The sequence below is a fragment of the Rattus norvegicus genome, chromosome 6, assembly GCF_021556685.1.
Source record: "Rattus norvegicus strain SHRSP/BbbUtx chromosome 6, alternate assembly SHRSP_T2T, whole genome shotgun sequence".
In the NCBI taxonomy this organism is placed as follows: domain Eukaryota; kingdom Metazoa; phylum Chordata; class Mammalia; order Rodentia; family Muridae; genus Rattus; species Rattus norvegicus.
The window spans coordinates 8,203,446-8,347,624 of record NC_141539.1 but is presented as its reverse complement, the minus strand read 5'-3'; the positions used below and the strand labels follow the sequence as shown (position 1 = coordinate 8,347,624).

General features: G+C 37.8%; 2 pseudogenes; both read right to left on the bottom strand.

Annotated features, from left to right (window-relative positions):
• LOC100360971 (hypothetical) lies at positions 30,178-120,399 on the bottom strand (annotated as a pseudogene).
• Positions 120,400-137,622: 17,223 nt separating this feature from the next.
• Positions 137,623-139,947, bottom strand: Wac-ps1 (WW domain containing adaptor with coiled-coil, pseudogene 1; annotated as a pseudogene).
• Between the last annotated feature and the right edge of the window lie 4,232 nt (positions 139,948-144,179).

Below are 144,179 nucleotides of genomic sequence, written 5' to 3'. Positions count from 1 at the left end.
GGACACTATAATAATGGGCTTCATATGAAAACTATCTAATGCGTAGAGACCTTACTCATTGAAGCAATACTGATATGGACTTCTGCAACAAAAGTGTTTAAAATGGGCTCAGGAATGCAAAGTGTGAAGTTCAAAGGCGCTGCAAATCATCATGGTTTGGAAAGTGCAAAGTATTTTATAAGGGCTAAGTAGAATTCATGATTAATGTTAAAAGCTGATCTCTATGAATCTTGACAGATATCAGGATTTTAAATTATGAGCAATTGCTCATTGTGTCCGTTTAAAACAAGAAAATAAAACAGCATTTTGAATTTTCAACTTGATAGTGACAAAATTGATTGATAGGATTATGTTGACAGGGAATTAGAAACTATGATATCCAAAGTGACTGCTGAGCCAAAGTAGACTTTATAGTGGCTGTAGTGCAAGAACTTCCAATGTAATTTACAGAACATTTTAATACTATTTATTAATATTTTAAATATTTATTGTATGTTTGTATACATTTATGCAAACGTGCTTACTCCTTTTTATGTGCTACAACACATGTGGAGACTAAAGGTAAACTTGTGCTAAACACATGTGGCGATTAAAGGAAAACTTGCTGAAATTGGCATTTTTGCTCCCACCATGTGTCTTGGGGATTAAATTCAGGCTATGTAACTTAGATAAAATCATCTTATCCACAGTGAATGATATTGAAGGACTCCATGTTATTAATTTTTAAAAATGATGCAATGTTTAAATCCTTAGTGCTAAAGATGACATTTGAGGAAATGTTTATTTATGATGTTTAAAAGACACTGTATATGTATATATATATATATACTTTTATATATATATTACATATATAAAATAATAGAATTGCATGCTAATTGAGTATATACAAATCTACAGAGGCAAAGTATGTGTTTGATGACTAAATTTTTCAATGGAAACCACATTTCAGAAGACTATTACTTTTACATGTTGGAATGAGTAAATTTCAAAATGTGCATCTTCTGGTGAATCATCTTCAGCTCTCCACACACTTTTGAAAGAGCCAAGTGGAAACTTAAAGTGATCACTGTATTATATGGTTTTATTGTTTTCAGCTGACTTTATGTTACAAATATTCTCAGTCACCAACAATCTTTCTCTAGTAGACATGAATGGAGCCTTGGCCTATATATGAAAACAATTCTCTAATAGAACTGGTTTCAAATCTCCTCATAAATTTAGGCCTTTGTGGATGTTTACAGTTTACCTATTGCTACAAATCACTTCACAAAATTTAGTTTAATTTGCATTGACTTGGTTCTACAATGAATAAAAAGGATCAAAGTGGGAGATATTAATATATTGTCCAGGAAAATATGACAACCATAAACCAACAGGTAAAAAAAGTGATGATATGATGATGATGATGATGATGATGATGATGATGATGATGATGATGTTGATGATAATCATGAGGTCAAGCACATAAGACAAAAGCCACATGTTCTTGTGACATTGCCAGATGCTTTCTATTGAGTTACTATATTACTTTCCAAAATTGTATTTGTGCGTACATGAATGTGTCTGCGTGGTCATGCAAGTGGTTGTACAAGTGTATGTGGTAACAGCTTATAAAAGTGACTACTGAGAAACGTGTAAATCTCCAGTGTTTTTGGACTGTACAGAAAAATAACATGGGAGTATTGAGAGGTTTATCATTATGGCTTTTTACAGAATTTATGTATATCTTCAGTGGTTTCTGTTTATAGAGGCTTTGGTGGAAGGCAGCCGAAACGAATGATATATTGAGGTTGTCAAAGATCATAACAATCATTCAAAAATCCATTTCCAGTACATGGACCTATGATTTTTATGGAGATTTGCTGACCTCTTAGCTCTTGAATGTTTTCTACAGTTTTTCATACAAAGTTATATCTTAAAATGGCACTCCTCACCTTTAACACTGCTGAAGTGAATTACTCTAGATTAAAATATTTCTAATGTTACCCAAGGAAAACCTGGTCTTAGATGTGCCTGTCTGCAGTCAGCATTCTGGATGACTTTAATCAAATGTGTCTACGGTATAATTGCATTGCCATATGCTAAATATGCTAAAATATGAAAAAGTGGAAACTGATTAAAAAGAAAAACAAAATGCACGAAGTCGACATAACATTCTTCTAATAGATCTGCAATGATTTATTTCTTGAGAGTAATAATAAATGGAATAATAATTTTAATATTACATTGTTAAAGTCCAATTTGATTTTGTTTGGTTTTACTATGTTTTATTTTGGAACATCCTCTTGCTTTGTTACCCAGGCTGTCCACGAACTTGCAACCCTTTTCTGCTGACCTCTTTAATGCTGGGATTAAAGGTATGTATCACAATGCCTGCGCAGCAAAATTATAAAGTCAGTGATTACATTACATAATCATTTATATATATATATATATATATATATATATAATATAAGTGCAAGTGTTTATAAACAGATACTGCTGATGCACAAGATTGTACTATTCATCTTGAGGCAAATAGGCCCTAAGGCATGGGTTCTGAACCTGTGGGTCACAATACACAAACACAATACATAAGCTATTTACATTAATTTTCACAAAAGTAAGAAATTTACAGTTACAGAGAAATAAAGAAATAATTTTTATAGTTTTAGTCACAACATGAAAAACTTTTGATGGATTGCATAATTAGGTGGGTTGAGAACCATGCACTACAGGGGTTCTTGTTGGAAGTTGTTAAAGATAAATAATTAGAAGAAAGCAGTTTGCAGTATATTTTGGAATAAGCATCAGTTTAAGACATTGTAAAATTATAACTCTTAAACATTACAGCATCTACCTCTTTCCTTGAACATCCATTTCCCTTCTCTTTTCTTATATTTTGTTTATCCCAATTAGAGCTGTTTTATTTTTTTTGCATTACTGATAAAAATAAAATAAGCTTAGCCATAGACACCAAACTACAAGTTATCCTTTAAATTTTTCTGTTTGTAAAATGGCAAATCAAAAATACAGGATATAAAATGTATGTGTGGATGTCATTATGATGAGAAGATGTTGGAAAGGACCAGAGTATATGAGGCTTAAGTACTGATGGTGAGAGCCAATGAGATTTGTTTTGTAGAGGATTCTCTTAAGTATTTTTCAAAACTAGTTTGTTTGAACTTCACAATGTTCTATTACTATCTTTCTACTGCGCATTAGTTAAAGTGTATACAGATGAAATATTATAAGGTTGAAATAATCTTTTTCTATTTATGCCCAAATTCTACCATCTTTAATTTGGATTTTCTGCTTTAGGAATGTCAATTTTTTTAATGTACCAATAATTCATAGAGAGCACAAAATACACACATCCATGTTCATGGCAATATTATAAAATAGTTATTTTCTCCAATATATATATTTATCAACTAGTTTAAATAATGACTTAAAGTAAATGCATTTGAAGCAACATGTTTCACAAAGACCAATCCAAAAATAAAAGGATATTAAAAGGCAAAGAACTAAAATCCATAAGATGCATCAATGACCATATAAATTGTTGCTAACATTTGATTGCTTTTTTCATTCATTAATCTCTGTAAATGTACGTATGGGTTCTAGACTTCCTAGGTGTAATTTATAAAGAAAAATAGCAAAAGCTTTTAAATTTTCCTCCTGATCCTGAACTGGTGATGAGGGAGAAATAGGGAGCTTCCACAACGTTTGAAAAGCTATAAACTATTATGCTCATAGTAGCATTTATCTATTTATAACCACTGCTACAAGGCTTCTAGCAATCAATATGTTTCCTCTTAACACATTCAAAATAAATAAGATTAGAATCTATCTGGTTCCTAGACTATCATTTTATAGCGTGTAAACATTTTTAAATGAAAGTTAGAAATACTTATTAGATTCATATACCTATTTTCATTATATTTTCTCAATTGTGAAAGTTGAATGGACCCTCTGCCCCCGAACCCTCCACACACTCGGATCTTATAAATTAATAGAAATACTTATTTAAGCTAAGAAATGATCTTTCTTCAGTAAAATGATATAAAAATACTGTATAGATAGTATTTGAAGATAGGAATCTTCTCTAATAAGGCAATTGTGATTGTGTGACACCCAATAATGCTAGACAGAGGCCAAGTAAAGATGCCATCATACCCCACTTTGTAGTTCTCATATTTTCCTTTAGCTGTATTTTCTGGATTTTTGGTTTCGATTCTTATGTTTATGGGCTAAAATGTTGTCCTACAAGTCTATCTCAATAATGAGATTATATTTCAGGGGGTTTTCAAGCAGACTACTCATATTAAGGTTTGTGTGAATATAGGAGGGGGTATAAAGATAGAATACCACAAAAGAAGGAAGAAAATTTGATTTTTGATTTTTTAAAATGCATATTTGTTTAAATAGGAGAGCACAAATCTGGGTTGAATATGACAAAATTTTTGGCAGAATATTTATTATATTGGAATGTGAAAAGGCTGCTGCAGTTCTCTTGGTTGCTCCTTCTTTTTAAAAATATATATTTATTCTTTTGTTATAGTCCAGAATTTATCCCCATCCCAGTCCACCCTCTGACTGTTCTATATCTCCTCCCGTCTCCAATAGGATTTTCCCATCTCTACTGCTACCCTACCAGGCCTTCCCACTTCCTGGGACCTCAAGTCTTTTGAGAGTTAGATGCATCTTCTCTCACTGACCAGACATGGCAGTTTTCTCCTACATGTGTGGTGTGGCCCTCATATCAGCTGGTGGGTGCTACCTGGTTGGTGGCTCAGTGTGTATGAGATATCGGGGGTCTGGGTTAATTGAAACTGCTGGTCTTCCTTTAGAGTGGCTCTTCTCAGTTTCCTCCAGCTTTTCCCTAATTCAGCCAAAGGGGTCACTATCTTCTGTCCATTGGTTGGGTGTAAATATCTGAATCTGATTCTTTCAGCCATTTTTTAGGGCCTTTTGGAGGGCAGACACAATAGGTCCCTCTTGGTTATTGCACTGTAGCATCAGAATTACTGTCAGGCTTTGGGGCCTCCCTTTGAGCTGAATCTCAATTTGGGCCTGTCACCGAACCTGCTTTTCCTCTGCCTCTTCTCCATTTTGGTCCCTACAGCTCTATCTTTCTACTGGAGGTGGGCTCTGCAAGTTCCCTCTCCACACTGTAGGGCATTTCATCTAAGGTTCCTCCCTTTGAGTCCTGAAAGTCTCTCACCTCCCATGTTTGTGGTACATTCTAGAGGCTCCACCCACCTCCTACCTCCCAAGGTAGCCTATTTCAGATTCTTTCTGTTGGCCCTCAGGGCTTCAATCCTGTTACCTTCACCCAATAGCTGATCATGTTCCCCTTGTCCCTTCTCCATCCCCTTTTCCAGCTCCTTTTTAAAAAGTTAAAGTATATTCTGTGGAACAAATATAGTCCCTATAGAAAATAGATCCAGCAGCGTCCCATTATCAGTGAATTTGCTTGCATCCTATAACACTTTTTTATCATATGCTGTACTTCAATTTTTCAAGAAAACACATATTTGCACATAGCAGTTGCTACTTCTTATCTTTTTGTGAATTTTGTGATTAAAACAGCAATTACAGTAACAGAATATAGAAAATAAAAAAAATAAAATGTAGTATGATATAAAAGCAACGGAAAGAGGAGCTTTCTGAAAAAACATAACAAAAATATTAGAAAATTTCCCCTTTTAATATCAATTTTATTTTAGATTTTTGACAAGTCTCATTGTTTCTTGACTTAAATAAGAAAAAACAAATATTCTTGGAAGAAGAATCTCAAATGGCTTCAGGTTATATTTCAACAGACTACAAATTAGTTATACCACAGTAAATGAACTTTATAATAGAGCATTTCAGCAGGTGCCAACTTAATTACGAGAAAAATAGTGAAGTCCTACAACTGTTCCTGATGTGAGGGGTTTAAAGTTATGATGAAGTAAAAAGTGACTTTAACAGGAATGTAATAATAAGCAAATTATGTTTGTGACATCTTTATACAACTGGATTTGCATTTTAAAAAAATCCTGAAAAAAAAAACACAAAAATTTAAATAAGAAAAGGGAGGGAAAGGGACAGAGACAGTGTCTTAGGGTTTCTATTACTGTGATGAAACAGTATGAGCTAAAGCCAGTTGTGCCAGTATAAGGGGTGTTTTTTAGCTTAGGCAGGGACCAACAAAATGTGCTGCTTTCTGTCCTGCTCCACATACCTTGTTCACCTTGCTTTCTTATAAAACTCAGGCTCATCAGCCCGCCCAGGAATTGTGCCACCCACAATCGGCTGGGCCCTCCCACATCCATCAATAATTTTAAAAGTGTCTTACAGATCTGATCTTATGGAGGCATTTTCTTCACTGAGTTTTCTTCTACCAGATGACATTACCTTGTTTCAAATAAAACTACCCATCATAGGTAGATTGGATAGATGATAGATAGATAGATAGATAGATAGATAGATAGATAGATAGATAGATGATAGATAGATAAATGATAGATAGATGATAGATAGATAGATAGATAATAGATAAGTGGATAAATAGATGATAGATGAAAGAGAGAAGAGAGATGATGGATAAAATTAAATGAATGTTAAGTGAATAATAGACACATAATAGTCATCTCAAGTATTTCTGTATGAAATTAAATTAGTAATGCTTGTGAGTTAAGATGCTCTATTTCCTGGTCTCACAAAAATGGATTATTTACTTATAGAATGAAGATAGTACAATCAAGATATAGCAGAGGGTGAGAGTTCATTAATTCTTGGTTGTTACTAGTACCACAAAAAATAATTAACTAAAATTAAGAAAGTAATCACCTGTTTCATTTTTGACACTAAGAACTATAATACCGCTCTTGTCTTCAATATTAGATGATAGAATCAAAACTTGAAGTTCAGTGGAAAATTTCCACAAAATTAAAAATGTAATACAATTATTAATAGAACATTAAGATATAAATCCTGATGTTAAGAGAATACATAAATAATATTATTAAAGACATTAATTGATAGTTAAGATAAAGAGAATAGTCTTCAGTCCCATAATTTCAGAGAGACTGAAAACTGAAAACTGAAAATTTAAGACTACACTAGAATACATAGATGTTAATTCTTTAGAATTAATGTAAGTCAGACCTAAACCAACTTTTAAGGAGAAATGTAACTTTTATTCTTTGTGTATAAGATTTTAGAATCTTCTTTAAAAGTAAATGATCACATACATCAACATGCAGTGTGTTAAATGGATAGGTATTTTATTACTTAATTTCTTTTTGGTATATCTGTCAAGGAGAAAATATTAAAATAGAAGTCTGACAGATGAGAAAATCATATTATCTATTAGAATGAAAACACAGCTCTTACTGATTCTATATCTTCAATCATTTCCATAGTATGAATCCATTTGTACAAATAGGCACTAAAAATAGGACTTGGAATAAGGTATTTCTCAGTTGGTAAACAAATACATTTTGAATATCATGAAGCAGACTATTTGAAAACAACATAAAATGAATCCATTTATTAAGTTTTCACACTAAAACTGAAGGTGAAAAACAAAATCTTCCTTTTCTAACTAGAGAATAATTAAAATTTTTTCTCCAAAAACATTTTAAGCTACAGATCTTAGCATCATTGAGGTAATAAATATTTCTTTCCTATTAGATTAAATATATAGGATATATTATATATACACTATATATAGAATATCAGTTAAATATATGGATATATTTTTTAAACCTTGGCATATAGTCAAATGTGAACTTCAACATCCTGTTCTCCTGCCTCTGGCTCGTGGGTACTGTAAACAGATGTAAGCCCGTTAGGATTTTTAAAGAAGTTCCCAATTTGCTGTGTTATCTCATTTATGTGGCATATTTTTAAATGAAAAAAGTCAGAAGCACAAATTATTCATTTTGTTAAACAAAAATTGTTTATAGTTTATTCGCACTCAATATATCTCAATCAACATACAGTATCCTCATACCCAGAGAACAACCATAAAAATAGGAGAGGAAACAACAACCAGTATACTCAAATCGATTATTCTCTGTAACAATTTTGTATTATTGACTTTGGTCTCATCAGCTCAGTAATTAATCTTGTTTTGAGCAATGCTCTGAAATACAGTTGATGGTAGTGATGTCAGCTGACCGACCATTTATTTATTTTTTAAAATTGGATATTTTGACCCAAATCATGTGTGGAAGAGAGCGGACCATCCAGGAGTGCAGACATCCCAAGGTCACAGGACAGACTGCCACCTCTGCACACCTCGGCCCACATCCCTGGTCCAAGAGGAAGCTGCACAGTGGCTCTGGACAGAGGGATATAAGAACAGTCAGCAGCCAGTACCTGCAGTTGTGGTCTGTGTCCAGGACCGAACTGATCCCGCCAAACAGTTCCCTGCACTCAAATCCCATGGGGGAGAGAGTTGGAACCTCAGAAGTGTGGATACTCCTGAGAAGTCAGAGGAGAAAACCCTCTGCCCACAGTCCAGACCAAGAGGGAATCACATAGTGCCAACTGTGCTCACTGGGTGCAAGAACCTACAGGAGCAATCGGGGGCAGGACTCTTGGATTCCTATCTGCACCTAAAGCTGGAAGACAGTCTCAAGGAGTGCCGCCACAGCTGAGAGCAGAGCACCTGCTCTCAGGAAAGGCTGAAAGAAAATAGGAAAACAGTTCTACAGGAGTGCTGACACAGACACCACAGCAGGACCAAGTCACTCCCTGGAACAGCAAGACAAGAAAACATCAGAGACAACCCAATGTCTAGGGGCAAGCACAGGAAACTAACCAAAAGAAATCAAGACTACTTGGTATCATCAAAAACCAATACCCCCACCAAAGAAAATACTGGATATCCAATCACACGAGAAAAGCAAGATTTAGATTTGAAATCACATTTTTTTGATAATGACAGAGGACTTTAAGAGAGACATAAAGAACTCTCTTAGAGAAATGCAGGAAAGCACAAGTAAATAAGTAGAAGCCCTTAGAGAGGATACACAAAAATCCCTGAAAGAATTACAGGAAAACACAAACAAATAGGTGAAGAAATTGAAAATGGAAATAGAAACAATAAAGAAGGCACAAAGGAAGACAACCCTGGATATAGAAAACCAAAGGAAGAGACACGGAGCCATAGATACAAGCATCTCCAACAGAATACAAGGAATAGAAGAGAGAAACTCAGGAGCAGTAATTACCAGAGAAAACATCAACACAACTGTCAAAAATAGTGCAAAACACAAAATGCTCCTAGCCCAAACCGTACAGGAAATCCAGGACATGATGAGAAAATCAAACCTAAGGATAATAGGTATAGAAGAAAATGAAGACTCCCAACTTAAGGGACCAGTAACTGTATTCAACAAAATTATAGACGAAAACTTCCCTAACCTAAAGAAAGAGATGTCCATAAAGATACAAGAAACCTACAGAACTCCAAATAGATTGGACCAGAAAAGAAATTCCTCCCATCACATAATAGTTAAAGCACCAAATTCACAAAATAATGAAAGAATATTAAAAGCAGTAAGGGAAAAAAATCAAGTGACATGTAAAGACAGACACCAGGCTTCTCACCAGAGACTATGAAAGACAGAAGATCCTGGAGATATGTCATACAGACCTTGAGCAAACACAAATGCCAGCCCAAGTTACTGTATCCAGCAAAACTTTCAATTAACATAAATGGAGAAACCAAGATATTCCATGACAAAACCAAATTTACACAATATCTACAAATCCAGCCCTACAAAGGATAATAGATGGAAAACTCCAACACAAGGAGAGAAACTACACTGTACAGAAAGCAGGGATATAATTTCCTTTCAATGAAACCAAAAGAGAGACAAACAAACATAATTCCACAACGAAAATAACAGGAAGAGACAATCACTATTCCTTAATATCTCTCAATATCAATGGACTCAATTCCCCAATAAAAAAAAAACATAGACTAACAGACTAGACAAGTAAAAAGGACCATGCATTTCGCTGCATGAAGTCAACACACCTCAGAGACAAAGACAGACACTACCTCAGAATAAATGGCTGGAAAACAATTTTCCAAGCAAATGGCCTCAAGAAAGAAGCTGCAGTTACCATTCTAATAACAAATAAAATTGATTTTCAACCAAGAGTCATTAAAAAAGATAAGGAAGGACACTTCATATTCATCAAAATTAAAATCCACCAAGATGAAGTCTCAATCCTAAATATCTATGTTCTAAATGCAAAGGAACCTACATTCATAAGAGATATTTTACTAAAGCTCCAAGCACACATTGTACCTCACACAATAATAGTAGGAGATTTCAACACTCCACTCTCATCACTGGAAAGATCATGGAAACAGAAATTAAACAGAGACATAGAGAAACTAACAGAAGTTATGAACCACTTGGAATTAACAGATACTTATAGAACATTACATCCTAAAAGATTAGGATATACCTTCTTCTCAGCACCTGATGGAACCTTTTCCAAAATTGACCATATAATCCATCACAAAACAGGCTACAACAGATGCAGGAATATAGAAATAATCCCATCCATCGTATCAGATTACCATGCACTAAGACTGGTCTGCAATAACAACAATAATGACAGAAAGCCCACATATACATGGAAGTTGACCAGTGCTCTACTTAATGACAACTTGGTCAAGGAAGAAATAAAGAAAGAAATTAAAGACTTCTTAGAATTTAATGAAAACGAAGATACAACATTCTCAAACTTATGGGACACAAGGAAAGTGGTACTAACTCATAGCTCTGAGTGCCTGCAAAAAGAAACAGAAGAGAGCATACGTCAGCAACTTTACAGCACACCTTAAAGTCCTAGAACAAAAAGAAATAAATAAATCCAAGAGGAGTAGAAGGCATGAAGTAATCAAACACAGAGTTGAAATCAACCAAGTAGAAATGAAAAGAACTATACAAAGAATCAACAGAAGCAGGAGCTGGTTCTTTGAGAAAATCAACAGGATATATAAACCCTTAGGCAGACTAAACAGAGGTCACTGAAAGTGTATCCAACTTAAGAAAATCAGAAATGAAAAGGGAGAGATAACAACAGAATCTGCAGAAATTAAAAAAAATCATCAGATCCTACTACAAAAACATATAATCAACAAAACTGGAAAATCTGGAGAAAATGGACAATTTTCTAGACAGATAACATGTACCAAAGTTAAATCAGGAACAAATAACCCCATCTAAACAACCCCACAACTCCTAATGAAATAGTAGCAGTCATTAAAGGTCTCCCAACCAAAAAGAGCCCAGGTCCAGACAGGTTCAGTGCAGAATTCTATCAGACCTTCATAGAAGACTTCATACCAATACTGTCCAAACTATTTTACAAAATTGAAACAGATGGAGCACTACCAATTCCTTCTATGAAGTCACAATTACTCTTATACCAAAACCACACAGAGACCCAACAAAGAAAGAGAACTTTAGACCAATTTCCCTTATGAATATTGACGCAAAAATACTCAAGGAAAACAAAGTTCATAACTCAGTAAAACAAGTAAATTGTATGTTAAACAGCTTTCCAAAGTACTTTTGAATTGAGATTCAAGTGCATCAATTATAGTCAGGTAGCACCAAATATAAATCAGAAAAAAAAATCCTAGATCTACACTTCATTTTAAACAGGAGACAATTTGAACAGGATTTGAGAGGAATGGCTTCTCTTACCACATTGTAAAGGAAGTACGGAAAAATTCTCATTGTGTGAAGTTCTGGGTTATCCACTATGACCGTGAACAGGTTCAGCAACACTCTTGTCAGTCTCTTGGAATCAGGAATATGACAGAAGAAACTTCTTACAAAGACTAGTTTGGTAAAGATTTGGGGAAGAGATGATTTTTAAACTTATCTTCCTTATGAAAATATGTATTTGTAATAGATTAAAAAGAGAAAAGAAACTAATAATACATCAGTAGCTTAATTGAGGCCTGTGTGTAGGCCTTATTTTCAAAACCCACTTTAATTAGGATTCTTTGATCCTTAAACCTCCCTTCTAGTCCACCAACTGAAGCTAGGGGGAAGAAAGGTTAATAGTTAACAGCAATTGAGGATTTGTTTAGACATATTTCTTTGGGGCAATTCAAATTTTTGTTGTCTGGATATCAGTAATCCAGTTAAAAACATCAAACAGGAATTAGTAGTGGCATTCAGTTGAATCAGCAAACAATAATTTAAATCAGTAACAGCAGTTTGTTCCAGAAACAAATGTGAGGCTCGACTGAATCAGTACAATTCCTTCAGGCAGATGAAATATTCTTTGTTGAGTTTCAGTATTCCTCAGTTGAGAATTCTTTGTTTAGCTCTGTCTACCATTTTTAAATAGAATTATTTGATCCTCCGGAGTCTAACTTCTTGAGTTCTTTGTATATATTAGACATTAGCCCTCTATCAGATGTAGGATGGGTAAAGATCTTTTCCCAATCTTTTGTTTGTTGTTTTGTCCAATTGAGAGTGTCCTTTGTCTTACAGAAGATTTGTAATTTTAGGAGGTCCAATTTACCACCCTGAATATGCCTACGGGATACCAAAGAAATTCCTATAAGCACAACATTTAATTGGGGCTGGTTTACAGTTCCCGAGGTTCAGTCCATTATTGAAGGAACCTGGCAGCATCCAGTTAGGCATGGTGCATGAGGTGCTGAGAGTTGTGTATCTTCAAATGAAAGCTGCTAGCATAATACTGAATTCCAGGCAGCTAGGATAAGTGTTTAAAAGCCCACATCCAAAGTGACATGCCTAATCCAACAAGGCCACACATATTTCAACAGAGCCAGACTTTTTCCATGGGCTAGACATACATAAATAATAACATTCCACTCCCTGTCCCCCATAGTCTTATTCAAACACATAATTCTATGGGGGTGGCATACCAAAATATAGCATAATGCAAAATATATTTATTTCATCTTCAAACATTCCCATAATACATAGCAGTCTCAACAATGTGCAGAATTCTATCCGACCAAAGTCCAAAGTTCGAAGTCTCTTCTGAGATTCATCCAATCTCTTAACTGCAATCCCTAAAACAGGAAACCATCTAGGCAAACTTCAAGCTTTGGATCTCCATGTCTAATTACTAGTTAGTCTTCAGATCTCTGGTTCCTTTTTCATCTTTGTTGATTGCAACAAAGTTCTTTTTCCTGGGCTGATTCCATTTCTGATTAGAAGCTTTCCTCAGCATCTCCTAGCTCTGGCATCTCAAACATCTTGGGACATCCAAGGCAACTTTAACGTTTCAGCTTCTTATTTCAATGTCTGAAATCCACACATTATCTTATAGACTCCTAAGAGCTGGTTTCACTTCTCTAGCTCTACGCTCTGTAGCATTCTATGCTCAGGATGATCCATTCCATTGCTGCTTCTGTTCTTGGTGATCATCCCATGGTACTGGTATCTCCAATATCTTGGGGTCATCTGTTGAAACTAAGCTTCATCAATAGCCTCTCATAGGCATTCTTCATGGTGCCAAGCCTCAACTCCTTTGCATGACCCCTTATGTCCTGGGCTATCAGCTGGATCATGACCTTCTATGGTCTCTCACAGTGCCAAGCCTCAATTGTTATTCATAATGCCTTCTTGCCTTCAAAATCAGTACCACCTGGGTTGCTCTCACACATTACTAATTATAACTTCAACTTGGGGAATATCCTGGGTTATCTATGGTACACAGCTTCTTTGTGCTCTCAGAAAATATTTCCGAGAAGATTTCCCCTCAGTGATGCTGGTCTCCTCTTAATCACCACTAATTTCTTAGCTCCAGCTAACCAGCATTAATTGTTCCAGTAGTCCCTTTTATTCTAGACACTAAAGCCAAAGCCATGTAGCTAAAGTTGCCAAATTCTGCTAATTGCTGGGGCTGAAACATGGCCCCCTTTTTCTATTACATTATCATCTGCTTTATGTTTTCCAAATCCTTCACTGCCTAAGCTTGGCTATCTTGGAACTTACTCTGTAGACTGTCTTTGAACGTGGAGATCTGCAGGCCTTTCTCCTAAGCACTATAATTAAAGGTATGTTCCATCAAGCCCATATTTTAAGTTCCTCTACCTAGAACTTGGTCAGTTCTACACTGGACTTAAACTCAGAGATCTACTTGCCTTTACCTCCTGGAATTAATGGATTACACTACCATGCCTGTTCTTAAATTACCTAGGTATGATCTTGCCCCAAAGTCACTACTCCCTGAATTCGATTTAATATCCTTGAATACAGAATTCAGCTCCACTTTACTTCCTGGTGCCCCTTTAAAATTCAAATCATATATTTTATATTTTTCCTTTCTCAGCTTACAACACTTGTTTAAAAAGTGCTTCATGAGACTTTACCAGAGAACAAAGTCTATGATGGGTGCTTCTGAGACTTCCTTTGTTAACGTAATTAATCTGAGTTTCTTCACCTTAGCTTCAGGCTGACTCTTCAGACAAGAGCAAAAAGTAGCCACATTCTTCACAATAAACCACAAAAACAGTCTTTGGACCACAAATTAGAATTCTCCACTGAAATCTCTTGGGACAGGTCTACACAATTCAAATCATTTTCAGTAACAAAGCCTTCTCTATTGCTACTAGGATATACCATTAAGCGCTACTTAAAGCATTCCACTGCTTTCCAAATCCAAAGTTCCCAAATCCACATTCTTCCAAAAAAACCCTCATGATCAGGCCTCCCATGCCAATACCCCACTCCTGGTTCTAATTTCTGTCTAAGTGTTTTACTGCCATGAACAGAGACCATGACCAAGGCAACTTGGTGTTGGTTTAAGTTTTAGAGGTCCAGTCCATTATGATCAAGGCAGGAACATGGCAGCATCCAGGCAAACATGGTGCAGGAGGAGCTGAGTGTTGTACACCTTCATCAGGTGCTAGCAGAATACTGGCTTCCAGGCAGATATGATGAAGTTCTTAAAGCCAACACCAAAAGTGACATGTCTATTCAAACAAGACCACACCTATTCAAACAGAGCCATACGTTCTAGTAGTGGCACTCCCTGGGCTGACCATATGCAACCCATAACACTCAGTGTACAGAAAATACATTTGTGGGTATTTAGAAAGCATTTCTGAGAAAGTGTTGAAAAGGATTTGTTTTATTATTTTATTCATGTGGGTGCACTTCTATGGGTACAAGTTTATTATGTGTCATAAAAATTAAGAAAGAGTTTACTGGTTGTGAGTATGTGTGTGTGTGTGTGTGTGTGTGTGTGTGTGTGTGTGTGTGTGTGTGTGTGCCTGCCTGTCTGTCTGTCTTTCTGTCTATGCTTATGCTTTCATAAGAGAGAGAGAAAGAGAGAGAGAGAGAGAGAGAGAGAGACAGAGAGAGACAGAGAGAGACAGAGAGAAGAGGTTATCTTAATTTGAATAGCAATTTTTGAACCACAAACATCAAGTATCTCTTATATTCTATTTTATATTTTGTTTCAGAAAATTTTAGCAGGATAAATATAACTATATACCCAATAAACACACATATCATAGTTCCCCCAACTCTGTGTGTGTGTGTGTGTGTGTGTGTGTGTTGAGAGAGACAGAGAGAGACAGAGACAGAGAGAGACAGAGACAGAGACAGAGAAAGAGAGAGACAGAGAGAGAGACAGAGACAGAGAGAGACAGAGAGAGTCATCAATTAGGATCTTCTGAGTGATTGAATCTTCTCATATTAAATATGACAAAACATCCCATAAAAAAAGGCCTATAATTAAAAGTACCATATAGTCAGAGGGCCATGTTCTTTTCACTTTTGCTTATCACAACTTTGCTCCTACTACTGTCCTGAAAATGTCTGAACACTATATTTAACCTGGAAACACAAACTGAAATCTTTTATCTCCGTATCCAAAATGTTTGTTTCTCCATAGCTGACATTCATTCCAAGTCCTTAGCTGTTCCAAATTTAAATGAGGAATGTGACCCAAACAGATACACATAACATTAACAAATATTGAATGTTAAAAATACGTTTTTAAAGATTTGTGAAAATAAATTGAAGACTTCAAAAATTTTGCTTCTTTTAAAAACAATAATAATTACCACATTTCCTCCGTTTCATTTCCTTTCCCTTATCCTTCTTTTTCTCCTTTTTTTTTTTTTTTCCGGAGCTGGGGACCGAACCCACGGCCTTGCGCTTCTGAGGCAAGCGCTCTACCACTGAGCTAAATCCCCAACCCTCTTTTTCTCCTTTTAATTACATCTCAAAATCATGGATCTTCTTTATTATTATGGTTATACACACACATGCACATAAACACTCACACATGCACATGCACATTAATTGTAATATATATATTACATATATATATATACATATATAGATACAAGTTTAGTGTTATTTTATGTAGATGATATCAGGTCTCACCAGTTTGTATTATATAACCAATTGGAATTTTTTCCAAGGAAGACTATTTTCCCCTTTCTCAGCATTCCTGTGGTTTTTTGTTCATAAAGAAATCCTCTGAAATTACCCCCTCCATGTTAGCTTGCCTATTGTTATTATAATTGTTCTAGTCATGTTTTACCAGCAATATTCTTGAAGTATCATGATGGAACTTCCCTGACTTTTCTAGAAGACAATCTTATAGCATATTTCCTGATCCTCAAGATCTTATCACTTTCTGTGCCTTCTTCTGAGAAGTTCCCTGATTTAGGTTCAGGAGTTGCTTATCCAGTTTTATCTCAGAGAGAACTACTGAATGAAACAATATTTTAAATATTATAAAATTTAAGAATACAAAATCTGCCATGTTTAGAAAAAAGTCCAGATTGGAAAAGGATGGCTTTAAGAACAGTTTTGTTTGTTTGTTTGTTTGTTTGTTTGTTTGTTTGTTTTGGAACATTAAAGTCACCTACAAAATGTTCATATCTTTCAAAAAGTCTCACTGTTTTTCCCATAACCCAAATTTCTGTTCTGCTTTGATTATTTTGAATGGCAGCTCCTTGTTTACTACCTTAGGATAGCCAATCTCAGAAGTATGCAGGGATGCTGCTTTCTTTCTTTGTGTCTTCCTTGCTCCCCAGATTTCTGCAGCCTGCTTTCTTAACACAAACCTGGAATACCTCTCCAGGCCTGAAAGTGGTGGTCTGGACTCTTTCACAGAAAGGAAGAAACATCAAGAGGCTGCAAGAAGCTACAAATTAATAAAACCTCATAGACTCCTGTTGTTTTCACGGAACCTAGGTGCTAGAATATATGGTACGATCTGTAGAGTTTTTATGATCCAAACAGTTTAGTACACATCTACGCAGGGTCACATGACATGTAGGCATAGATTCTAGGGCCCTAACTTAAGGTAAGTGTGACTTAGGAGGACTTATTACCAAGAACCATGACTTTACAAAATGAGAAACCTGAATCTCTCTATGCAAGCCCCACTGTTCTGTTTCGTTTTCTGGCAACTTAATTTAAGCTTGATACTCCTTTCTATTCCATTTATGAAAAAGGAATATCAACTGAGATGATCCCTCCTCTTATTTGAGGTTATATGTACACCAATTATTTGATTACTGATTGGTGCGGGAGGGTGCAGAACATTGTAGTCCTTGCTACCATAGGCAGGTAGTCCTTGGTTATTTTAAGAAATCAGGTTGATCTGGGTGTTGGGAAGAGGGAAGGCACAAGATAGAAAATAATGTTCCTCCATCATCTCTGCTTCTAGTTTCCTGCCCTGACTTTTCTCAGTGGTAGACTCTTATATGCAATATGAAATAAATCACCCTCCCCAATAGGTTGTTTGGGTCAGGGTGTTAATCAAAACAAGAGAAAGCAAGTTAGGGAACTTACTATGGAGGTTTTTGAAGTTTTTTTCATAATATCCTTGAATATATTCAGAAAATTCTGGATGAAAATCATGCCTTCATGAAGACAGCGTCTAGAAGTGATTGTGTATTGGGGCACCAAGACACACTGCTGTTTTTCTCATTTGAAGTGGCAGTATTAACTTAGGTCACACTCGATTTGAAATAAACACAGCATATACAGGTGTATAGTGAACCAAAGACAGAAAGAAAAACTAGTGGAATTTCATCTTTTTCTGTTTTTATGGGGAAATAAAAGGGCAGAGCGGTCACTTGAGACTGGGAGCTTTTGTGATTTTTCTGTCTGATTAAACTTAAAGTGGTATGTCACTGAGCCAAAGAGCTTAAGGGCAAATGAGAAACTCAGTGTGCATTGTTACAGAACAGATCTGAATCCCATTTCAGAAAAGAGGCTTGGGAACTTGGTAATACAAGATTGGTCAGCTGTGAATAGCCCAAAAATACAGAATAAACTCTTTTTAAATTGACAAAACCTGAACAGTTTTCAACTACTTAGTTGTATATAAATTACATTTAGGCAAAAGTGCAAAAAAAGGGGAAAATAAAATGAGATAGAATTGAACTAATGAGGTTGTTAGGGTTTCTTGGGACCACATAGGGAAAAAGATTTTTTTCTTTTTTTTCTTTTTTTTTTATATTATTATTATTAACTTGAGTATTTCTTATATACCTTTCGAGTGTTATTCCCTTTCCAGGTTTCCGGGCAAACATCCCCCTCCCCCTCCCCTTCCTTATGGGTGTTCCCCTCCCAAACCTCCCCCCATTGCCGCCCTCCCCCCAACAGTCAAGTTCACTGGGGGTTCAGTCTTAGCAGGATCCAGGGCTTCCCCTCCCACTGGTGCTCTTACTAGGATATTCTTTGCTACCTATGAGGTCAGAGTCCAGGGTCAGTCCATGTACAGTCTTTAGGTAGTGGCTTAGTTCTTGGAAGCTCTGGTTGCTTGGCATTGTTGTTCATAACGGGTCTCGAACCCCTTCAAGCTCTTCCAGTCCTTTCTCTGATTCCTTCAACGGGGGTCCTATTCTCAGTTCAGTGGTTTGCTGCTGGCATTCGCCTCAGTATTTGCTGTATTCTGGCTGTGTCTCTCAGGAGCGATCTACATCCGGCTCCTGTCGGTCTGCACTTCTTTGCTTTATCCATCTTGTCTAATTGGGTGGCTGTATATGTATGGGCCAAATGTGGGGCAGGCTCTGAATGGGTGTTCCTTCTGTGTCTGTTTTAATCTTTGACTCTCTATTCCCTGCCAAGAGTATTCTTGTTCCCCTTTTAAAGAAGGAGTGAAGCATTCACATTTTGATCATCCTTCTTGAGTTTCATTTGTTCTAGGCATCTAGGGTAATACAAGCATTTGGGCTAATAGCCACTTATCAATGAGTGCATACCATGTATGTCTTTGTGTGATTGGGTTAGCTCACTCAGGATGATATTTTCCAGTTCCAACCATTTGCCTACGAATTTCATAAAGTCATTGTTTTTGATAGCTGAGTAATATTCCATTGTGTAGATGTACCACATTTTCTGTATCCATTCCTCTGTTGAAGGGCATCTGGGTTCTTTCCAGCTTCTGGCTACTATAAATAAGGCTGCGATGAACATAGGGGAGCACGTGTCCTTTTTATATGTTGGAGGAACTTTTGGGTATATGCCCAAGATAGGTATAGCTGGATCCTCAGGAAGTTCAATGTCCAATTTTCTGAGGAACCTCCAGACTGATTTCCAGAATGGTTGTACCAGTCTGCAATCCCACCAACAATGGAGGAGTGTTCCTCTTTCTCCGCATCCTCGCCAGCATTTGCTGTCACCTGAGTTTTTGATCTTAGCCATTCTCATTGGCATGAGGTGAAATCTCAGGGTTGTTTTGATTTGCATTTCCCTTATGACTAAAAATGTTGAACATTTCTTTAGGTGTTTCTCAGCCATTCGGCATTCCTCAGCTGTGAATTTTTTGTTTAGCTCTGAACCCCATTTTTAATAGGGTTATTTGTCTGCCTGCGGTCTAAGTTCTTGAGTTCTTTGTATATTTAGGATATAAGGCCTCTATCTGTTGTAGGCTTGGTAAAGATCTTTTCCCAAGCTGTTGGTTGCCGTTTTGTCCTAACCACAGTGTCCTTTGCCTTACAGAAGCTTTGCAGTTTTGTGAGATCCCATTTATAGATTCTTGATCTTAGAGCATAAGCCATTGGTGTTTTGTTCAGGTAATTTTTTTCAGGGCCCATGTGTTCCAGATGCTTCCCTAGTTTTTCTTCTATTAGTTTGAGTGTGTCTGGTTTGATGTGGAGGTCCTTGATGCACTTGGACTTAAGCTTTGTACAGGGTGATAAGCATGGATCGATCTGCATTCTTCTTACATGTTGACCTCCAGTTGAACCAGCACCATTTGATGAAAATGCCAGCTTTTTTCCATTGCATGGTTTTGGCTCCTTTGTCAAAAATCAAGTGACCATAGGTGTGTGGGTTCGTTTCTGGGTCTTCAATTCTATTCCATTGGTCTATCTGTCTGTCTCTGTGCCAATACCATGAAGTTTTTATCACTATTGCTCTGTAATACTGCTTGAGTTCAGGGATAGTGATTCCCTGTGAAGTCCTTTTATTGTTGAGGATATTTTTAACTATCCTGGGGTTTTTGTTATTCCAGATGAATTTGCAAATTGTTCTGTCTAACTCTTTGAAGAATTGGATTGGTATTTTGATGGGGATTGCATTGAATCTGTAGATCGCTTTTGGTAAAATGGCTATTTTTACTATATTAATCCTGCCAATCCATGAGCATGGGAGATCTTTCCATCTTCTGAGGTCTTCTTCAATTTTTTTCTTCAGTGTCTTCAAGTTCTTATTGTACAAATCTTTTACATGCTTGGTTAAAGTCACACCGAGGTACTTTATATTATTTGGGTCTATTATGAAGGGTGTCATTTCCCTAATTTCGTTCTCCGCTTGTTTCTCTTTTGTGTAGAGGAAGGCTACTGATTTATTTGAGTTAATTTTATACCGAGCCACTTTGCTGAAGTTGTTTATCAGCTTTAGTAGTTCTCTGGTGGAACTTTCAGGATCACTTAAATATACTATCATATCATCTGCAAATAGTGATATTTTGACTTCTTCTTTTCCGATCTGTATCCCCTTGACATCCTTTTGTTGTCTGAGTGCTCTGGCTAGAACTTCAAGAACTATATTGAATAAGTAGGGAGAGAGTGGGCAGCCTTGTCTAGTCCCTAATTTTGGTGGGATTGCTTCAAGTTTCTCTCCATTTAGTTTAATGTTAGCAACTGGTTTGCTGTATATGGCTTTTACTATGTTTAGGTATGGGCCTTGAATTCCTTTTCTTTCCAGGACTTTTATCATGAAGGGGTGTTGAATATTGTAAAATGCTTTCTCAACATCTAATTAAGTGAACATGTGGTTTTGTTCTTTCAGTTTGTCCCTGCATGCCTGGGATGAAGCCTACTTAATCATGGTGGATGATTGTTTTGATGTGCTCTTGGTTTCGGTTTGCCAGAATTTTATTAAGTATTTTTGCGTCGATATTCATAAGTGAAATTGGTCTGAAGTTCTTGTTCTTTGTTGGGTCTTTGTGTGGTTTAGGTATAAGAGTAATTGTGGCTTCATAGAAGGAATTCGGTAGTGCTCCATCTGTTTAAATTTTGTGGAATAGTTTGGATAGTATTGGTATGAGGTCTTCTATGAAGGTCTGATAGAATTCTGCACTAAACCCGTCTGGACCTGGGCTCTTTTTGGTTAGGAGACTTTAATGACTGCTTCTATTTACTTAGGAGTTATGGGGTTGTTTAACTGATTTATCTGTTCCTGATTTAACTTCTGTAACTGGTATCTGTCTAGGAAATTGTTGATTTCCTTCAGATTTTCAAGTTTTGTTGAATATAGGCTTTTATAGTAAGATCTGATGATTTTTTGAATTTCCTCTGAATCTGTGGTTATGTCTCCCTTTTTATTTCTGATTTTGTTAATTTGGATACACTCTCCATGTCCTCTCATTATTCTGGATAAGTGTTTATCTATCTTGTTGATTTTCTCAAAGAACCAACTTTTGGTTCTGTTGATTCTTTCTATGTTCCTTTTTGTTTCTACTTGGTTGATTTCAGCTCTGATTTTGATTATTTCCTGCCTTCTACTCCTCCTGGGTGTATTTGCTTCTTTTTGTTCTAGAGCTTTTTGGTGTGCTGTCAAGCTGCTGACATATGTTCTTTCTTGTTTCTTTCTGCAGGCACTCAGCACTATGAGTTTTCCTCTTAGCACAGCTTTCATTGTGTCCCATAAGTTTGGGTATGTTGTACCTTCATTTTCATTAAATTCTAAAAAGTCTTTAATTTCATTCTTTATTTCTTTCTTGACCAGGTTACCATTGAGTAGAGCATTGTTCAATTTCCACGTATATTTGGGCATTCTTCCCTTATTGTTATTGAAAACCAGTTTTAGGCTGTGGTGGTCCAATAGCACGCATGGTATTATTTCTATCTTTCTGTACCTGTTGAGGCCCGTTTTTTGACCAATTATATGGTCAATTTTGGAGAAAGTACCATGAGGAGCTGAGAAGAAGGTATATCCTTTTGCTTTAGGTTAGAATGTTCTATAAATATCTGTTAAGTCCATTTGGTTCATGACTTCTCTTAGTCTGTGTACGTTTCTGTTTATTTTCTGTTTCCATGATCTGTCCATTGATGAGAGTGGTGTGTTGAAATCTCCCACTATTATTGTTTGAGGTGCAATGTGTGTTTTGAGCTTTAGTAAGGTTTCTTTTACGTATGTAGGTGCCCTTGTATTTGGGGCATAGATATTTAGGATTGAGAGTTCATCTTGGTGAATTTTTCCTTTGATGAATATGAAGTGTCCTTCCTTATCTTTTTTGATGACTTTTAGTTGAAAATTGAATACATTTGATAGTAGAATGGCTACTCCAGCTTGCTTCTTCTGACCATTTGCTTGGAAAATTGTTTTCCAGCCTTTCACTCTGAGGTAGTGTCTGTCTTTTCTCTGAGGTGTGTTTCCTGTAGGCAGCAGAATGCAGGGTCCTCGTTGCTTATCCAGTTTGCTAATCTATGTCTTTTTACTAGGGAGTTGAGGCCATTGATGTTGAGAGATATTAAGGAATAGTGATTATTGCTTTCTGTTATATTCATATTTGGATGTGAGGTTATGTTTGTGTGCTTTTCTTCTCTTTGTTTTGTTGCCAAGACAATTAGTTTCTTGCTTCTTCTAGGGTATAGCTTGCCTCCTTATGTTGGGCTTTACCATTTTTTATCCTTTGTAGTGCTGGATTTGTAGAAAGATATTGTGTAAATTTGGTTTTGTCATGGAATATCTTGGTTTCTCCATCTATGTTAATTGAGAGTTTTGCAGGATACAGTAACCTGGGCTTGCATTTGTGTTCTCTTAGGGTCTGTATGACATCAGTCCAGGATCTCTTGGCCTTCATAGTTTCTGGCAAAAAGTCTGGTGTGATTCTGATAGGTCTGCCTTTATATGTTACTTGACCTTTTTCCCTTACTTCTTTTAATATTCTTTCTTTATTTTGTGCGTTTGGTGTTTTGACTATTATGTGACGGGAGGTGTTTCTTTTCTGGTCAAATCTATTTGGAGTTCTGTAGGCTTCTTGTAAGCCTATGGGTATCTCTTTTTATATGTTAGGGAAGTTTTCTTCTATGATTTTATTGAAGATATTTACTCGTCCTTTGAGCTGGGAATCTTCACTGTCTTCTATACCTGTTATCCTTAGGTTTGATCTTCTCATTGAGTCCTGGATTTCCTGTATGTTTTGGACCAGTAGCTTTTTCCGCTTTACATTATCTTTGACAGTTGACTCAATGATTTCTATGGAATCTTCTGCTCTTGAGATTCTCTCTTCCATCTCTTGTATTCTGTTGGTGAAGCTCGTATCTACTGCTCCTTGTCTCTTTTTTTGGTTTTCTATGTCCAGGGTTGTTTCCATGTGTTCTTTCTTGATTGCTTCTATTTCCATTTTTAATTCCTTCAACTGTTTGATTGTGTTTTCCTGGAATTCTTGCAGGGATTTTTGTGACTCCCCTCTATGGGCTTCTACTTGTTTATTTATGATTTCCTGTAATTCTTTCAGGGATTTTTGTGCTTCCTCTCTGTAGGCTTCTACTTGTTCTCTAAGGGAGTTCTTCACATCTTTCTTGAAGTCCTCCAGTATTATGATCAAATATGATTTTGAAACTAGATTTTGTTTTTCTGGTGTGTTTGGATATTCCATGTTTGTTTTGATGGGAGAATTGGGCTCCGATGGTGCCCTGTAGTCTTGGTTTCTGTTGCTTGGGTTCCTGCGCTTGCCTCTTGCCATCAGATTATCTCTAGTGTTACTTTGTTCTGCTATTTCTGACAGTGGCTAGACTGTCCTATAAGCCTGTGTGTCAGGAGTGCTGTAGACCTGTTTTCCTGTTTTCTTTCAGCCTGTTATGGGGACAGAGTGTTCTGCTTTCGGGCGTGTAGTTTTTCCTGTCTACAGGTCTTCAGCTGTTCCTGTGGGCCTGTGTCTTGAGTTCACCAGGCAGGTCACTTGCAGTAGAAAAGTTGGTCTTACCTGTGGTCCCGAGGCTCAAGTTCGCTCGAGGGGTGCTGCCCACGTGCTCTCTGCGGCAGCAGCAACCAGGAAGATCTGTGCCGCCATTTCTGGGAGCTTCAGTGCACCAGGGGTCCAGATGGCATATGGTGTTTTCCTGTGGAATCAATAATGTGTGCAGAGTGCAGTCTCTTCTGGTTTCCCAAGCATGTCTGCCTCTCTGAAGGTTTAGCTCTCCCTCCCACGGTATTTGAGTGCAGAGAACTGTTTATCTGGTCTGTTCCTTCAGGTTCCAGGAGGTGTCTCAGGCGCAGGGGTCCTGCTGCTCCTGGGCCCTCCCCCACGGGAACCCAGAGTCCTTATACATTTTCCTCTTGGGCCAGGGATGTGGGCAGGGGTGGGCAGTGTTGGTGGTCTCTTCCGCTCTGCAGCCTCAGGAGTGCCCACCTGACCAGGCGGTGAGGTATCTCTCCCAAGGGGTCTGGGAGCAGAGAGCTGCTGCAGGCCGGGATCAGCGGGTGTGGGACTCCCGGTAAACACAGGAAGTGCCCGGTCCTAGAGGAGTTCTGCCTCTGTGTGTCCCGAGTTCACCAGGCAGGTCTCTTGCAGCAGAAAAGTTGGTCTTATCTGTGGTCCCGAGGCTCAAGTTTGCTCGCGGGGTGCTGCCCATGAGCTCTCTGCGAGGGCATCAACCAGGAAGATCTGCAAGAATTTATTCTTTGCCTTCAACTAGTATTTGGTATGGATTCCTGTTAATCTGAAGAACAAAACATATTGAAAGAGAGAAATTGAGAAAGAAAGTAAACAAAAACAGAGGAAAAGGAGAGAATACAAAGGAAAGCTTTTATAATTTTTCTCCTTTAGCATTACCTTTTTGTATTTCCGATGGTTCTCTGAGTGATACATAAATTAAATCACCACAGTTTTATAGACTTATGATGATCTATCTTTCTGTTGCATCCTGACCTAAGCCATTTTATATAGGATACCCTTGTTCTTCCTCTTGCCTGGCTCAAATCCCTTCTTTGCATCCTGAATCCTCATTGTGGAGAAGTGCTTCCTGATGTGCATCAATACTGATATATAGGACATGAAATGTGCCATGTAAGAAATAGTACCTTATTATTAATTTATTTTATGTACATTTCTATTCTTCTACTTTAGTACATTTTGCAGAAGGATCAGCACATATTTGCAAATTACTAGTGGTCAGTAATGACTTCTGGTTTTAAATCTCCAATATCAATTACTCTACTAATCATAGTCACCATCATCACCTAAGAGGAAATATCAAAATGAGTATACTAGCATCAGTGTAAATCTAGTGGTAATAATTGAAACATATAACTTCCATATTCACTTACAAAGATGGCTAACTATAATTAGTTTTCATAAAGCATGAGTAAATTCTAAAAAAAATTAAGCAGAAAAATATAAATACAAAGATTATGGAAGCTATTTTTTAGATGTTCCTAGACATTAGTTGAGGAAATAAGATAATCATGGCATATTCTTTAATTCAAGTAGCACTTAACCAATCATAATTTTGGGGGGGAGGATTCTGAAAAAGGACAGATTCCTGGATTTATTTTCTCACCTTTGAGTTTTTATTTTTTTGATTAAAAAAACATCTCAAATATTCTCAAGATCATTGGACTATGAGGGTATTATAGGTTTGCATACAATGCTAATGTTCACATGCAAAGTGGCATTATTTATTCCTTAACAGCAAGAGCATTGACTCTTTATTACAGTATGAAGGAAAGAATAGGAAGCAAACATAAGATATATTAATATATTTTCCAAGGTATGGAAGTATTTCTTAAATAATAGTTCTTAAATAATAACACAAACAGAAATTTCCAAAACTGCATAGAAGCAATTATTACACTTCTAAATAAAATTTGTGCTTTGAAACAGAAATGTTGTGCAAACAAATAAGTACAAGAATGTTTCTATTCTTTGAAACACATGTGATGTTTCTACTCATGCTTGTAAATGCTAATATCATTGAACATTATCTATATATGTATATGTGTGTATATATTTAATGTATGTGTATTTATGTGTATGTATATACATTTTATACAGGGTCTCACTATATCACTCCAGCTTCTTTGGAAATTTCTTTGTAAACCAGGGTCTCAGAGATCCATTTACCATTTATTTCATAGTGCTGATTCCAATAGTGTACACTACTACTCCTGGTATAATGATTATATTTCTGAAGCAATCATCTCAGTGGATTTTTCCCTGTCATGTTACTCAGTAACTGTACTAGTAGTTGCAGGTTGTTTTTCTTACCCTAGATAACATATTTTACTGGAAAAGAAATATGCCCAGGTTAATTAAAGGCTGAACATATGATGCTCCTTCACTACATGGTTCCCAATATATGGTCATATCATCTAAAGGTTGATCAGCAGATTTAAATTCTGTGTCTAATTAAGATTTAGGATGATAGGGTATCAAAAATATCTTGAGAATTATGTCTGGATTTTGAATTGTGATACTCATTACTAAATAAATTCTACTGAGCCATCTACCTCTTATAGAAATTATATATAACCTCCTAAATATGAAAAGACTGCTTATTCCTCAATCTATAGATTATGCTTCTGTCAAATTTTGGACTCCAAATTGATTCTTATTACTTTTATTGAACCATGAAAGTCTTTATCTATATACCCAACTTCACACACCAAGATTAGTTCATTTTATTGATGTTCTTCTACACATTTTACTAACCTTGAGCACTAGTATTATGAAATTTCCAAGCCACCACTTGGTAATTTTTCAAAGATACTATGGTTTAATCTCCCCTTTAAATTTATACTCATTTGTTTTTTTTTTCTACTTGTGAATGGGCTATTTAAGATTAAATACTGCATTAATCCCTGAACTCAAGAATTTAATTTTGGAGAACGTAAATCATGGAAATTTGACACCCTTTTCACTTAAACAGTGCGATGTGTTTGTTTCTCTATGGAGATGGATGAAAGAAGAGGTCTATTCAGCTGCACATTGTAGAATACTTTTGACACTAGACTACAATGTATTTTTATATAAAATATGAGCTGTTCATAAATGGAACCTGTTCATACCCATCCAATCCAGCTTCTTGCATTCAACTTTTCAAAGCACTTGAGTGCTTGACTTATGATGTCTTTTGAAAGTGGCTATAGTGATGTGTTGTCAGAGCTTTATTCATTTGAGTGATTTCTGCCCAGAGGTTACTTAGTAGCACAATTACATTTTATCCTTATGAAAATGGTTCGAACAAACAGTGTTCTGCTAATACAATCATGTAATCCCTATCTACCATTTAAGGTCAGTCTCAAATTCTTTTTTATTCTTTCAAAACCTTACTCACAGACATATCTTTATTCTGAAATTTCAAATGATCTTGTTAGTTTCATTGCATTAAAATAGATTAAAATTTTATATAAAAATGTGGAGGAGAAAACAGAGAGGGTATTGTAATACAGACAATATAAAAACATAAAAGAATGACTATCTGAGGGTAAGACAATTCAGCTCTAGAGAACCAAAGGGTACAAAGAGGCATGGGGGAAGGGGACAATAAGAACAAACTGTAATGACACATGTTTGAAATTTATTGTACTGATATTTATTCCTTATCATATAAACTTTAAATTAATTAAAAAAATTATATTTGTATTTCCCATAAATAAATATTTAAAATAAATCTTCGTATTGATTTTTTGTGAGTTTCTCCTCATGTAGCCAAGTCCTACTTGTCTCCCCAACCCCTCATATCTATCTACCACCCCTGCATTTTCCCACCTAAAACAGAATACATACAAACAAAAAATCATAGAAAATAATCTCATTATGGAAGCTGCAGTGTGTCAGACTGTGTCCCACAGTATATCCTTTATTTACACGTCTACACTTTCAAATGTTCATTGCAATAAATTATTATTTGGGTTCAAGGTCTCACATTTCTGTGAAATCATCAATATTGTAGCTTCAGCAGGATAGTTCCCTGTTATCCTGTTGTTGCCTTTAGTCATGGAGATTCTGCAGCTTTGGATCAGCAGGCCCAGCATTTTCTTGCACCACAATAGTTCACAGATGTGTCGATTTTGCCATGGACCAATTCAAAGCTCTAGATCTGGGCATGTGTGATAGCTGAGTTCATCGATATGCTGGCTCTCCCTTATCTGCACCACCAGAGAGAGCTCTCCAATACTGTTTCAGCTAGGCTACTCAATGCCAACATCTGTAGGCAGCAGAGACAGCTCTCACATTCTCATACATTTGAGGCTGGCTCACAAATGCCTTGGCCATTGTGGTTAAATCCTCTGTGTTGCTCCATTGAGGCAGAGGGCCCTTCTCCAGACTGCTGTAGCCAACAAGGGGCAGGGCCAGCTGACCAACTCTCATGACCTCAGATCTCGTTATCATGGCAGCCAGGTATCAAAGGGTGAGAGGGCGGAGGAAGTCATCTTGATCATCCTGCTACCCATGGTACCTCACCACCATGAGTGATAGGTCCAGCTTTTCAGTATTCAAGCCTCCAGAGTAAGCTCATCCATTTCCCCACCACTAGCACTTCTCACGCAAGGTGCTGGGCTATCTCCCAACTAGGAGCAGGCACATCTCTCCCACCTTCAAGTCCCTTCAACCAGTAATTCCAAATTCCTGATGTAGAAAGGAGTGTTGAACAACTTTTTTCCTGTGCCATCTCACAGTCTGCTTCTGAATAATCCCACAAATGAGAAGTAGGACCAGCTTTCCAGACTGTAGCAGGCAGGGAAGTGTGGGGCCAGTTCTATAGCCTTTGAAATCAACGAGGCTCAAAGGCAACTGCCTAGACCAGGAACATCCTCATGGTCTCTAATGGAAATATGAGCCACTGACATAGACACTGACCCCTTTTGCTGCATGGCCATAGTCACAGACATGGCCTTCAGCTGTAGCATAAGCTGAAACTTCATCGTGGACTCAGGTGGTAGGACTGGCTTCCTCTGCACCCTGGCACCTACAGTTCTATTTCTCCTCACAATGCTCAAACTTCTCTTCTTATCCTAGTGATGTTGAGCTTGACTTGCAGTCCGTGACTAATCAATGCTTTAGTTAAGTTTGTTAAAGAACAACTTTCTGATGTTCAAGTGATGATTCTTAATAATACTAGCCTACAAGAACATCTCAAGGATGTCAGATAACCAATTTCTTAGTGGGGGGGGGGGTGAGAGAACAGGCTGATTCCATGACAAAGCACCAAATTGGCAGTTCAGGAGACTAGGCCTAGATCTCCGTTTCCAAGAACTGGGCAAGTCCAGGAAAGTCAGTTACTAGAAAAATCCCAGAACTTGGGAATCCAGTCAGAAACTGCCCCACAATCAGGAGCTGCCCTACTACCTGGCCTGAGGCAAGAGCGCGGGGTAAGCAATAGTTTTCAGGCTTCTCCAGCAAGAATTTCCAGTTTTTCCAGTCCCCAGCAACGGTAATGTAATGTCCCTAGATATGAATCCAATCAATTGAAATAAAGGTCACCTACCCTTCCCTGAAATTCCCCTAATGTGCTTTAAATTGGGCCTGTGAGCTCACTTGGTGGTCTCTATCTTGGTAAATGGTAGGCCCCAGCATGCTGGATTTCTGTAGAATAAAACATTCTGTTTTTGGATACTATTTAACTCTTGGGTATCATTCTCTGGTGAATCATGGACCTTTCCATCCAGAGGGAGCTGAGAGTTTTGCATCTTGATCCACAGGTATTGGAAGGGTACTGACAACTCTTATTGTCAAAGGTCATTCTCTTCATAGAGAGGATAAAGAATGCCTAAAGCCCAGCTTTTTGTTTGTTTTGTTTTTTTGTTTGATTTGCTCATTTGGTATTTATTTATTTGTTTTGTTTTGTTTTGTTTTGTTTTCAGATACACTCTGACTAAGCAGTATTTTTAATTCAGAGAAATGTTTCTTTTCTTTCTCCCTATTCTTTGAGGAGCAGATGGATGTTGCCAGTCCTGATGCAGATGTTCTTGCCTTCGAAAATTGATGCAGGTTTGAAGAATCTGAAGCCTTTCTCTTTTGTGACTTTGGGCTGGCTTTGTTTGCAGCAGTGGCAGTGTTGTTCTATATTGCTTACAGGAACCTTCTACTCTTACCTTGATGTCTCTGTTGCATGATAATTGGGTGAACACTTGTGGTGGAACCTTTGTACTTTCTGAAGAGTTTTGCATTTTAAAAGCAGAGTGTATGATTTTTTGCTTCTCAATTTAAAAGTTTCTGTATGTTGGACTTCAATTTGATCTCGGGTTTGAGGTTCACACTTGAGATATCCAAGACCATCAATTGAAAGCAGTGTGGACATGTTTCTTGAAAAGTGCTGTTATCCTTATGTGTTAAATGATAGGCCTAGAGGAGCTAGGAAGCCTAACTTGGGCAACTTTCCACCAGGCTTGAAGGGCCTTCTTCAAGGTCGTACTTAAAATGTCTGTTGTTTAAGAAAACTAGTCCATGGTATGCTGCCATGGTAGCCCAGGAAATCTTTCCAATGTTAAAAGGCATGTGAATGACATGTTATTTCTCAAACAAATTAGTAAAAACAAATATGAATACCATTTACAACTATAATACTATGCAAAGTATTTCTTTTTCTTCTAAGAACTTTGTCTGTTCCAAAGTATTTGTATCCAAATGTTTAAGAAGAACTTCAGTAGTTAAAAGTGTGATTTCTGGAATTTCTTGAATGAGTGATTTGGTGCTATGTGGAGAGAAGAAGAGGCTGAATAGGATAATAATACTACCCTAAACTCCAAGTTCTATTACAGTATTTTTGGTGCTGAGAATTGGGTACATCAAAATAACCTTTCTGTGATAAATTTCTGGAGAGAACTTACACAGTATACTTTGGCTGTTTATGTATCCTCATCATGCTGAATCAGAATCTTCTAAACCTGCATGGGTCAAGAACTGGTACTGTTGTTCTCAGAATTAACATTAGTGCTATAGTAGGCCTGAGAGTCCTGCTGAGTGAGTGTGCTAGAATGAGCATTCTCAAGAAGAAGAGCTAGCATTGCCTGAGGATACAATGGAGATGATTATAGCAGAGACAGGGAGAAAGAACCTGGAGAATATCAACAATAGGAATACACAGAGTTCTACAATGCACCGCTATGTGTCCATGAAAATGAATAACTGCCCTACATTATGTCATTATGAATAACTTTTAGTAGCATGAGGAGTGAAGAAATAATTCTAGACAATGTTGTATATGGCAACTTTTTGAGCCAAACAAACTAGTTTGTCCCACTGAACTTTTTTTTAATAGTAGCCCTTTGTTTACATGACAAGAATTTACTGTTTGGAATATTTATATTTGTGTGTGTGTGTGTGTGTGTGTGTGTGTGTGTGTGTGTGTGTGTACGCACATGCAAGTGCTTGTATATGATAGAAGCACAAATACTGGCTACTAGTAATTTTGTTTCCAAATCCCAACTTGATGAAAACCACAATTTCTAAGATGATAGTATTTGGAGATGGACTTTTGACAGGTACATATTGAGAATAAATCTCTCATGCTTAGAATTGATTTCCTCATTAAACATGATGCAGGAAATTTCTCTATTCTAGTCTTTGTCATGTGAAAGCACAGAAGACAGACAACTGAAAATCACACACAAGAGCTGTATGAAAGATTCTCTTTGAAAATAAATACTTTATATTTATAATGAAAACTACAATATTGATTAAATATTGTCTGGCTTTGAAACCTCAAAGAATGATTATCTTTTCTATAATTAGGATAATTGCATCAACCAGCACTAGGACAGTAGGCTGTGTTTAGGGACACTTAGTAATATAGTGTTCATAATAAATTATTTGTAATTTGCCTCGTAGGCAAAAATTGAATTGGTATTTATTGTTACTTAATATAAAAATAAAATGAATAGTAGTCATATTCACTTACTTGCTACACAATCTTTTAAAAATAAAAGAAAAGTTTGAGTGTATAGTTGAACACATGTATGACAGCACACTAGAATTTCATAATGGAATTTATTTGTTCTGATTCTAAAAAAAATCATATACTGAAAACTGAATTTGTATTAAAACAGGGAAATAAATTTACACTCCTCAAAGACAATGAAAAAACAGACTTAAGGTAAAGATATGCTAGTACTTTCTGCTAATGTACATATACCTGACATCCTTCAATATATGTAGTTTATAAGAATAATAATTGCATTAGAGTGGGAGAGCAAGGGAAAATGAAATGAAAAGATATAAAGGGGACAGATGAGACAAGACGAGAGGAAGGACAGAAGGATCAAAGACAATTAGAGTATGGAAGACAAAATAGTGAAATAGTTAATTAAATGAACTGAGGTCAGGTATATATTTTCAAATCCTAGCTCTGGAACGTGGAGTTTTTGTTTTGTTTCCTTTGTACTATGAGTATGTTTTTGTGAGTCCATTTGATTAATATATTAAACTGAAAATGAAATTTATATCTTAGTACATTTAGGATATGTATTAAATAAGTTACTATGCTAGCATTAAATACATATTCAATGGAACAATTCCTTACAATGTATACACATTGATAAGCTATATAACATGGTTAGGAACAAAAATTACCACTAATTCTGTGGCAATCAGGTAAAAGTAAAAAAGAATAATCCAAGTTGTTTTAAATTTGGTTTAATTATTTGCAGTCTAAAGAAGTAATATATGGAGATTTAGGAAGAAAGAATATGAATTTGGCTGAAGCCTATTAGTGAATATAAAAGTTCATTATTTTAACAGAATCCGGGGATGAGGAAGATGTTTAAAAAAAGAAGGTGTGGTGCTGACCCCCTGGTGTGACCCTGATGTGTACAGAGTAACACGTTTCCTGCCCTGGAACAAGTCCTTGGTATAAGCCTCTACAAATGTTAATGGTTATTTTGGTCATAAGGCTGGTTGGTGTATTTAATGTACATATTTTCACGTTCCTCAAAGAAATGCCCTCCCTGTTAACATTAATGACTCCATGACCATCAGACAGCATGAGCCCAGGAGCTGAAGGTGTGGCTAATGTGTAAGTAAAATGTCTCAGTCAAAAAATAAATACGTTTTTAACTATGCAAGACTATAATGATACAATATGAATTATGAGGGCCTTCATGAATCTAAAAGAACAAAGGCAGCTGCATTAATGAGCCAGTTTTTGAGAAAAATACAATTCCCTACATGACATGCATATACAAAAGCAGGCATATTCCTGAGTTCAAGGTCAGCCGAAGATAGTGAGGTTAGGCCCAAGTGTGGTAGAAATGGTAATTTCAGGGCAGGGTCCCATCCAACTATCTTATCATCTGTGCTCAATCAAGGAAGACAGATCTTTCAATTCCTTTGCAATTTTATGAGAAAAAAAAAATGTGTGCTTGCTATCTCTCAAGAATCAAAGGGCTGGGGTCATGGACTGTTGATACAGAAGAAAATCAAAGGATACCTGGAGCCAAAACTAGAGTGATATCTCAAATAAAAGACTGGATATTTGTTCTGTAGGAGATGAGCTATTTAGAATTTTTTTTACAATAAAAAGAGAACTGTGTGGAGAAGACACACACACACACACACGGAAAGAGAGATCCCTTAGAACACAGAACACAGGTTGTCAGCTTGGAGCCACAATTTGACTTTCAGTCTTTTTTTTTTTATTTAAATTTGACTATTCCTTGACACTCCTTCTCTCAAAACCCCTCTCCAAGTTGAGGCTGGTGAAGTGCTGGGGTAGTCATTTATAGAAAGAAAAAAAAAGTAATTACAGAGATATTAAATGTGTAAAGATATGAGGATTTAATCCCAGAAAAAGAGAAGATACACTTGTCTCCTTCCTGATGTTTCAAAAAACAAACAAACAAAACAAGAATTAGCAGTAGTAGTGGGGAATTACCTGAATATATATATCAAGGGATATATGTAAAATATTTATGCATATAAAATCGGTATATAAAAATATATACATATAAATATAAAAGAAACAAAGATTTAGCAGTAGTGGTGAAGAATTATCTGAATATATATAAAAATATCTATATATAATATGTATATATATAATCAATGTACATATGTAAAAATAATATATATGGTCTTTTTCAATTTTTTAAACAATGGACCTTTATATTATGGATTTTTCCTAAGATTGAATCTACTAAGCTTGAAGGGGCTCGAGACCCCATATGAACAACAATGCCAACCAACCAGAGCTTCCAGGGACTAAGCCACTACCCAAGGACTATACATGGACTGACCCTGGGCTCCAACCTCATAGGTAGCAATGGGTAGCAACTTGGGTATTCTTTATTTACATTTCAATTGTTATTCCCTTTCCCAGTTTCCAGGCCAACATCACCCTAACCCCTCCCCATCCCCTTCTCTATTGGTGTCCATGTATATAGTCTTTGGGTAGTGATTTAGTACCTGGAAGCTCTGGTTGGTTGGCATTGTTGTTCATATGGGGCCTTCAGCTCTTTCAGTCCTTTCTGATTCCTTCAACAGGGGTCTTGTTCTCAGTTCAGTGGTTTGCTGCTGGCATTTGCCTATGTATTTGTTGTATTCTTACTGTGTCCTAAAGGAGAGATCTACATCCGGTTCCTGTCAGAATGCACTTCTTTGCTTCATCCATCTTATCTAATTGGGTGGCTGTATATGTATGCCACATGTGGGGCAGGCCCTGAATGGGTGTTCCTTCTGCCTCTGTTCTAAACTTTGCCTTCCTATTCCCTCCCAAGGGTTTTCTTATTCCCCTTTTAAAGAAGGAGTGAAGCATTCACATTTTGGTCATCCTTCTTAAGTTTCATATGTTCTGTGCATCTAGGGTAATTCGAGCATTAGGGCTAATATCCACTTATCGATGAGTGCATACCATGAGTGTTTGTCTGTGATTGGTTTACCTCACTCAGGATGATATTTTCCAGTTCCATCCATTTGCGTATGAATTTCATAAAGTCATTGTTTTTGATAGCTGTGTAGTATTCCATTGTGTAGATGTACCACATTTTCTGTATCCATTCCTCTGTTGAAGGGCATCTGGGTTCTTTCCAATTCCTGGCTATTATAAATAAGGCTGCTACGAACATAGTGGAGCATGTGTCTTTCTTATATGTTGGGGCATGTTTTGGGTATATGCCCAAGAGAGATAACCAGTAATTTTATAAACAAACAAACAAACAAGCAACCTTAACATAGGAAATTCCTAAATACTATAACTTTATATGCAGCATTTTTGAAATATCTAACCTTTTACAATAAAAAGATGTATATATTGACAATCTTTTGTAGAATTTCAAATTCTTTGAAATTGAAAATCTAATTGCTTTATGGTTGATTTTAAATTCTAAGTACTAAAATTAAATGAGTATTACCTAATCTTCTTGTGTAGATAATGTATATCAGTTTGGTTTGTTTTCCTCAGGAATTGTTGGCTTGCTATGTCCCAGAGGTTCCAAAATAACACAGGCTTTTTTCATCCCTCTCGGTTATACAGGATACCTAAATGATAACACACTATACCTGAAGGTACCACAAAGCTTAATTCTAAGATACAAGGAAGTCAATCTAGAGCTGACTATTTAGAACACATGCTCCCTGATGGTTGGATTTAACAATGTCACAAAGTACTGTAAAAGCAGATGCAGTAAGAGAGGAAAACAATAGAAAATCATATGGTTACAAAAATTTAACTATAAATCTGGTCATTTTCATTTCTTTGAAGATATCCCAGAAATGAATGAAAGATATATGTCCAAACACAAGTCTACTCAAAATCATAAGGCACCAACTCTCTGCTTCATTGGTTATTTAAATTATTTTTTAATTTTTTTTAATTTTTTTAAAAATTTCAGCTATCAGTTTGATTATGTCTTTGATATATTTGCTTTCTTTGGATGTGCTTATTTTTCTAGAGCTTTCAGATGTGCTTTTAAGTTGGTAGTGTGAGAACTGTCCAATTTCTGAGGTGGGCACTTATGGCTGTGATCTTTCCTCAAAGGGATGGTATAAAATCTGTTCATTTTCATTAAATACTAGAAATTCTTTAATTTCTTTATTAAGCCTTGATTTTTGTTTAATTCATAGATAGTTGTTCAGTTTTCATCCATTTGTAAGCTCTCTTTCATTGTTGATAGCCAGCTTTAATCAATGTTGATCTGAAAGTATTGAGGGATAGATTTCAATTTTCTTATATCTGTGGTGACATTGTTGTATCCAAGTATATGGTTGATTTTGAAGAAAGTTCCAGGAAGTGAAGATTAAAAGATATAATTTTTGTGTGTTTGGGTTAAATGTTTGTAAATTTCTTGTAGGTACATTTATTTTATAACGTATGTTAAGTCCTGTATTTGCTTATGTAATTTTTGTGTTTTGAATTGTTTCACTATCAATGTGTGAGAGTAAGCATGTAATTTAAGCTTTAGTATTCTTTTTCTTCATTTTTGTATTGAATATTTTCTTTACATTTCAAATATGATTCCCCCTTCCCAATTTCCCCTCTGGAAACCCCTTATCCACTTCCCCCACTTCCTGCCTCCAGGAAGGTTCTTCCCAACTCACCAACCCACCCCCTCCCAATTCCCTGCTCTGCATTACCTTATACTAGGGAATCAAGCCTTGACAGGAGCTAGAGTCTCTCTTCCCATTAATGCCCAACAAGGACATACTCAGTTATATATACGGCTGGAGGGATGAGTCACTCCATGTGTACTCCTTGGTTGGTGCTTTAGTCCCTGGGAACTCTGGGGTGTCTGGTTTGTTGATATGGTTCTTCCTATGGGGTTGCAAACCCTCTCAGCTATCTCATTCCTTTCTCCCTGCACCACTGGGGATCTAGTGTTTTGTCCAGTGGTTGTCTGCGAACATCTACTTCTGTATTTGTCAGGCTCTGACAGAGCCTCTAAGGAGACAGTTTTATCAGGTTCCTGTCATCATGAAACTCTTGGCATCCCCAATGGTAAATGGGTTTCATAACTGCATGTGTGGTGGATCCCCATGAATGGCAGTCTCTGTATTGTTTTTCCTTCAGTCTCTGCTCCACACTCTGTCTCCATATTTCCTCCTATGAGTATTTTTATTTACTCTTCTGAGAAGTTCTGATGCATCCCCACTTTGGACATTCAACTTCTTGAGCTTCATATGGTCTATTAATTGTATATTGGATATTCCAAGCTTTAGGGCATATTCCACTTATCAGTGAGTGCATGTGTGTTCTTTTATGATTGAGTTACCTCATTCAAGATGATATTTTCTAGTTTCATTCATTTGTCTATGAATTTCATGAAATAATTATTTTTAATGCTGAGTAGTACTCAATTGTGTAAATGTACCACATTTTCTGTTTCCATTCCTTTTATGAGGTACATCTGGATTCTTCCCAGCTTCTGGCTATTACAAATAAGGCTGCTATGAACACAGTGGAGCATGTGTCCTTGTCATATTTTGAAACATCATTTGGGTATATACGCAGAAGTGGTATAGCTGTTCTTCATATAGTACTAAGTCCAATTTTCTGAGGAACCTCCAGACTGATTTCCAGAGTTGTTGTCCCAGATAGCAATCCCACCAAAAATGGAGGAGTATTTTTCTTTCTCCACATCTTTGGCACCATGTGCTGTCACCTGACATTTTGATCTTAACCATTCTGACTGGTGTGAGGCAGAATCTCAAGGTTGTTTTGATTCACATTTCCCTGATGATTAATGATATTGAAAAATTCTTTAGATGCTTCTCAGCCGTTCAGAATTTCTCAGTAGAGAATTCTATGTTCAGCTCTGTACCTCATTTTTAATAGACTTATTTGAGTCTCTGGAGTGAAACTTCTTGAGTTCTTTGTATGTATTGGATATTAGCCCTCAATTGGACATAGGATTGGAAAAGATATTTTCACAATCTATTGGCTGTCATTTTGTCTTATTGACAGTGTCCTTTGACTTACAGAAGCTTTGCAATTTTATGAAGTCCCATTTGTCAATTCTTGATCTTAAAACATAAGACACTGCTGTTCAAGAATCCAAGACCACATCAAAATGTTCATCTATAATGATCAAATGGGCTTCATGCCAGGAAGATAGGGATGCCTCAATACATGGAAATCCATCAACATAATCCACTACATAAACAAACTCAAAGAAAAGAAACACATGATCATCTCATTAGATTCTGAGAAAATATTTGACAAAATGTAACACCCCTTCATCATACAAGTTTTGGGAAGATCAGGAATTCAATGCACATACCTAAACATAGTAAAAGTAACACACAGGAAATCAGTAGCCAATATCAAACTAAATGGAGAGAAACTTGAAGTAATCCCACTAAATTAAGGGACTAGAAAATGTTACTCATTTTCTCCCTACCTATTCAATCTAGTACTTGAAGTCCTAGCCAGAGCAATTAGGCAACAAAGGAGGTCAAAGTGATACAGACTGGAAAGGAAAAGTCAAAGTATCATTATTTGCAGATGATAAGATAGTATACTTAAGTGACCTCAAAAATTCCACCAGAGAACTCTTAAACCTGGTAAGCAACTTCAGCGAAGTGACTGGATAAAAAATTACCTCAAACAAATCAGTATCCTTCCTCTACTTAAAGGATAAACAGGCTGAGAAAAAAATTACAGAACCGATACCCTTCAAAATAGCCAAAAATAATATAAAATATTTTGGTGTGACTCTAACCAAGAAAGTGAAAGATATGTATAACAAAACTTCAAGTTTCTGAAGAAAGAATCTGAAGAAGATCTCAGAAGATGGAACGATTGCCCATGCTCATGGATTGGCAGGATTAATATAGTAAAAATGGCCATCTTGTCAAAAGTAATCTATAGATTCAATGCAATCCTCATCAAAATTCCAACTCAATTCTTCATAGTTAGTATTCTTTTTTTGTTCAAAGGCTTGAGTACTCTTTTATTTGGGTCATACACATTATGAATTGAAATGTCATTTTAGTGGATTTTTTCCTAGATAATTATGCAGTGTCCTTCCCTAACACTTTTGATTAGTTTTGGTTTGAAATCTATTTAGTTGCATAATGAATTGTTATATGCACTTTAGTTCATGGGTATATTTGCATAGAATATCTTTCCAATCCTGAGGTAATGTGTATCCTTGATGTTGAAGTATAGCTTGGTGTTTATAGCAGAATGACAGATCATTATTTTGTGTCTCTTTATTGGAATATCGAGTCCATTCCTATTGAGATATATCAGTGGCCAAAAATTATTGATTACTATTGGTTTCGTGATGGTGGTGGTGCTTGCAAGTATGTATGTGTGTGTATACTTACATCCTTTTGATATTGCTTTTGTGAGATTATTTCTTTTTCACATGGGGGCATTCAGTCTCTTGAAGTTGAAGTTTCCCTTCTATTACCTTCTCAAGGACAGGGATATATAAACATATTGTATAAATTTGATTATATCATGGAATATCTTTTTTGTACATCTCTGTTGGTTTAATGTTTTGCTGTATATATTAGGTAGGGCTGGCATCTGTAGTCTCTTAGGGTTTGCAACCCATCACAATATCTGGGTTTTCTGAGTCTCCATTGAGAAGTCAGGTATAATTGAATTAATTTGCCTTTATATGTTACTTGGTCTTTTTCCTTTGCAGCCTTTACTATTCTTTGTTCTATGTTTTTAATATATTGATTATTATGTGGTAAGTGGACTCTGTTTTCTGGTATAATTTATTTGTTATTTTTAATACTGTATAGGCATTTTCTTTAAGTTAGGAAATTTTTTCTCTGTTTGTTGAAACACTTCTTGTGCCTTTGAGCTGGGTTTCTTCTCCTTCTATACACATTTGTCTTATTATTGGTCTTTTCACAATACCTAAATTTCTTGAATATTTTGTATCAGGCATGCTTTAGATTAAACATCTTCTTAGGCCAATGTATCTATATCTTCTGTTGTATTTTCAGTGCTTGAGAATCTTTCTTCCATCTCTGTTATTTTCTTGGTGAAGCTTGACTCTGTACTTCCTGTTCAAATGCTGACATTTTCATTCCCAGGATATCTTCATTTTGGGATTGCTTTATTGATTCTAGGCCCAATTTCAGGTCTTTAACATTTTTATTTATTTCCTTGCCGATTGTTTTTCTATATTCTTTAATAAATGTGTTCATTTCCTGTTCAAATATCTCTGTCATATTCATAAAGCTGTTTCAAATCTTTTAAATGTGTGTGTGTGAGAAAGAGAGAGAGAGAGAGAGAGAGAGATACAGCTACGTTGGAATATTCAGGGTGTGCTGAGGTAGGATATCTAGGCTAGTAGAGTCATTGAATTGAATGTTATTGGTTGTCTTTTTTAAGCTTGTGCCTTAGGATCTGGGTATGGGATGTTTACAATTCCAGATGCTGAATCCTATATTTGTCATTGTTTGGTGGATGTTTTGTTCTCAGTTTCCCATGTGTATTTTTAGATACTTTTGTGGCTGTGCAATGTCTGTTTTCTGGGCCTGTTCAACTGATACCACAGAGAATGCCTTCTTCTGTTAGAGGCTGGAATATTGAGATGAGTTGGGGGATAGAAGGTTGAGGAAGAAGGTATTTGTGATACCTTGTAGATGGGTAAAGAGAACAAAGGGACGTCATAGCAGTTTTCCTGCTACAGAGCTGAAGATGAGATTTGGGGGATTGGATATCACAAACGGTAAAAGAACTATGGGTATGCTTTTAGCCTATTTACTGCTCTTAGATGAGTGATTGCTAGATTAGCAGGGAGTGCCTGCTAGTTCTTGTCCAAGACAAAGCATAAGGTGGATTGATAGAAGTTAAGCGTGACACCTGTGGGAGCCACAAAAGATGTGTGCACTGTGAAGAGAAAGTGACAGCTTTTGTTTTACTGCAATTCTAGGGATAAGACTGAGTCTCAGGTAAGGGGAGAGAGAGGAGAATTTCTGCAGGCAGCCAACTTGGTCTTCTGGCATGTATGTCTTATGATTTAGCAGGGATACATGTTGGAGTTGGAAGCTGGGATACAGTGATGAGTCCAAGGTAAGAGGTTTGGAGAGAATGGTATGTTCAATCCATAGGAGATATGAACAGGAGATAGTGAAAGCTGAATCTGTTTTGTTGCAGTGCTAAGAAGACTGCATATAGGGACTGATAGGACAGAGAACAATGTGCTACATGTTGATTGTACTTAATTAATATTCTATACAAATACATTAGTTGCCTTTCATTATCTGTTCAAGCATGAGATCACAAAGATCATACAGTCTTATCTAACAGTATGTAGTGTCAGTGTTGAAAAAAACATCAATAATTTTCATGGTATTGTTATTGACCTTATGGAAGGCATACTCAATGATTCATCAAAGTGCTATTCAATGGGCCCATAAAAACAGACCAAGAGAAAGATCCATCCCTCCTTTACAAAATATTCTGATCTCAGGATCATGAAGTAGCTCCACAAAATTTTAATTTTATTTTTCTAAAAAACATTTATATTTTAAACCTTATGTAGTCTTTTGTTGTTTTGGATTGTTTCTGAGAGAGTGTTTATTTGTAGAACAGCCTTGGATATCCTGGAACTCAGTTTGTAGGCCAAGTTGTACTCAACCTCATAGAGATCTGTCTGCTTCTTCCTCCCAAGTATAGAGATTAATGGTGTGTACCAACACACATGGCTAAATCATATATTGTTAACACTATTTTGTAGTCAATTTTATCTCAACCAAAAGTATGTTGGCTGGTTTCCAGTCATTGCTACTTAAAATAGAGTAAGCCCACATTCAACAGGAAATTATACATTGTGTGTTAAATACATGTTTTTGTTAATGCACAGCGAAATAGAGAGTTAGGCTAATAATATAATGTGTAGACTTGCAATAGTAAAGTTAACATATACACACTAATTTAAAATAAACTCTGGTATATTATTATGACCTAAAAGTAGGAAGTATTTGAGTTCAAATATGTCCATTAAATGCCTTCAAAAGAAAGCTCTGAAGAGAATTTTGTGTCTTTGATTTTTCACAACTAAAATAATGAAAGCCAAGTGCCTTATGAAGCTTGAAGATCCCATGTATTAGTTTAAAATGATACCTGCTGTGCATCATACAAAATTATTATACTTACTTTGAAATGGCACCATTATTAGTGGCATGGAACTTGAACAAATACATTAGAAGCAATTTCTTTCAAAAGATCATTTTGTGAGTTGGTCTAGAGAGCCAAGTTTCTGGCCAATGAGGACACTCTTAAAATGGTTCAGTCCATTAAGTCTACAAGTATAAAGCAGGGAATTTTACATGCATTCATATTTATCCCACTCTGCCTTTTATTGCTGGCCTTTCCTTAACTTATCTGGTACAATATTTGCCAGAATATTTGTACAGAACTATTTAAAAAATAAACACATAGTTTATTTGTTAGATAAATAACTTTCTTCACCATAAAAAATATCAATGTGCACAATGTATATTGAAACAATTCCAAAAGAACGTTTCAACATAGTAAAATTTCATTTAGTTAGAGAGATCAAATATTAGAGCAAAGAAAAGTGAAAAAGAAATAAAGATTTAGCAGACAATTTTTAAGGATTAAATGTATTTCTAGTGTCTAATTTCAAGCATTATGCAACTCCTTAATTTTCATGAGGGTCAAAACACTTCACACTATTTCTTTTTAACATAATACTCTCTCTCTCTCTCTCTCTCTCTCTCTCTCTCTCTCTCTCTCTCTCCCTCTCTCTCTCTCTCTCATTCTGTGTGTGTGTGTGTGTGTGTGTGTGCATGTGCCCATGCACCTTTTTATCACAAAGTTACATAAACTTGGTTTTCCTAATGTATGTGCATAGCACATTTATCAAACAGTTGCATTATTCACACTTATAGAGGAATGTATTTTATTTGATGTTCTCAAATCACATCACAAAAGAAATAATCTGTTTATGAAATGCATTAGTTCCATGACAAGTGAAGTTAGGACCAGTCTGTGAATGGAATCTGTACTTTATACTGTTACCAGCTAGCCAATTCTGTCCTAAGAAGTCAGTACTCTTCCTAAGGTTTCAAACAAAAACTTGATTCAACAACCTGCAAAAACATGTATTTAAGTCTTTTATAATTATTTCAGCTATTTAGAAAGAAAACACAAACATATTTCCTAGCCACCATCAGAAATGAGCTATCGTTTATAGGAGACGTTAAAGGGAAATTGTACATACAGACATTAGAAATTATGGAAAACTTAGTAAATCAACGTTTTGAAATTAATTACATGCAAGTTGTTAACAACTAAAAGAAGATGAAATGTTATTTGTGTAAACACACCCTGAAAGAATAGAATTTGTTGAAGTATAAATATTTCAGAAAAATAAATACTACGTTATGATTATAATTAAGAGTTAAGATATTTTATCTGATAATTTTGAGCTCTTGTCAGATATGGGATTATTTATGTCTTCTCAACCATCTCACTTATAAATAATGCTTAACCCCAATTATGTTTCATTGTGATTAGGTCTAAATTCATATAGTAGGCATTTAAAGCATTCTATACCATTGTACTGGCAATTTAATGGAAAGTCCCCTTGTGATACTTGTCCAAATTATTTATATTTTTAAAAATACACAGTTGACATACATCAGAAGTAAACTGAAAAAAACAGTCATAACTTAACCATATTTTTCACAGTAGACATTTTACATCTTCTGGGTGGCAGATACTATTACAAAACTCTATTATTGACTAGCAGAAAAGCCAGTAATTGTAATATCTCATTCTTTTCTTGTCTGTTTTCCACTTACTATAAATAGTAAATTGAGCAAGCTGATATATAACACCCAGAAATGAGAGAATGCAAGAAAGAAGTTGTTGCAAGTTAGAAAAGATTTAGCATCAATATCAATTGTAAATGACATGATTAATTATAGACTTTAAAACTAAGGTGAATTATCAGAATTTACTCTATGTAGTAAGAGACAGACTGTGTTTCCACATCATAAGTCTGACAAGAAGACACAGTTCCACATCTGCTCTGTTTGTTCAGAGGGCCAATGACAATTCCATTCATGCTCACTAGTTGGTGTCATTCTCAATGAGCCCCGATGGGCCCATGTCAGTGGATTCTATAGGTTTTCTAGTGGTGGAATTGATTATATTTCCTGCCTTTAGATCCTTTTCACCTAACTGTGCTGCCTTCTCTAACCTCAATAGATGTTTCTAATATTACAGCAACTAGACAAGCCAAGGCTGGATGGAATACATGGGAAACCTCCCTTTTCTTAAGGTGGTTGGTAGGGGGGATATGTGAGATAAGAAGGAAGCATTGGAAAGAGAGCAGGGAGGTGAAGTTGTGATTGGGATGTAAATGATATAACTTATTAAATAAATATATCAAAAGTAGATAAATTTTAAAAACCTAAGTGTTCACAAAACTTAAGTCTATGGATTTGGATATAGTTGTTTGGAAGAGTGCTCATATGGCACATACAAATACATAGATTTGATTCAAAGCATCTCATACAAGAGGCACATGTATGTTCCCAATACTGGCAATTAGGAGGTACAGGCAGAAGAATCTTGATTTCAAGGCTATTTTCATATACAAAACAAGCACATAAACAGACTTAACTATCTGGTGTATTCTTATACAGAAACTTAAAAAAAAATCTACAGAATTTTGCTTATTCCAACACATAAAGGTTTTTATAACCTTGTTTGCTTACACTAGAAATATAGTTATGTTAGTGTGGGTGTATAAAAACACTGTATATTATTTATTACTTACAGGGCTGAAGAAGAACTAAAATTTGGCCTATGCCCAAAGTTGACCTTGTTCCACATCTCTGTACCCAAATCCCTTGGCCAAGAGAGCTGGACTCTCAAAAGTGCAGAGAATCCTGAGAGCTCAGGGGAGACCACTACTTCTGCTATGTTCCTGGCCCAAAAAGAGCACAACTAGAGTACTCTGGACACAGGAATCTAGGAGCAGTCAACAAGAAGATCCTCCTGGTCACTGTCTGTTCTCAGAGGTGACCAGTTCCCACAGCTTTCTGTACCCAGATAGAGCTTGGAGAAAGGAAGTCCCCAGAAGTGCTGACAAACAGGATTTCAGGAGGGAGGGTCAAGCCATATCAGCAAGTAATCTAACACCAGATATAATCAGATGGAGAAAGGCAACTGCAAGAATTTAAGCAATAGAAACCAAGACTATTTGGCATCATCAGAGCCTAGTTCTCCCACCAAAGCAAATACTGGATATCCCATCACAACACAAAAGAAAGATTCGTATTTAAAATCACAACTAATAATAATGATAGAGAACATTAAGAAGGAAATAAATAATGCCCTTAAAGAAATACAGGACAAAACAGGTACACAAGTAGAAGCCTTAAAGAGGAAACCCAAATTCCCTAAAAGAGAGTTAGAAGAAAACACAACCAAACAGGTGAAGGAATTGAACAAAACCATCCAGAATCAAAAAGTGGAAATAGAAATGATAAAGAAATCACAAAGGGAGACAACCCAGGAGATAGAACCTAAGAAAGAGATCAGGAGTCATAGATTTAAGCATCACCAACAGAATACAAGACAAAGAAACTCAGTGGAAGAGGATACAAAGGATACCATAGAAAACATTGATATAACAATAAAAAAAAAAGTCTAACCAAAAACATCCAGGAAATCAAGGATACAATAAGAGATCAAACTGAAGGATAATAAGTATAGACAAAAACAAAAATTCCCAAATTAAAGGGCCAGTAAACATCTTCATCAAAATTATAGAAGAAACTTCCCTAACCTAAAGAAGGAGACGCCCATAAACATACAAGAATTCTACGAAACTCCAAATAGATTGAACCAGAAAAGAAAGTCCTCCTGTCACAAAATAGTCAAAACAACAAATTCACAAAACAAAGAAAGAATATTAAAAGCAGTAAGGGAAAAAGGTCAAGTAACATATAAAGGCAGAACTATCAGAATTGTACCACATTTCCCACCAGAGACTATGAAAGCCAGAAGATCCTGGACAGATAACCTACAGATGCTAAGAGAACACAAATGCCAGTCCAGGGTACTATATCCAGGAAAACTCTTAATTAATATAGATGGAGAAACCATGGTAATCCATGAGAAAACCAAATTTACAAAATAACTTTCCACAAATCAAGCCTTACAAAGAATAATAGATGGAAAACTCCAACAGAAGGAGGGAAACTATGTCCTATAAAAAGCAAGAAAGTGATCTTGCAGCAAACTCAAAGGGAGAGAGTCACACAAACATAATTCTATCTCTAACCAAAAAAAAAAAAAAACAGGAAACTACAACCACTATTCCTTAATATCTCTTAACATCAATGGACTTAATTCCCAAATAAAAAGACATAGACTAACAGATTGGATATGTAAAGAGGACCCAGCATTGTGTTGCATACAGAAAACACATTTTGGTGAAAAAGACAGACACTACCTTAGGGTCAAATGTTGGAAAACAAATTTCGAAGCTAATGGTCTGAAGGCACAAGTTGGAATACCCATTCTAATAGTGAATGAAATCTACTTTCAACCAAATGTTATCAAAATGTAAGAAAGAACACTTAATATTTGTTAAAGGAAATAGCCACAAGATGAACTCTCAATCCTGAATATCTATGTTCCATGGTCACCTACATTCATAAAAGAAACCTCACTAAAGCTCAAAGCACACACTATAACTCCCACAATAATAGTGGGAGCTTTCAATACCCAACTCTCATCAAACAACAGACTATGGAAACTAAGACAAAACAGAGACATGGAGAAACTAAGGTAAGTTATGAATGAAATGAATTGAAGATATATTTATAGAACATTTCATCTTAATACAAAAGAATATAACTTCTTCTCAGCACCTCATGGTACCTTCTCCAAAATTGATCTTAAATTTGGTCACAAAACAGGCCTTAACTAACACAAGAAATAATCCAATGCATCCTGTCAGATCAGCAGAACCTAAGACTGAACCTCAATAATAATAAGAACAACAGAAAGGCCACATACAAGTGGAAGTTGAATGACTCCCTACGCAATGATAACTTGACCGAGAAAGAAAGAAAGTAACTAAAGATATTTTAGAACCATAGGAAAATGAATGCACAATATGAAAGCTTAACAGCATACCTAAAGCTCTAGAAGAAAAAAAAAGGAAGAAATACATTCAAGAGGGGTAGATGGCAGGAAATAATCAAATAATGAAATCCACTAAGTAGAAACAAAAAGAACTATACAAAGAATCAGCAAAACATGGAGCTGGTTCTGGAGAAAATCAACAAGACAGAAAAACCCTTAGCTAGACTAAGCAGAGGGCATAAAGAGAGTATCCAAATTAGCAAAATCAGAAAAGAAAAGGTAGCAATAATAACAGATTCTGAAGAAATTCAAAAACATCATCAGAACCTACTAAAAAGTCTATATTCTAGGAAACTGGAAAAACTGCAGGATATGGACAATTTTCTATCTTGGTACAGATACCATGTACCAAAGTAAAATCAGGATCAGATAAACTATCTAGACTGTCCTATAATGCCTAAAAAAATAGAAGCAGTTATTAAAAGTCTCCCAACCAAAAACAGCCCAGGACCAGATAGGTTTATTAGAGAATTTTATCTGATATTCATAGAAGACCTAATGCTAATACTGTCCAAAGTATTTCACAAAATAGTAACAGAAGGAATACTACCCAATTACTTCTATGAAGCCACAATTATAACCTAAATCGCACAAAGACCCAATAAAGAAGGAGAACTTCAGGCTAATTATCCTTACGAATATTGAAACAAAAATAATCAATAAAATTTTCCCAAACCAAACCAAAAACACATCAAAATGATCATCCATCATGATCACTGTAGGCTTCATCCCACAGATGGTTGGTTCAATATACCAAAAGCCATCAAAGTATCCACTATATAAACAAACTCAAAGGGAGGGGGGACATGATAATCTCATTAGATGCTGAGAAAGAGTTTGTCAAGTTTCAACACCCCTTCATGTTAAATGTCTTGGAAAGATCAGGACTTTAAGGCCCATATCCAAACATAGTAAAAGCAATATACAACAAACCAGTAGCCAATATCAAACTAAATAGAAAGAAACTTGAAACAATCCCACTAAAATCAGTGACTAAACAAGGCTGCTCACACTCTTTCTATTTCTTCAATATAATAATCGAAGTGCCAGTCAGAGCAATGAGACAACAAATGGAAGTCAAAAGATACAAATTGGAAAGTCTAAAATCTAAATATCACTATTTGCAGATGATATCCTAGTATATTTAAGTGACCCCAAAAATTCCACTGGAGAAGTACTAAACCCAATAAACAACTTCAGAAAAGTGGCTGATATAAAATTAATTCAAACAAATCAGTAAGTTTCCTCTAGTCAAAGAATAAACAGGCTGAGAAAGAAATTAGAGAAATGACACCCATCACATAGTTACTAATATCGTAAAATACCTAGGTGTGACTCTAAGCAAGCAAGTAAACAATCTGTATGACAATTACTTCTAGTCAGTGAAGAAAGAAATTAAAGAAGATCTCAAGACATGGAAAGATCTCCCATGCTCATGGATTGGCAGGATTAATATAGTAAAAATGGGACACTGTCATTAGAGCAAAATGGCAACCAACAGATTGGGAAAAGATCTTGACCAATCCATCAACTGATAGAGGGCTAATATCCAAAATATATAGAGAACTCATGAAGTTAGACTCCAGAGAGCCAAATATCATTATTAAAATATGGGGTACAGAGCTAGACAAAGAATTCACAAATGAGGAATATCAAAGGGCTGAGAAGCACCTAAAAAAAGGTTCACCATCCTTAGTCATCAGGGGGCTGCAAATCAAAACAACCCTGAGATTCCAGAATAGATAAATCAAAAACTCAGGCAACAGCAGATGCTGGCAAGGAAGTGGAGAAAGAGGAACATTCCTCCATTGTTGGTGGGATTGCAAACTGGTACAACCTCTCTGGAAATCAGTCTAGATTCCCATGTCAAATACAGAGGCAAATGCCAGAATTGAACTGAGAATGTGACTTCTGTTGGAGGAATTAGAGAAAGGACTGAAAGAGCTGAAGGGGTTTGTGACCCCATAAGGACAATGCCAACCAACCACACCTTCCAGGGACTAAACCACCACCCCTGGACTGAATCTGCGCTCCAACTTCACAGGAAACAGTGAATAGTCTTGTTGGGGCACCAGTGGAAGGGGAGCCCTTGATCCTGCCAAGGGTAGACCCCCAAGTCTAGGGGATTGTTGGGGAGTGGTAACGGTGGGTGGATGGGGAGGGGAGCACCCATACAGAAGGGAAGGTGGAGGTGTTAGTAGACTGATGGACAGGAAACCAGGAAAGGAAATAACATTTAAAATGTCAATATGGAATATCCAATTTAATAAAATTAGAAGAAAAAAAAAAGACCATGGTATTATATATATGGTCAAAGGAATTTTAACATTATTATGAAGTAAACAAGCAAACAAATTCAGTATATCAAGACATAAATATTTTGGCACCAGTGTATATATAGAAACTAAAAGTTAAACATTTCCTCCTAATATTAATTTTCTATTGTAGTTGCATTGCTAAAAGGATAGTTCCTTAACATGTATGCAAAATAGAGTCAGAAATTGTAGACAAATATTCAATTGGAAAATGAATGATTAAACATTGAATAGAGCTGTCAAAATATAGTAAAAATGGCCATATTGCCAAAATCAATATACAGATTCAATGCAATCTCCAACAAAATTCCAACTCAATTCTTCATTAATTTAGAAAGAGCAATTTGCAAATTCCTGGAATTAAAAAAAAAGCAACCGGGATAGCAAAACCTGTCTTTAACAATAAAAGGACTCCTGGGGGATTCACCATCTTTGACTTCAAGCTCTATTACAGAGTAAAATTAAAAACTGTATTGTATAGATACAGAGACAGGAAGGTAGTTCAATGGAATAAAATTGACCCAGAAATGAACCATACATGTATGGTCACTTAATCTTTAACAAAGGAGCTAAAACCATCCAGTGGAAAAAAAAGAGCATTTTCAACAAATCGTGCTCATCCTACTGGAGTTCAGTGTGCAGAAGAATGCAAATCGATCCATTCATATTGTCCTGAACAAGGCTCAATTCCAAGTGGATCAAGGACCTCCACTTAAAACCGGATATACTCAACGTAATAGAATAAAAATGTGTTCGTGGAAGAGCCTCGAACACATAGCTACTGGTGGAAACTCCTGAATTGAACAACAATGGTTTATGCTCTAAGGTCAAGAATCAAAAATTTGGACTTCACAAAATTGCAAAGCTTCTGTAAGGAAAAGGACCCTGTCATTAGGACAAAACAGCAACCAACTGATTGGGAAAGATCTTTATCAATACTACATTGGATAAAGAGCTAATATCCTATATATATATATATATATATATATATATATATATATATATATATATATATATATCAAGAAGTTAGACTCCAGAAAATTAAATTACCCTATTACAAAATGGGGTATAGAGTTAAACTAAGAATTTTCAGCTGAGGGATATTGAATGGCTGAGAAGTACCTAAAGAAATGTTCAACTTCCTTAATCATCAGGGAAATGCAAATCAAAACAACCCTGAGTTTCTCACACCATTCAGAATGGATACTATAAAAATCTCAGGTGACAACAAATGGTGGCCAGAAAGTGGAGAAAGAGGAATACCCCTCCACTATTGGGATTGCAAGCTGGTACAACCACTCTGGATATAGTAGTACATGAAGACCCAGCTATACCACTCCTGTACATATACCCCAAAGATGCTCCAATATATAACAATAACAAATAGTCCACTGTGTCCATAGAAACCTTATTTATAATAGCCAGAGGCTGGAAGCAATGCAGATGTCCTTCAATAGAGGAATGGATACAGAAAATTTGCTATACCTACACAATGAAGTACTACTCATCCCTGAAAAACAATGACTTAATAAAATTTATAGACAAATGCATGGAACTAGAAAATATTATCCTGAATGAGGTAACTCAATCACAAAAATACAGACATTATATGCATTCAGTGATAAGCGGATATGAGCCCAAAACCTCAAAATATCCAAGATACAATCCACAGATCATATGAAGCTCAAGAAATATGATGACCAATAAGCATATGCTTCAGTCCTCCCTAAAGGGGAGAACAAAAATGTTCATATTAGCAAATATGGAGGAAAAATTTGGAGAAGAGACTGAAGGGATGCCAATTCAGAGCCTGACCCTCTTGGTGTTCCAGCCCATACACATGCATTCACCAAACCATTCAATATTGCTGATGTCAAGAAATGCATGCTGACAGGAGCTTGGTATAGCTGAGGGTCTCTACCAGAGAATGACAAATACAGAGAAAAATACTGGTAGCTAACCACTGAACTGAGAATGGGTCCATGTTGCAGGAGTTAGACAAAGGATTGAAAGAGCTGAAGGAACTGCAAGCCCATAAGAACAATCATACCAACCAACCAGAGCAGCCAGGGACAACAACCACTACCCAAAGAGTACACATGGACAGACTCATAACTCCAGTTGCATATGATGCAAAGGATGGCTTGTTGGGCACCAATGGGAAGAGAAGTCCTTTCAGGACCCCCTGCCCCCAGTGTAGCGGAATGTCAAGATGGGGAGTAGGAAGTGGTTGGGGAGGGGGAACATCCTCATAGAAGAAGGGAATGGGGGATGGGATGAGAGTTTATCGACAGGAAACCTGAAAAGGGGATAGCATTTGAAATGTAAATTTTAAAAGTCCAATAAAAAAGAACTAGAATTTATGCTCTATTATGGCCTCTTTACTCAATGATTGTTATTTCATGCACATATATATATCTAACAGACAATATTTAGAAATAAAATATATACCATATATATATATATATATATATATATATATATATATATATTTGTAAGCCCAAATGTTTACCACTAGAATACCTGTCCCCAAATGATCCGAACAAAAATTTCAAAGGTCATATTAAACTGGACAGTAAAACGTCTAAAAGACTTTAAGGGTTTAAGGAACTGTAAGGTAACTCAGGAAAACTGAGAGCATGAGTGGGTCTCCTACTGAGTTTTCTTTATTTTTTTTTCTGAGAAGAACCTAACAATTGGTTTCCATATATTTTATTTTAAAGGAAAGACTACCTATATCAGACTGGCAAGTGCTTTTCCTCTAATACCACGTAAAATTGATGTAATCACTTAAAATGGTACAAAGTTAAAGGAATTTCTTATAAAAAGAATATGAAAAAACTGCTGGATATTAAAGATTCTATAATAAAGTAATTGAAAATTAAAGATACTTCATTATTTTATAATTTTTTTCATAAATTAAGATGTATTATAGTACATAAAATACTTTTGACTGAGCTATAAAATATATGTAGAAGAGAATAGAGAGGTTACTCTGACGCAGGAAGCACCTGCTAAGTAATTCACTCTAAGTAATTCACAGTCCACTTTACACCTGAGATCTTCACCTGTCTCTCACCTCCTCTGAATTCAATAACACAATCTTATTTCTACATCTGCAGCAGACCACTTGCAAAGATTCCCTGGATCAACAGTTTTCTTGCTACACTATATTCATAGTAATTCTTTTAATTGAAAACATTTAACTAAGAGTGGTTTACAGTTTCAGATGTCCATTATTATCTTGGTGTGAAATATGGTGATATGCATATAAACATGATTCTGGAGTAGCTGAGATTTCTATGTCTTGATCTAAGCTAGCAGCAGTAGTTCTTGTGCCACACTTGTCATTGCTTATAAGAGGAAACAACACTGTCTGTTCCCACAGTGACACACTTACTCCAACAAGTCCGTATTTTCTAATATTGTCACTTGCTATGGGCCAAGCATTCAAACATAAGTCTAGTGGGGTCATTCCTATTTAAACTATCATATTCCACTACAGTCTCCCATAGACTTGTAGTCATTCCATAATGCAAAAATGAAGTCAGTCCAACTTGAAATTTACCCATAGTCATACACTGTCTCAAACCTGCTTAAAAGATAAAAGTTCAACGTCTCTTAAGATATGCATGCAATCTATTAACTCGATCCTCTATAATATCTAAATACAAAAAAGATCACATATTTTCAACATATAATTGCACAGAATATACATTACCAGTCCAAATGGTAGGAAAAGGAGCATTGTGAGTAAATATAGGACAAAAGCAACATTAAAAAACAGCTGAGCAACTCCAAACTCTGCTTTTCCATATTTGATATCAACGTGCTCTTCAGATAGCCAACTCCTTTCAGTTTTAGTGATTGTAACACACTTCTTTCTCTTGGGCAGTTTCTAGCATCTTGGGATCCTCAAGGCAATACAAGTTTCATCTTCACAGCTTCATACAATGGCCTCTCTGGGCCTCCAAAGAGAGACAACCCTTCCCAACACCTGGACTCATTGTCTTTTCTTAGTCTATGGCAATTTCATAACCTTTTCTTCAGTCCTTGACTCTAAAGTCAGAATTACATGGACAAAGGTGCAAATTTCTGCTCCTTGCTGGCACTGGAACATGATACCTTTGTTCCTTCACTGCCCCCTCCCCATTCTTCATGGCTGAAGTAGAAGGTAGAATGGACAACATGGCACAATTCCTGCCTGTGGAGTCAAAACAGCAGAGTGTGGGCTGTCATGAGTGTTCATGATTGTTAGGTTGTAAGACTTGTTTATTTAATAATGTACATAATTTACTTTGTGTTCCTCCTTCAGGGAATGTTCTCCCTGCCAAGATTAATGACTCCATGATAATTAGAAGCAAAAAGAGTCCAGGAGGTAAGAGTTTGTCTAATGTCCTAAGCAAAATGATAAACATTGTGACCTGTAGAACAGCCTTTAAATCTACATATAGGAATTCTAAAAACATGAGTTTAAAAATGTATATGCAGGATTTTTCTACTATGCAAAATATAAGAGTGCCACATGAAATATATGCGGGACTTCATGAGCCTCAAATAATAGAGGCAGCTGAACTAAGAGCCAGCTTGTCAGAAAAATATTTGAAAAGGCAATAAAGAGATCTGGGGAGTAATGATCACAGGGCAAGATCCCATCCAGGTTAGTTTATTGTTTGTGCTTAAAAGGCAGGCAAATTCTTGAGTTTAAGGTCAATCTGGAATAGGGCTTATTTTGGACCAATTGAGGTAGAAAGGAGGTGGAAAATAGTTATCTCAGACCTGGATCCCATCCAGCTAGTTTGTTGTCTGTGCTGACAAAGGCAGGAAGATCTCTGAAATCATTTCCATTCTTTTACTCTTTTTAATGTACTTGCTGTCCTTTTCTAAGAATTAAGGTTCTAAGGTCTTGAAATGCTGATTTTATTAGATTATCAAAAAGGAATCTAGGTTAAAGAATTGAAATGATATGTAAATAAAATACTGGGATTTTTAGTCTGTAAGAGATGAGGTAGTGGGTTGGGGATTTAGCTCAGTGGTAGAGTGCTTGCCTAGCAAGCAAAAGGCCCTGGATTTGGTCCCCAGCTCCGAAAGAAAAAAAAAGAAAAAAGAAAAAAAAAAAGAAAAAAAAAGTGATGAGGTAGCAGAGAACTATTGAAGTTTTCTTTTTGGAATTGTCTGGTAGACTGTCTGGCTTTGGATAGAAAACCCAGTGATTTTTTTTTCTAGCAGCTTTTCTGACTTTTAGAAGAAAAGAGAGCTTTTAGATTTTTTTCTAGCAAATAGAGATGTTTCTATCAGAGTCCTATCTCTACCATAGAGCTGTTTCTAGCAGAGAACAGGCTGTAGAGCCATCTCTTGCAGAGGAAAAAGTTGTTAACCTGTAACCATGATTGACTTCCAGTCACTTATGAACTTCTGGATATATTACTATCCCTGACTTCAAGCTGTACTACAGAGAAATAGCAACAAAACTGCATTGCACTGGTACAGAAATAGACTGGTCAATCAAAGGAATTGAGTCAAGGACCTAGAAATAAACTCACTCAAAATAGACACCTGACTTTTGACAAAGAAAAATAAAGGCCAAACCACACAGGGGAAAGTAAGAACACTTTCAACAAATGCTGCTTGCTTTATTTAGGATTTCTATTACTGTGAAGGGACAACATGATCAAGACAACTCTTATAGAGCACAACATTTAATTTTGACTAGTTCATACATTCAAAGTTTCAGTCCATTATAATCAAGGCAAGTAGCATGGCAGCATATAGGCAGGCATGGAGTTGGAGAAATAGCTAAGAGCTCTATGTCTAATTCTGAAGTAAATCAGGAGAAAATTCTCTATGATCTGGGCATCCAGGAGGAGGGTCTCAAAATCCAATCTTTACAGTGACACACTTCCTCCATCATGCCCACCCCTACTCCAACAAATCATTCCTTCTTAATATTGACACACAGATGGTCCCCAACACCATCACCCACCACAGTACCAAGAACAAGGCATAGGCCTGGGGGATTTGACAGAAGACAGACTTGGGTCATGTGTGATATGAGAATGACAAGTCCCTCTTTTTTATTTTTTAAAGTAGCACCTGTCTTAGGTCACTCAGGGAAAACCAATATGTTTACCTGCCAATGGGAGTCTCTGCCAGTCTCAGAGTCCCTGTTTTATGTGGGTGAGGATCCCAAAGGGTTGCCCATCGTAGGCTAACTACTTTTAAAGGCTGAGCCAGATTTGGGCATAGAGATTGTCTCCTGACAAGGAGAGCAACACTTCCTTAGTCACTGCCTGGGACTGGTAATGTTGTCTGTGCATGTCACAAAAGAAGTAAAAGGCCAACTGCTTCAGTGCCGAGGGCCATAACACCGAGAGCCACAGTAAAGTTTTGAACTCTAGCTGGAGTCACACAAACATGCGTAAAAATAGGAGAACTGGATATGAGATCCAGCTGTTCCTATAAAAGTGCTGTTTATTAATTCAAATTTACAATTTCTAATTGTCAGCAACTTTCCTTTAAGTTTACCTACTGTGCTTACCTTAACAACAGACTGGGAGAGGGCAATACCAGACACTGAAGCTGCAGTGGTTGCAGTGGAAATGGCTGTTACAAATGTAGGATGATATCAAAGTCTCTCCCATGATGGTTCAGGGTCAGCCGACCCTCTCCTGAATGGAGAGGCAAAAGAATCATGCCTTGTATCTGCAAAACCAGGACAGAGTCCTTTGGTCCCCAACAGATTCACATATTCCTGCAAAGAATAGTCAAGACTATCTGGATCTCATATCCAGTTCTCCTATTTTTACGCATGTTTGTGTGACTCCAGCTAGAGTTCAAAACTTTACTGTGGCTCTCGGTGTTATGGCCCTCGGCACTGAAGCAGTTGGCCTTTTACTTCTTTTGTGACATGCACAGACAACATTACCAGTCCCAGGCAGTGACTAAGGAAGTGTTGCTCTCCTTGTCAGGAGACAATCTCTATGCCCAAATCTGGCTCAGCCTTTAAAAGAAGTAGTTAGCCTACGATGGGCAACCCTTTGGGATCCTCACCCACATAAAACAGGGACTCTGAGACTGGCAGAGACTCCCATTGGCAGGTAAACATATTGGTATTAGTATTATTCCAAACCACAAAGCATTAGTATCATTCCAAACCACAAAGAAAAGTGGAGGAAATGCACAGGTGAAGGAAGAGTTATTAAATTTTTTACTAAACTTACTATTTTCAATTTTTTTCTTAGATTATTTACTAGTTATTAAAATGGGAACTTGAGCTTATATTTCATCATCTGGTTATAAACCATCATGGCCCATCAATCAAACTTAAGTTACAAATAGCAGAAGACCCTGGGGGCAACTACTTTTTATGTGAGAACCTTCAAATGTGATAGACATTCCAAGAGGCAGTAGAAGTAAAAGCTACAGATCCTGGTCATTCATGCTTCAAGAATGCCAAAGCTTTACTGAGGTTCACAGAATATATACACCAAGTCAACTGGTTGGAAAAAAAACCCTGGAACCACAAGGGAAAAACAAGTTTACCTTCTCAGGATAAAAACAGGAACTGACTCAATGGCATTACCACCCATCGGCCAAACAGCAAAAGCCAAGATGTTCTTTTCTTAAAAAAAAAAACAAAAGTTTCCACATGTATCAGTAAGGCTCAGCATGGGGCAAACACTGAGGGAGCCCAGGGGGGTCTGACAACACAATCAGGGCCAGGCATATTAAAACCACCACATTTTACTTCCTGTCCCCCAAAAACTGCTTCAAACACATGAGACTAATGGAGCCCTATCTACCCATAGCATAATGCAAAATACATTTAGTCCAATTTGAAAGGTCAAATAAGTCTATAATAGTCTCAACAATGTTAAAAGTCCAAAAATTCAAAGTCTCTTCTGAGATTCAGTCAATCACTTAACTGGCACCCCCATAAAATCAAAATCAAAAAGCACATCACTGTACCTCAAATATCTCAGGATATATGCTACCATTCCAAAATATCATAGTGAGAAAACAGTGGACCAAAGAAGACCAAAATCCAGCTGGGTGAACTCCAAACTCTGCATCTCCATGTCAGAAGTCAAAGCACTCCTCAGATCTGCAAGTGCCTTTATCCTTGTTGATTGCAGTTAGCAAAACTGGCCTTCAGTAGCAACAGACTTTGCTTTCTTGGGCTGGTTCCACTCTGTGTTGGCAGCATTCCTCAGCATGTATCCCATGGCTCTGGCATCTCAAATATCTTGGGACATTTTTTGGTTTGTATATGCTTAGCCCAGGGAGTGGAAGTATTAGAATGCGTGGTCCTGTTGAGATATGTGTGGCCCTGTTGGAGTAGCACTGTGTAGTATGGGTTTCAAGACCCTCCTTCTAGCTTCCTAGAAGACGGTATTGTGCTAGCAGCCTTCAGATGAAGATGTAGAACTCTTCAGCTTTTCCTGCACCATGCTTGCCCAGATGCTGCCATGTTCCTGCCTTGGTGATAATGGACTAAGCCTTTGAACCTATAAGCCAGCCCCAATTGAATGTTCTTTATAAGAGTTGCCTTTGTCATGGTATCTGTTCACAGCAGTAAAACCCTAAATAAAACAGTGCATCTAAGGCAACTTTGACTTTCCAACTTCTTGTTCCAATGTCTGGGATCCACATATAAACTTCCCAGCTCCTCCCAAGGTCTTGGGTAGCTTTTCTAGTTCTGCTGATTGTAGCTTTATAGTATTCCATTGACTCTTCTTTACTGCTACTGCTATTCTTGGTGATCATCTCAGGGTATTAGTATCCACAATTTGCTGGAGATTTCTGCTGCAACTAGATCCCACCAATAGACTCTCATAGATTCTCTTTGTGAGGCCGAGTCTTAGCTTCTTTGCAAAACCCTATCAATATTGAGCCAATAACTGTAAATAATATTGTACCTTCATCACTGGACTTCCATACCATCTCACAGTACCAAGCCTTAGTTGCTTTCTAGGACCACTTCATCCCTTCAAAACTAGTACTATTTGGTTGATAATTTGAAGCCCAGCTGCAGCATGAGGTACAACCTTAGCTATCTCTAGAACACAACCCTCTTGTGCTGTCAGAAAACACTTTCCAGAAGTTTTAACCTTGGTGATGCTACCCTTTTCTTAATCATAGCTAATTTCTTAACTCCAACTAACCAGCATCAATTGTTCTAGTAGTAGGACTTCTAGTCCTGACTCAAAATCCACAGCAGCTTGGCAGAGTTCTCCTGCTTGCTACAGCTAGAATATGGCCTCATTTTTCTATTATTAATAACTTTCTGTTTTCAAACTCCTTCACTACCTAAACTTCCTTTGCTTTCCTGGGACTTGCTTTCTAGATTGACCTTGAACTTAGATATCTGCATGGCTTTGTCTCCTGAATACTGAGTTGTAACCTGCTCAGTACCAATTTGGCCTTGAACTCAAGGATCATCTTGCCTCTGTCTCCTGGGATTAAAGATTTGTGTTTTACTCTCAGTGTAAAATTCCCAAAGAGACCACCATACAAACACATGGCAGCCTTTAATCAAGCTTGAAATGGGCCATAAACCTTCCTGATGTGGCAGAAAAGGAGAGCAGTCCAAAGTTGAGAGGTAGGGAAATTATAAAGGAAAAACAAACAAACAAACAAACAAACAAACAAAGCAAAACAAAACAAAAACCCTAAGCAAGGGTTTCCAAGCCTTGGTGTTACATGAAAGGATAAAGGAATGTTGGCCTTTAAACTAATTGGTTTACTGCAAAAGATTAAAACATGAGAAGGGAGCATCTTGCCCTGAGGACTTATGTTTTGTTAGTCTACTCTCCTTTTTTTTACTGTGTATATTTTGCAACTGCCAGGGACATATCGTGATTATTTTTCAGAACTCAACAGTGGGGGCTATGCATCTCTTAGGGCAAGTTAGCTTAGAATGGAGTTTTAAAGACAAAATAGAGGGTTTTGTTTGTTTGTTTGTTTGTTTTTTTGTTTGTTTGTTTCTGCTACTCTAATCCCTACACTTGTCTCTCAAGAACCAGATCAAAAGTTTGTGTCTTCTAGCACCAAGACCTGGATTCACACGTGTGCCCTCAATTTCTGGAGTGTACTTCATTTGAAGTTAAAAGTCTAAACTATTCCTTGTTCAACTGCAAACACAAACAACATGTTTGGTTGGATAGGAACTTGCCCTGAGATCACCACTCCCTTAACATGTTTTTCTCCTTGATAACATGATTTAATTTCATTTCACTTCCTGGTCCTCCTTTATTATTTAAACTATACATTTTAATTCTTTTTCTTTTTAAACTTGCTATGCTTGATGAAAATACTCTTCCTGAGACTAAAGCAGAGAACAAAGTCTTTGCTGAACCTTTTTGAGTCTTCTGTTGTCAATGCAATTAATATAAAGCTCTGCTGTAGCCTTAGGTAGACTCTTTCAACAAGGACAAAAAAGCAGCCACTTTCTTCACTAAAATACAACATCCTGAACAGAACACCAATGGTTCAGGTACTAAAATCAAGAATTAATAAATGTGACATCACAAAACTGAAAAGCCACTGTATATCATTAAGAAAAACAAAACAAAACAAAATAAAACATAATGACAGCTTATAGATTAAGAAAAGATCTTCACTCACCCTACATCTGGCAGAGGACTGATATATAAAATATATTAACAACTCAAGAAATTAGATGTTAGTAATCCAAATAACCCAAATAAAAATAGGGTAAAGAGTTAAACAGAATTCTTAAGAAAGGAATTTTGAATGGCTGAGGAACAAATAAGGACATGTTTGACGTCGTTAGTCTTCAGGGAAATGCAAGCCAAAACAACTCTGGGATTCCATCTTATACCCATAAAAATGGTTAAGATCAAAAACTCAAAGGGCAGCACATGCTGACGTATTTTCAGAGCAAAGGGAACACTCCACCCACTGCTGGTGGGAGTAAAGGTTGTACACAAACTCTCAAAATCTATTCAGCAGTTTTTCAGAAGATTGAGAATACTTCTAACACAAGACTCAGCAATACCACTCCTGGATATATACCCATAAGACTCTCCACCACACCATAAGGATACATGCTAATCTATGTTCATAACAGCTTTGTTAATATTAACCAGAAGCTGGGAAAAAAAAACCCTAGATGTCCCTCAACTGAAGAATGGATAAAGAAAATATGGTTTATTTACACAATGGCATACTAATTGGACATTAAAAACAAGAATTTCATGAATTTTTCAGTGAAATGGATGGAACCAGAAAAATAATGATCCTTAGTAAGTTAACTCAGACCCCAAAGGAAATGAATGGTATTCACTCACTTATAACTTGATATTAGCTATAAAACACAGGATAACTATGCTATAATGAAGAGACTCAAAGAAGAAAAATATCAGAGAAAGCCCCTAGCTGAATCTTTCTTAGAAGGGGAAACAATAGATATCAGAGGTTGATGGAGGGAGGGACCTGAGTGAAAATGTGTAAGAATGGGGAGTAGAGGGGCGAGGAGATCTTATCTAAGGAGAGCAAGGAGAGAGAATAGAGATCTGCAATAGAGAAAGGACAATTCCTAGGACCTGCAGGGACCTGGGGTAGGGAAGGCCTCAGTGGTCTATGGGGGTGACTCTTTTTGAGAATCCTAGTAGTAGGCAAAAGGGAGCCTGAAGTAGCCACTCCATGTAGCCTGTGCCAAATTGATATTCATTCCCAGGTATAAGACCCCATCCCTGACACTATTAACTATACCCTGTTTTCCTTGCAGACCTATCGTAACTGTCCTCTGAGAGGCTCAAATCAGTATCCAATGGAAGGAAGTGCAGAGACCCACCCCAAACATTAAATGGGGCTTGGGGAGTCTTATGAATGAGGTGACAGAAGAATTGAAGGACCCAAAGAGGACAGGGACTACATAAGAAAATCAAAAGTGACTACCACAGACTGAAGCCCCAAAGAGTGAACTTGGGCTAGACCTAGGCCCCTGCACATATGTAGCAAAAGAATAGCAAGTCCTCAAACAACTGAATTAGTGGCTGTCCCTGATCCTGTTCCTTGCTGGCATGTGGATCCTGAACCCCGAAATGTACCTCCTGTCGGGTCTCAGTGGGCATGGATGTGCCTAGTCCTGCAGTGATGTGTTATGGTGGTGATGGTGGTGTGACTGGGATGGTGGTTTTAGTGTGTATGGGATGATACTCAGAGGGCAGTTAAGAGACGGGGAAGGTGGAATACATGAAGGATTTGAGTGAAGGGGTACTGATAGGGATGAGAGGATGATATTGAGTTGTAAAGTGGTATTTTGTCTGCATGTAAATCTCTGTAACATACACAGGTGTAGTCACAGAAGATTCAAGACCACAAGAGAGTATTGGATCCCCTGGATTGGAGTTTGATTCTTTAAAGCTAATTGGTACAAAATTATGTAAGCATAAACATACATTTTAAATGTATATGGAAATCAATTGGCTAGTCGAAAGTTTTTATGAAATCATCTAATTTTCTTTGTTACTTTTGTACATTTCTTATTAAACCTATTCCTTGTGAATATGAAACTTTTCTTAAGATTTTTAGAGGACCTCCTGTAATTTCAAATGTGTAGTACATTGTATGTGCAAGCACTATGTGTTGATCTACTTCTTTAAATTGCATTAAAGTTTAACTTACATGCAGTTAATATATTTTACTGTCCTTTTTATTACTTTTTTCATTTTTTGAGAATATATCATTGCATCAATTCTTCCTCCCACTTACTTCCTCCAACATAAGTAATATATCCTTTCATATAGAATTCCATGCTCTCTTGAAATTCATGACCTGTTTACTCATGAACTATCATCCATGCATATATGTATATTTAAAATGTATACTCCTAAATAAAGCCTGTTAAGTATGTATAGTTTTTATTCCATTTGCTTTTTTATTAATTAATATATTCATTCGCTTTACATCTAATTAAAGTCCTCTCTTGTGCCAGTCCCACTAAAAGTCAGCCCCTACCCATCTCCCCTCCACATCTCCTCCTTGGGTATCAACTCACCCTAGCACATGAAATCACTGCAGGAATAGGCAGATCCTCTCCACTGAAGCCAGACAAAGTGGTGCAGTTAGGGACCAGCGCATGTACACTCCTTGGTTGATAGTTCAGTCTTCTAGAGACTCCAGGGATCCAGGTTAGTTGAATCTGTTGTGGTGGTTTGCTTGTGCAATCCCTCTCTGCTCTGGGCATCTCAAACTTTCTTCCAACTCTTCCTACCCTCTCTGCCCCACTCTCCCTACACCTAAACCAGACCTGCTACATTCCCCTAACCATCCTCTCTCCCACCCAGAAGTCTCCCTCCATCCACATCTGATGACTATCTTATTTTGCTTTCTGATGAGATTTAGGCATCTTCCCTTGGGCTCTCCTTATTTAGCTTGTTAAGGTCTGTGGATTGTCCTGTAGGTATCCTGTACATCCTGACTAATATATACTTAAAAGTGAGTACATAACTTGCATATTCTTTTAGGTGTGGGTCAGCTTATTCAGGATGATATTTTCTAGTACCATCTATTTGCCTACAAAATTCATGATGCTTGGCTTTTAATAGCTATTACTCCATTGTATTTATGAACCATATTTTCACTATCCATTCTTCAGTTGAGGGGTATCTAGGTTTTTTTTTCAGTTTCTAGTTATTACTAATAGAATTACTGTAAACATTGTTGAACAAGTGTCTGTGTGCGATAGTAGCATATGTTTTGGGTATATACCCATGTGTAGTATAACTGGGTCTTAAGGTAGAGCAGTTCCCAGTTTTCTGAGAAACCATCTAATTATTTCTAAAAGGATTGTACAATTTGAAATTCAAGGCAATGGAAGAATGTTCCCCTTGCTGCACATCCTTGCAGTTATATTATCGCTTGAGGGTTTTTTTTTTTATCTTAGCCATTCTGGTGGGTGTAAGATAGAATTGCAGAGGCATTTTGACTTGCATTTTCTTTATGAATAAGGATGATGAACATTTATTTACATGTTTATTGGTTATTAGAGATTTTCTATTTAGTCCTGTGCCCCATTTTTAAATTGGGTTATTTGGTTTACTGGTTTCTAACATCTTGATTGTTTTATATATTTTGTATACTATGTCTCTGTCACTTGCAGGGTTGGTTAAATCATTTCCCAACCTGCACCCTACTATTCTGTTCTACTGAAAGTGTCCTTCATCTTACAGTAGCTATTCAGTTTCAGTAGGGCTCATTTATTAATTGTTGAACTTAGTGCCTGAGCTATTGGTCTTATGTTCAGGAAGTTTTCCCTTTACCACTTCTCTTCTATTAGGTTTTAGTATATCTGGTTGTATGCTGAGGGTCAAAGCCTCTTGGGCATGAATTTTGAGCAGGGTAATGAATATGGTTCTATTTGCATTCTTCTACATGCCAACAACTAGATAGCCCAGTACCAGGTATTGAAGATGCTTTCTTTCCTGTTGTATGGTTTTTGGATTCTTTATCAAATTTCAAGCGTCTGTGTATGTGTTGATTTAACTTTTAGTCTTTGATTCAACTTCTCTGATAAAATTCTCTACTTTTATAAAAATACCATGAAGTTTTTCTTACTATTACTCTGTAATACAGCTTGAAGTCAGGGATGATGATACCTCCAGAAGCTCTTTTATCATACAGGATGGTTTTAATTATGTTAACTATTTTGTTTTTCCATATGAAGTTGAATATTTTTTCTTTCAAGGTCTGTGAAAAGTTGTGTTAGGATATTGATGGGAATTACATTGAATCTGTAGATTGCTTTGGTAAGATGGCCATTTTTTTCAATTAATACTACTGATCCAAAAGCATGGAAAACCTTTCCATGTTCTGTTATATTATTCAATTTGTTTCTTCAGAGACTAGAATTTCTTGTTATACAAGTCTTTGACTTGCTTTGCTAGTTATGCAAGGATATTTTATTTTATTTGTGGCTATTGTGAGGGATGTTTTTTTCATAATTTCTTCCTCAGCCCATTTATCATTTATAAATAGAAAGGCTATTGAATTTTTTTGAGCTGATTTTCTATCAGCCACTTTGCTTCAGTTGTTTGTTTATAAGCTGTAGGAGGTCTCTGATCAAATTTGGAGGATCACTTGTGTATATCATGTATAAATACCAATATTTTTGAAATCTTTTCTAACTTGCATCCCCTTGATCTCCTTTAGTTGTCATATTGTTCTGGTTTGAATGTCACATACTATATTTAAAGATACATAGAAAGAGAATGAACAGCCTTCTATTTTCCTGGATATTAGTGGAATTGTTTTAAGATTCTCCCTTTAATAAGATGCTGATTATTAATTTGCTGGATATTGTCTTTAGTGTATGTAGTTATATGCCTTGTACCTCTGTTCTGTCCAGGACTTTTAACATGAAGAAGTTTTGGATTTTGTCAAAGAAGTTTGCAGCATCTAATGATCATGATTTTTTTTCACTTTGTTTATATAGTCAATTACGCTGATGAATTTCACAAAATGAACCATCCCTGTATCCCTATGATGAGGTCTACTTCATGGTAAAAGTCTTGGAATGATCAGAAATTCAAGGCCTATTCCTAAACATAGTAAATGCAATATATAGCAAACCAGTAGACATCAAACTAAATGGAGAAAAACTAGAAGCAATCCCATTAAAATCAAGGACTAGACAATGCTGTCTACTCTCTCCCTACCCATTCAATACAGTACTTGGAATCCTAGCCATAGCAATCAGACAACAAAATACGCCAATGGGATACAACTTGGAAAGGAAGTAGTGAAAATATAAATATTTGCAGATGATATATTTTATTTTTGTGACCACAAAATTCCAACAGAGTATATCTAAAGATGATAAACAACTTCAACTAAGTGGCTGGTTATAAAATTAACTCAAACAAATCAGTAGCCTTCCTCTACTCAAAGGATAAAAAGGCTGAGAAAGAAAGTAGGAAAATGACACCCTTAACAATAGTAATAAATAATATAAAATGCCTTGCTGTGACTCTAACCAAGCAAGTGAAAGGTCTGTATGACAAGAACTTCAAGTCTCTGAAGAAATAAATTGAAGAATATCTCAGAAGATAGAAAGATCTCACAAACTCATGGATTGGCAGTATTAATATTGTAAAAATGGCCATATTGTCAAAAGCAATTGACAGATTCAATGCAATCCCCATCAAAATCCTAACTCAATTCTTCATAGAGTTAGAAAGAGCAATTTGTGAATTAATTTGAATAACAACAAAAACAGGATAGTGAAAGCTAGCCTCAACAAAGAAAGAACTATTGGGGGAATCAGCATCTATAACCCGCAGCTGTATTATAGAGCAATTGTGATAAAAACTGCATGGTACAGAGACAGACAGGTAGATCAATGGAATAGAATTGAAAAATCAGAAACGAACCAACATACCTAAGATCTTTCATCTTTGAAAAGGAGCTAAAAACATCCAGTGTGGGGGGTGGGAACCAGCATTTTCAACAAATGGTACTGGTTCAACTGGAGGTCAGCATGTAGAAGAATGCAACTTGATCCATTATTATCTCCTTGTTCAATGCTCAACTCTAAGTGAAACAAGGACATCAAAATAAAACCAAATACAATGTAACTAATAGAAGATAAAGTGGGAAGATTCTTGGACTCAGGGGCACAGGGGAAATTTTCCTAAACAGAATACAAATTGCTCATGCTCTAAGATTAAGATTCAACAAGTGTGATCTCATAAAATTGCAAAGCTTCTGTAAAGCAAAGGACATTGTCATTAGGAAAAAACATCTCTCAATACAATGGAAAAAATCTTTACCCATCCTACATCTAAAAGAGGACAAATAGACATTATATATAAAGACCTCAGGAAGTAAGACTCCAGAAAAATCAAGTAAGCTTATCAAAAATGGGCTACAGAGCTAAACTCAAATGGGGAGTTTCGAATAGCTGAAAAGCACCTAAAGAAATGTTCAACATTCTTATTCATCAGGGAAATGCAAATCAAAACAACTGTGGGATTCCATCCCATACAATACTGAAGGGTTAAGATAAATATATTCAGGTGGCAGTAGATGCTGTTAAGGGTGTGATCAAATAATGACACTCCTCCATTTTTGGTGGAATTGTAAGCTGTTATGCCAATTACTCTGGAATTCATGGTGGCAGTTCCTCAGAAAATTGGACATATCACTGCCTGAGGATTCATCTTGACCACTGTATACAGAAAAAGTGGTATATTTACACAACGGAATACTACTCAGCTATCAAAAATAAAATGACATCATGAAATTCTTTGGCAAATGGATAGAACTAGAGAATATCATCCTGAGTGAGGCTACCCAATCACAAAAGAACACACATAGTATGTACTCACTCATAAGCAGGTATTAGCCCAAAAGCTCCAAATACCCAAGTTACAATTCACAGTTGACATTAAACTTAAAAAGACGGAAGACCAATGTGTGTATGTTTCAGTCCTTCTTGGAAGGGGGAACAAAAATACTCACAGGAGGAAATATGGCAACAAAGTTTGGAGCAGAGACTGAATGAAAGGCTATCCCGAGACTGCTCTACCTAGGGGTCCATTCCTTGTACATCCACCAAACTCAGACAATATTGAAGATGCCAAGAAGTGCATGCTGACAGGAGCCTGATATAGCTGTCTCTATGATGCTCGGCTAGAGCCTGACAAATAGAGAGGTGGATTCTTGCAATGAACCATTGAACAGAGAATGGGCTTCCCAATGGAGGAGTAAGAGAAAGGACTGAATGAGCTGAAGGGGTTTACAACCCCATAAGAACAACAACAATATCAAACAATCAGATACCCCAGAGATCCTAGGGACTTAAACACCATCCCAAGAGTATGGAAAGATATAACTTTGTCTCCAGCAGCATATATAGTAGAGGATGGCCTTGTAGGGCAACAATAGGAGGAGAGGCCCTTGGTCCTATACTCGATTGCCCAGTATAGGAGAGTGCCAGTTTGGGGAGTTGGGAGGGAGTGGGTTGGTCTGTGGTAGAGCACCATTAAAGAAGCAGGACAAGTAAAACCAGGAAATATGTTAACATTTAATATATTATTAAATATATTAATATATATTGAATTAAATTATTAAATATATATTAATATAATATATTGAATTGATATAAAACAACGGAAATGCAGGGACAGAGTAGAGCAGAAAGTTAAGGAAACCCCATCCAGAGACTGCCCCAAATAGGGATCCATCCCTTCTACTGACAACAAACCTAGAGACTATTGCTGATGCCAAGAAGTGTTTAGTGACAGGAGTCAGGTATCGCTTTCCCCTGTGAGGGTCTGCCTAATCTGGAGCAATACAGTTGTAGATATACACAAACACTGGACTGTGTATGGGGACTACAATAGGGAAGTTAGGTCAAGGACACTAGGAGCTGAAGGGATTTGTAATCTCATAGGAATAATAACCATAGCAACAATCTACCCCCTCCCCAGTGTGACCAGGGATTAAATCACCAAACAACATGCACCCATGACTCCAGCTGCATATGTAGCAGAGGATTGCCTTATCACTGGGAAAGGATCCACTTGTTCCTGTGTATGCTTGATGACCAAGGATAAGGGAAATCTAGGCTGCTGAGGCACGAGTGGGTGGGTAGGTAGTGGAACACTATCACAGGTGCAGGGGAAGGGGATGGGGGCTTGTGGAGGGGAAACTGGGAAGGGAGATATTTGAAGTGTAAATAACTCAAATAACCAAGAAAAATAAAAACAAAATAAGAATACACTTTCTTATCCTGTGCCTTTTTATCATTTAATTGAGGCTATTGATATTGAGAAATATTAATTATTCTGTTATTCTCTCATTCCTGGTATTTTAATGTTGATGGTGATGTGTGTGTGTGTGTGTGTGTGTGTGTGGGGGGGGGGTGATTTTCTTCTTTTGATTTTTCTGGTATGAAATTATTTTTGTTCTTGTTATCTTGTGTGCCATCACCTCTGGTGTGTCAGAATTTTCCTTCTAGTTTCCTTTGCATGACTGGATTAGAGGAAAGATATTGTGTAAATATGGTTTTGTTATGAGGTATCTTGGTTGCTCAGTCTATGATGATTTGAAATTTTGCTAGGTATAGTAGTATTACCTGATATCTGTGTTCTCTTAGGGTACAAAGTACAATTTTTCATGTCTTTTGGCTTTTAAAATCGATTTTGAAAAGATAGGTTTAATTCTGATAGGTCTTCCTTTATATGTTACTTGGCCTTTTCCCCCTGCAACTTTTAATATTCTTTCTGTATTCTGTATGTTTAGTGTTTTGATGATTATGTTGTTTTGTTTTGTTTGTTTTTTTCTTCTGGCTCAATCTGTTTGGAGTTCTGTAAACTTCTTTTACATTTATAGTCACTTTTTTGTTAGTTTAGAGAAATTTTGTTCTATGATTTTGTTGAAGAAATTTTCTGGGCCTTTTAGCTGGCAATCTTATTCTTCTATTCTATTAATAATTCCTTTTGTAGGCTTGCTACCTGCCTCAATGGTTTACATTTCAAATTGAAAGACACACACACAAACACACACAAACACACACACACACACATACACACACAGTGTTTATATGCTAATATGCCTTAAATAGCACAATAGCTGGGTAACTGCCTATCATCCATAATTTTGATTTACCTCCCATTGATAATCCCAAGTTTTTACTTAATAAATGCTATATTCTATCTTGGCTGCTCTAAACCCAGTTGACCGGACCTCTAGGCCATGTTCTTCTGTCTCCTTTACATGGTGGTGGTGCTTCTCTTTCCTTCACAGCTCATGTTCTCTGGCATGGTATCTCTTATCTCCATACTCTCTTTGCATGGTATATCTACTCCTTCTATGCAGTGGTCCCAAGCCCAAAAAAATTCTTAACTCCTGCCTCTATCTGTGTTCCACAACTATTGTCATGTTCACAGAAGCTACATGCAGACACTGTCATGAAGCAGGTTTTTGGGGGGAACATAAACAAACAGGTACATTTCCCCTTTTTCATCCAATTAAAATTTTTCTTTTCCCTCAGATATCCTTTGAACATAATTTTAACAATTATGTAAATTATAAAGTATGATATACACATATAACATCTAGTCCATTACAGTTGGATATATATATATATATATATATATATATATGCATTCTATCATCTATCCTAACATAAAGAGTTATAATTCTGTACCACAATTAGTTTTGATTTAACTTGCAATACCATAAGAAAGCTATACTTCCAAATCTAGAACATCTTCTGTAATGGTAAACAACTTAAGTTCAATTATGAGACAATAACTAGTCATCAACACTGTCAGAGATCGATAAAGGAGTTAAATATTACCAGAATATGTAGGCAGCACAGACACATAGCTTCCAAAACTTTTACAATTTGTAGAGACAGTTGACTGCCTGGACAGTCTCCAACATTTCTTAGAATGTTGGAGCATCTGTCTTCAAAGACAGAAATTAAGTAAATAAGGAACTATGAAGGAGTAGCTTACCATATCTTGGCAGAGCTTAGTCATTGAATATGCCACATATGTATGTCCTTTTTTGGACAGTATTTTCTATGGAAATGAGATTACGATATTTCTTACTCCATGACTACCTTGCTACATTTGAAGTGATTCCTATTGGAGATAATGCTTCTTTGTATCTTCTTTGATATGTTACATGTCAGCAGACATGTCACCCAGTCAAAATATCTATTAATAATGAAATGGTTTTAAGTGTTATATTATGTGGATTTCTGATGCTTTGAAGAGCAACTGAGTTGTTACTCTCATTGATTACTCTTAGCTCTTTCTTATTTGAATAATCTTGAAAACCATTTATGATAATTAAATCAGAATCAATATTACTGTGAGTTTACTGTCTGACCTTTAACTTGCATTATTTAATGATCCTAACAGTTTGTAATATCAGCTATTAGAAGGACTGGGTCTAAGCCTTATATTCTTAAATGAGCCATATAGGCACAGTGTCTAAGGGTGAAGATAATAATTTTAAGTTTTGTATGAATATTCAAAGATTCTGCACCAATGTAAGAAAGTAGAATTTCAACTCTGCATCAAAATGTAAAGGTTATGGCTAAAAATGTTTTGTTTAAGAATAAATTTAGTAATTCGACACCATTTATCTAATTTCTTATATTACTCTACCCTGTTTTTCTTTTTAACCCTCTTCCCTTTACTTAAGAAAGAAATGATAGAGAAGAGGAAAGAAAAATAAAGATCCTTGAGTTTAAGTTTTTTATTTAGTTTTTTCTCTGTCCAAACTTATCACCATTTCCAAATTATCCCTTAAAATGTGAACCTATCTGTGGTTTATATTAAAAAAAAACCATAACTGGATACTCAAACCCAAGGAATTTGGATGACAACTTTCCATAACTTCTTCCTGATTAATTCAGGCAATTATTATTTTTAAGGGGTGGGATGAGGTAGGAAAATTGGGAAAAAATTGGTTAGACTTAAGAAAGATAGCTTTAGCATTTATTATCGGGTTTCTATTTGCTTAGGAAGTTCAGGGTTTAACTGAAGTTCTAATTGGACCTGTCTGATAAAACTGGATAAGCTGAGTTATTTAGCATTTTCTTTGACCAATGTATTAAAATGTATTCCTTTTACAGTATCTTCTTTGCCTGAGGTTCTCACTTCCATCTCTTATATTCATTTGGTGATATTCACATATGTAGTTCCTGCTCTTTCATAGTTTCCCATCTCCATGGTTGCCTCATTTTGTCTTTTCTTTATTTCTTCTATTTCTTGCATTTCCATTTTCCAATAGGCCTTGAACTATTTTATTCATTGGCTTCACTTCTTTAATTGTAATTTCTTGTATGCCTTTCAGGGATATATTCACCTCCTCTTTAAAGGCCTCTAGCATCATTATAGGATTAGTTTAACCTTGTTGTCTGTTGTCAGTGTTAGGGTATCCAGGGCTTACTGTTATTTGATAGCTGTGCCCTGGTATTACACAGTTTATACCCTGAGTCTTGTTGATTATGTTTTTTAAGCTGGCTTTGGTTGCATGCAATTTTAAAAGCATGTTTGCTCTGGCTAGGCTCGGGGAATAGTAGCCTCTCATTTGCTGTCTAGTCAGTTAACATTTTCCTGAGATCATGGCTATGCCCCTAGAAGAGTCGCAGACTGTATTCCTAAGAGTGCCGCCCATTCCTTTTTGCCTAGTGCCACCACGGCTGACTTGTTAAGCCACAATAATCGTCTCTCCTGAGAATACCTGAGAACACCACCCACTATCCACCAGCAAACCTCCCTGGTTGGCTCTGAGGATTGCCTATCATGGCCTCTATCTTGTGCCCTCTCTCTTACACACCTGAGTCATAGATGGAAAACATTAAACAATCCTACTCTTTTAAAATCATCCAGATGATCAGCTAGTCTCGAAATCTATTTGTACCACAGCTAGGCTGTGAACCTCTCTATCTTCACCCAGTAATTCTCCTCTGCCATCTTTATTTACCCAATCAAGTGACAATTAGGGAACATCTGCCTGCGTACCTTTAGCTATCTCTTTGTCCCTTGTATTTGCTGAATGTTTCTGAGGAGCTAGCATGATTCCTCAGGGTGGAAGGCTGAGCAATGTGCCTGACAAAGTAATTTAGTAAACAGCATGCTGCTAACCACTGATGTATGCTTTTTCATTCTGTAGATTATTATTGATCAGGTTAGCAATTTGTAAACAATAAAAGTGAAAATACTGAGAATAATTTCAAGCCAGTATACATTTCTCTTGCTGAGATTGTTGGAGGTGAAATTTCTAGGACAAAGGCTATGCATATTTTAAGCATCTGTAGATTCTATCAAGTTGTTTTTTTACAAAGAAGTATACCACTTTACATTTGATACAATCATGTGAAAATATTAGGTCTTTTATATCCAAATTATTAAATTGTCAATGTTTTTTGAATATTTTACTTTGTTTTAATATTTGACAGTATTATTAATGTATATTTTATTTAAGATTCTAATTTCTGCTAAAGTCTTTTTATTGTTTATGAATGTTTTTGTTATAAATTAGTAGTAATATTTTTCCAGTGATTTTTATGCTTTGTTTCTACTTTTTGTCTATTAATGTATTAAATTATACTTAATAATATTTTCCATCTTTATGAAATTGGGTATTTCTTATTTACGTTTCAAATATTATTCCCTTTCCCGGTTTCCAGGCCAACATCCTGCTACACCTCCCCCTCTCCTTCTACATGGGTGTTCCCCTCCTCATCTTCCCCCCACTATACCACTCCCCCTAAGAATTCTGTTCATTGGGGGTCCAGCCTTGACAGAACCAAAGGTTTTCCCTTCCACTGGTGCCCTTACTAAGCTATTCAATGCTACATATGAATTTGGAGCCCAGGGTCAGTCCATGTATAGTCTTTGAGTAGTGGCTTAGTCCCTGGAAGCTCTAGTTGGTTAGCACTGTTGTTCATATGGGGACTCAAGCCCCTTAAACTCTTTCAGTCCTTTCTCTGAATCCTTCAACGGGGGTCCCATTCTCATTTCAGTGGTGTGCTTCTGGCATTTACCTATGTATTTGCCATAATCTGGCTGTGTCACTCAGGGGAGATCTACATCTGGTTTCTGTCAGCCTGCACTTCTTTGCTTCATCCATCTTATCTAGTTTGGTGAGTGTATATGTATGGGCAACGTGTGGGGCAGGCTCTGAATGGCCGTTCCTTCACCTCTGCTCTAATCTTTGCCTTCCTATCCCCTCCTAAAGGTATTCTTGTTACTATTTAAAAGAAGGAGTGAAGCATCCACATTTTGGTCATCCTGCTTGAGTTTCATGTTTTCTGTGCATCTTAGGTAATACAAGCTTTGGGGCTAATATCCACTTATCAATGAGTGCCTACCATGTGTGTTTTTCTGTGATCGGGTTACCTCACTCAGGATGATATTTTCCAGTTCCCTCCATTTGCCTATGAATTTCATAAAGTCATTGTTTTTGATAGCTGACTAATATTCCATGGTGTAGATGTACCACATTTTCTGTATCCATTCCTCTGTTGAAGGGCATCGGGATTCTTTCCAGATTCTGGCTATTATAAATAAGGCTGCTATGAATATAGTGGAGCATGTGTCTTTTTTACATGTTGGAGCACCTTTTGGGTATATGCCCAAGAGGGGTATAGCTATGTCCTCAGGTAGTGCAATGTCCAATTTTCTGAGGAATCTCCAGACTGATTTCCAGAAGAGTTGTACCAGTCTGCATTCCCACCAATTGAGGAGTGTTCCAATTTCTCGATATTGTCACCATCAACTACTGTCTCCAGAGTTTTTGATCTTAGCTATTCTTACTGGTATGAGGTAAAATCTCAGAGTTGTTTTGATTTGCATTTCCCTTATGACTAAAAATGTTGAACATTTCTTTAGTTACTTCTCAGCCATTCGATATTCCTCAGCTGTGAATTCTTTGTTTAGCTCTAAAACCCATTTTTTAATAGGGTTATTTGTCTCCCTACAGTCTAACTTCTTGAGTTCTTTGTATGATTTATATATAAGGCCTCTATCTGTTGTAGGATTGGTACAGATCTTTTCCCAATCTGTTGGTTGCTGTCTTGTCCTAACAACATTGTCCTTTTCCTTACAGAAGCTTTGTAGTTTTATTAGATCCCATTTGTCGATTCTTTGTCTTAGAGCAGAAGCCAGTGGTTTTTTGATCAGGAAAATTTCCCCAGTGCTCATGTGTTCGAGACTCTTCCCCACTTTTTCTTCTATTAGTTTGAGTGTATATGTGAGTGTATATGTGTATATGTTGATGTGGAGGTCCTCGATATGTTTGGACTTAAGCTTTATACATGGTAATAAGAATGGATCAATCTGCATTCTTCTACATGCTGAACTCCAGTTGAACCAGCACAATTTGATGAAAATGCTTTTTTTTTCCATTGGATGCTTTTGGTTCCTTTGTCAAAGGTCAAGTGACCATAGGTGTATGGATTCATTTCTTGGTCTTAAATTCTTCTACACTGGTCCATCTGCTTGTCTCTGTACCAATACAATAGTTTTTATCACTATTGCTCTGTAATACTGCTTGAGTTCAGGGATAGTGATTCTCCCAGTAGTCCTTTTATTATTGAGGATAGTTTTAACTATCCTGGGGTTTTTGTTATTCCAGATGAATTTGCAAATTGTTCAATGAAGAATTGGGTTGGCATTTTGATGGGGATTACATTGTATCTATAGATCACTTTTGCTAAAATGGCCATTTTTACTATATTAATCCTGCCAATCCATGAGCATGGGAATCTTTCCATCTTCTGAGATCTTCTTCAATTTCTTTTCAGAGGCTTGAAGTTCTTATTATATAGATCTTTCACGAACTTAGTTCAAGTCACACCAAGTTATTTTATATTATTTGGGACTATTGTGAAGGGTCTCATTTCCCTAATTTCTTTCTCAGCTTGTTTCTCTTTTGTGTAGAGAAAGACTACTGATTGATTTGAGTTAATTTTATACCCAGCCATTTTGTTGAAGGTGTTTATCAGGTTTAGTATTTCTCTGGTGGGACTCTTGGGATCACTTAAATATACTATTTTATCATCTGCAAATAATGATATTTTAACTTCTTCCATTCCAGTCTGTATCTTTTTGATCTCCTTTGTTGTTTGATTGCTCTGGCTAGGAATTCAAGAACTATACTGAATAAGTAGACAGAGAGTGGGCAACGTTTTCTAGTCCCTGATTTTAGTGGGATTGCTTCAAGTTTCTCTCCATATAGTTTAATGTTAGCTGCCGGTTTGCTGTATATGGCTTTTACTATGTTTAGGTATAGGCATTGAATTCCTGTTCTTTCCAGGATTTTTATCACGAAGGGGTGTTGAATTTTGTCAAATGCTTTTGCAGTATCTAATGAAATGATCGCGTGGTTTTTTTTTTCTTTCAGTTTGTCATACAGAGGATTGCGTTGATGGTTTTCTGTACATTAAAACATCCCTGCATGCCTGGGATAAAGCCTATTTTATCATGATGGATGATGGTTTTGATGTGTTCTTGGGTTCATTTTGCAAGAATTTTATTTTCGCGACAATATTCATAAGCGAAATTGGTCTGAAGTTCTCTTTCTTTGTTGAGTCTTTGTGTGGTTTAGGTAATTGTGACTTCATAGAAGCAATTCGGTAGGGATCCATTTGTTTCAATTTTGTGGAATAGTTTGGATAGTATTTGTATGAGGTCTTCTAGAAGGTCTGATAGAATTCTGCACTGAACCCATTTGGACCTGGGCTCTTTTTGGTTGGGAGACTTTTAATGACTGCTTCTATTTCTTTAGGAGTTATTGGGTTGTTTAAATGGTTTATTTGTTTGTGATTTAACTTCAGTACCTGGTATCTGTCTAGGAAATTGTCCATTTCTTGCAGATTTTCAAGTTTGGTTGAATATAGACTTTTGATGATTTCTGATGATTTTTTTAATATCCTCTGATTCTGTTGTTATGTCTCCCTTATCATTTCTGATTTTTTAGTTTGGACACCTTCTCAGTGTCCTCTGGTTAGTGTGGCTAAAGGTTGACTAAAAATCAAAAAATCAAGAAAATCTTGTTGATTTTCTCAAAGAACCATTTTTGGTTCTGTTGATTATTTGTGTAGTACTTTTTGTTTCTACTTGGTTGATTTCACCTCTGAGTTCGATTATTTCCTGCCTTCTACTCCTCCTGGGTATATTTGCTTCTTTTTCTACTAGACATTTTAGGTGTGCTGTCAAGCTATTATATATGCTCTCTCCTATTTCTTTCTGCAGGCACCCAGAGCTATGAGTTTTCCTCTAAGCACAGCTTTCATTGTGTCCCATAAGTTTGGGTATGTTGCGGATAAACAGTTCTCTGAACCCAAATCCCATGTGAGGGAGAGCTAAACCCTCAGAGAGGCAGACACGCCTGGGAAAACAGAAGAGACTGCAGTCTGCACACACATCTCGGATGCCAGAGGAAAACCCCAAACGCTGTCTGGAACCCTGGTGCACTGAAGCTCCCGGAAACAGCTGCGCAGATCTTCCTGGTTGCTGCCTCCGCAGAGAGCTCGAGGGCAGCACCCCGCAAGCAAACTTGAGCCTCAGGATCACAGGTAAGACCAAGTTTTCTGCTGCAAGTGACCTGCCTGGTGAACTCAAGACACAGGCCCACAGGAAGAGCTGAAGACCTGTAGACAGGAAAAACTACACGCCCGAAAGCAGAACACTCTGTCGCCATAACAGGCTGAAAGAAAACAGGAAAACAGGTCTACAGCACTCCTGACACACAGGCTTATAGGGCAGTCTAGTCACTGTCAGAAATAGCAAACAAAGTAATACTAGAGATAATCATATGGCGAGAGGCAAGCGCAGGAACCCAAGCAACAGAAACCAAGAATACATGGCACCATCGGAGCCCAATTCTCCCACCAAAACAAACATGGATTATCCAAACACACCAGAAAATCAAGATCTAGTTTCAAAATCATATTTGATCATGATGCTGGAGGACTTCAAAAAAGACGTGAAGAACGCCCTTAGAGAACAAGTAGAAGCCTACAGAGAGGAATCACAAAATGCCTGAAAGAATTCCAGGAAAATATAAATAAACAAGTAGAAGCCCATAAAGAGGAGTCACAAAAATCCGTGGAAGAATTCCAGGAAAACACAATCAAACAGTTGAAGGAATTAAAAATGGAAATAGAAGCAATCAAGAAAGAACACATGGAAACAACTCTGGATATAGAAAACCAAAAGAAGAGACAAGGAGCTGTAGATACAAGCTTCACCAACAGAATACAGGATATGGAAGAGAGAATCTCAGGAGCAGGAGATTCCATAGAAATCATTGACTCAACTGTCAAAGATAATGTAAAGCGGAAAAAGCTACTGGTCCAAAACATACAGGAAATCCAGGACTCAATGAGAAGATCAAACCTAAGGATAATAGGTATAGAAGAGAGTGAAGACTCCCAGCTCAAAGGACCAGTAAATATCTTCTACAAAATCATAGAAGAAAACTTCACTAACCTAAAAAAAGAGATACCCATAGGCATACAAGAAGCCTACAGAACTCCAAATAGATTGGACCAGAAAAGAAACACCTCCTGTCACATAATAGTCAAAACACCAAATGCACAAAATAAAGAAAGAATATTAAAAGCAGTAAGGGAAAAAGGACAAGTAACATATAAAGGCAGACCTATCAGAATCACACCAGACTTTACGCCAGAAACTATGAAGGCCAGAAGATCCTGGACTGATGTCATACAGACTCTAAGAGAACACAAATGCCAGCCCAGGTTACTGTATCCTGCAAAACTCTCAATTAACATAGATGGAGAAACCAAGATATTCCATGACAAAACCAAATTTACACAATATCTTTCTACAAATCTAGCACTACAAAGGATAATAAATGGTAAAGTCCAACATACGGAGGGAAGATATACCCTAGAAGAAGCAAGAAACTAATCGTCTTGGCAACTAAACAAAGAGAATGAAAGCACACAAACATAAACTCACATCCAAATATGAATATAACAGGAAGCAATAATCACTATTCCTTAATATCTCTCAACATCAATGGCCTCAACTCCCCAATAAAAAGAAATAGATTAACAAACTGGATACGCAACGAGGACCCTGCATTCTGCTGCCTACAGGAAACACACCTCAGAGACAAAGACAGATACTACCTCAGAGTGAAAGGCTGGAAAACAACTTTCCAAGCAAATGGTCAGAAGAAGCAAGTTGGAGTAGCCATTCTAATATCAGATAAAATCAATTTTCAACTAGAAGTCATCAAAAAAGTTAAGGAAGGACACTTCATATTCATCAAAGGAAAAATCCACCAAGATGAACTCTCAATCCTAAATATCTATGCCCCAAATGCAAGTGCACCTACATATGTAAAAGAAACCTTACTAAAGCTCAAAACACACATTGCACCTCACACAATAATAGTAGGAGATTTCAACACCCCACTCTCATCAATGGACAGATCATGGAAACAGAAATTAAACAGAGATGTAGACAGACTAAGAGAAGTCATGAACCAAATGGACTTAATGGATATTTATAGAACATTCTATCCTAAAGCAAAAGGATATACGTTCTTCTCAGCTCCTCATGGTACTTTCTCCAAAATTGACCATATAATTGGTCAAAAAACGGGCCTCAACAGGTACAGAAAGATAGAAATAATCCCATGCGTGCTATCGGACCACCGCAGCCTAAAACTGGTCTTCAATAAAAATAAGGGAAGAATACCCACATATATGTGGAAATTGAACAATGCTCTACTCAATGATAACCTGGTCAAGGAAGAAATAAAGAAAGAAATTAAAGACTTCTTAGAATATAATGAAAATGAAGGTACAACATACCCAAACTTATGGGACACAATGAAAGCTGTGCTAAGAGGAAAATTCATAGCGCTGAGTGCCTGCAGAAAGAAACAGGAAAGGGCATATGTCAGCAGCTTGACAGCACACCTAAAACCTCTAGAACAAAAAGAAACAAATACACCCAGGAGGAGTAGAAGGCAGGAAATAATCAAACTCCGAGCTGAAATTAACCAAGTAGAAAAAAAAAAAAAGGACCGTAGAAAGAATCAAGAGAACCAAAAGTTGGTTCTTTGAGAAAATCAACAAGATAGATAAACCCTTAGCCAGAGTAACGAGAGGACACAAAGAGTGTGTCCAAATTAACAAAATCAGAAATGAAAAGGGAGACAACTACAGATTCAGAGGAAATTCAAAAACATCAGATCTTACTATAAAAGCCTATATTCAACAAAACTTGAAAATCTGCAGGAAATGGACAATTTCCTAGACAGATACCGGGTACCCAAGTTAAATCAGGAACAGATAAACCAGTTAAACAACCCCATAACTCCTAAGGAAATAGAAGAAGTCCTTAAAGTTCTCCCAACCAAAAAGAGCCCAGGTTCAGACGGGTTTAGTGCAGAATTCTATCAGACCTTCATAGAAGACCTCATACCAATATTATCCAAAATATTTCACAAAATTGAAACAGATGGAGCACTACCGAATTCCTTCTATGAAGCCACAATTACTCTTGTACCTAAACCACACAAAGACCCAACAAGGAAAGAGAACTTCAGACCAATTTCCCTTATGAATATCGACGCAAAAATACTCAATAAAATTCTGGCAAACCGAATCCAAGAGCACATCAAAACAATCATCCACCATGATCAAGTACGCTTCATCCCAGGCATGCAGGGATGGTTTAATATACAGAAAACCATCAACGTGATACATTATATAAACAAACTGAAAGAACAAAACCACATGATCATTTAATGAGATGCTGAGAAAGCATTTGACAGAATTCAACACCCCTTCATGATAAAAGTCCTGGAAAGAATAGGAATTCAAGGCCCATACCTAAACATAGTAAAAGCCATATACAGCAAACCAGTTGCCAACATTAAACTATATGGAGAGAAACTTGAAGCAATCCCACTAAAATCAGGGATTAGACAAGGCTGCCCACTCTCTCCCTACTTATTCAATATAGTTCTTGAAGTTCTAGCCAGAGCAATCAGACAACAAAGGAGGTCAAGGGGATACAGATCGGAAAAGAAGAAGTCAAAATATCACTATTTGCAGATGATATGATAGTATATTTAAGTGAACCCAAAAGTTCCACCAGAGAACTACTATAGCTGATAAACAACTTCAGCAATGTGGCTGGGTATAAAATTAACTCTAATAAATCAGTAGCCTTCCTCTACACAAAAGAGAAACAAGCCGAGAAAGAAATTAGGCAAACGACACCCTTGATAATAGACCCAAATAATATAAAGTAACTCGGTGTGACTTTAACCAAGCAAGTAAAAGATCTGTACAATAAGAACTTCAAGACACTGAAGAAAAAAATTGAAGAAGTCCTCAGAAGATGGAAATATCTCTCATGCTCATGGATTGGCAGGATTAATATAGTAAAAATGGCCATTTTACCAAAAGCTATCTACAGATTCTATGCAATCCCCATCAAAATACCAATCCAATTCTTCAAAGAGTTAGACAGAACAATTTGCAAATTCATCTGGAATAACAAAAAACCCAGGATAGCTAAAACTATCCTCAACAATAATAGGACTTCAGGGGGAATCACTATCCCTGAACTCAAGCAGTATTACAGAGCAATAGTGATAAAAACAACATGGTATTGGTACAGAGACAGACAGATAGACCAATGGAATAGAATTGAAGACCCAGATATGAACCCACACACCTATGGTCACTTGATTTTTGACAAAGGAGCCAAAACCATCCAATGGAAAAAAGATAGCATTTTCAGCAAATGGTGCTGGTTCAACTGGAGGGCAACATGTAGAAGAATGCAGATCGATCCATGCTTATCACCCTGTACAAAGGTTAAGTCCAAGTGGATCAAGGACCTCCACATCAAACCAGACACACTCAAACTAATAGAAGAAAAACTAGGGAAGCAGCTGGAACACATGGGCACTGGAAAAAATTTCCTGAACAAAACACCAATGGCTTATGCTCTAAGATCAAGAATCAACAAATGGGATCTTATAAAACTGCAAAGCTTCTGTAAGGCAAAGGACACTGTGGTTAGGACAAAACGGCAACCAACAGATTGGGAAAAGATCTTTACTAATCCTACAACAGGTAAACGCCTTATATCCAAAATATACAAAGAACTCAAGAAGTTAGACCGCAGGGAGACAAATAACCCTATTAAAAAATGGGGTTCAGAGCTGAACAAAGAATTCACAGCTGAGGAATGCCGAATGGCTGAGAAACACCTAAAGAAATGTTCAACATCTTTAGTCATAAGGGAAATGCAAATCAAAACCACCCTGAGATTTCACCTCACACCAGTGAGAATGGCTAAGATCAAAAACACAGGTGACAGCAGATGCTGGCGAGGATGCGGAGAAAGAGGAACACTCCTCCATTGTTGGTGGGATTGCCGACTAGTACAACCATTCTGGAAATCTGTCTGGAGGTTCCTCAGAAAATTGGATATTGAACTGCCTGAGGATCCAGCTATACCTCTCTTGGGCATATACCCAAAAGATGCCCCAACATATAAAAAAGACACATGCTCCACTATGTTCATCGCAGCCTTATTTATAATAGCCAGAAGCTGGAAAGAACCCAGATGCCCTTCAACAGAGGAATGGATACAGAAAATGTGTTACACTTACACAATGGAATATTACTCAGCTATCAAAAACAACGACTTTATGGAATTCCTAGGCAAATGGTTGGAACTGGAAAATATCATTCTGATTGAGCTAACCCAATCACAGAAAGACATACATGGTATCCACTCATTGATAAGTGGCTATTAGCCCAAATGCTTGAATTACCCTAGATGCCTAGAACAGATGAAACTCAAGACTGATGATCAAAATGTGAATGTTTCACGCCTTCTTTAAAAGGGGAACAAGAATACCCTTGGCAGGGAAGAGAGAGGCAAAGATTAAAACAGAGACTGAAGGAACACCCATTCAGAGCCTGCCCCACATGTGGCCCATACATATATAGCCACCCAATTAGACAAGATGGATGAAGCCAAGAAGTGCAGACTGACAGGAGCCGGATGTAGATCGCTCCTGAGAGACACAGCCAGAATACAGCAAATACAGAGGCGAATGCCAGCAGCAAACCACTGAACTGAGAATAGAGCCCCCGTTGAAGGAATCAGAGAAAGAACTGGAAGAGCTTGAAGGGGCTTGAGACCCCATATGTACAACAATGCCAAGCAACCAGAGCTTCCAGGGACTAAGCCACTACCTAATGACTACCCATGGACTGACCCTGGACTCTGACCTCATAGGTAGCAATGAATATCCTAGTAAGAGCACCAGTGGAAGGGGAAGCCCTGGGTCCTGCTAAGACTGAACCCCCAGTGAACTAGACTGTTGGGGGGAGGGCGGCAATGGGGGGAGGGTTGGGACGGGAATACCCATAAGGAAGGGGAGGGGGGAGGGGAATGTTTGCCCTGAAACCGGGAAAGGGAATAACACTCGAAATGTATATAAGAAATACTCAAGTTAATAAAAAAAAATTAAAAAAATAAAAAAAAAGAAAGAGAAAAAAAAAGAAATGATAACATGTAGCTGTTGGATATTGATACTAAGAAACCAAAACCCAAGGATTATCGCTGGAGGCACAAGCTGGAAGAAATTGCTAAGGAACAGATAGTTGCTTCAGAAACTGGCAGTCTAGGGCTGGAAGGGACCTGCTGTTTCCATCTGGACCAGATGAGTCTTGTGTTATTAGTGCTCAACTACGGATTAAGCAAAGCTAGTGCATTATTTTGGTGCAATTTCTTAATGAATTGAAATGCAATCATTCTAAAAACCATAGACATTTTGTTAGACATTTTTACTTGTCCAGACCTCTGAGACAGAGCCTGTGCTCCACTCCAGATCAGGAAAAGTGAGATGGCAGAGGGTATGTGCCATCTCTTGGGTGGAAGGAAGGTTGAGATTTGTTGCGAACTGGAAGACTGGGTCAAGGAGGAGCTGTAAAAGCAAGGGCTGTTTGGGATTGGTGGGGCGTCGAGACTTACTAGCCTGGGATTTGTGGAAACAGCAAGGTGAGGATTTTGTGATGAATTCTGAGGTTTCTTGGCCTGCACACTTTATGCTACTTCCTTGGAAAATTGATTAGTCTTCTGGAAAGTTCCCCAGATGAGCCATCTGCGTGTCTTGTCTATACCTGAAGTACATTGGCCCATACTTTGGAATAAAATGAGCAGTATAATAAAGTGTTATTAATGGAATTGTTGATTACACTCTGAAAAAAAAAAGTTTGGGTATGTTATACCTTCATTTGCATTAAATTCTAAGAAGTCTTTAATTTCTTTCTTTATTTCTTCCTTAACAAGGTTATCATTAAGTAGATCATTGTTCAACTGCCATGTATATGTGAGTTTTCTTTCCTTATTTTTATTGAAGACCAGCTTTAACCTGTGGTGGTCTTATAGGACACATGGGATTATTTCTATCTTTCTGTATCTGTTGAGGCATGTTTTGTACCCAATTATATGGTCAATTTTGAAGAAATTACCAGGAGGTGTTGAGAAAAAGGTATATCAGAATGGAAAGTTCTATCTGTTAGTCTGTCCATGTCTCTGCTTAATTTCTGTTTGCATGATCTGTCCATTGGTAAGAGTGGGTTGTTGAAATCTATTACTGTGAGGTGCAATGTGTGCTTTGAGCTTTAGTAAGGTTTCTTTTTTGCGTGTAGGTGCTCTTGTATTTGGAGCATAGATATTTAGGATTAAGAGTTCATCTTGGTGGATTTTTCCTTTAATGAATATGAAGTGTTCTTCCTTATGTTATTTGATGACTTTTGTTTGAAAATTGATTTTATTCAATATTAGAATGGCTATTCCAGCCTACTTCTTCAGACCATTAGCTTGGAAAGTTGTTTTCCAGCCTTTTACTCTGAGGTAGTGCTTATCTTTGTCTCTGAGGTGTGTTTCCTATAGGCAGCAAAATCCTAGGTCCTCATTATGTATCCATAATGTTAATCTGTGTTTTTTATTGGGGAATTGAGTCCATTGATGCTGAGAGATACTAAGGAATAGTGCTTGTTGCTTCCTGTTATCTTCATACTTGGAGGAGGGACTATGTTTGTGTGCTTCTCTTCTCTTTGCTTTTTTGCAAAATAATTAGTTTCTTGCTTTTTATATGGTGTATCTTGCCTACTCTTGTTGGACTTTACCATTTATTATCTTTGGTAGGGTTTGATTTGTAGAAAGATATTGTGTAACTTTGGTTTTTCATGGAATATCTTGGTTTCTACATATATGTGGTTTCTACATCTATCTACAGATTTTTCTGGACAGTAACCTGGGCTGGAACTTTTGTTCTCTTAGGATCTGTATGACATATGTCCAGGATCTTCTAACTTTCATAGTCTTTGGTGGGAAGTATGGTACAATTCTGATAGTTCTTCCTTTATATGTTACTTGACCTTTTTCCCCTTACTGCTTTTAACATTCTTTATTTGTTTTGTGCATTTGGTGTTTTGATTATTTTGTGACTTACAGAGTTTCTTTTCTGGTCCAAGCTATTTGGAATTCTGTAGGCTTCTTGTATGTTTATGGGCATCTCTTTCTTTAGATTAAGGAAGTTTTCTTCTATGATTTTGTTGAATATATTTACTGGTCCTTTGAGATGGGTGTCTTCCCTCTCTTCTATACCTATTATCCTTAGATTTGATCCTTTCATTTTGTCCTGGATTTCCTGTAAGTTTTGGGCTAGTTGCTTTTTCCGTTTTACACTCGCTTTGACAGTTGTGTCAATAATTTCTATGGAATCTTCTGCTCCTGAGATTCTCTCTTCTGTCTCTTGTATTCTGTTTGTGATGATCACATCTGTGACTCCTGATCTCTTCCCTAGGTTTTCTATCTTCAGGGTTGTCTCCCTTTGTGCTTTATTTATTGTTTCTATTTCCATTTTTAACTCCTGGATGGTTTTGTTCATTTCCTTCTGCTCTTGTTTTTTTCAATAGTTCTTAAAGGATATTTGTGTTTCCTTTTTAAGAGCTTCTAGTTGTTTACCTGTATTGTCCTGTATTTCCTTAAGGGAGTTATTTATGACCTTCTTAAAGTACTCCATCCTCATTATAAAATGTGATTTTGAATCTAGATCTTGCTTTTCTGGTGTGTTTAGATATTCAGTGTTTGCTTTGATGAGAGAATTAGGCTCTAATGATGCCATGTAGTCTTGGTTTTTTGTTGCTTCTGTTCCTGTGCTTGCCTCTCACAATTAGTTTGTCTCCAGTGTTACCTTGTTTTGTTATTTCTGACAGTGGCTTGACTGTCCTATAGGCCTGTGTGTCAGGAGTGCTATAGACCTGTTTTCCTGTTTTCTTTCAGTCAGTTATGGGTACAGAGTGTTCTGCTCTCAGGCGTGTACTCATTTCTGTTCATTGGCTTCAGCTGTCCCTGTGGGCAGCAACCAGAAGGGCCTGCCCCTATTTCTCCTGTGTCCCTGTGCACAATGGGCCCAGATAGCACTAGGTGTTTTCCTCTACAGTCAGAAATGTGGGCAAAGTGTAGTCTCCTCTGGTTTCCCAGGTATGTCTGCCCCTCTGAAGGTCTAACCCTCCCAGACCCCTCATGGGATTTTGGTGCAGGGAGCTGTTTGACCAGGTCTGTTCAGATCTTGGCACAGTCTGGACTCCAGGGCTCCTGCAGCTTGAATGCTTCTATCTTTCTGTGCCCAGAGGCACAATACAGTTGGGTCAGGGATGTGGGCAAAGGTGGCCAGAAGTGGTTATCTCTCCTGCCCTGCAGTCTCAGGATTACCCACACTTCTGGGTGATCAGCTCTCTCTCTGACGGAATTTGGGAGTGGGGAGCTGTGGGCAAGGATTAGTGAGGTTCGGGGGCCAGCTAGAAACTGGAAGTGTCTGGTCCCAGTGGAATTTTTCTTTTGAGTGTCCTGATCATACCAGGCATGTCACTTGGAGCAGAAAAGTTGGTCTCCCCTCTTGTCTGGGACCTGAAGTCACTCCTTGCAGTTAGGTTTCAGCTCTCCAGGAGGGCAGCAACCAGAAGGGCCTTCCACTACTTCTTCTTGGTCCCTGTGTGCAGCAGGCCCAAATATCACTTGGCGTTTTCTTCTAGAGACAGAAATGTGAGCAGAGGGTAGTCTCCTCTGGTTTTCCAGGTGTTCCAACCCCTCTGAAGGTCTAGCTCTCCCTCCAACAGGATTTGGGTGCAGGGAGATGTTTGACCAGGTCCATTCAGATCCAGTCACAGTCTGGACCACCTGGCTCCTACAGCTTGATTACTCCTATCTTTCTGTGCCCAGAGGCACAATACAGTTTCCTCTTGGGCAAGGGATGTGGGCAAAGGTGAGCAGAAGCGATGGTGGAACATACATTAAACCTCCATACCAGTTCTCAAGTCTATTACCAAGGGAGGACAATGAGGATGTAGTTATGATTGAATGTCCTAGCAAATGCCATTATTAAATAATTTTAACCCTCTATTTTTACCCTGAGAATTATGTAAACTATTATATGCAAATAAGAATGTTTTGTTTATCATGTTCTGAGTACAATTTTCCTTTGTATTCTAGTGAGACAAACAATAGTTTACTGTTAATGATATTACTGCTTATTAGGCCAGAGTATATAGGCTTCATCCTGCAGAAAGTAGCATTGTGCCCTATGGAGAATATATGTATTTCTGGTCCTCATATCTGCCACTGTATATTTAACCCTTAGATCTGGACTGGTAATCATACAATGATTATAATCATATAATCATGGGTGTTCATTTTAGTGAATTCTCTCTCTTAGTAGCTTTTTTATTTGGGAGTTTCATTATATTAACCTCACCCACCATCTCCAATGGTTTTAATCATTCACTAGACAACCTGTCCTGTTGGATGAAGCTCAGGTGTGAATGAATTTCACTTCATTTTAATGTAGAAATCTGTCTGTGGTTGAAGTGCATTTGGCCTACATCCTTGATAATTCTAATTATCTGTCAATTTGTTTCCTTTTGACCTTGTTACTTTGTTCAAATCAACATTATTTTGACCTATTAAATGTGTTAGAAAATATGTCATCATAATTGTAGAACTCCCCATATATATGTATGCACAACACAAGAAATGTTTCATTATACTTCTGGATGTAGTTACATTCACTTGAATGTGGTTGACCCACCAAGAGCTATTCAGTAGTTATTTCTAGTGACTATGATTGAATTCTATGCACAAAATCAAGTCATAGAAGAGGGTTTATTTTAGCTTGAGGTTCCAATAAGACAGTCAATAATAGCAGGGGAGGCATGGAAGCAAGTGACTAGTATAGGTGTATTAGCGATTGGATCTTCAAAAACAAACATGTAGTGGCGAAAGTGAATGGAAAATGAGGTGAAGATATAAACGCTCAAATACTTCCACTAATGATATTCTTTTTATCGTAAGTCTTCTCCCCTGGCTTCCATAGTATTCTCAGTGTCACCAGTGAGGAACAAATGTGCTAAATGTGAGTGACTTGTGGTCATTCCTCATTCAAACCACTATATTACATTCCTTGACACCTATTGGCTCATGGTTATATCATCTTTCAAAATGCATACAGTCTAATTTTTAAAGTCCCCAAAGAATTTAAGTCTCACAACTGGTAACATCCAAAGTCTCTTCTGACTCATTGTCCTTTAACTGTAATAACTTGTAAAATAAAAAAAAGTTACATAATTACAACATACAATCTTACATAGTATGTATTCCCATTTCAAAAGGGCAAAATGTAGATCTAATTAGGACATACTGTACAAAAGAAAAAGAAAAAGATGAAAAGACATTAAAGCAAATATCAAGTCCTATGGCTCCTTAGGACTGGTATCCGGGGCTTTAGATTTTACATGAACACACTCCATTCCCTACCAGATTTGTTATTGGTGACATATATTTCTTCTTTGTGGCTCATCCCACTCTTACACATCTCTTTGTGGAAGGTGTACCATGGCTTTAGAATCACAAACATTGTGGGGTATCCTGTCCAATTTAGGCTTTATTTTCATAGCTTCATAAAGTGGCTTCTCAGGTCACCGTGGACTCTAAGTTGTTCTTGGGTTGTCAGGGATTTTCTTTTTGAAATGACCCTAGAATTCTCATCTATCACCTGATCTTAGTGGCTCCCTGAGTTTGCAGAAGAAGAATGAATGATTCAGTTACTATTGGATTAGCCATGCCCTTTAAGCCAGCACCATGTAGATTGTACTCCAAATGGGAGTTCCAGTTTAGGCAGAATCTCTGACACTTTTGATCACATTAGCATCAGTTTTGCATATTGAAACAATTGTTGTTAAAGAAATATGCAACTTCTTAGGATTTTCTCTTTTTGTTGGAAGCCTATCTCAGTGAAGAACAAAAAGTCTTGCCTTAATGGTGCCAATCTCCTGAATGATTACAGCTCCCATTTGAGGAAATGCCTAGATGGTAAATTGAAGCTTCTTAAAACAGTTTTATTTTTTTTTCTACCTAAAGCTGGACATTTTGTATTTCTTTCTCTTTGACAAAATATGACACAAATGTTGTCTACCTTACTTGTTAATAGTTTTTTTTTTCTTTTCTCACCTGAACTCTCATAAGTCTCGCTTCCACTTTATATATGTTACACATCTCTACTGTAATCTATCTTCAGATTCTGGCTTAGAGTGACCCATTGTAACCCATTTATACTTATGAAATGATGTTTTAGTTCAGAGTTCCAGAGAATTTCACATTTGTCAAGGAACAACATTGTCAGGTTCATCATAGCAACAGCCCAATTTTTAGTATGAGCTTATTTTTGTGGGGAGATACTTCACATCTATAATTGGGCTTTATATTTGGCAATGTATGGCTTCTGGTATGAACATAATTTCCTTCACAGAGTAACACCAACTAAACTGTTTTATTTCAATTATAAGACTATATTTATCTAAAAAATATATGAATATATTATTATGTTTTTATTATTTCATAAGTATTATTTATATACAGCTATTAAAAATATTAGATTTCAATGAGATTTTTTAAAAGTCCACTTAAAGTTATTAATCCCTTCCTTAACAGCCACCCACCTCTGCCCTACCCTTTCATCCCTGTCTCCACTAATTGCACTCCTCAATATGTTCCTTTTTCTCTTTATAATGCCTGTATCCTACCACTTCATGCCTTGGTCTTCAGGTTTTTCTATGAATCATGGAACCCTCCACAATTCTGTGACTCTTACTGTCAGGCAATTTTCTATGTTGGTTTGTAAGCTAACCCTGAGAGCTTGTCAGCTTCTTAAATATGTGGCAATTCCAAAGGACCCATGATCACAAACAAATATTAGATTAATTCCTTCCTCTGAAGCCTCTACCAGAAATGACTTAGTGAATTAACTTTTATTCCAACCTCTTCTTTATTTTTTAGATTGAAATACTGGCACAGATTCCCACATTTTGTTTGGCTACTGCATGCTTTAATAGTTTTAAATTATTTTCAAAAACTATATTAAACTTATATAATATGCATTTTAATATGAGAAATTATCACACACAAACACACACACAGTTGTTACATACTGTCAAATAGTTTAGATTTGTTGTTTTTAATTTTTAAAGAAATTTCTATGCTAATTCTAGTGTGGAGAAGGAAAAAATATTGTGTAGTTTGCAAGAAAATTGCTGAAATTTGTCTTGAACCAAAAATAATCAATTTTGAAATATTCTGTGACTTTATAATTATGAAAATTCTCAAAGTGTTGAAATCATATTTTCTATTGCTTGCCATTTTCTTTGTGCATTAATAATTCTGGTCTTCCATTTCTACGTGCTGTATTTGTATTCATCAAATATTGAAAGACCTATTGTAAAACCTAAAAGCATTTTTTGGACATATGTAGAACTATGAGATTTTAGAGTACATAGGCACAACGAGATTTTATTAACCATGCAAAAAGTTTGCTTTGACATAGTTTTTTCTAATGTTAGCAATTTCTTTTTTTTTAAAGATTTACTTAATTATTTTATGTGAGTACACTGTTGCTCTCCTCAAATCCACCAGAAAAGCACATCAGATACCATTACAGATGATTGTGAACCACCATATGGCTTCTGGGAATTGAACTCAGGACTTCCAGAAGAGCCGTCAGTGCTCTTAACCACTGAGCCACCTCTCCAGTCCTGTTAGCATTTTCATACTTATAGCTCTTCTGATGGTAACTCATCATGCTTTAAAGACCACCAGTTTATTTTTTTAAAATGTATAAAATTTTACACCTCATAGCTCATACTGTCCCTCTCTTCAAACTTTAAAAGGTGACTCTCATTGTCAGCTAGATGAGCTACATTTTTCTTTTATTTTTGTCTGACACATTTTCTTCTGTCTCTAGTGTTTAAGATTTGCCATACTTATGTCTAATGTAATTATTGATTCATTGGAGTTAAATGCAAAAACTTATTCTTTATTATCTTTCTTTTTTTGAATTGGATATTTTTTATTTACATTTCAAATCTTATCCCCTTTCCCGGGTTTTCAGTACATAAACCCCTTATTTCATTCCCCTCCTCTTTCCTCTATGAAGGTGTTCCAATACCCATCAAACACCCCCTCCTGCCTCCCCGCGCTGACATCCCCCTACACCAAGGCCATACTCTGCTACCACGGGTCTGTGTATATGTACTCTTTAGATTGTGGTACAGTCCCTCAGAGCACTGGTTGATTGATATTGTTGTTCTTATTAGGTTATAAACCCCTTCACCTCCTTCAAACCTTTCTCAAACTCCTCCAGTAGGGACCCTATTCTCAGTTCAATGGTTGGCTGTTAGCATTCTCCTCTGTATTTGTGATGCTGTAGCAGAGCCTCTCAGGTGACAGCTGTATCAGGCTCTTATCAGCATGAACTTTTGGGCATCAACAATAATGTCTGGGTTTGGTGGCTGTATGTATATGGACTGTATCCCCAGGTGGTGCAGAAACTGAATGACTGAATGACTTCAGTCTCTGCTCCATACTCAATCTCCATATTTCCTCCTATGAATATTTTCATTATCCCTTTTAAGAAGGACTGAAGCATCTGCACATTGGTCGTCCTTCTTCTTGAGCTTCATGTGGTCTGGATATTCCAAGCTTTTGGGCTAATATCCACTTATCAGTGAGTGCATTCCATCTGTATTAGGTGTGTGGGTTCATTTCTGTGTCTTCAATTCTATTCCATTCATCTACTTGACTGTCTCTATACTAATACCATGCAGATTTTATCACTAATGCCCTATGATACAGCTTAATGTTAGGAATAATGATTCCCACAGAAGTTCTTTTCGCTGAGTATAGTTTTTGCTATCCATTTTTTTTGTTATTCTAAATGAATTTGCACTTTTTTCTTTCTAACTCAATAACGAATTGAATTGGAATATTGTTGGGGATTGCATTGAAGCTGTATATTCCTTTTGGCAAGTTGGCCATTTTTTTCATTTTTTTATTTGTTTTTTCCATTTCTTTTAAATTGGATATTTCATAATTACATTTCGAATGTTATTCTCTTTCCTAGTTTCCTGTCCATTAGCGCATATCCCCTCCCCCTTGCCTTCTATAAGGGTGTTCCCCTCCCCATCCACTCCCCATTACTACCCTGCCCCCCACAATTCCCTACACTGGTGATCCAACCTTGGCAGGACCAAGGGCTTTTCCTTCCAATGTTGCCCAGCAAGGCCATCCATAGCTACATATGCAGTTGGAGACATGGGCCAGTCCATGTATAGTCTTTGGGTAGTGCTTTAGTTCTTCGGAGCTCTGGTTGGTAGGCACTCTTGTTCTTATGGGGTTGCAAGCCCTTTCAGCTCTTTCAGTCCTTTCTCTAATTCCTCCAAGAGGGGTACTGTTCTCTGTTCAGTGGTTTGTTGCTAGCATTTGCACCTGTTTTAACATGTTCTGGCTGTGTCTCTTAGGAGAGAATTATAGCCTGTTCCTGTCAGCATGCACTTCTTAGCTTCATCCATTTTATCTAGTTTTGGTGGCTGTATATACAAGGGCCACATGTGGGGCAGGCTCTGAATGGCTGCTCCTTCAGTCTCTGCTCTAAACTTTGTCTCCTTATCCCCTCCTATGGATATTTTTGTTCTCCTTTTTAGGAAGGGGTGAACCTTCCTCATTTTGGTCATCCTTCTTGAGTTTTATGTGGTCTGTGAATTTCATTTTGGGTAATTTGAGCTTTTGGGGTAATATCCACTTATCAGTGACTGCATACTATTTGTGTTTTTCTGTGATTGGGTTACCTCACACAGGATGATATTTTCTAGTTCCATCCATTTGCCTAAGTATTTCATGAAGCCCTTTTATTGTTTGCTTAATAGCTAAGTAGTACTCCATTGTGTAGATGAACCACATTCTCTGTATACATTTCTCTTTTGAAGGCCATCTTGGATCTTTCCAGCTTTACTATAAATAAAACTGCTATGAACATAGTAGAACATGTGTTTTTGTTGTATATTGGAGCATCTTTTGGGTATATGCCCAGAAGAAGTCCTCAGGTAGTACAATGTCGAAATTTTGAGGAACCTCCAGACTGATTTCCAGAGTGGTTGTACCAGTTTGCAATCCCACCAACAATGGAAAAGTGTTCATTTTTCACCAGCATCTCTTCTCATCTGAGTTTTTGATCTTAGCTTTTCTGACTGCTGTGAGGTGGAGTCTCAGGGATGTGTTGATTTACATTTCCCTGATGACTAAGGTTGATGAAGATTTCTTTAGGTAATTCTTAGTCATTAGCTATGCCTCATCTGAGAGTTCTTTGTCTAGCTCTGTACTGCCTTTTTTTAGGGTTTTTTTCCATCTTTATTAACTTGAGTATTTCTTATTTACATTTCGATTGCTATTCCCCTTCCTGGTTTCCGGGCCAATATTCCCCTAGCCCCTCCCCCTCCCCTTCTATATGGATGTTACCCTCCACATCCTCCCGCCATTACCACCCTCTCCCCAACAATCATGTTCACTGGGGGTTCAGTCTTGGCAGGACCAAGGGCTTCCCTTTCCACTGGTGCTCTTACTAGGCTATTCATTGCTACCTATGAGGTTGGAGCCCAGGGTCAGTCCATGTATATTCTTTGGGTAGTGGCTTAGTCCCTGGAAGCTCTGGTTGGTTGGCATTGTTGTTCATATGGGTCTCAAGCCCCTTCAAGCTCTATCAGTCCTTTCTAAGATTCCTTCAACTGGAGTCCCATTCTCAGTTCAATGGTTTGCTGCTGGCATTAGCCTATGTACTGCATTTTATAATAGGGTAATTTAGCTCTCTGGAATCTAACTCCTTTTATATATTGGACAATAGTCCTCTATCAGATGTCAGATTGGTAAAGATCTTTTCCAAATCTGTTGGTTACCCTATTGTCCTAAGGAGAATGCCTTTGCCTTACAGAAGTTTTGTGGTTTTATGAGCTGCCATTTGTTGATTCTTCATCTTAGAGCATAAGCCATTGGTGTTTTGTTCAGGAAAGTTGTCCCATGGCCCATGTGTTCAAGGCTCTTTCCCACTTTTTCTTCTGTTAGTTTGAGCATATCTGGCTTTATGTGGAGGTTCTTGATCCACTTAGACTTAATCTTTGTACAAGATGATAAGAATGCATCTATTTGCATTCTTCTACATGCTGACCTCCAGTTGAACTAGCACCATTTGTTGAAAATGGTATAATTTTTCCAGTGGATGATTTTAGTTCCTTTGCCAAAGATCAAATGACCGTAGGTGTGTGGGTTCATTTCTGGGTCTTCGATTCTATTCCACTGATCTACCCTCCTTTTTCTGTACCAATCACTATCGCTCTGTAATACAGCTTGAGGTCAGTGATGTTGATTCCCCCAGAAGTTCTTTTATTGTAGAGGATAGTGTTTGCTTTCCTGGGTTTTTTGTTAGTCCAAATGAATTTGCAAATTGCTGTATCTAACTCTATGAAGAATTGAGTTAGAATTTTGATGAGGATTGCATTGAATCTGTAGATTACCTTTGGTAAAATGAACATTTTTACTATATTAATCCTGTCGATCCATGAGCACGGGAGTTTTTCCATCTTCAGAGATCTTCTTTAATTTCTTTCTACAGAGATTTGAAATTCTTTTCATACAGATCTTTCACTTTCTTGTTTAGGGTCACACTGAGGTATTTTATGTTATTTGTGACTATTGTGAAGGGTGTCATTTCTCTAATTACTTACTCAGCCTGTTTAACCTTTGGGTAGAGGAAAACTATTGATTTGTTTGTTTTAATTTTATATGGAGTCACTTTGCTGAAGCTGTTTATCGGGATTAAGTTTTCTCTGGTTGAACTTTTAGGGTAATGTAACTATACTATTACATGATCTGCAAATAATGATATTGTGATTTCTTCCTTTCCAATTTGAATCCACTTTACCTCCTTTCATTGTCTTATTGCTCTGCCTAGGACTTTCCGGTACTATACTGAATAAGTAGCGAGAGAGTGGACAGCCTTTTCTAGTCCCTATTTTTGTGTAATTGTTTCAAGTTTCTCTACATTTAGTTTAATGTTGGCTACTGGTTTGTTCCATATTACTTTTACTATGTTTAAATATGGGCCTTGAATTCCTGATCTTTTCAGGACTTTTATCATGAAGGGGTTTTGAATTTTGTCAAATGCTTTCTCTGCATCTAATGAAAGGATCAAGTGGATATTTTCTTTGAGCTTAATTACGTAGTGGATTATACTGATGGATTTCTGTATATTGAAATATCCCTCTTTCCCTAGAATGACACATACTTGATCATGGTGGATGATTATTTGATGTATTCTTGGATTTGGTTTAAGAGAATTTTATTAAGTACTTTTGTGTTCATTTTCATAAAGGAAATTGGTTTGAAGTCCTCTTCTTATTTTGGGTCTTTTTCTCATTTAGTTACAATTGTAATTGTGGCTTCATAGAAAGAATTGGGTAGTTTTCCTTCTGTTTCTATTTTGTTGGATAGTTTTCATAATATTCTACAAAGATCTGATAGAATTCCACAATAAACTCATCTGGTCCTGGGCTTATATGGGGGGGCGACTTTTAAAAATTGCTTCTGTTTCTTAAGGACTTATGATACTGTTTGGATTGTTTCTCAGATCCTGATTAAATTTGGTACCTGGTATCTGTGTAGAAAATTGTCCATTTCATGTAGATTTTACAGTTTTATTGAGTGTAGACAGTTGCAGTAGGATCTGATGAATTTTTGAATTTCCTTGGTTTCTGTTGTTATGACTCCGTTTTCATTTCTGATTTTGTTATTTTGGATAATCTCTCTGTAACTTCTGGTTACTCTAGCTAAGGGTTTTTCTATATCATTGATTTTCTCAAAGAACAAGCTCCTGGTTTTGTTGATATTTGTTTTGTTGTTCTTTTGGTTTCTACTTGGTGGATTTCAGCCCTGAATTTGATTATTTCCTGTTGTCTACTACCATTGGCTGTATTTTCTTCTTTTTGTTCTAGACCTTTTTGGTGTCCTATCAAGCTGCTAGTGTATACTCCTTCCCGTTTCTATTTTGAGGCATTCAGAGCTATGATGTTTCCTCTTTGTACTGTTTTCATTGTGTCACATGAGTTTGGGTATGCTGTTCATTCGTTTTCTTTAAGTTGTAAAAACTCTTTAATTTCTTTCTTTATTTCTTCATTATACAAATTATCATTGAGTAGAACATTGTTGAACTTCCATGGTTATGTGGGCTCTCTGTCATTTTTGTTGTTATGGAAGACAAACATAATTCTGTTATGATTTGATTATTGTTCTGGGATTATTTCAAAATTCTTGAATCTGTTGAGGATTGTTTTCTGTCTGATTATATGTCCAATTTTAGAGAAGGTTCCATCAGGAGCTGAGAAGAAGCTATATTCTTTTGTTTTAAGATGAAATGTTCTACACATATCTGTTGAATCAATTTGATTCAGCTTCTGTTAGATTACCTGTCTCTGTTTAGTTTCTGTTTCCATGATCAGTCCATTGATGAGAGTCGGATATTGAAGTTACCAACTATTATTTTGCGAGTTGCAATGTGTGCTTTGAACTTTAGTAAGGATTCTTTTATTTATTTGTTTGTTTGTTTGTTTATTTATTTATTTATTTGTTTATTTATTTATTAACTTGAGTATTTCTTATATACATTTCGAGTGTTATTCCCTTTCCCGGTTTCCGGGCAAACATCCTCCTCACCCCTCCCCTTCTTTATGGGTGTTCTCCTCCCCATCTTCCCCCTTGACGCCCTCCCCCAAAAATCTAGTTCACTGGGGGTTCAGTCTTAGCAGGACCCAGGGCTACCCCTTCCACTGGTGCTCTTACTAGGATATTCATTGCTACCTATGAGGTCAGAGTCCAGGGTCAGTCCATGGATAGTCTTTAGGTAGTGGCTTAGTCCCTGGAAGCTCTGGTTGCTTGGCATTGTTGTACATATGGGGTCTCGAGCCCCTTCAAGCTCTTCCAGTTCTTTCTCTGATTCCTTCAATGGGGGCTCTATTCTCAGTTCAGTGGTTTGCTGCTGGCATTCGCCTCTGTATTTGCTGTATTCTGGCTGTGTCTCTCAGGAGCGATCTACATCCGGCTCCTGTCGGTCTGCACTTTTTTGCTTCATCCATCTTGTCTAATTGGATGACTGTATATGCATGGGCCACATGTGGGGCAGGCTCTGAATGGGTGTTCCTTCTGTCTGTTTGAATCTTTGCCTCTCTATTCCCTGCCAAGGGTATTCTTCTTCCCCTTTTAAAGAAGGAGTGAAACATTCACATTTTGATCATCCATCTTGAGTTTCATATGTTCTAGGCATCTAGGGTAATTCAAGCATTTGGGCTAATAGCCACTTATCAATGAGTGCATACCATGTGTGTTTTTCTGTGATTGGGTTATCTCACTCAGGATGATATTGTCCAGTTCCAACCATTTGCCTAGGAATTTCATAAAGTCATTGTTTTTGATAGCTGAGTAATATTCCATTGTGTAGATGCACTACATTTTCTGTATCCATTCCTCTGTTGAAGGGCATCTGGGTTCTTTCCACCTTCTGGCTATTATAAATAAAGCTGCGATGAACATAGTGGAGCACGTGTCTTTTTTATATGTTGGGGCAACTTTTGGGTATATGCCCAAGAGAGGTATAGCTGGATCCTCAGGCAGTTCAATGTCCAATTTTCTGAGGAAACTCCAAACTGATTTCCAGAATGGCTGTACCAGTCTGCAACCCGAACAACAATGGAGGAGTGTTCTTCTTTCTCCGCATTCTCGCCAGCATCTGCTGTCACCTGAGTTTTGATCTTCGCCATTCTCACTGGTGTGAGGTGAAATTTCAGGGTTGTTTTGATTCGCATTTCCATTATGACTAAAGATGGTGAACATTTCTTTAGAGGTTTCTCAGCAATTCGGCATTCCTCAGCTGTGAATTCTTGTTTAGCTCTGAACCCCATTTTTTAATAGGGTTATTTGTCTCCCTGCGGTCTAACTTCTTGAGTTCTTTGTATATTTTGGATATAAGGCCTCTATCTGTTGTAGGATTGGTAAAGATCTTTTGCCAATCTGTTGGTTGCCGTTTTGTCCTAACCACAGTGTCCTTTGCCTTACAGAAGCTTTGCAGTTTTATGAGATCCCATTTGTCGATTCTTGATCTTAGAGCATAAGCCATTAGTGTTTTGTTCAGGAATTTTTTTCCAGTGCCTATGTGTTCCAGGTGCTTCCCTAGTTTTTCTCCAATTAGTTTCAGTGTATCTGGTTTGATGTGAAGGTCCTTGATGCACTTGGACTTAAGCTTTGTACAGGGTGATAAGCATGGATCGATCTGCATTCTTCTACATGTTGACCTCCAGTTGAACCAGCACCATTTGCTGAAAATGCTATCTTTTTTCCATTTGATGGTTTTGGCTCCTTTGTCAAAATCAAGTGCCCATAGGTGTGTGGGTTCATTTCTGGGTCTTCAATTCTGTTCCATTGGTCTATCTGTCTGTCTCTGTACCAATACCATGCAGTTTTTATCACTATTGCTCTGTAATACTGCTTGAGTTCAGGGATAGTGATTCCCCCTGAAGTCCTTTTATTGTTGAGGATAGTTTTAGCTGTCCTGGGTTTTTTGTTATTCCAGATGAATTTGCAAATTGTTCTGTCTAACTCTTTAAAGAATTGGATTGGTATTTTGATGGGGATTGCATTGAATCTGTAGATCGCTTTTGGTAAAATGGCCAGTTTTACTATATTTATCCTGGCAATCCATGAGAATGGGAGATCTTTCCATCTTCTGAAGACTTCTTCCATTTCTTTCTTCAGAGTCTTGAAGTTCTTACTGTACAAATCTTATACTTGCTTGGTTAAAGTCACACCAAGGTACTTTATATTATTTGGGTCTATTATGAAGGGTGTCGTTTCCCTAATTTCTTTCTCGGCTTGTTTCTCTTTTGTGTAGAGGAAGGCAACTGATTTATTTGACTTAATTTTATACCCAGGCATTTTACTGAAGTTGTTTATCAGCTTTAGTAGTTCTCTGGTGGAACTTTTGTTATCACTTAAATATACTATCATATCATCTGCAAATAGTGATATCTTGACTTCTTCTTTTCCGTTCTGTATCCCCTTGACCTCCTTTTGTTGTCTGATTGCTCTGGCTAGAACTTCAAGAACTATATTGAATAAGTAGGAAGAGAGGGGGATAGCCTCAAGCCTTGATTTTAGTGGGATTGCTTCAAGTTTCTGTCCATTTAATTTAATGTTAGCAACTGGTTTGCTGTATATGGCTTTTACTATATTTAGTTATGGGCCTTGAATTCCTATTCTTTCCAGGACTTTTATCATGAAAGGGTGTTGAATTTTGTCAAATGCTTTCTCAGCATCTAATGAAATGATCATGTGGTTTTGTTCTTTCAGTTTGTTTATATAATGGATCACGTTGATTGTTTCCCGTATATTAAACCATCCCTGCATGCCTGGGATGAAGCATACTTGATCATGGTGGTTGATTGTTTTGATGTGCTCTTATATTCGGTTTGCCAGAATTTTATTGAGTATTTTTGTGTCGATATTCATAAAGGAAATTGGTCTGAAGTTCTCTTTCTTTGCTGGGTCTTTGTGTGGTTTAGGTATAAGAGTAATTGTGGCTTCATAGAAGGAATTCGGTAGCGCTCCATCTGTTTAAATTTTGTGGAATATTTTGGATAATATTAGTACGAAGTCTTCTATGAAGGTCTGATAGAATTCTGCACTAAACCCATCTGGACCTGGGCTCTTTTTGGTTGGGAGACCTTTAATGACTGCTTCTATTTCCTTAGGAGTTATGGGGTGGTTTAACTGATTTATCTGTTCCTGATTTAACTTTGGTACCTGGTATCTGTCTGGGAATTTGTTCATTTCCAGGAGATTTTCAAGTTTTGTTGAATATAGGCTTTTATAGTAAGATCTGATGATTTTTTGAATTTCCTCTGAATCTGTATATATGTCTCCCTTTTCATTTCTGATTTTGTTAATTTGGATACACTCTCTGTGTTCTCTCATTATTCTGGCTAAGGGTTTATCTATCTTGTTGATTTTCTCAAAGAACCAACTTTTGGTTCTGTTGATTCTTTCTATGGTCCTTTTTCTTTCTACTTGGTTGATTTCAGCATTGAGTTTGATTATTTCCTGCCTTCTACTCCTCCTGGATGTATTTACTTCTTTTTGTTCTAGAGCTTTTAGGTGTGTTGTTAATGTTCTGACCTATGCTCTTTCCTGTTTCTTTCTGCAGGCACTCAGCGCTATGAGTTTTCCTGTTAGCACAGCTTTCATTGTGTCCCATAACTTTGGGTATGTTGTACCTTCATTTTCATTAATTTCATTCTTTATTTCTTCCTTGACCAGGTTATCATTGAGTAGAGCATTGTTCAATTTCCACGTAGAGGTGGGCATTCTTCCCTTATTGTTATTGAAGACCAGTTTTAGGCCGTGGTGGTCCGATAGCACGCATGGGATTATTTCTATCTTTCTGTACCTATTGAGGCCCGTCTTTTGACCAATTATATGGTCAATTTTTGGAGAAAGTACCACGAAGAGCTGAGAAGAAGGTATATCCTTTTGCTTTAGGATAGAATGTTCTATAAATATCCGTTAAGTCCATTTGGCTCATGACTTCTCTTAGTCTGTCTATGTCTCTGTTTAATTTCTGTTCACATGACCTGTCCATTGATGAGAGTGGGGTGTTGAAATCTCCGACTATTATTGTGTGAGGTGCAATGTGTTTTTTGACCTTTAGTAAGGTTTCTTTTATGTATGTAGGTGCCCTTGTATTTGGGGCATAGATATTTAGGATTGAGAGTTCACCTTGGTGGATTTTTCCTTTGATGAATATGAAGTGTCCTTCCTTATCTTTTTTGATGACTTCTAGTTGAAAATTGATTTTATCTGATATTAGAATGGCTACTCCAGCTTGCTTCTTCCGACCATTTGCTTGGAAAGTTGTTTTCCAGCCTTTCACTCTGAGGTAGTGTCTGTCTTTGTCTCTGAGGTCTGTTTCCTGTAGGAAGCAGAATGTAGGGTCCTCGTTGCGTATCCAGTTTGTTAATGTATGTCTTTTTATTGGGGACTTGAAGCCATTGATGTTGAGAGAGATTAAGGAATAGTGATTATTGCATCCTCTTATATTCATATTTGGATGTGAGCTTATGTTTGTGTGCTTTTCTTCTCTTTGTTTTGTTGCCAAGATGATTAGTTTCTCGCTTCTTCTAGGGTATAGCTTGCCTCCTTATGTTGGACTTTACCATTTATTATCCTTTGTAGTGCTGGATTTGTAGAAAGATATTGTGTAGTTTGGTTTTGTCATGGAATATCTTGGTTTCTCCATCTATGTTAATTGAGAGTTTTGCAGGATACAGTAACCTGGCTGGCATCTGTGTTCTCTTAGGGTCTGTATGACATCTGTCCAGGATCTTCTGGCTTTCATAGTCTCTAGCGAAAAGTCTGGTGTGATTCTGATAGGTCTGCCTTTATATGTTACTTGACCTTTTTCCCTTACTGCTTTTAATATTCTTTCTTTATTTTGTGCGTTTGGTGTTTTGACTATTATGTGACGGGAGGTGTTTCTTTTCTGGTCCAATCTATTTGGAGTTCTGTATTCTTCTTGTATGCCTATAGGTATCTCTTTTTTTAGGTTAGGGAAGTTTTCTTCTATGATTTTGTTGAAGATATTTACTGGTCCTTTGAGCTGGGAGTCTTCACTCTCTTCTATACCTATTATCCTTAGGTTTGATCTTCTCATTGAGTCCTGGATTTCCTGTATGTTTTGGACCAGTAGCTTATTCCGCTTTACATTATCTTTGACAGTTGAGTCAATGATTTCTATGGAATCTTCTGCTCCTGAGATTCTCTCTTCCATTTCTTGTATTCTTTGGTGAAGCTCGTATGTACAGCTCCTTGTCTCTTCTTTTGGTTTTCTATATCCAGGGTTGTTTCCATGTGTTCTTTCTTGATTGCTTCTATTTCCATTTTTCATTCCTTCAACTGTTTGATTGTGTTTTCCTGGAATTCTTTCAGGGATTTTTGTGACTCCTCTCTATGGGCTTCTACTTGTTTATTTATGATTTTCTGGAATTCTTCAGGGATTTTTGCGATTCCTCTCTGTAGGTTTCTACTTGTTCTCTAAGGGAGTTCTTCACATCTTTCTCGAAGTCCTCCAGCATCCTGATCAAATATGATTTTGAAACTAGATCTTGCTTTTCTGGTGTGTTTGGATATTCTGTGTTTGCTTTGGTGGTAGAATTGGGCTCTGATGATGCCATGTAGTCTTGGTTTCTATTGCTTGGGTTCCTGCGCTTGCCTCTCGCCATCAGATTATCTCTAGTGTTACTTTGTTCTGCTATTTCTGACTGTGGCTAGACTGTCCAATAAGCCTGTGTGTCAGGAGTGCTGTAGACCTGTTTTCCTGTTTTCTTTCAGCAAGTTATGGGGACAGAGTGTTCTGCTTTCGGGCGTGTAGTTTTTCCTATCTACAGGCCTTCAGCTGTTCCTGTGGGCCTGTGTCTGTTGTTCACCAGGCAGGTCACTTGCAGCAGAAAAATTGGTCTTACCTGTGGTCCCAAGGCTCATGTTTGCTCGTGGGGTGCTGCCTACGAGCTCTCTGTGGCGGCAGCAACCAGGAAGATCTTCGCCGCCGTTTCTGGGAGGCTCCATGCACCAGGGTTCCAGATGGCGTTTGGTGTTTTCCTCTGGCATCAGAGATGTGTGTAGAGTGCAGTCTCTTCTGGTTTCCCAGGCGTGTCTGCCTCTCTGTAGGTTTAGCTCTCCCTCCCACGGGATTTGGGTGCAGAGAACTTTTTATCCGGTCTGTCCCTTCATGTTTCGGTGGTGTCTCAGGTGCAGGGGTCCTGCTGCTCCTGGGCCCTCCCCCACGGGACCCAGAGGCCATTTACAGTTTCCTCTTGGGCCAGGGATATGGGCAGGGGTGGGCAGTGTTGGTGGTCTCTTCCGCTCTGCAGCCTCAGGAGTGCCCACCTGACCAGGCGGTGAGGTCTCTCTCCCATGGGGTTTGGGAGCAGAGAGCTGCTGCGGATTGGGATCCGTGGGTTTGGGACTCCAGGTAAACACAGGAAGTGCCCGGTCCTAGATCAGGATTCTTTTATATATGTAGGTGCCCTTACATTTAGGGTATAGATTCAGGATTGAGGTTTCATCTTGGTGGGTTTTTCCTTTAATGAATAAGAACTGTCCTTTCTTATCATTTTAGATAACTTTGGTTGAAACTTGATTTTTTTGATATTAGATTGGCTACACCAGCTCCTTTCCTTGCATACTTGCTTGGAAAATTGTTTTCCAGGCTTTTACTCTGAGGTAGTATCTGTGTTTGTCTCTGAGGTGTGTTTTCTTTACACAGCAAAATGCCTGGTTCTCTTTCCATATCCAGTCTGTCAGTCTATGTCTTTTCAATGAGGATTTGAGTCCATTGTTGTTAAAAGATTTTGAGGAATAATGATTGTTGTTTCCTGATATTTTTCTTGTTAGAGGTGGAATTATGTTTGCATGGCTCTCTTTTATTGGTTTATTGCAAGAAGTTTGCTTTTTTTTTTTTTTTTTGCTGTTTTTAGAATGTAATTTCCCTTCCAGTGTTGGAGCTTTCCATTCATTGTTCTTTGTAGGGCAGAATGTGTACAAAGATATTGTGTAAATTTGGTTTTGTCATGGAATATCTTGCTTTCTCCACGTATTTTAATTGAGAGTTTTGCTGGATATAGTTTTCTGGTGTTTCTGTTCTCTTAGAGTCTATATCACATCATCGCAAGAATTTCTGGCTTTCACAGTCTCTGGTGAGAAGTATGCTGTAATTCTGATAGGTCTGCCTTTATATGTTACTTGACAATTTTCCCTTCCTGGTTTTAATATTATTTCTTTGTTTTGTGCTTTTGCTGTCTTAATTACAATGTGACAGGAAGAATTTCTTTTTGGGTGCAATCTTTTTGGAGTTCGGTAGACATCTTATAATTTTATGGGTATCACTTCCTTTAGGCTAGGGACATTTTCTTCTATAATTTTGTTGAAGACATTTACTGGCCCTTTAATTGGGAATCTTCACCCTTTCCTCTACCTATTATCCTTTCATTTGATCTTCTCATTGTGTCCTGTATTTACTGAATGTTTTGGGTTAGGAGCTTTTTGCATTTTACATTTTCTTTGATTGTTGTGTCAATGTTTTCTATGGTCCCTTGGCCTCTGAAATTCTCTCTTGTATTTTTTTGGTGATGCTTGTGTCTATGTCTCTTGATCTCTTTCCTAAGCTGTCTATTTCTGGTGTTTTCTCCCGTTGTAATTTCTTCATTGTTTTTTTTTTTCTTTTTCCATTTTTGTATCATGGATGATTTTGTTTAATTTCTTCACCTCTTTGGTTGTGTTTTTCTATAATTCTTTAATGAATTTTTGTGTTTCTTCTTTAATGGCTTCAATTTTTTTTACCATTGTTGTCCTTTATTTTTTAAAGGTGTTAGTTATACCCTTCTAAATGTCCTCTATCATCATCATGATAGTCTTGGTTTCTGTTGCTTAGTTTCCTGAACTTGCCTCTTGCCATCTGGTTGTCTCTGGTGTTAGCTGGTCTTGCTGTCTCTGACAATGGCTTGACCCTTCTGTAAGCCTGTGTGTGAGCACTCCCTTTCTCCAAGAGGGATCTGGATACAGTGAGTTATGTCACAGTGTCAGCTCCAGGCACATGTGGAAACCAAATGGATCCTGTCCCAGACTGTTCCTGAGTTCTAGTGTTCTGCAGGCTCCAAGAGAACCTCTGCTCTCAGGTGTCTCAGAGCTCCTGGAAACTGGCTTTTAGCCCTGGGCACAGGCAGAGACCAGAAGGATCATGTTCTTGACTACTCTTATGTCCTGTGTCCAGAGGTTTCCTAGCATGTTCCTTGGTCCAGTTATATGAGCAGAAGTGATGGTCTCCCTGAGCTCCCAGGATTGTCTGCACATTTGAGATCCAAGTTCTCTCTGCCATGGAATTTTAGTACAGAGATCTGTGGAACTATGTCAGCTCTGAGCACAGGCAGAAACTGGAATGATCCTGTACCAGACTGCTCCTGGGTTCCTGTGTCCTGAGTTTTCCAGGCAGGTCCTTTGGAGCAAAGGTGCTCTTCCCTCTGGTTTCAGGTGTATCAATACTCCTCTTGACTGACTTTCAGCTCTGTGCACATGCAGAAAGGCAATTTAGTTTCTAAATGCTTCATTTGTTTTCTAAACTTTGTATTCTTTTCTGCTTTGGTGTCAGTTAACTGACCACATGTACTATATATAGTTTGTTAAGTTTTTTTAGGATAAAAAGGGAAAATGAACTCAGCACCAGCATTCATTATGTGGACAGAACTCACTCTCTGTTTCATGCTTTGTTGCCATGGATTCTATCATATCTTCAAACGATGAACCCCAGAAAATACTTCCTTTCTCAAACTGCTGCTGTAAAGTATTCTGTCAAAGCAATGAGAAAAGTAACTGACATTCTACTTATGTAGTAACTGCCAAAGTAAGCAAGCAACTATTGCTAACATGGCCAGCTCTGTAACAGTTGTCATGCAACATAAATCCAATATTTCTCTCTACCGTTGATCTGTATTTAGTCCGATTTATTATTGCTGATTTTCTTGTTTTGTTTCGATTTATATATTTTTCACTTCTATAACATATTTATTTTATTTTTCAAGATTATGACATAATTACATCAATTCCTTGTCCAAAATTATTTTGTGTAATTCTTTCAGCTCTCTTTCAAATCCATGGGCTTGTTGTTTTAATTGTTTATATATTCATATGTACTTACCTATTTTTAAAAACATAATGTGTACATAATATGTACATAATGTGTACATAAGGTATACAATAATGTGTCAATTTTTATGTTTGAATGTTTGGAACTGTTTTAAATACAATTATATAGCCAAACAGCTCTTCCTGTCTTCTAATGTCTAGTTACACCTTATTTTATTTCCCACGATAGTGTGATAGTATGTGTATGTGTGTGTGCATTTGTGCAAATAATTTCATTTTATTTTACTTCTAAAATTTCTGAATTTTAACTTTTACTGGTTCTTGGCCATGCATTTCTTACATAAATGTACTTCTGTGCTAACTCATATAACTGTGTAATAACTGCAAGAAGTCAATTTACACTTTCTCAATAGTCATGTATATACAACTTCTTGGTTGCTCAGTCTTTTAATTTTTAATTTTAGATTTTCATAATTCTATTTCTGTACACATACTTTGCCATTTTGGTAAATGTTTGTTATATTTCCATTTGTTAAACAAATAATTATAAAATTTGTATCTCAGTTCTCAAGCTACCTTTTCTCCTTTTTTAAAATTTTTTGGTTTAGTATTGATTTATCAGGGGTGTTTATAAAAATAAGTTTTAGTCCCAATTCCTTTTTTTTTGTTATTGTTGTTGTGATGTATGCTGTGATTGTTTTGTGATGTATGCTGTAAGTCTACATTTTGCTTTGTTTTTGATTTTTAGGTTTAGTCTGAGTTTCCTCACCACCATTTATTGAATAGACTTTCTTTTCCTATTGTGTGGTATCAGTACAGCTAACAATCATTGTATGAATATGTCTGTATTATTTCTCAAAAACAGCCAATTTTATAAAACGTACATATTCTATACGTGTCTTATTACAAATGAAATGGGCAAAATGAGTATTTCAGAAAAGTATGTTCTTTACTCCATTATTTTTATATTATTTTGAGATAGCGCTCCATTTCATGTTTGCCCTTATGCTATGGCTCTTCCTGTTGGATGGTCCAACTCCGTTGAAATGCTCTAACTCTCTTAATGAATTTCTTACTCTAGAAGCTGTGGTCTCTGTACAGTGTCAAAACTGTGTAGGCTATCGCTAGGCTTTACCTCAACAATATCAAGAGACCACATCCTCTTCCAATTAGTTCTTTAGTACATTATTGAATTTCTACATTCATTTCTTTGGTTTATAGTAGATTGACCCAGAGCAAATACAGTTTATATGTCTGTTAATGTTTTAATTTTAAACTACATTCATAGTCTCATGTCTCTGGGTCCCTTCTTGCAGTGTCTTAACCTTCATAGAATTCTCTCATTTTTTCACTTTTTTATTCATTCTTTGGATATTTCACATTATGCAAACCAATTCCATTACACTCCCATCCCATCTTATCCATCCTCCATTCTTGTACCCTCTCCAACAGAGAAAAGAAAAAAATCTTTTTTTTTCTTTTCTTCGGAGCTGGGGACCGAACCCAGGGCCTCGTGCTTGCTAGGCAAGTGCTCTACCACTGAGCTAAATCCCCAACCCCAAGAAAAAAATCTGATTGAGGAATCTGTAGTGTGTCATAGTGTGTTCCACAGTATTTTGCCGACACATATTTCATTCTAAATGTTCATAACAAAGATGCTTTGGTCTAGTTCAAAGTGTATAGATTCTGCTATCAATATTGGGACTTTTCTTGGCTGGCTTGTGTCACAAGGATCCTGTAGATCTGGATATGAAGGATGAGTCCTTCATATGCTCCAGTAGTTCTTCAGTGGGATAGATGTTGAAGTGGACCAAAGAACTACATCAGGATCTGAGAGGTATCTGAGCTTTTGAGCCTCCTGGCTTTCCCCTTTCATGAACTTAAAGTCAGCTCAACACCAAACCTCTCCCTCTCTTCAACAAAGGCAATCTTTAACTTTAACTTGCTGCCAAGGCAAGGTTCATGGGCTCCTATCTCTAGCGCTGCAGCTGGCAAAGGACATGGCCAGTTTCTTTCTCATGACAACAGGGCCTGCTCTACTGCTTGAGAAAGGTGGTAACAAACAATGGAATAGAGAAGTGTATATATACCTTCTTCATCCCTATCACCAGACAAAAGGCAGGCTGGCTCACCGGTAATGATCACATCTAGGGCCAACTCTACTGTGCTTCACAGGTGAAGTTCAGAGCCTAGCTTCCCAAGGAGTGCAGTGGTGATAAATAGTGACAGTCCTGAACTCAGGACGACAGGGACAATTCTCCTACCTCCCATAGGTAGTAAGAGATAAGAGTAGTGGAGTGCATCTCTCCTTTGCCTATGGCACATAGAACAAATTTATTTGGAGGGACAGGTCTCCCACACTTACACTCTCAGGGTCAGCTCACTCACACACCCCTAAGGTGTAGCTCCTCTGTATTGTTCAAGTGTGGTGCAGAACTTGATCTCTTGAGTGTTCTTATGGCAATTGCAGGTCCAGCTACTGATCTCATGACCCCAGGGTCATGTCTCCCTCATGCTATAGGTGGTAAGGGAATGAGGGGAGAAGGGTGCATTTGTCCCTTGTCCATGACACCACAAGGGAGGCTAGTAGCCGGTCCAACTCTCACATGCTTGTATTCACACTTACAATTATCAAAATGTGTGTGGCCTACTTTTCTATGCTCTGCAGCTGGCTAGGGGTGAGGTAACCACTTCTGCTCTTATTTGCCAGGGCCAGCTCTCTCATGGTGAAGTTTAGAGTAAGTTCTTTATAGCCTTCAGACATCAACATGTACCCTGGTGGCAGTCAAGACCTGCAACATCCACCTGATTTTTGTTGGTAACAGACTCCTCTTGCTACATGGCCCACAGATACAGTCATTGCCCCTAGTAGTGCTATAGGCTAGTACCCCATGATTGTCAGAGGTGGCATCACTGGCTACTCATTTCAAGTGGCATCACTGGCTACTCATTTCAAACTATTCCTCACTACCTTGAATTCTTTACTTCCACCTATGTTCATTGTGTCCACATTTTTTGTTTCATTTTCTTCAATTTCTCTATAACCTGCTTGATCCTCTTAGTGGTATCTGGGGTCTCTAAATGTCTGGGATCGTTGAAAGAGTAGTCTAAAGAGTGATATATGACACTTGTGCATTATGGTACAGTGCAGAGCTTACATGTTCTAGCAGAAACTGCCAGGCTTCAACCATATTATCACAAGTGAATGTGATCATCTGGGGCAAGGAAGCTAGAAGTTCTCTGCTGTGATTCTCTCAATGAAGCAAAGTTCAGTGAAGAAAATGAAAAAGACAGGAGATCAATAACGTGTTAGAAAGCTAGGTATGCAAGTGCACCATCACTCTTCATGGAGTCCTATTTATATTTTCTCCAAAAATAATATATCCTCCATTGAGTCTTGCCTGAGCAAAACAACACATAAGTCAACCACAACAAAATACCATATGATTCTGCCTTATCAGATGATTCTGCATTACAGGAGTAAAGGAGGAACTTGCACTTCATCCTGGCATAGGACTAGTAATCCTCTCAGGTTCATTTTGCATTTCTACCTCCAGGTAAATGCTTTGTGGCTAGGCAGACACTGGGCAGGAACTGCCTGTTTCAACTACAGACTAATACTATCCACAAAGGGACAAATTATAAAGAATAGTTGTCTGATAATTTCTGCCAACATAGGGTAATCAACCCTTCAAATTTCTGCATTTCAAGAGTATGTCAGTTGATTCTAGGCCAGAAGGCTGAAAAGTTGAGATAACAAGTTACTAACCAGGACTGGGCTAGTAGAGATTTGACTCTACAACCTCTCAGTTCTGGAAGCGGTGTTGGTCATTCTCAGATTTCTGATGGGTTTGAAGACTGATTATAGTCTCATAGCTTATTGGGTGATTTAACTGTAAAATACATATTTTGTTAGATAGTTATCATATACTATACAAGCTAGCCAGGATATAACATAGACTTTAAGCCTTTCTTAAACTGGAATGGATAAATAAATGTTAAACAACTGGTAAAGTGTTGGGCTGTGTGTCAGGTATATTTTATGCTTTTAAGATACAAAATAATAATAGTTGTCCTCAGCTTATATTTGAGAGAAAAATTTTTTAATTAGACAGAAAGGGTGATATGTAGGATGATGTCATTATGAAATGAAGGCAGGTGTAAGAGAGGCCTGTCATTGGACAAGAAGGAAGAGTGGGCAGGAGAAAAGTTTTAGAGAAGGGAGGAAACTGGAATGAGGGAGGAGAAGCAGCAGAGAAAGCATGGAGGCAGATGTTAATATTCCTGTCTGCACACTTACAGGCTGTTATAAATATTGTCAAGGGATGGATGTGTACAGGGCTTTGTATGTCTAGCTGGGCAATTATATCTTATCAATTGTATCAGAGATTATTGTGTTGTATATTCTTTCGTTTGGCAATTTAATTAAATTCAAGAGAGTGTGTGGTGACTGGAAACACTGGGCCACCACGGATTTAGTATGCCTATATCTGGCATTGTGCCAACCTGCTTTGGGACTAGATGGGTAGAAAGATTGTTGCCAGGCTCAGCGAGTAACCATCACCATCAGCAATGTGTTATATGAGACGGAAAAAAAAATCAAGTGAGACACTTTGTTAACTGAGACAAAAACATCCAACAGATGTCACACTAAAGTGCTGGAGTTCGTGTGTGATAAAAGAAAACCCTATTTTAATTTTACAGAAATGGGGGCATGATCACAAGAAAGCAGGCATGTTATTAAACATATATATGGATATACTTCATTCAACAAATAATGAACCAGCATTCCTCCATCTTCAGCTTAAAATCTATCTTATAGTAAAAAAACTAGGGTCTAGGGTCCTGAGGACAGGTTACTGTTGAGATCCAGCATGTTTTTTTCTCATCACCAACAATCAAGGCATAGGGAACTGCACCTGATCAATTTTGGCTGTGTCCACGTTAGACCAGAGCCACCAGTTCTTTTGTTAATTTTCCATGGGACCCTGAGCATTCTCTGGTAAGAATAAGAGTGGAAAACTCAGAAAGGCCTGGCACATGAGTATATATTAGCAAGGTTTCAATGCTTAGGCTGTACCACAGAGTCAAGGAACTCTGGTAATTTTTTGAGATATTGGAGACCAAGAGATGGATAGAACTAGCATAAAATGCCAGGCACTTTTAGGAGTTGAGATAGAAGTCAGAGAGACCTGATTAAACTGAAACAGGGAAATGTGACTCTTGGAGAGCCTTAAGTAAATTCTAGGTCCCCAGGTTGATAAGGGAGGAAATTGAGAAAAGGGTTCATCTTTGTTTCTTTTTAAAAAAAAAATATCTGGTGTAACTGGTGAACATTTGACAACATCATTGTCATTTTTTAATTGATTCTATATATTGTGTATTGTTGTGTACTCTTGATGTGACAGAAATAGATCATCAAGGCCTCAATTTCATTTTTCGTTCTCTCCATCCCTTATGTGTTTTTAGTTGTGCTTATTAATCTTTTCTAGTTGTAAGAAGATATGGAAATCTGACTAAGCTCTAGCTGTTCTCGATCCCATACTGCTAAGATGAGGTAAGGTTGACAATCCTGCTTCCGAGAATGCCACTTAGGCAACTTTTGCCCTTCCACAGTCCAAGCTAACATCTGCTGCTACTGCTATTTACTATGGCTATGTTGATAGACAAGGTTCAAACAGTCTTTCTAAACATGGGATTCAATTTACCTTGGATTAAATATTTTGGGGGTATAAGTAATTTTGAAATATATTTTTAAAATTCTGTTCTGTTGTATGAAAAAATGGCTCTGAAGTTACAAAGTTTTTATCCTATGTCAGGGAATTTATGTGATTTTTCTGTCAAAAAAATCAAGGTTGGAAAGCTTAAAAAAAGTGTTTGTTGCAGTAAAAGAGGAAAAGGTGCAACTATTTCTTGTGTATACCGGGAGGTTTCTCTCTCTCACTAGTTCCAGCTCTGGTAGGCCATAGGAACTAGTGATAATTTTTGTCATTGGTTTAATGCTGGACCCCATGGTATTCTCTAACCTAGTAACTCTGCTAGCTGTTCTAGCATGGCACCTTGCCGTGCTTCATTTCTTTCATTTACAGTTCCCCTGGAAGATTGTGACCACACTAGGCATACACATCTCAATTCTCTGGTGGGCTTGGTGTCACTCACCATTGTATCTTCTTTTGAACTCAATTAAATATGACATGAAAGAACACACAACACAATAACCTCTGATTCAATTGATATGATATAATTTCCACATCTAGACAACACAAAATCCTATACAAACCCATCCCTTAAACATATTCATATCAACCTGTATCTATGCACAAAGAATATTTTTTTCTTTCTTTTAAATTGGATATTTGTTTATTTACATGACAAATGTTATTTCCTTTCCCGGGTTCCTGGACATAAGTCCCCTATCCCTTCTTCTATAAGGGTGTTTCCCTCCCCTTCCAACCTCCCATCATGCCCCCCACACACCTACATTTCCCTACACTGGGAGTCCAACCTTGGGAGGACCAAGGGCTTCTTTTTCCATTGATGCCCAACAAGGTCATCCTCTGCTATATATGAAGCTGGAGTCATGGGTCAGATCATGTATAGTCTTTGGGTAGTGGCTTAGTCCTTGGGAGCTCTGGTTGGTTGGCATTGTAATTCTTATGGGGTTGCAAGTTCCTTCAGCTCTTTAAATCCTTTCTCTAATTCCTTTAATGGCAATCCCACACTCAGTTCAATGGTTTGCTGCTAGCATTTTCCTCTGTATTTGACATCCTTTGGCTATGTCTCTCAGGAGACATCTATATCCAGTTCCTGTCAACATGTACTTCTTAGCTTCATCAGTAGTATCTAGCTTTGGTGACTGTATCTATAAAAATGGGTCACAGGTGGGGCAAGTTCTGAATGGCCGTTTCTTCAGTCTCTGCACCAACCTTTGCCTCCACATCTGCTCCTATGAATATTTATGTTCCCCCTCTTATGAGGTAGTGAAGAATCCACACTTTGGTCATCCTTTTTGAGCTTCATGTGGTTTGTGGACTGTATCTTGGGTAATTCGAGCTTTTGGGCTAATATCTACTTATCAGTCAGTGTATCCTATGTGTGTTTTTCTGTTACCTCATTGAGAATGATATTTTCTAGTTCAATCAATTTGCCTATGTATGTCATTAAGTCATTGTTTTTAATAGCTGAGTAGTACTCCATTGTGTAGATGTAACATTTCTGTATCCATTCTTCTGGTGAAGGCCATCTGAATTCTTTCCAGCTTCCAGTTATTACAGATAAGGCTGCTATGAATGTAGTAGAGCACGCGTCTTTTTTGTGTGTTGGAGCATCATTCGTGTATATGCCCAGGAGAGGTACAGCTTGGTTCTCAAGTAGTGCAATATCCAGTTTATGGAGGACCCTCCAGACTGATTTCCAGAGTGGTTGTACCACTTTACAATCCCACCAACAATGGAGGAGTGTTCCTTTTTCTCCACATCCTTGTCAGTATGTGTTGTCATCTGACATTTTGATCTTAGCCTTTCTGACTGCTGTGAGGTGGACTCTCAGGGTTGTTTTGACTTGCATTTCCCTCATTATTAAGGATGTTAAACATTTCTTTAGGTACTTCTCAGTCTTTCACTATTCCTCAGCTGTGAATTCTTTGTTTAGCACTGTACCACATTTTTAAATAGGGTCCTTTGACTCATTGGAATCTAACTTCTTGAGTTCTTTGTATATTTTGGATAATATCCCTCTTTCTTTCTTTCTTTCTTTCTTTCTTTCTTTCTTTCTTTCTTTCTTTCTTTCTTTCTTTTTTATTAACTTGAGTATTTCTTACTTACATTTCGAATGTTATTCCCTTTCCCGGTTTCCGGGCAAACATCCCCCTAATCCCTCCTCCTCCCCTTCTTAATGGGTGTTCCCCTCCCCACGCTTCCCCCAATGCCGCCTCCCCCCAACAATCACGTTCACTGGGGGTTCAGTCTTAGCAGGACCAAGGGCTTCCCCTTCCACTGGTGGTCTTCCTAGGATATTCATTGCTACCTATGAGGTCAGAGTCCAGGGTCAGTCCATGTATAGTCTTTAGGTAGTGGCTTAGTCCCTGGAAGCTCTAGTTGCTTGGCATTGTTGTTCATAAGGGGTCTCGAGCCCCTTCAAGCTCTTCCAGGTCTTTCTCTGATTCCTTCAACGGGGGTCCTATTCTCAGTTTAGTGGTTTGCTGCTGGCATTCGCCTCTGTATTTGCTGTATTCTGGCTGTGCCTCTCAGGAGAGATCTACATCCGGCTCCTGTCAGCTTGCACTTCTTTGCTTCATCCATCTTGTCTAATTGGGTGGCTGTATATGTATGGGCCACATGTGGGGCAGGCTCTGAATGGGTGTTCCTTCTGTCTCTGTTTTAATCTTTACCTCTCTATTCCCTGCCAAGGATATTCTTGTTCCCCCTTTTAAAGGAGTAAAGCATTCACAATTTGATCATCCGTCTTGAGTTTCATTTGTTCTAGGCATCTAGGGTAATTCAAGCATTTGGGCTAATAGCCACTTATCAATGAGTGCATACCATATGTGTTTTTCTGTGATTGGGTTACCTCACTCAGGATGATATTTTCCAGTTCTGACCATTTGCCTACGAATTTCATAAAGTCATTGTTTTTGATAGCTGAGTAATATTCCATTGTATAGATGTACCACATTTTCTGTATCCATTCCTCTGTTGAAGGGCATCTGGGTTCTTTCCAGCTTCTGGCTATTATAAATAAGGCTGCTATGAACATAGTGGAGGACGTGTCCTTTTTATATGTTGTGGCATCTTATGGGTATATGCCCAAGAGAGGTATAGCTGAATATCCCTCTTTCAGATGTAGGATTGGTAAAGATCTTTTCCTGATCTGTTGGTTGCCATTTTGTCCTAATGAGAATGTCCTTTGCATTAGAGAAGTATTGGGGTTTTATGAGATTTCTTTTGTTGATTCTTGATCTTCGAGCATAAGCCATTGGTGTTTTATTGAGGAAATTTTCCCCAGTGCCCATGTGTTCGAGATTCTTCCTCACTTTTTCTTCTATTAGCTTGAATGTAACTGATTTGATGTGGAGGTCTTTGATCTACTTGCACTTAATCTTTGTACAGGGCAATAAGAATGGGTAAATTTCCATTCTTGTCCATGCTGACCTCCAGTTGAACAAGCACCATTTGTTGAAACTGCTATCTTTTTTGCATTGGATGGCTTTAGGTCCTTTGTCAAATATCAAGAATCTTAATCAACTGACATATTCTCCCATCTCCTTCTCTCCTGCTTCCCCCTCTCCTTCTTCATCATCTGGTCCTGCCTCCCTTACTTCTAGTCCAATGACAGACTTCATTTTATCTGGTTCTCCTTCACTTGCACAATGACATCAACCAACAAATATTGGTTTTATTTAACTAATATGAAATGTATCTTCAGATATGTAAGACTTTTTTTTTTACATTTTTTTTATTAACTTGAGTATTTCTTATATACATTTCAAGTGTTATTCCCTTTCCCGGTTTCAGGGCAAACATACCCCTCCCCCCTCCCCTTCCTTATGGGTGTTCCCCTCCCAACCCTCTCCCCAATGACGCCCTCCCCCCCATAGTCTAGTTCACTGGGGGTTCAGTCTTAGCAGGACCCAGGGCTTCCCCTTCCACTGGTGCTCTTACTAGGATATTCATTGCTATCTATGGGGTCAGAGGCCAGGGTCAGTCCATGTATAGTATTTAGGTAGTGGCTTAGTCCCTGGAAGCTCTGGTTGCTTGGCATTGTTGTACTTTTGAGGTCTCAAGACCCTTCAAGCTCTTCCAGTTCTTTCTCTGATTCCTTCAACGGGGGACCTATTCTCAGTTCAGTGGTTTGCTGCTGGAATTCGCCTCTGTATTTGCTGTATTCTGGCTGTGTCTCTCAGGAGCGATCTACATCCGGCTCCTCTCGGTCTGCACTTCTTTGCTTCATCCATCTTGTCTAATTGGGTGGCTGTATATGTATGGGCCACATGTGGGGCAGGCTCTGAATGGGTGTTCCTTCAGTCTCTGTTTTAATATTTGCCTATCCCTTCCCTGCCAAGGGTATTCTTTTTCCTCATTTAAAGAAGGAGTGAAGCATTCACATTTTGATCATCCGTCTTGAGTTTCGTTTGTTCTAGGGATCTAGGGTAATTCAAGCATTTGGGCTAATAGCCACTTATCAATGAGTGCATACCATGTATGTCTTTCTGTGATTGGGTTAGCTCATTCAGGATGATATTTTCCAGTTCCAACCATTTGCCTACGAATTTCATAAACTCGTTGTTTTTGATAGCTGAGTAATATTCCATTGTGTAGATGTACCATATTTTCTGTATCCATTCCTCTGTTGAAGGGCATCTGGGTTCTTTCCAGTTTCTGTATATTATAAATAAGGCTGCGATGAACATAGTGGAGCACGTGTCTCTTTTATATGTTGAGGCATCTTTTGGGTATATGCCCAAGAGAGGTATAGATGGATCCTCAGGCAGTTCAATGTCCAATTTTCTGAGGAACCTCCAGACTGATTTCCAGAATGGTTTTACCAGTCTGCAATCCCACCAACAATGGAGGAGTGTTCCTCTTTCTCCACATCCTTGACAGCATCTGCTGTCACCTGAGTTTTTGATCTTAGCCATTCTCACTGGTGTGAGGTGAAATCTCAGGGTTGTTTTGATTTGCATTTCCCTTATGACTAAAGATGTTGAACATTTCTTTAGGTGTTTCTCAGCCATTCGGCATTCCTCAGCTGTGAATTCTTTGTTTACTCTGAACCCCATTTTTAAATAGGGTTATTTGTTTCCCTGCGGTCTAACTTCTTGAGTTCTTTGTATATTTTGGATATAAGGCCTCTATCTGTTGTAGGTTTGGTAAAGATCTTTTGCCAATCTGTTGGTTGCCGTTTTGTCCTAACCACAGTGTCCTTTGCCTTACAGAAGCTTTGCAGTTTTATGAGATCCCATTTGTCGATTCTTGATCTTAGAGCATAAGCCATTGGTGTTTTGTTCAGGAAATTTTTTCCAGTGCCCATGTGTTCCAGATGCTTCCCCACTTTTTCTTCTATTAGTTTGAGTGTGTCTGGTTTGATGTGGAGGTCCTTGATCCACTTGAACTTAAGCTTTGTACAGGGTGATAAGGATGGATCGATCTGCATTCTTCTACATGTTGCCCTCCATTTGAACCAGCACCATTTGCTGAAAATGCTATCTTTTTTCCATTGGATGGTTTTGGCTCCTTTGTCAAAAATCAAGTGACCATAGGTGTGTGGGTTCATTTCTGGGTCTTCAATTCTATTCCATTGGTCTATCTGTCTGTCTCTGTACCAATACCATGCAGTTTTTATCACTATTGCTCTGTAATACTGCTTGAGTTCAGGGATAGTGATTCCCCCTGAAGTCCTTTTATTGTTGAGGATAGCTTTAGCTATCCTGTGTTTTTTGTTATTCCAGGTGAATTTGCAAATTGTTCTGTCTAACTCTTTGAAGAATTGGATTGGTATTTTGATGGGGATTGCATTGAATCTGTAGATTGCTTTTGGTAAAATGGCCATTTTTACTATATTAATCCTGCCAATCCATGAGCATGGGAGATCTTTCCATCTTCAGAGGTCTTCTTCAATTTCTTTCCTCAGTGTCTTGAAGTTCTTATTGTACAGATCTTTTACTTGCTTGGTTAAAGTCACACCGAGGTACTTTATATTATTTGGGTCTATTATGAAGGGTGTTGTTTCCCTAATTTCTTTCTCGGCTTGCTTCTCTTTTGTATAGAAGAAGGCAACTGATTTATTTGAGTTAATTTTATAGCCAGCCACTTTGCTGAAGTTGTTTATCAGCTTTAGTAGTTCTCTGGTGGAACTTTTGGGATCACTTAAATATACTATCATGTCATCTGCAAATAGTGATATTTTGACCTCTTCTTTTCCGATCTGTATCCCCTTGATCTCCTTTTGTTGTCTGATTGCTCTGGCTAGAACTTCAAGAACTATATTGAATAAGTAGGGAGAGAATGGGCAGCCTTGTCTAGTCCCTGATTTTAGTGGGATTGCTTCAAGTTTCTCTCCATTTAGTTTAATGTTAGCAACTGGTTTGCTGTATATGGCTTTTACTATGTTTAGGTATGGGCCTTGAATTCCTATTCTTTCCAGGACTTTTATCATGAAGGGGTGTTGAATTTTGTCAAATGCTTTCTCAGCATCTAATGAAATGATCATGTGGTTTTGTTCTTTCAGTTTGTTTATATAATGGATCACGTTGATGGTTTTCCGTATATTAAACCATCCCTGCATGCCTGGGATGAAGCCTACATGATGATGGTGGATGATTGTTTTGATGTGCTCTTGAATTTGGTTTGCCAGAATTTTATTGAGTATTTTTGCGTCGATATTCATAAGGGAAATTGGTCTGAAGTTCTCTTTCTTTGTTGTGTCTTTGTGTGGTTTAGTTATAAGAGTAATTGTGGCTTCGTAGAAGGAATTCGATAGTGCTCCATCTGTTTCAATTTTGTGGAATAGTTTGGATAATATTGGTATGAGGTCTTCTATGAAGGTTTGATAGAATTCTGCACTAAACCCGTCTGGACCTGGGCTCTTTTTGGTTGGGAGACCTTTAATGACTGCTTCTATTTCCTTAGGAGTTATGGGGTTGTTTAACTGGTTTATCTGTTCCAGATTTAACTTCGATACCTGGTATCTGTCTAGGAAATTGTCCATTTCCTGAAGATTTTCAAGTTTTGTTGAATATAGGTTTTTATAGTAAGATCTGATGATTTTTTGAATTTCCTCTGAATCTGTAGTTATGTCTCCCTTTTCATTTCTAATTTTGTTAATTTGGACACACTCTCTGTGTCCTCTCGTTAGTCTGGCTAAGGGTTTATCTATCTTGTTGATTTTCTCAAAGAACCAACTTTTGGTTCTGTTGATTCTTTCTATGGTCCTTTTTGTTTCTACTTGGTTGATTTCAGCTCTGATTTTGATTATTTCCTGCCTTCTACTCCTCCTGGGTGTATTTGCTTCTTTTTGTTCTAGAGCTTTTAGGTGTGCTGTCAAGCTGCTGACATATGCTCTTTCCTGTTTCTTTCTGCAGGCACTCAGCGCTATGAGTTTTCCTGTTAGCACAGCTTTCATTGTGTCCCATAAGTTTGGGTATGTTGTATCTTCATTTTCATTAAATTCTAAAAAGTTTCTAATTTCTTTCTTTATTTCTTCCTTGACAAGGTTATCGTTGAGTAGAGCATTGTTCAATTTCCACGTATAAGTGGGCATTCTTCCCTTATTGTTATTGAAGACCAGTTTTAGGCCGTGGTGGTCCGATAGCACACATGGGATTATTTCTATCTTTCTGTACCTGTTGAGGCCCGTTTTTTGACCAATTATATGGTCAATTTTGGACAAAGTACCATGAGGAGCTGAGAAGAAGGTATTTCCTTTTGCTTTAGGATAGAATGTTCTATAAATATCCATTAAGTCCATTTGGCTCATGTCTTCTCTTAGCCTGTCGACATCACTGTTTAATTTCTGTTTCCATGATCTGTCCATTGATGAGAGTGGGGTGTTGAAATCTCCCACTATTATTGTGTGAGGTGCAATGTGTGTTTTGAGCTTTAGTAAGGTTTCTTTTACGTATGTAGGTGCCCTTGTATTTGGGGCATAGATATTTAGGATTGAGAGTTCATCTTGGTGGATTTTTCCTTTGATGAATATGAAGTGTCCTTCCTTCTCTTTTTTGATAACTTTTAGTTGGAAATTGATTTTATTTGATATTAGAATGGCTACTCCAGCTTGCTTCTTCTGACCATTTGCTTGGAAAGTTGTTTTCCAGCCTTTCACTCTGAGGTAGTGTCTGTCTTTGTCTCTGAGGTCTGTTTCCTGTAGGCAGCATAATGCAGGGTCCTCGTTGCGTATCCAGTTTGTTAATCTATGTCTTTTTATTGGGGAGTTGAGGCCATTGATATTGAGAGATATTAAGGAATAGTGATTATTGCTTCCCGTTATATTCATATTTGGATGTGAGATTATGTTTGTGTGCTTTTTTTCTCTTTGTTTTGTTGCCAAGACGATTAGTTTCTTGCTTCTTCTAGGGTATAGCTTGCCTCCTTATGTTGGGCTTTACCATTTATTATCTTTTGTAGTGATGGATTTGTAGAAAGATATTGTGTAAATTTGGTTTTGTCATGGAATATCTTGGTTTCTCCATCAATGTTAATTGAGAGTTTTGCTGGATACAGTAACCTGGGCTGGCAGTTGTGTTCTCTTAGGGTCTGTATGACATCAGTCCAGGATCTTCTGGCCTTCATAGTTTCTGGCGAGAAGTCTGGTGTGATTCTGATAGGTCTCCCTTTATATGTTACTTGACCTTTTTCCCTTACTGCTTTTAATATTCTTTCTTTATTTTGTGCGTTTTGTGTTTTGACAATTATGTGACGGGAGGTGTTTCTTTTCTGGTCCAATCTATTTGGAGTTCTGTAGGCTTCTTGTATGTCTATGGGTATCTCTTTTTTTAGGTTAGGGAAGTTTTCTTCTATGATTTTGTTGAAGATATTTAGTGGTCCTTTGAGCTGGGAGTCTTCACTCTCTTCTATACCTATTATCCTTAGGTTTGATCTTCTCATTGAGTCCTGGATTTCCTGTATGTTTTGGACCAGTAGCTTTTTCCGCTTTACATTATCTTTGACAGTTGAGTCAATGATTTCTATGGAATCTTCTGCTCCTGAGATTCTCTCTTCCATCTCTTGTATTCTGTTGGTGAAGCTTGTATCTACAGCTCCTTGTCTCTTCTTTTGGTTTTCTATATCCAGGGTTGTTTCCATGTGTTCTTTCTTGATTGCTTCTATTTCCATTTTTAATTCCTTCAACTGTTTGATTGTGTTTTCCTGGAATTCTTTCAGGGATTTTTGTGTCTCCTCTCTATGGGCTTCTACTTTTTTATTTATGTTTTCCTGGAATTCTTTCAGGGATTTTTGTGTCTCCTCTCTATGGGCTTCTACTTGTTTATTTATGTTTTCCTGGAATTCTTTCAGGGATTTTTGCGATTTTTTCAGGCATTTTTGCGATTCCTCTCTGTAGGCTTCTACTTGTTCTCTAAGGGAGTTCTTCACGTCTTTCTTGAAGTCCTCCCGCATCATGATCAAAAATGATTTTGAAACTAGATCTTGCTTTTCTGGTGTGTTTGGATATTCCATGTTTGTTTTGATGGGAGAATTGGGCTCCGATGGTGCCATGTAGTCTTGGTTTCTGTTGCTTGGGTTCCTGCGCTTGCCTCTTGCCCTCAGATTATCTCTAGTGTTACTTTGTTCTGCTATTTCTGACAGTGGCTAGACTGTCCTATAAGCCTGTGTGTCAGGAGTGTTGTAGACCTGTTTTCCTCTCTTTCAGTCAGTTATGGGGACAGAGTGTTCTGCTTTCCGGTGTGTAGTTTTTCCTCTCTACAAGTCTTCAGCTGTTCCTGTGGGCCTGTGTCTTGAGTTCCTTCAGGTTCTGGTGGTGTCTCCGGCACAGGGGTCCTGCCACTCCTGGGCCCTCCCCCACGGGAGCCCAGAGGCCTTATACAGTTTCCTCTTGGGCCAGGGATGTGGGCAGCGGTGAGCAGTGTTGGTGGTCTCTTCCGCTCTGCAGCCTCAGGAGTGCCCACCTGACCAGGCGGTTGGGTCTCTCTCTCACAGGGTCTGGGGGCAGAGAGCTGCTGCGGGCCGGGATCCGTGGGTGTGGGACTTCCGGTAAACACAGAACGTGCCCGGTCCTAGAGGAATTCTGCTTCCGTGTGTCCCAAGCTCACCAGGCAGCTTTCTTGCAGCAGAAAAGATGGTCTTACCTGTGGTCCCGGGGCTCAAGTTCGCTCGTGGGGTGCTGCCCACGGGCTCTCTGCAGCGGCAGCAACCAGGAAGACCTGTGCCGCCGCTTCCGGGAGCTTCAGTGCACCAGGGTTCCAGATGGTCTTTGGCTTTTTCCTCTGGCGTCCGAGATGTGTGTGCAGAGAGCAGTCTCTTCTGGTTTCCCAGGCTTGTCTGCCTCTCTGAAGGTTCAGCTCTCCCTCCCACGGGATTTGGGTGCAGAGAACTGTTTATCTGGTCTGTTTCCCTCAAGTTCCGGCGGTGTCTCAGGCAGGGGTCCTGCCGCTCCTGGGCCCTCCCCCACGGGAGCCCAGAGGCCTTATACAGTTTCCTCTTGGGCCAGGGATGTGGGCAGGGGTGAGCAGTGTTGGTGGTCTCTTCTGCTCTGCAGCCTCAGGAGTGCCCACCTGACCAGGCGGTTGGGTCTCTCTCTCACAGGGTCTGGGGGCAGAGAGCTGCTGCGGGCCGGGATCCGCGGGTGTGGATAGATATGTAAGACTTTTAAGTGAACTTTCTATACCTTGGAGTTTATAGGTTTAATTGATATGGTTTAAATGTCTGTAAAATCTTTTGCAAAAATTGACTTAAAACTTACTACACAGGTTTAATAATTAGAAATCTACATGGATAATCTTTAAACAATGATCTGTTCCATCAATGTCTACAGTTCTGGGAATTCTCCAAACTACTCTAAACTTTCTTTTAATTTAATTTATTACATCCCAAGTGTTATTCTCCTTCCCAAGTGCCTCACACAATCTTGACACAAATCACCTCTCCCCTTCTCCTCTGAGATAGGGCTATAGGAATCCCACTCACCCAGGCATATCAAGTCGCTGCCAGATTAGGCACATATTCTTCAACTGAGGATAGACAAGGTAGTCATGAAGAGTGTGCTGCCTGTCATCTACATAGGTGCTGGGGGCCTTTCTGCACTTCCTTTGAGTATTCTTAGGGGTCCAGGTCTTTTGACACTGTTATTGCTCCTGTGGGGTTTCCATATGATTCAGAGCCTTCAATTCTTTCCCCAACTCTTCCATAAACGTCTCTGATGTCCTTCGAATGTTTGGTTGTGGGAATTTGCACCTATTTCATTTAGCTGCTGGGTAGCACCAATCAAATGATAGTTATGCTAGGTTCCTAACTGTAAGTGTAACAAAGTATCATCAATAATGTCAGTGATTGTTGCTTGCCCATACTTTAGGTTTTGAGTTGGTACTAGTTGACCTTTGGTTTCTGCTTCACCTTCACATTTCTTTTAGAGTGGACAAATTTGGGGTTGACAGTTTTGTGGGTAGGTAGGTGTCAATATCCCTCTGCTGGCAGTTCCACCTGGCTACAGAAAGTGACTTCTTCAGGTTCCATATCCCTACTATTAGGCATCAGTTTGGTTATCCATACTTACTCCTGCGAGCTTACCTTGCCCTCAGTCTCTAGATGCTCCTAGAGATTCACCTCTAGCCCAACCACAGGCAGATTTCCATTCATCTTCCTGGCCCCCTAGGCTTCTCTTCTGTCTCTCTTCATGTCCTGCTTCCCAATTCCTCTTCCCTCGCCCTCTCCAAAACTGTTTCATCACCGCCCCCCCCCCCAAGAAAAATCCAAAAAAATTATTTTCCAGAAACATGATAGCTGGGTCTTAAGGAAGAACTATCATCAATTTTCTAAAAAATAACAAGATTGATTTCCAAACAGGTTGTAGAAGTTTGTACTCCCACTAGGAGTGGAGTAGTGCTCCTTGTTCTTCAAATCCTTGCCGGCATATACCGTTCCTTGAGTTTTTGATCTTAGCTACAGAATCATCACAAAGTGATAGTTTTTTAAGCTTTCATGCTTTAATCCCATGGCAGACTGAGTTAAAATGAGTTGTGAAGGCACAATCATTAGAATCACAGTAAGTGTTATCTCCTTTTTAAATATCACAAAGTTCTAGTATGTATTTTCTTTCCTTATTCCCTATATTTGACTTTCCTTCTATCCAAGATAGATCATCTAGTACTTACATCTTCCTTTATAAAGATGAACGAAAGTACCAAGTATATAGCTGTATTTTGAGGTGACTGACTTGTAAAACACTGGGACTTAGGAGGATAGAATAAGAAATATTTTAAAATTCTAGGAACTGGTTGATGACTCTTCTGTGCAAGGATGAGCACTGAAGAAAGACTCACCAATCTCTCAGTGTGGAAGGCCAGAGCTCAAATATGGGATAATTTTGTATTCTTTACATGATGGCCCTGGTTAATTTAGATGACTGAATATCTGCACAGCAGTCATGCTTGGTTAGAGAAAGTTTCATAAGAGTTTTCAAGTGAACATCCAGATTTCAGCAGTCAGGAACAAAGTGAAAATGAGGTCACTGTATGAATTTGGACTTTTGTCAAATCAGAAACATCACTTCATCATGAACATTTTTAAGAGTTTCATTCTGAAAAAAAATTGTTTCTGTTGTTAATTATTTACACTTCTTTGTTTAGTCAGTGTTTTCTTTCCAATCAGTGTATTTAGTAGAAATAACCTTTTAAATAGTTTGTCATTTATTGCCTAGAGTTCTGCCATATTTTATTTTACAAATCTCAATGCCATTTTGTAAGTTATACAGGTCATGATTTTTATATACTTGTGCTAAATTCTTCTGCAAAGAATAATCAGTCTTCCCTTAATTGTTTTCACTTTGTGTTCTACCACCCACCCCTTTTATTGCAATGCTAGCAATTGAACCTAAAACCATGTTCTTGTTAGTCAAATGCTCTCCCACTGAGCTGTTACATGCCCTGCTCTATTTTACATTCTAATAGTCTGATCCTTGCAAAGTAATATTAGATTTAATTTTATTTGATTAGATTTTATAAGTTTGTATGACTATATTTTATGCATGTCTCTAGCAATAAAACATACATTAGAATTAGAATTGCTATTAATAAGACAATGGAATATGTTTGATATATTGGATTTTCTGGCATGTTCAGATTTAATTATACTGTTTTATTTTGTAAACTTCTGATTGGCATAATTTCCATTAGTTTTGTTACTGGGTGGTCTCCTTCACAAGACTGAACTCACTCTGCTTATATTAATTTAGTTTTTTTCTTCCTTAGTTTGAGTGCTGAGTATTTTATTTTTATTGTTTATTAAATATATATATATATATATTTGTATTATATACATATATGTCATATATGTATAATATATGTACATGTAATTAGATATATAGTTAGGCATTGTTCAGAGACTCTCTTGTAAGTCTATGAAAGTTAAGAGTATCCAAGAGCTTATGAAAATAGTAAGTCATTAGTTTCCTTTCAAAGAAATTTAATGTATCTCTCTTCTCTTGTGAAAGTAATTGTAAAGGACTTATGTCTTACATAGCATGGGTTCAAGATTCAAGAGAATTGTTATTAGAATATGCTTAAGTATAAAAGAAATTCAATTGCTAAGCTGCATATAGCTCAGAGTTTTCTGTAGCAGCATTCGCAAATTACTTTACATTTTTCTGAAAGCTCTTAGATGTAGCCATTTGCTTTGCAACACCCACCCCTTGTCTTTTGCTATAAATCCTTGTTTTTTGTTGTAAGTCTCCGTATTTTTCATTTTACTTTTAATCTCTCAATTTTATTTATAGCATATTATGATCACTTCCATAAAGTTCTAATAATATCTAATAACTGTTTAATTAATCTTATAATACTTAAAAGTGTACATTGCTCTTGCTAATATCCCTCATATCTGTCTTATACTTCTAGGTTTATTTTCCTTATTGCTCATGAGACATTTTTATAGTTCTTTCAGTAATATTTAATGAGTTTTAATATTTTAGTCTTTGAATAAATTAGCATACTTTGTGGAATTGAATAACAAGAGCATGTACATTATTTTATTGGTTTTTGAAGTACAACTTTTTTTCCATTATTTCTGTGTTTCACATATTCCGCAAGTAGTAAATATTTCAGAAGATAAACTTTGTTTTCCAATAGCTAGAATTTCAGTTAATCCCTTGAAATTTGGTCAGTTTTGATTCACCTGCATGTCAGTCTACTTCACTACTGAAGATATTTGGTCCTGGCACCATACATAGATTATGATTTCTGAAGGCAAAAAAATGTCCCCATTCCTGTAAACACAATAAAATATGTTCATAATCAATGACCCAGGTTTCATGCAGAGCTACTTATTTCAGATGAACTCCGTGTTTTTCTCTTCTGAGATTAAGCCCATAGTTTGCCTCTTCTTAATCTCTCTACTTTTCATGTATCCATCATTCTAAAAGCCAGTCTAGCTACCAAAGTTCCAATTACAGTACCTAAATTCTCTGCTTGCTAAAACTTCCTTTTCCAACAAAGCAATTTCATTATTTCAGTGTCATATGTTTATCTTTAAACAATAATATGTTTTAATTTGTGTTTAAAAAGTTTAATTGCTCATAGTAGTTAAATATTACTATTGTTAACATCACAAATATTTTACAATAGAAAAGAGTAACAAAAATTTCCTTAAATTTGTTTCCAGAATTAATAATTTAGATTTGGAATTTTTCTTCTATGTTCATCATGTCCCCTGAAATTGAGTTTATTTTTAATCACTTTTAATAATATAGGACCATTTATTCATTTTTTTCTGTATGCAAACTCTGTGTACACAACCATTTAAGATCAGTACTACGAAAATTTCAGAAAATCTTTAATTTACAGATAAAATGTAAACTTACTTCCAATTTTAGGAGTTGCTTTTGAAGGACTAATACCTATGACAGAGATGTGGATGAGTTGTTGTTTCTGGGTTCGCGATATCTTTTACAATTTGACATTTGTTTCACACTTACTTAGCAAGAAAAGCACCTATTCCATGAGTTGATCAAGGCATGCCAATGGAGTTTTGTTGTTTTGGGCTGCAGATAAAGTAGCAGTAGCCTTCTCGGTATTTTGATTGTTTATTTATGTAAGTGCTGTACTGTAAACAAGAAAAGAAGAATGGATTCCAGACTCCCAGACTATGTTCTCCACACAAGACATAACCTGGCTTAAGAGTGCATGCACTTCTTTTGTTCTTCTTCTAAGAACTAAGTATCAAGTAATATAAAGTTTTGTCTACCTAACTTTCCCTTCTCCCAAATAACCAAATATGGCCAAATTATAAAAAATAGATCAGGTCTATCTCACTGAAAGTCACATCTTCCAAATGTAACTGCCAGTGACTTCAGATGAAATGTGAGGAACCAGATTGTGATGAATGTAGTCCATGACACACTTCTAAACTTTCCTATGAAATTAAATAGCTGTCACTACTCAATTTTAGACTAATAATTTTCATAATTATGCTATAATTCTTTCCTAGTACTTCATCAGTGTCAATGCAGATACCATCTATGAGTCAGAGTTAAAACTTATTCTAAGAGAAAACTAGTTAGCAATTTGTTTTTACTTCATAATCATGTTATGTACCTTAATACTCTATATATGATTCTATTTCCTCTTTGTATAAACATTCAAACAAGTATTACTTCTTGAATTATCTTATCCCTTTTTTGTTTCTTAGTAGAGATACAAATAGCCTGATGGAAGAGGCTGCCAAAATCACTGTCAGAGTTCTGTATTACTCTAAAAGTTCAACAGTTTTCTTAGTTTCTCTGCTTGAGGCATTTTGAAATAGGCAGGCAAAATGTTTAGTTTTCAGTGAACAATGTGTTGTAGCAAGAAATGAAGAGCCATTTTCTTTTAGGCAAAAAGATGTTATCTCTGAAATGTTGAAAGTTTCACTTAGCAGACTTCCAATTTTCAGGAAACAGCATGCTGCAGGTCTACATAAACACTTAGAATTTAATGTTTTGTCTTTAAACATATGGGCTTCACTTAATGTCTACAGCTTTCCTCTACTGTGGAATATTAGTGGAAGAAAAGTAACTTTTCTGCCGTCATGATAAAATAAATATGGTTAGCAAGCAAAAATATTTGATAAACAGAAAATTGTAAGAAACAATAAATGTTGAAGACAAAACAAAGACTCTTCATTTGGAACAATTTTCTGTTGTATTTGTTTACCAGGCTCAATACATATATCTGTTTAAATTATGAAACTTGAGTATGTGTATCTCCATAGGATCACATTTTACTTATCATAGTTATTGCTTCAAATCAGCACAGTGTTCGAAGTTCTGGATAACTACTATTCTAAAGCAACATATTCAATTTTTCAGACATGCCCTCGGATGCGCTAGAAAGATAACAATTTTCACTTATGTTTATATCTTCCATATTCCTCATATGGAATACATACATATGTAAGGTAGAATTTGTATGAAGTTTCAAAAATTGATTACCCTGTCATTCTTTAAGGAATGTACTAATATATAAACCTCTCTATATCATTTGTTATTTGTATTAAATCTCAAAGACTATGTTCCTTACCGCTAATGTTCTAATATTTGATGGTGATCTTCATACAATTTTAATCTTGCATATGTTCTTATGTTACTTTTTTTAGTTTTAATTTGTTTATCTTTATTTTTTTGTTTTTGTTTCTCTGCACCATTTTTCCAGTTTCAGTCTTCTAGGTTTCCAGTGAAAGCTCAGTTAATTTCAAATTGTGTATTTGTGTGATTTTCACAGTTAGAAAAATATTTCTATGTTTATGTTTCAATATTTTTATTTTTGTTATATCTCTGAAATTAAAGAGAAAGGTTATAGGCAAAACATGGTTTCACCACATAAATATATTTACTTTCACTAAATATGTCTTGTTTAGAAATATTCTGCTTACTAGTGAGTATATACCATGCATACCCATTTGGGTGTGTCTGGGTTACCTCACTTAGGATGATGTTTTCTAGTTCCATCTATTTCCCTCCAAACTTCAGGATGTCCTTGTTTTAATATCTGAATAGTATTTCATTGTACAACATTTATGTATTCATTTTTTGGTTGAGAGACATCTGGGTTCTTTCCAGCTTCTGGTTATTATAAATGAGTCTGCTATGAACAGAGTGGAGTATGGATCCTTGTAGTATGGTGGATCATCTTTTTGGTATATTTCCAGGGGCAGTATATCTAGGTTTTCAGTAAAAGTATTTCCAGTTTTGTGAAGAACCACCAGATTGATTTCCAGAGTGGTCGTATCAGTTTGTATCCCCAACACACTCGTGTCAGTATCTGTTGTCTCTTGAGATTTCAACCTTAGCCATTCTGATTGGTGTCAGGGTTGTTTTGATTTGCATTTGCCCGATGATTAAGGATGTTGAACATTTCATCAGTGCATCTCAGTCATTTGAGATTCCTGTGTTGAGGATTCTCTGTTTACCTCTGCACCCCATTTTATTTCTTTTTTCCTTTTTATTAATTATTTTATTCATTTACATTTCCAATGATATCTCTCAGCCCAGTTACCCCTCTGCAAACCCCTCCATTCTATCCCCCATCTCCCTCTCCCCTTTGCATCTATGATTGTGCTTCTTCACCAATTCACTCATTCCTGCCTTACCATGCTAGATGGGTACATCTAGCATCTCCTTATGATGGGGCATAAAGCCTTCCTCCCCTCCCACAGATGTAAAGTATGGTTATTTGATTTTTTTAGAGTCTAACATTTTCATTAATTTATATATTTTGGATATTAGGCCTGTATTGGAAGTAGGATTAGTAAAGATCTTTTTTTAGTCTGTAGGTTGCCCTTTTGTCCTATTGACAGTGTCCTTTGCCTTAGAGAAGCTTTTCATTTCCATGAAGTCTCATTTGTCAATTGTTGATAGCATGAGCTATGTACTGTTCAGGAAATTTTCCCTTGTGCAAAGTTTTTGAAGCTATTTCACACTTCTATTAGATTCAGTGTTATATATCACCCTGAGTGAGGTCACTCAGACCCCAAAGGACATGCATAGCACATAATCACTGATAAGTTAATATTAGACAAAAAATTTAGAATACCCATGATAGAACTTACAGCCCTTAAGAAGTTTAACAAGAAGGAAGGCCCAAGTGTGAATACCTGAAACCTACTCAGAGGGGGAGCAAAAGAGTCATGGAGACAAAGGGAAAGAAGAAACTGGGTGGAAGAGGAAAGGGGGAAGCATAAAGGGAGGCTACAGCAAAATATGGGGTGAGACAGGAGAGATGCCCAGAAGGCCAAGAAAATGCAAGAGAATGCATGGAAATGTGCTGCAGAAATGGGATATGAGACAAGAGGAACCTCTAAAAGTCACAGAGACCTCGAGGTGACAGACGACCAGCACTCAATGTGATGACATTAGCCAAAAAGCCCAGTAGCAGGGAGATGGAACCAGAAGAGACTACCTCCAGAAGAAAGACATGGCCCTGAGTTGAGGCATGGGGCTTCCCCATTACCTTTAAATTTTTAACCCAGAATTATTCCTGTCCAAATGAAATGCAGGGGGAAAATGGAGCAGAGATTGAAAAAAAGGCCCCCTTTATTTTGTAGTTTTCTTTTCTCCTTTTGCTTTTGCTGTCAGATTTAGGATCATTAGACTAGCTACTTATTAAAAATACAAATAATACGGATATGCCTATCTGTATAGGTTTGTGTATGTTTGCTAATATATGTGCGCACGCACGTGTGTGTGTGTGTGTGTGTGTTGTATGTATACTGTACACAATTACTTTTTTTTCTTTTTTTGTAGCAATCGTTTCTTTTTTATTTTTTATTTATTTTTTTATTAACTTGAGTATTTCTTATATGCAATTCGAGTGTTATTCCCTTTCCCGGTTTCCGATCAAAGATACCCCTCCCCCTTCCCCTTCTTTATGGCCGTTGCCCTCCCCATCATCCCCCCCTTCCCGCCCTCCCCCCAACAATCTAGTTCACTGGGGGTTCAGTCTGAGCAGGACCTAGGGCTACCCCTTCCACTGGTGCTCTTACTAGGATATTCATTGCTACCTATGAGGTCAGAGTCCAGGGTCAGTCCATGTTTAGTCTCTAGGTAGTGGCTTAGTCCCTGGAAGCTCTGGTTGCTTGGCATTGTTGTACCTATGGGGTCTCGAGCCCTTTCAAGCTCTTCCACTTCTTTCTCTGATTCCTTCAACGGGGGTCCTATTCTCAGTTCAGTGGTTTGCTGCTGGCATACGCCTCTGTGTTTGCTATATTCTGGCTATGTCTCTCAGGAGAGATCTACATCCGACTCCTCTCGGCCTGCACTTCTTTGCTTCATCCATCTTGTCTAATTGGATGACTGTATATGCATGGGCCACATGTGGGGCAGGCTCTGAATGGGTGTTCCTTCTGTGTCTGTTTTAATCTTTGCCTCTCTCTTCCATGCCAAGGGTATTCTTCTTCCCCTTTTAAAGAAGGAGTGAAGCATTCACATTTTGATCATCCATCTTGAGTTCCATTTGTTCTAGGCATCTAGGGTAATTCAAGCATTTGGGCTAATAGCCACTTATCAGTGAGTGCATACCATGTGTGTTTTTCTGTGACTGGGTTACCTCACTCAGGATGATAATTTCCAGTTCTGACCATTTGCCTATGAATTTCATAAAGTCATTGTTTTTGATAGCTGAGTAATATTCCATTGTGTAGATGTACCACATTTTCTGTATCCATTCCTCTGTTGAAGGGCATCTGGGTTCTTTATAGCTTCTGGTTATTATAAATAAGGCTGCGATGAACATAGTGGAGCACGTGTCTTTTTTATATGTTGGGGCATCTTTTGGGTATATGCCCAAGAGAGGTATAGCTGGATCCTCAGGTAATTCAATGTCCAATTTTCTGAGGAATCTCCAGACTGATTTCCAGAATGGTTGTACCAGTCGCAATCCCACCAAAAATGGAGAAATGTTCCTCTTTCTCCACATCCTCGCCAGCATCTGCTGTCACCTGAGTTTTTGATCTTAGCCATTCTCACTGGTGTGAGGTGAAATCTCAGGGTTGTTTTGATTTGCATTTCCCTTATGACTAAAGATGTTGAACATATCTTTAGGTGTTTCTCAGCCATTCGGCATTCCTCAGCTGTGAATTCTTTGTTTAGCTCTGAACCCCATTTTTAATAGGGTTATTTGTCTCCCTGCGGTCTAACTTCTTGAGTTCTTTGTATATTTTGGATATAAGGCCTCTATCTGTTGTAGGATTGGTAAAGATCTTTTCCCAATCTGTTGGTTGCCGTTTTGTCCTAACCACAGTGTCCTTTGCCTTACAGAAGCTTTGCAGTTTTATGAGATCCCATTTGTAGATACTTGATCTTAGAGCATAAGCCATTGGTGTTTTGTTCAGGAATTTTTTTCCAGTGCCCATGTGTTCCAGATGCTTCCCTAGTTTTTCTCCAATTATTTTCAGTGTATCTGGTTTGATGTGGAGGTCCTTGATCCACTTGGACTTAAGCTTTGTACAGGGTGATAAGCATGGATCGATCTGCATTCTTCTACATGTTGACCTCCAGTTGAACCAGCACCATTTGCTGAAAAGGCTATCTTTTTTCCATTTGATGGTTTTGGCTCCTTTGTCAAAAATCAAGTGCCCATAAGTGTGTGGGTTCATTTCTGGGTCTTCAATTCTGTTCCATTGGTCTATCTGTCTCTCTCTGTACCAATACCATGCAGTTTTTATCACTATTGCTCTGTAATACTGCTTGAGTTCAGGGATAGTGATTCCCTCTGAAGTCCTTTTATTGTTGAGGATAGTTTTAGCTATCCTGGGTTTTTTGTTATTCCAGATGAATTTGTAAATTGTTCTGTTTAACTCTTTGAAGAATTGGGTTAGTATTTTGATGGGGATTGCATTGAAACTGTAGATCGCTTTTGGTAAAATGGCCATTTTTACTATATTAATCCTGCCAATCCATGAGCATGGAAAATCTTTCCATCTTCTGAGGACTTCTTCAATTTCTTTCTTCAGAATCTTGAAGTTCCTATTGTACAAATCTTTTACTTGCTTGGTTAAAGTCACACCGAGGTATTTTATATTATTTGGGTCTATTATCAAGGGTGTCATTTCCCTAATTTCTTTCTCGGCTTGTTTCTCTTTTGTGTAGAGGAAGGCAACTGATTTATTTGACTTAATTTTATAGCCAGCCACTTTGCCGAAGTTGTTTATCAGCTTTAGTAGTTTTCTAGTGGAACTTTCAGGATCACTTAAATATAGTATCATATCATCTGCAAATAGTGATATTTTGACCTCTTCTTTTCCGATCAGTATCCCTTTGACCTCCTTTTGTTGTCTGATTGCTCTGGCTAGAACTTCAAGAACTATATTGAGTAAGTAGGGAGAGAATGGGCAGCCTTGTCTAGTCCCTGATTTTAATGGGATTGCCTCAAGTTTCTCTCCATTTAGTTTAATGTTAGCACCTGGTTTGCTGTATATGGCTTTTACTATGTTTAGGTATGGGCCTTGAATTCCTATTCTTTCCAGGACTTTTATCATGAAGGGGTGTTGAATTTTGTCAAATGCTTTCTCAGCATCTATTGAAATGATCATGTGGTTTTGTTATTTCAGTTTCTTTATATAATGGATCACGTTAACTGTTTTCCGTATATTAAACCATCCCTGCATGCCTGGGATGAAGCCTACCTGATCATGGTGGATGATTGTTTTGAGGTGCTCTTGGATTCGGTTTGCCAGAATTTTATTGAGTATTTTTGCATCGATATTCATAAGGGAAATTGGTGTGAAGTTCTCTTTCTTTGTTGTGTCTTTGTGTGGTTTAGGTATAAGAATAATTGTGGCTTCATAGAAGGAATTCCGTAGTGCTCCATCTGTTTCAATTTTGTGGAATAGTTTGGATTTTATTGGTATGAGGTCTTCTATGAAGGTCTGATAGAATTCCGCACTAAACCCGTCTGGACCTGGGCTCCTTTTGGTTGGGAGACCTTTAATGACTGCTTCTATTTCCTTAGGAGTTATGGGGGTGTTTAACTGGTTTATCTGTTCCTGATTTAACTTGGGTACCTGGTATCTGTCTAGGACATTGTTCATTTCCTGCAGATTTTCAAGTGTTGTTGAATATAGGCTTTTATAGTAAGATCTGATGATTTTTTGAATATCCTCTGAATCTGTAGTAATGTCTCCCTTTTCATTTCTGATTTTGTTAATTTGGATACACTCTCTGTGTCCTCTCGTTATTCTGGCTAAGGGTTTAATCTATCTTGTTGATTTTCTCAAAGAACCAACTTTTGGTTCTGTTGATGCTTTCTATGTTCTTTTTTGTTTCTACTTGTTTGATTTCAGCTCTGAGTTTGATTATTTCCTGCCTTCTACGCCTCCTGGGTGTATTTGCTTCTTTTTGTTCTAGAGATTTTATGTGTTTTGTCAAGCTGCTGACATATGCTCTTTCCTGTTTCTTTCTGCAGGCACTCAGCGCTATGAGTTTTACTCTTAGCACAGCTTTCATTGTGTCCCATATGTTTGGGTATGTTGTACCTTCATTTTCATTAAATTCTAAAAAGTTTTTCATTTCTTTCTTTATTTCTTCCTTGACCAGTTTATCATTAGTAGAGCATTGTTCAATTTCCACGTACGTGTGGGCATTCTTCCCTTATTGTTATTGAAGAACAGTTTTAGGCCGTGGTGGTCCGATAGCACGCATGGGATTATTTCTATGTTTCTGTACCTGTTGAGGCCCGTTTTTTGAACAATTATATGGTCAATTTTGGACAAAGTACCATGAGGAGCTGAGAAGAAGGTATATCCTTTTGCTTTAGGGTAGAATGTTCTATAAACATCTTTTAAGTCCATTTGGCTCATGACTTCTCTTTGTCTGTCTACGTCTTTGTTTAATTTCTGTTTAAATGATCTGTCCATTGATGAGAGTGGGGTGTTGAAGTCTCCTACTATTATTGTGTGAAGTGCAATGTGTGTTTTGAGCTTTAGTAAGGTTTCTTTTACGTATGTAGGTGCCCTTGTATTTGGGGCATAGATATTTAGGATTGAGAGTTCATCTTGGTGGATTTTTCCTTTGATGAATATGAAGTGTCCTTCCTTATCTTTTTTGATGACTTTTAGTTGAAAATTGATTTTATTTGATATTGGAATGGCTACTCCAGCTTGCTTCTTCTGACCATTTGCTTGGAAAGTTGTTTTCCAGCCTTTCACTCTGAGGTAGTGTCTTTCTTTGTCTCTGAGGTGTGTTTCCTGTAGGCAGCAGAATGCAGGGTCCTCGTTGCATATCCAGTTTGTTAATCTATGTCTTTTTATTGGGGAGTTCAGGACATTGATGTTGAGAGATATTAAGGAATAGTGATTATTGCTTCCTGTTATATTCATATTTGAATGTGAGGTCATGTTTGTGTGCTTTTCTTCTCTTTGTTTTGTTGCCAAGACGATTAGTTTCTTGCTTCTTCTAGGGTATAGCTTGCCTCCTTGTGTTGGGCTTTACCATTTATTATCCTTTGTAGTGCTGGATTTGTAGAAAGATATTGTGTAAATTTGGTTTTGTCATGGAATATCTTGGTTTCTCCATCTATGTTAATTGAGAGTTTTTCAGGATACAGTAACCTGGGCTGGCATTTGTGTTCTCTTAGGGTCTGTATTACATCTCTCCAGGATCTTTTGGCTTTCATAGTTTCTGGCGAAAAGTCTCGTATAATTCTGATAGGTCTCCCTTTATATGTTACTTGACCTTTTTCCCTTAGTGCTTTTAATATTCTTTCTTTATTTTGTGCATTTTGTGTTTTGACAATTATGTGACGGGAGGTGTTTCTTTTCTTGTCCAATCTCTTTGGAGTTCTGTAGGCTTCTGTTATGCCTATAGGTATCTCTTTTTTTTTTTTTTTTGGTTCTTTTTTTTCGGAGCTGGGGACCTAACCCAGGGCCTTGTGCTTCCTAGGTAAGCGCTCTACCACTGAGCTTAATCCCCAGCCCCTCTTTTTTTAGGTTAGGGAAGTTTTCTTCTATGATTTTGTTGAAGATATTTACGGGTCCTTTGAGCTGGGAGTCTTCACTCTCTTCTATACCTATTATCCTTAGGTTTGATCTTCTCATTGAGTCCTGGATTTCCTGTATGTTTTGGACCAGTAGCTTTTTCTGCTTTACATTATCTTTGACAGTTGAGTCAATGATTTCTATGGAATCTTCTGCTCCTGAGATTCTCTCTTCCATCTCTTGTATTCTGTTGGTGAAGCTCGTATGTACAGCTCCTTGTCTCTTCTTTTGTTTTTCTATATCCAGGGTTGTTTCCATGTGTTCTTTCTTGATTGCTTCTATTTCCATTTTTAATTCCTTCAACTTTTTGATTGTGTTTTCCTGGAATTCTTTCAGGGATTTTTGTGACTCCTCAATGGGCTTCTACTTGTTTATTTATGATTTCCTGGAATTCTTTCAGGGATTTTTGTGACTCCTCTCTATGGGCTTCTACTTGTTTATTTATGATTTCCTGGAATTCTTTCAGGGATTTTTGCGATTCCTCTCTGTGGGCTTCTACTTGTTTTCTAAAGGAGTTCTTCACATCTTTCTTGAAGTCCTCCAGCATCCTGATCAAATATGAATTTGAAACTAGATCTTGCTTTTCTGGTGTGTTTGGATATTCCGTGTTTGCTTTGGTGGTAGATTTGGTCTCTGATGATGCCATGTAGTCTTGGTTTCTGTTGCTTGGGTTCCTGCGCTTGCCTCTAGCCATCAGATTATCTCTAGTGTTACTTTGTTCTGCTATTTCTGACAGTTGCTAGATTGTCCTATAAGCCTGTGTGTCAGGAGTGCTGTAGACCTGTTTTCCTGTTTTTCTTTCAGCCAGTTATGGGGACAGAGTGTTCTGCTTTCAGGCATGTAGTTTTTCCTATCTACAGGCCTTCAGCTGTTCCTGTGGGCCTGTGTCTGGTGTTCACCAGGCAGGTCACTTGCAGCAGAAAAGTTGGTCTTACCTGTGGTCCCGAGGCTCAAGTTTGCTTGTGGGGTGCTGCCTACGAGCTCTCCATGGCGGCAGCAACCAGGAAGATCTGTGCCACCATTTCCGGGAGCCTCTGTGCACCAGTGTTCCAGATGGCGTTTGGTGTTTTCCTCTGGCATCAGAGATGTGTGTAGAGTGCAGTCTCTTCTGGTTTCCCAGGCGTGTCTGCCTCTCTGTAGGTTTAGCTCTCCCTCCCACGGGTTTTGGGTCAGAGAACTTGTTATTCCGTCTGTCCCTTCAGGTACCGGTGGTGTCTCAAGTACAGGGGTCCTGCTGGTCCTGGGCCCTCCCGCAGGGGAACCCAGAGGCCGTATCCAGTTTCTTCTTGGGCCAGGGATGTGGGCAGGGGTGGGCAGTGTTGGTGGTCTCTTCCGCTCTGCAGCCTCAGGAGTGCCCACCTGACCAGGCTGTGAGGTCTCTCTCCCATGGGGTTTGGGAGCAGAGAGCTGCTGAGGGCTGCTCTTTTTTAATTTAATATACTTTAGGAAACACTATACAAAGCTGAGCTTTCCTGTTGTTTCGGTTAACAGCAGGAAATTCAATGACACACACTGTTTGTGATGCTAAGAACAACAGTCAGCACCAGACTTGAAAAGTTAGGTACAACACAGACATCCTTCAAAATGAAGTGTCAGAATAGGAAGACAAGTAAACCAAGTTGAACAAATGACACCACTTGGGAAGTGACTCCTCATTCTTGTTGAATTTCACATTCATTTAGTATCTTTTACACAATTTATTGTTAGTGCTTTGAACAAAACCTCCATATAAGGAATTTTTACTTGTAATAATATATAAATATTCAACAAGAATAGTTTTGATAAAGAACCTCATGTAGTTCAAATTTATTATGTACTGACCGAAGGAAAAAAAAGTAACGAACTGTGTTTGTTTAAACATGTTTATTACAACAGATACAATTCACATCTGACTAGCTTTGTTTCTCCTTTCCCTTCCCACAACCATGTTCATTGGGCCACTTCCTTGTATTTGAGCAGTCAATGTACTTCCAGCACACTTGCCCAGCAGTACTTTAAGTCCATTCTTACAGGGTGAAAATGGATTTCAATAATTTATACAAACGTGGGTTATGCTCGATCACTGCAACTCCAGCTACTGTACACAGGAATGAGAAGGTTATAGAAAAGTGCCACAGCAACAGTGCCCCAAGAAAGGAAAGAGGGCACCTTTAAAAAAATGGATAAAATCAGGCCAAGGGACTTCAGAGGGAATGGAACATACAGGAAATGAAAACTTTTCTTTGCAAAACAAATGGAGCAGCACTGCTTTTGATCAGGTGCAAGTGCTGATCAGTTGTCTCATGATATTTGTACACTGCTCATAAGGTTTAAAATTGTATCCTCACACACAGATCACCTGGCGCTTGCACTGGATTTTTGAAAATGCAAGATTTCTGAATGATAAATTAACCCCCCAAATTTTTTCGTTTTTTTAAAAAAACCTAATTTTGCAGACAGGTTTCCATGTAAAAGGCTAGGTATTTAGCCACCTCAGCATTGATTAGTTTCAGATGTCTAAGCTCTGTTACACATGGCTTCCCATGGCTTCACTCTACAAAACATATTTACAACGTGAAGATACATCTACAAGAAATCTACATTTCAAGGGTTTTACAAATCAATCTTGTATCTTTCCCCTCAATTGACTATCACAGACCCCGTCCCCTTGTCAATTCATTTGCCCAGCTTAACGGTCCATGGTCTACTGAAATGCAGCTCAAAATGTTATGACTGGGCAACAGATTTACAGTTCCTCTATGAGATCATGTGCAATTATTCACATCTTCAAACCATGAAGGAATTCTGATTTTTTAGCTTTTCGAGTTCCTTAATTTGTTGTCTCAAAAAGAGTATCTCTGCTCTCGCAAAGTTGCTTGAATTTCACATACTCGAACTAATGATCTCAAATTTTTTATCTCAGTACATATTTCTGACATATGAACACTTCCCATATTATGGGCTTCTTCACGCAATCTTGATGCCTCTTTCTCTGCATGGTCTGTAGGCCACCCTTGAACATGTTTATGAGATTATCATTGAAGTGTGCTGCTAGAGTAGGTGTTAATGAGCATGCAGGCCTAGCAGATGTGTTCTGTGGTACAACAGCTCCAGTTGATTCATTACTACTACAAGTATGATTTGGACCAGGTGATGGACTTCTCTGGCTGCTTAAGCGCTGAAGACTTCGTGGAGAGACAGGGTCATGGCCCTGCTGCTTGTCAGCAGTCACAGGCTGCTGTGTAGCCGAATGTGACACTGGTCCTGGCTTAACTACTGGAGTACTAAACTTTGGCTGTGATGAGACAGGCAGAGTACTAATCAAAGGTTTAATGGGGACTGTGTTAGTCTGAGGTGTGCTTATTCTTGGAGACACATAGGATCTTGGGGATGAAGCATCAGACATTAGAGACATTGGAGACTGATTAGATGGCTGGGCTTGTGTAGAAAGCTGGGCAGCTTGAGAAATCAGAGAGGTGATGTTGAAAGCAGATGGTCCAGCAGTAAGAAACTTGTGGATGATAGACTGCAGGGAAGCTTGTGTTACAGCTGCTGTAAGAACTTCATTTATTTTGGATATGTCCACATTAGAATTATTAAGCTGTAGCGTGGCTTGCAAAGCAAAAAGCAACTGTCTAAAAAGGTTTGGGTCCTGAAGTAATGGAGGTATTGTTGACTGTGGGACGGGAGAAACAGGTACGGCTGAAGCAGATGTTGGGGGCGCAGATGTAGGATTCAGGCCAGAGGCTGAAGATGTGGAAGGAGTTGTGCAAGAGTGTGATACTGACTTGTCTCCTGGACCAGATTCTTTTCTCTCTGTTTTCTGTGCAGGGAGAGAAGCTGTGGGTGTAAGCAGTTTTGATAAAGTAGATGCTCCATTAACATCAAATGATTTCTTTGGCTGGTGATCAGACTGAAGCGTAAATGGACTAGAAGGAACAGTGCTTGGGGTAGCGGTTGGAGGAACCACTGGTTTGATGGGGTGCTGTACTGGCGTAGAGCTACTGTGAGTCTCTGCTCTTGGCAGTCTGTAGTCTTTGTCATTGTGTCTGCTTGTTTGAGACAAAATATTCTGTGGGAGCAAACTACTGGCATCGCTGGAATGCTTGTCTTCCATTCCACTGGTGAACCCACTAGTGGCTGCTGCTTGCATCACCTCTCTTCTGTAATCCCTGTCTTTTGGGAAACTATTAACTGCCAACTTATTTGCTTCTTTTTGTCTCTGTTCTCTTTCAAGCCACTCTTTTGGTTTCTCCCACTGTGAAACTTCTGTGCGACAATTGTAGTAGTATTTTTTTCCAGATGAGCTAATGTGCTCAGACCAATCATCTGCAGAATCATAAGGTGCATCGGAAGCTTTGCTCGGATTATTGCTTGGATTAGAATAATGTGAATTTGAACTATGAAGAGCACTGTGGTTGTGTGAGTTTTCTTGTGGAGAGTAACTGGTCCCACCTTCCCTTTCTCTAACTCATTGAGTATGCACATTTTTGGCCTTATTGTGACCTGTGTTGTCACTGTATTTGTTTTCAGGACTATTAGATCTCCGCAACATTTTGTTTGGTGGTGAAGGATCTGCGGTGTCTCGCATCTTTTCATGTCTGTGATCACCACTGCTGGGGTGACTCTTTGAGGAATACTTAAGTGTCTGGAAAGGCTGAGAGTCCCCCCTCCGGTCCTGACAGCCATCACTGAGTCTCTGCTGTTTCCTCGCATACATTACCATCAATGCCCGGCTGTGTGTGTATGTGTCGGGGAGGGGGAGAGCGGCCGCGAGGCGGGCGGGCGCGCGCGCGGGCGGCGGGCGGGCGGCGGGCGGCGGGCGGCGGGCAGCTCCGGCACCAGGACTTGGCGTACCCTCGGCGGTTCGCGGCACCTCCCCGTTATTGGCGCCGGCGGTCCCCGGTCATCTCCCTCTGTCATCACCACTTAGGGTCAGCCGGGACAGAGGTGCCAACTACAGGGCGGCAGCGCGAGACGGGGGGAGGAGGGCGAGAGGCGGTGTTCCGGTCCCCGCGGAGAGTGAACGCCTCCAGCACCTTCCCTCCTCCTGCTCCGCCGCCGCCTGCCCCCCCCCCCCCCCCCCCCCCCCCCCCCCCGCCGCCGAGTCCTTCTCGCCGCCTCCTGCCGCTACTACAGCCGCCGCCGCTCCACCAACTACATCCGGGCAACTCGGACGCCCACAATTACTTTTTAATTATGAAAATGTTTTGAAAATATATTTTCAGTCTGCAAGTCCATTGTAATTTAAACGTTGACTGTGCCCTTTCTAAGAGGCTATTATTCTCTAATTTCTTTTTCTACCAATTGTCTAAAATTCTGCCTGCAGAATCACAAATGTCACCTTTTTATATAGATGGATTTCATGTTTTACGTAGTTAAACATCTTTGGGGTTCCATGAGGTACATAGTCTTGCTTATAACTTTTTCCTTCTGTTAGCATGACTTCATGTACTTTCTGATTACTCAGTCTGATTCTCTTTAGAGTCTGATTTGCAAGTTCTAAGACTATTTGGCTGGCATCTATTTTCTTCTAATATGTGGCTTAGAAGAGTTTCCATTTTAATAGTCATGAGAAAATTACAACTAAAAACTGATGTATTTTGCTAATAAGAGAAGTTCCACATCCATTCTTATGTATAATCCATATATTAGTGAGTTTGTATTAACTTGTTTTTAGTATTTTTTATGCTAACCTCAAGGAACTTAGTTCTTAGTTTAGAGCAACATAGCCCATGCTCCCAGAGCTCCCAGGGACCAAAGAGTATATACATGGGCAGGTCCTTGGCTCTGGCTACATATGCAACAGAGATCTGCCTTGTATGGCTTCAGTAAGAGGGGAGTCACTTTGTTCTGTGGAGGCTTGATGCACAAGAGAAGTGGGATGGTAGAGGAGTGAGGTGGAAGTGGATGAGTGGGTGGGGGAGTACCCACTAAGAGGCAAAGTTTAGCAGGATGGGGTGCAGTATTTATGGAGGGGAGGCCTGGAAGGAGGACAATATTTCAAATGTAAACAAATGAAAGAATTATTAATAAAATATTTGAATATATATCGATATAGTTTCTTTCCTCTATTGGGCCAAGGAAAGGTGCTTGCCTCTCATGGTATAATTCAGTGGCCTTCAGTTAACTATTGAAGGGAATCATCAGCATTTCCATGTACCTGATCTGACATCCCAAGTTACTTGAATGTGCAAAATTTGGTGGGTACTTCAGGTTATATATTTATCAGGTATCCAATCTTTTAGAGCTAGTACCCAGTTGTGATAATTTCAGAAATACCTTTTCCTACTGTTTAGTCTGTCTTTTATATCTCACATGAGCTGCTTAAAAGTCATGAGCACAAATAAAATTAACAGCAACAAATTCCATATTCCATTAACATGTTGGCAATTTAAGTCTATGGTACTTTAAATTATAATGGAAAGATTTATGTTTAGAATTGCATGTGTCTGTGTGAAAAAGAAATCTCACACACACACACACACACACACACAGAGAGAGAGAGAGAGAGAGAGAGAGAGAGAGAGAGAGAGAGAGAAAAGCAGAGAGAGAGAGAGAGAGAGTGAGAGGCAGAGACAGACACAGAGAGACAGAGTTGTGGAATCCCAAGGTTTTACATGGATTCATCATGTTCTAGTCTTTGATACCTGAAGTAATGTCTCTCTTCTTACTCCTTTTCTCTTCTCTTCTTTTCTCTTCTCTTCTCTTCTTTTCTCTCCTCTTCTCTTCTTTTCTCTTCTCTTCTCTTCTCTTCTCCCCCTGCTCTTCCTCTTGCTCCCACTCCTGCTCCCGCTCCTTTTCCTCCTCCTCCTTTTCCTCCTCCTCCTTTCCTCCTCCTCCTTTTCCTCCCCCTTCTCTTCTCCCCCCCATGTTTTTCTGTCTCTCTCCATATATATATATATATATATATATATATGTATGTATGTATATAAAGATTGTTAAACATTTCTTACGCTCCTTTCCTCCAATATACTCTCTGTGATGGTTTGTATATGCTTGGCTCAGGGAGTGGCCCTATTAGGAGGTGTGGCCCTGTTGGAGTAGGTGTGTTGCTGTGGGTATTAGCTTAAGACCCTTTCTCTAGCTTTCTGGAAAGGAGAATTCTTCTAGCAGCCTTCAGATGAAGATGTAGAACTCTCAGCCCTGACTGAACCAGGCCTGCCTTGATGTTGCCATGTTCCTGCCTTGATGATAAAGGAATAAATCTCTGAGACTCTAAGCAGCCCCAATTAAATGTTGTTCTTGTAAGAGTTGCCTTGGTCATGTTTTCTGTTCACAGAAGTAAAACACTAAGACAGTCTCTCATATACACCTTCACTTCAATTTCATGGCCATGTTACTCATATGTCTGTTTACAGGGCTGACCTTTCGGCACTGGCAAAACAATTTGTATGCTCATCCATGTGGAAGGCTGAACCTCACATTAACATTTATCCTTAATTCCCTATAGTTATTTTGCAGGGTTGCATCTACAAGGAGTTTTCCCATTCACTTTGGCATGTCAATTGATGTTGTTGTTGTTCAGTTCACATTGGGGCAGTAGGTTGGCAAATTTTTTTTTTTATTAACTTGAGTATTTCTTATATACATTTCGAGTGTTATTCCCTTTCCCGGTCTCCGGGCAAACATACCCCTCCCCCCTCCCTTCCTTATGGGTGTTCCCCTCCCAACCCTCCCCCCATTGCCGCCCTCCCCCCCATAGTCTAGTTCACTGGGGGTTCAGTCTTAGCAGGACCCAGGGCTTCCCCTTCCACTAGTGCACTTACTAGGATATTCATTGCTACCTAGGGGGTCAGAGTCCAGGGTCAGTCCATGTATAGTCTTTAGGTAGTGGCTTAGTCCCTGGAAGCTCTGGTTGCTTGACATTGTTGTACATATGGGGTCTCGAACCCTTCAAGCTCTTCCAGTTCTTTCTGTGATTCCTTCAACGGGGGAACCTATTCTCAGTTCAGTGGTTTGCTGCTGGAATTCGCCTCTGTATTTGCTGTATTCTGGCTGTGTCTCTCAGGAGCGATCTACATCCGGCTCCTGTCGGTCTGTCAGTCTCTGTTTTAATCTTTGCCTCTCCCTTCCCTGCCAAGGGTATTCTTTTTCCCCTTTTAGAGAGGAGTGAAGCATTCACATTTTGATCATCCGTCTTGAGTTTTGTTTGTTCTAGGGATCTAGGGTAATTCAAGCATTTGGGCTAATAGCCACTTATCAATGAGTGCACACCATGTATGTCTTTCTGTGATTGGGTTATCTCACTCAGGATTATATTTTCCAGTTCCAACCATTTGCCTACGAATTTCATAAACTCGTTGTTTTTGATAGCTGAGTAATATTCCATTGTGTAGATGTACCACATTTTCTGTATCCATTCCTCTGTTGAAGGGCATCTGGGTTCTTTCCAGTTTCTGGCTATTATAAATAAGGCTGCAATGAACAAAGTGGAACACCTGTCTCTTTTATATGTTGAGGCATCTTCTGGGTATATGCCCAAGAGAGTTACAGCTGGATCCTCAGGCAGTTCAATGTCCAATTTTCTGAGGAACCTCCAGACTGATTTCCAGAATGGTTTTACCAGTCTGCAATCCCACCAACAATGGAGGAGTGTTCCTCTTTCTCCACATCCTCGCCAGCATCTGCTGTCACCTGAGTTTTTGATCTTAGCCATTCTCACTGGTGTGAGGTGAAATCTCAGGGTTGTTTTGATTTGCATTTCCCGTATGACTAAAGATGTTGAACATTTCTTTAGGTGTCTCGGCATTCCTCAGCTGTGAATTGTTTGTTTAGCTCTGAACCCCATTTTTTAATAGGGTTATTTGTTTCCCTGCGGTCTAACTTCTTGAGTTCTTTGTATATTTTGGACATAAGGCCTCTATGTGTTGTAGGATTGGTAAAGATCTTTTCCCAATCTGTTGGTTGCTGTTTTGTCCTAACCACAGTGTTCTTTGCCTTACAGAAGCTTTGCAGTTTTATGAGATCCCATTTGTCGATTCTTGATCTTAGAGCATAA